This window comes from Eptesicus fuscus, chromosome 19, assembly GCF_027574615.1.
Source record: "Eptesicus fuscus isolate TK198812 chromosome 19, DD_ASM_mEF_20220401, whole genome shotgun sequence".
NCBI lineage: Eukaryota > Metazoa > Chordata > Mammalia > Chiroptera > Vespertilionidae > Eptesicus > Eptesicus fuscus.
Genome location: NC_072491.1, coordinates 41,206,402 through 41,350,580, shown reverse-complemented (window position 1 = coordinate 41,350,580; position 144,179 = coordinate 41,206,402). Strand labels below are relative to the sequence as shown.

Genomic DNA, 144,179 nt, shown 5'->3' with positions numbered 1-144,179 from the left:
GTCTCTGATGACAGCGAGGAAAGGAGGTGCTGGCTGAAAGGGAGGAGGGCCTAACTGCTCTCTGCAGTTCCGGGCCCCAGATTCCAGGGGAGGCAGGGGCGTGGCTTGGAGTGAAAGTAACCTGAGGCATTTGTGACCGGCCCACCGGCCAAGGCGCTCTGAAGGCCTTCCCTTTCGGGAGCTTATGTTCTTAGCAGTGTGAACAGTCTCACCCTAGGAGCCCACAGCTCTAATCTACCGGGGACTCCTCAGGGGACACAGGTCATCTGCAAGTGATGTTTATTCAGCCTGCCTCAGAGGAGAGCCAGGGATCCACCAGACTCTCGGATCACCTGATTCTTTAGGCCTGGCCATACATACCAGCGCCTCAGGATGCCTGACGATAGCTAGATTGCATCCGGGAGGACCAATCCCAATGGCAGGAAGGCGGGCGTTGGACAAGCACTAGCCAGCTGCCGGTGCCAGGGGAAGCAACCTGGCGAGGTGCTGCTGCTTCAGGAGAAAGACGGCCGGGCAGCCGGAGAAGGCCCGAGGTTGGAGGAAACTTGCCATCTGAAAAGTGTTCATAGAATTCCCACAAGACCGCCCAGCCTTCTGGATTTTACTGCAGCCTCGTCTCCCCGTCAATACCCCTCCCTACACTACTCCCTCCTTTACTTCTACCTCCCTGAACAAGTTCAATAAGGAAAGTAAATCTAATGATACCTTATGTGGGCTTTCTAAAAGCGCAGTATCTATAACATTATGCAAATTGCACAAAATACATACACATGTCGGAATCACATGGAGAAGGAAACCAAATTCAATCGTCATCAAGCGTTGAAGGCAGATATCCGCAGCATGTGGGCCCTGCTCCATTTCCAATTTGAGATATATTTTATATCATTTACATGACATCTAAATGTTCCACTTAAGGAGGAATGACATTTTAAATGTTGAGTTTAATACGTATAATTCCAAGAGTGTCTTACCAAATTACTGGAGAAGCGAATCTAATTGTCAATGATAGACAAGTACATAACCCGGTTAAAACCGCATTTAACACTTGGATCTGTATGAACAGGCTTCCACACGCAGGACCTGGCCTAACAAGGTACAGCACCACCTACTGACCACACACTAAAAATACAGTCTTAAGGCCCATTGTAGCATATTCAGGCTGATAGCTCCATGGCTCGCTCTGAAACACATCATCTATTTCCTGTGAACTGATCTCTAACATTTCTTGCAGATTTAATAGCAGCAAAGTAGGAATAAACTATATAACACTGGCAAAGCATTCTGCCTCTCTTCCTTCTTTTTATGTTACATCTTCCATCTTCATTACAGAAATCTTATTAAATACTTTATTCACTCACTGGCTCTTTAAGTACACACTTATTGGGCACCGATAGTGTGTTAGGGTGAGGGTTAAGGTGTTGTGTCTGTTGTTGTCTTCCCCCACTAAATTTTGAGATCTGTGAGGGCAGGGACTTTGTTTTGTTGACAACAGAATGCCCAGAGCCCACAATAGTGTAGCTTGTACGTTCATTGAGTAAAATCTCACTCACCTCCCGAGTACCTTTCTCACTCTCCAGGTTCCTGAGGACAGGAAAGGAGCCAGGTATGGGAGGCCTCACACTATCCCCCGGTCCAGGACAAAGAGCTTGTCCCCTGTGAGGGGGGGTCAGGTGAGCTTCATGGGTGTACACAGGGCTCCACGCTCAGAGGGCCTGTGCTTGGCTTAATGCTCTGTCGTCACTGACTGGGAGTTCTTCATAGTTTTTGAATAAGGAGAACTGCATTTTTCATCTCGCACTAGACCCCACATATTATGCAGCTGGTCCTGTTTTGAGGATTGGGGGTAAGAGATGTGTGGGTAAGAGAGCCCAGTGAGAACCTCCGGAAGTTGAAGAGCTCTCACAGTGCGTGCACCTTTTGGCCAGTCAGAGCCACCAGCTAGTCCATCACAATCCGGGGAGGGGACCGTGGCCCCTGAGCAGATGGGATTTTCGCTCTCAGACTAAAACAGCCAACCCTTCTGTGAGCCATGGAACTGTTCTCAGCAACTCTCTCCTCTGCACCTTTCTCACCCCCAACTCCCCCTCCCAGCAGACCACAGCTGGAATTCCCCACCAGGGTCAATGTCAACGAATGGCAAGAGAGGCATGTTAACATCATAAAACTGTAACATTAACTACTGTAGAGCTTCAACTTAAAATAGACACTAGAGATCAACCGAAGGACTTGTATGCATACATATAAGCATAACCAATGGACACAAAATTCTGGGGGGTGAGGGCATGTTTGGGAGGGGCGGGGGGCAATGGTAAGATATGTACACATATAATACCTTAATAAAAATTAAAAAATAATAAAATAAAATAGACACTAGAGGCCTGGCCGGTGTGGCTCAGTGGTTGAGCATTGACCTATGAACCAGGAGGTCACAGTTCAATTCCATGGTCAGGCCATATGCCCAGGTTGCAGGCTCAATCCCCAGTAGAGGGCGTGCAGGAGGCAGCCAATCAATGATTCTCTCTCATCACTGATGTTGCTGTCTCTCTCCCTCTCCCTTCTTCTCTGAAATCAATAAAAATATATATATATTTTTTTAAATAGACACTAGAACTCCATTTCCGTAGGAAAAAGATGGTTTGTGGTTCTAGCTGAGATGTTGATGGGAGAGGACAGGGACGGAGCCCAGGAGAGGGTGAGTGTAAAGCAGGGAGCGGGGCGAAAAGGGAGGGAGGGAACACAGACACCTCTGAGGGCTTAGCAACTGCCCTGGCCCAGCTCCGGGAACCAGCAAATGGCTCCTTGTGCTGCCCGGGGCTTGGCCAGAGCCGTGGCCCAGGGACAAGCCAGCGCAGAGGGTGTACCTGGCTGACCCCTGCTGGCTCTTAAAGGAAATGTCCCGGTGCTCGGTGCTGGAGTTTTCCCTCCCGGGGGTTTTTCCAGAATGACGAATACACACAAAATAAGCAAGATTCCTGGGAGTGGGGAAGTGGCAGGACGTGGGTGTGGAACCCTCTCAAACCTGTTTCTTTTAGCAGAGTAAATATTTGGTGACCCATGTGGAAGCCAAGGGGAACAGAGCAGGTCACGTGTCCAGAGAGGGGCTAGAATGCCCTCCCTCAGGCAGCGTCCACGCTGAGACCCTAAGGAGGGTCCGAAGGCTGCCATCATGGGACAGAAACACATGAAACGGGTTCGATGTTTACTCTGCCTCTCAGTTTGCTCTCTTCCTGTCTCCCCGAGAGCGGGCAGACAAAAGGCCACTTTCTACATTCCAAGTCGTTACCGGTCCATTCTCCAGGCATCCCTCAGCAACATTACACACGGGTGAAAATTAGATTTCGTTTTCATTAGATCCAAAGCAATTTATCCGGACAGAATTTTGCAGAAAAGTGTTTAAAATGCCTTCAGACGGAGCAGGAACATTTATATCACCTTGTCGATGATACAGGAATCCATTGTTATTTCCTTCCTAAAGTTTCCCAAGAAGCCTAGAAGAATGTTTCTCGTGTTTCCTTTAGCGTCTAAAAAACAGTTTCATAAATTCAGACTAGTATTGCCTCACGGCAAAACTCGAGGAAATAAAGGCATAAAGATTGATGTGGCTGGGACAATGTACATGTCTGGTTTTGAATATTGGGTAGACCAGTGGTCAGCAAACTGCGGCTCGCGAGCCACATGCGGCTCTCTGGCCCCTTGAGTGTGGCTCTTCCACAAAATACCATGGCCCATGGCCTGGGCGAGTCTATTTTGAAGAAGTGGCATTAGAAGAAGCTTAAGTTTAAAAAATTTGGCTCTCAAAAGAAACTTCAATCGTTGTACTGTTGATATTTGGCTCTGTTGACTAATGAGTTTGCCGACCACTGGGGTAGACTAACAAGGCTACCGCTGCCAAAAATCCACCCTCCCCCCAACAGATAGACACTAGAACCCTTGTAAGGCCTTTGCCCTTGGTGAGCTGTAGTGATTGTAATCGGCTGGATTCGCCCCAATTCTTCTGCTGGGTTCACCCACAATCCCACCAACAATCAATCATTTGAACTTGTCAGATACGCACCAGGTACTCAGCAAAAGTAGCCGTCAGATTCTTCGGCTTCAAAGGTAAACCATGGCGAGAACGATACTAAACAATATGGTACAACTGTCTGAGAGACACTCTTACGAACAGAGTGTGTGTGCCCTCGCCAATGCATATGGTGAAGCCCTCGCCCCTAATGTGATGGTGTTTAGAGGCGATTCGGTTGTGAGGAGGGCGTGAAGGCAGGTTCCCATGATGGGATGACTTACCTTATAAAAGAGGAAGACAGCCCGGCTGGGGTGGCTCAGTGGTTGAGCGTCGACGTATGAACCAGGAGGTCACAGTTTGATTCCTGGTCAGGGCACATGCTCAGATTGTAGGCTCGATCCCTCGTGTGGAGCTGCAAGAGGCAACCGATCAATGATTCTTTCTCACCATTGATGTTTCTGTCTCTTCCCCTCGCTTCCTCTCTCTGAAATCAATAAGAACATATTATAAATTTTTTTTAAAGAGGAAGGCAGTCCAGAGCTCGCTCGCACACTCTCTCTCTCTCTCTGCCATGTGAGGACACAGCAAGGCAGCGGTCATCAGCAAGATGACCTAACACCAAGAGCCAAATCTGCCAGCACCTTGACCTTGGACTTTTCAGCCTACTGAACAGTGAGGCGTGAACGTCTGTTATTCAAGCCACCCGCCTGCGGTATTGGCTGCAGCAGCCCACGCTGCCCAGCACAGGTGCTGCTTGTCAAACCTGAGGCGCCTCACCTGGGCGCTGATGTGAACGCGGCGTGTACACACGTCCCCCACCCCTTCCCTCTCCCATCACAACAGATCTTACTTCAGAGGAAACACACGAAGCTCGAGCAAACAGGTTTTCCTTAAAACATGAATCATCTTGGTCCTCTGCCTCATTCGTAACTGGGCCTAAATCTGAGTGTGTTCGTTAAGTTTTGCTTTATAAATACAACAGGGGGGACCCTTGACTTTAATGGAAGCGCAGATTGCCTCCAGCTGTGGTAGGTCCCGGGGCTCATTGGAACAAGCAGTGATGGGCGTGGGGTGGAGACAGGCCTCCGTGGAGGGTGCCGTGAGCAGAAGACGCCTGAACGGCCCCACTCAGCCAACAAGTGCCTACCAGGTACCAGGCTCCAGCGGCCCAGCCCTGAGCCGCACTGGCCAGGTCCCCCACATTGCAGCAGGGAGAGATGGCATACTTCAGGATGGTAAAAAGCTAGAACATGAGCATTAGGACGGAGTGTGAGAGGAGGTAGGGAGTGGCTGTTTTAGGGGGCCGCAGAACCTCTCTGGGAGAGGCACACTTCAGCAGAGGCCCGCACGGCCAGGGGGAGCCAGGCGTGGCCAGTCCCGGGGAAGAGCAGCAGGTGCGAACCCCTGAGACGGAGGAGCCTGCATGTCTGAGGAGCGGGGAACAGGCCAGTGTGGCTGTCGCTGCTGAACAACAGGGAGGAGTTGGAAAAGTGAACAGAACAGCATCCTGACCGGCGAAGCCATCGCTATGGCTACCGTGGCTGAGAACAATGCACGCTCCTGGTGGCAGAGCGGGGTTTGGGGGGCAGTCACCAGGCTCCGCCTTCTGCACCCACAATGAGTCACTGCGTCTTCAGGCAGATGATTCCAAGCTTGGGAGGCCATCCTCTCCCCCAGCCCCTCCCCTGCTGCTCAGGAGGCCTGGCATTATAGCAAAAAGGCAGACAACCTAGGGATTCCTTTCACCCCGGCCACCTTTTAGCTGGGGAGGGGCTTGGCTGCCTTCCAGAGGTCTGTGTTCACACAGGCAAAGGGGTCTCGAACAACGTGCTTGAGGTGTGTGTTTTCTTTGCCCAGTCTTTTCTTTTCTTTTTTTCTTTTTTTTTTTTTTTTTTTTGCATTCAACATTATTGTGTATTAGTCTCAGGTATACGCATAGCGGTTAGGCAACCACATACTTTACAAAGTGTTCCCTCCAATATTTCCAGGACCCATCCAGCACCACACATAATTATTACAATATTGTTGACTAGATTCCCTATGCTGTGCTTTACATCCCCATGACTATTTTGTAATTACCAATTAGTACTTCTTAATCCCTTCATCTCTTCACCGAGCCCCCACCCCACCCCACCCCCGAACCCTCCGCCCCTCTGGCAACTCAGTCTGTTCTGTGTCTGTGAGTCTGTTTCTTTCAGTTGGTGTGTTTATTGAACACCAGGTCTGACGTCATCTTCAGAGATGCGCTTCCCCTTCCGCTCAGGTGCATAGCTCCCCCCTCCCCGCCCCCCGCCGACTCTTACCCCCCTCCTCACTGCAAATGGTGTTGGATGTGAACTTGAGGAAGAGACTCGCCCTCCCTGCCTTCTCTCTGTCCCGAGGTCCTCACTGCCACGTCCCACAGCCTGGATGTGGGGAAGGGTCTGCTCCCCCTCGGTCCCCACAACACACCATCTTTAGGCTCTACCTCTAAGAATTCACTGCTGTCTTGTGACAAAACTCTCCTGGGACCCCCTCCCACATTGTTAGACTTTATGGGAGGCTCTCAGCTTCTGCAAGATCCAGCTGGAGTGGCACAGTGGTTGAGTGTCAACCTATGAACCAGGAGGTCATGGGTTCAATTCCCAGTCAGGGCACATGCCCAGGTTTCGGGTTCGGTCCACAGTGTGGGGTGTGCAGGAGGCAGCCGATTGATGAGTCTCCCTTATCACTAATGTTTATATCTCTCCCTTCCTCTCTCTGAAGTCAATAAATACTTTTTTAAAAGACAAGTCTTGCACTACCCATTTTTCTATACCTTCCTTAAACTCTTGTTGCTAGTAAGATGTTGAGGTGGAAAGAGGGGAAGCATTCAATGACAGCTCTGAACCTGTGACCCTGGACACCTTTATATTCTTGAAAAGTCTAACTTAACAGACAGAAATGATAGTTCTGTTACAGCCTCTGAGACAGCGTGTGCAACATGCCCGCACGCTGCGCACTCTGTTCCTCTGAAAAGGAGAATTCCCAGATAAAACGGTCATTAGGACTTGGGGGGAAGCAGAAGGCCTCAAAACCTGAACAGGAACTAAGACTGAGTTACATTAGGGGCAGCAAAGAGAATGGGAGAGGGGACTGTCTTATAATTAATCCAGTACTTTGAAAAAATATTTTATTGTGCCCTGTCCGGTTTGGCTCAGTGGATGATAGACCGTCAGCCTGTGGACTGAAGGGTCCCAGGTTCGATTCTGGTCAAAGGCATGTACCTTGGCTGTGGGCACATCCCCAGTAGGGAGTGTGCAGGAGGCAGCTGATCGATGTTTCTCTCTCATCAATGTTTCTAACTCTCTATCCCTCTCCCTTCCTCTCTGTAAAAAATCAATAAAATATATTTAAATATATATTTTACTCTGGTAAAATATATATAACATAAATTTTGCCATTTTAACTATTTTTAAGTGTACAGTTCAGCAGCATTAATTACACTCACAATGTTGTGCAACCATCATCACTATTTCCAAAACTACTTTTATCACCCAAAACAGAAACTCTTACACAATAACCATTAAACAATGATTCTCTCTCCCCACGCCCCAGCCTCTGGGAAACTCTGTTCTGCTTTTTCTCTATAAATTTGACAGCTCTAGGTACCTTATATAAGTGAAATCATGCAATATTTGTCTTTTTGTGTCTGCTTTATTTCACTTAGCACAATATATCTAAAGTTCGTTTTTGTCATATCATGTATCAGAACTTAATTCTCCTTCATAATAGCATAAAATTTTATTGTATGTGTATACCACATCTTGTTTATCCACTCATCTGTAATTTTTGCTATTTATCCAAAAAGAACATAATTAACCCAGGGGAGTTCACATCTGATAAGTGATGAAAACACATCAAAATCATGTCCCTCTGACATCAAAGTCTATGCTCCCTTCTCTGCCTTACTGCCTCTCAGAATTATTGTTTTCAGTTGTTTTTATTACTGCTATTAACTTTTATTAGCTATTATTAGTGAATATTTTAGATCACATGAAATTTCATTTTATGCAAGCTCAACATATGAAGATCTGGGTTTTACCAAAAAATAAATGCTATAGTAAGATTTCGAGATCCTTCATTTTACAAACGGTCTTAATAAGGTCTGATTTCTTTGCAAAGAAAACTCTTTGGGTCCATTTAAAATGTGATTTAACTTAGGAAAAGTTAATATACAGAGAGCTTGAGAAAGGACAAAGAAGTGAGAAGGATCGGGTGTTTGAAGAAGAATGAGTAATCCAATTTGGCAGGAGTGTCCAGCGTATGCTGGGAAGTTGGAGGTAAGCCTGGAAAGGTAATTTTATTATAATTATTTACACATAAACCCACATGTGACTGCGTCTTAGTGGGCTGCATCTGCTCAGTTTCAGAAGAACCTAATCAAAAACACAGGCACCAGTCCCGTTAAGAATGCACAGATGAGTAATGTAGAATTGTTTGTAATGCTTTATTGTTCTAACATAGGTATCGTAAAGGGCACGTATCTTCATTGTACAGCTCAAAAGATTTTATAGCCCCCACCCAGATCAAAATACAGGAAATTTCCAGCACCCCAAAGGCTTCTTCAGACACTCCCGTTAATACCCTCCCCAAAAAACCACTATTCTGACATCCACACAGATGTGGGAGAGAGAAAAAAACATTGATAGGTTCCTCCCACTTGCACCTGGACCAGGGAACCAGTGACCCTTCGGTGCATGGGACAACACTCAACCAGCTGAGCCACACTGGCCAGGCTGAAGCGAGGTTTTCTTACTCGACTGGGACACTCTCTGGACATCATCTTCTCCTCTCCCACCGCACACCACCCGTCCTGGATGTAGACAGGAGGCAGGTAGCCCGGGGTTGTCAGCAGCTGTCTCGTGATGTCAGCCTCGGGATGAAGGTGGCACCGTAAGACAGAAAAGGAGCAATCTGGGTCCTCGGTGACATCACTGAGCCACTGTATCAGACCCACCCTGAAGCCTGCCCTCCTGTTGACATAAGTCAACGAATCTGCTTTATTATTCAAGTCGGTGTGAGTAGGATTTTGCGTCACTTAGAGTTGAACACATTCTGGTACAGCAAGGCAAGTTCATTCGTTCTAGGTAAGAGATGCAAGGAGAGCAAGGGTAGAGAGGACAGACGCAGCGTGACTTAGAGAAAAGCTGCTGCATTTGTGCTGGTCCTGGGTCGGTGTCTGCTCATAGACTAGGATGGAGGCTCACGAGCAATGAGCTGAAGCTGTAGTCAGGGTCCAGAATATGGAATTGAATGTGTGTGTATAGTCAATAAAATTGCAGTAAGTCTGCACGGTGACCAATGGTTACTAGATTCAGGGTGGTGAGCGCATTGTAAGGCTCATAAATGTCAGATCATTGTATTGTACACCTGAAACTCGTATAATATTGCATTCCAACTATACTTCAATTTTAAAAACATATTGGGAATAGGATTTGGGGGGCAAGGCAATGCCTTGTTCCAGTTTTTATTTTAGACGGGTCGCTAGAGGATTAGACCTGAGTGGCACTAAAGACTGAGAAATGCCCTGACTAGTTTGGCTCAGTGGCTAGAGCGCTGGCCCTCGGACTGAAGGATCCTGGGTTCGATTCTGGTACCTTGGTTGCAGGCTCAACACCCAATAGGGGGCGTGCGGAGGCAGCTCATCAATGTTTCTCTCTCATCGATGTTTCTCTATTTCTCTCCCTTCCTCTCTGTAAAATATCAATAAAAGTATCTTTTTTAAAAAAGCTAAATCGCTTTAAAAAAAAAAAAAAAGACTGAGAAATGGGTCAGGCCAGGAAAGAACAAAGACAGTGAGCATAGAGATGTAGATTAGATACCGAATGTAAGAGACAGTGATTCCAGAAGGCTGACTCCACGTGGTTAAGTGGCTTATGGGATGTGAGGCAGAAAGGAGAGGGCGGAGTCGGGGGTGATGGCCAGCTTCCCAGCTGAGTTCCTTGCTGACATAGGGAATACAGACTGAGTTCCATTTTGCCATGTTGAGTTTCAGGGGCTGTGGAATGTACACGTGTGGTTTGGCAGGTCCCACAATAATGTTTTCTAAATTTTTTAAATCAATTGTCAACATTATGTGATTACATTTTGGGAGGCATAAAAATCCAAACGTACCCCTTCTCTTGAAAAAATCAGAAGATCTATGGACCAGTATTCCCATAGGGTACACTTAAATTTGCAGATGCCTTTTTATTCACCATAATCACATCCCTCCCTATTATCTTACACCCGGCCTGCTCTGTCTGGCCCCTTAGCAATCTGAATTTGCAACCCCTCAGATTGATGCAATGGATGTCCTGGGAGTAAGTATTACCCCTGAACTGAGTTCCCATCACTCCCATGTCCCTGCATTCCTAGTACCTTCTAGAGCTCCGGCCACCACCCAACTCTCTGGTCACCATGCTCCACCGCCTACCTGGCCACCTTCCTTCTTCTGTATTCGGGCTTTCTGCTACACCCTGTCCCAGAAGGGTGCCTGGTTTCCAGGTAGATATACTGTCTATAAGCTCTGAGCTCCCATCCAGCACTTGCCCTTGCTTTGTCTTTTTAGCCCTGCTCCCTTCCACTCCCAGAGTGGTTTCTATCAGACCAGGAAAGGGTCAGAAATGGGCCCACCTGGTCAGGGCAAACTGGGCTAACTTGGGTGAAGCTAAAGGTTACAGCTTCGGTACACCTACTTATCCAGGGCTGCCACCAGTTCTTTAACTGAAATTGTAATGGAGGCAGTTATGTCATACTTCTACTTTCTTTTCTTAGGCCCTGTTGTCTGCCACCTCCTGCACCCCAAACCTGGTGTTCATACATCACACACACACACACACACACACACACACACACACACACACACACGCGCTCACACGCTCACATGGTACCCTCCTACTGACCAATATTACCCTTCCACCAAAATCTCCTCCTTTTCTCCAAATTAACCTCATCTTGCCAACCATATTACCAGGTATTTCCTTTTCCTTGTTGGTGGGTTTACCCTCTCTAAGTAGGTACATGAGTCAACTTCACTCAGAGAGTGCTTGAACTTGAAAACTCAGTCATTTAAATTGAGAAGGGAGTCACATTGTACCCTGCTAAGGACTTGGTCATTGTGAGAGAGGCTTCCCAGACTAGATTAATAGGAACCCTGTGCCCATTGGGGCATCTGTAGTCACAGGCATCTCTGAGCAGCCACTGAACAGTTTGTCAGCAGGCTACTCCCGGTCATACCCAACTTACACCCGGCGCAAAACCACGGAGTCCCCGTTGCCGCATCTGTGCTGACCCGAGGTTATCTCCACGTGGACGCCGGCGTGCAGCTTTTGTCTGAAAGCATGCTGTTCTCATTAGCACTAATGTCCATACCAGGCCTGCTCGTGAACGCTAAGGAAATAGAAGCTCTTCACTTCCTTTGCCTTGAATGATTGCTTCCTCTCTTGGCTTTCGGAATTACAAGTGAGTCTTATACAGGAAAAGGTGTCTTCCGCACAGTGGCCACATACTTGCTTATATTTAGAACAGCCCCCTCTTCTTTTCTCTTTTACCAATAATATCTTATAGGGTGTATGTAGTTTTAAAAGGGCATTGCTAACAGGATTGGTTTTGGTAGTTATGGTTTGGTGGAAGTAATGATAATATGATTTAGCTTCATTAGCAACAATACGACAACAATATTAAGAAAATAATGTTAGGCCCGGACAGTGTGGCTCAGTGGTTGAGCACCAACCTTTGAACCAAGAGGTCACCGGTTCGATTCCCAGTTGGAGCACATGCCCCGGTTACAGGCTTGATACCCAGTAGGGGGTGTGCAGGAGGGAGCTGATCAATGTTTCTCTGGCATCAATGTTTCCATCTCACCTTCTCCCTTCTCTCTCTAAAAAAATCAATAAAACATATTTTTTAAATAATAATGTTAAAAAGAGTATAATATCTAAGTCCCACCACCCTCACATATTTTAATTTTTTCATATAGCTTCATTCAGTGCATCCTTATTAAATATATTTTATATTTTTATGTTCTTATTATCACTTAACATATGATAAGCAAAACATCTGTACCCAGTGGTAGTTGGTGTGGTTGGGTGATTGTGGGTAGGCTGGCCATCATTAACACCATCTTAATTAAACTAATTCACTTATCAATACAACACTAATCTTTACTGAGTGCTAAAACTCTTAGATATTTCTGTAAATAGAAATGTAAAATACCACCTATGATATGTGTGTTTTCCTATACAACCAAGCAATTAACTCAATTCTCTGAGGGCATGAACCCCGTGCCCCACAAATTTAACTCAAATCTGACACTATCCACCTAGAGATAGCATCAGATTCCACAGATTAAGGGCTCAGTCCCCAAGACTGCCCCCACTCCAGATGCCAATTACAAGTTCAGGTGCTTCTGACGCACTGCCTAAAAATCAGAGTTCCCATGACCCCTTCCTTAGGTTCAATTTATTTGTTAGAGTGGTTCACAAAACTCAGGAAACCAGTTTTCTTACTACATGACCCGTTTATTACAAAGGATATAAAAGGATACAAATCGGCTCCTCCCTGGCCCGGGCCCTAGTCAGGGCATGTGCAGGAGGCAACCAATCGACGTGTTTCTCTCACATCAATGTTTCTTTCTCTCTGTCTTTAACTCTCTCTTCCACTCTCTCTGAAAATCAATGGAAAAATGTCCTCAGGTGAGGATTAAAAATGATAATAAAATAAAAATAAAAGGATACAAATCAACAGCCAGCAGAGACACATGGGGCAGGGGGATAAACAAAGGAGCTTCTTCTGTCCCATGGAACTGGGGGCCCAGCATGTGCACATGCTGGCTCACCAACCTGGAAGGTCTCCAGACCCTGTCTTTTTGTGGCTTTATAGAGGCTTCATTACGTAGGCACAACTGATAAATCATTGGCCTTTAGTGATCGTTTCAACCTCCAGACCCTCTCCCTTGGTTGAGTGTCGACCTATGACCCAGGAGGTCATGGTTCGATTCCCAGTCAGGGCACATGCCTGGATTTCGGGCTCGATCCCCAGTGGGGGGTTTGAAGGAGGCAGCCAATCAGTGATTCTCTCTCATCATTGATGTTTCTCTCTCCCCCCGCCTTCCTCTCTGAAATTAATAAAATAAAATTTAAAAAATAATTTTTTTAGTTCCAATCTAATCATATGACTGGTTTGCTGGACTTAGGGGCTTTCCAAAAGCCACCACACTAACATAAACTCAAGTGTGGTTGATGAAAGGTTCGGAGTGGGCCAGGGTCGCACACATATGACATGAGGCCATAATGTACCAAAAGAACTTTTATTTCAGGCACCTGGTGCAGGTGGGCTGAGTCCGAGAAAGGAATCAGCGGTGACTGAAGGGGGAGGCAGGGTTTTATTAACTTCTGCTGGCTGCAAACAGTTCTGCTGACATACAGAGTTTGACTTGTCCCATACGCCCTTGGTTCCTCCCGGCGCCAGATGTCTAGTGGTTATCTAGGCTATGCCGAGCTCAAGGCTGCAAGCTTTCTGCTAAGCACAGTAAGTTTCCTCTGCCCCGTTTTATTCTCTTTAACCCTTTCAGTTGAAAAGCGTTTATTATGAGAATCAGTACATCATCATAGCTCTTATCACTTAAGAAGTGCCAAGGATTTTAGAAGCTCTAAAAGGGTGCCAGAAAGGGTGATGAGGAACAAATATATATTTCTTATTATAAGTCACAATATCACTCCATCCCTACAAATTCTACTCAGAGAATGTAACCGTTAACACTGTATTCCCAACCCCTGTGGCAAACTCTGGGGTGAGACACTGCTCTCAGGTAGAATCCATGAATGCCCTCCTTCGAGCATCACTCTCCCTTCTACTCCTCATCTAGCGAGGCCCTGAGTGAACCCCCTGACTCCGATCTATGGCAGCGACTGAACTGTTCATGCACCTCAAGGGATGTTGATAGAATTGGTCACATCAAATCTCAAAACAAGAAATATAAATGGAAATATGTATCATCTCAAAAGTCATCAAAAAAATTAAAACAGTGCGATGACTGTGTTTGCTTACCATATTAGCCAAGATGTTTTTTAATGGATAATTAATACATTACTAGGCAAGCACAAGTGGTTTGGTCTAGCCGGAGTATCAAGTGTGAGACAAAGAAAATAGAGACCCAATATATGTATTCCAGGGGTTGGCAAAAGTAGGTTTAGTTATGAGTACACAAAACAGTTTATTCTTATTGTGATGTTTATTATTGTATTATTTCTTATTATTATTAACCTACTTTTCCCACCCCTATATTAAGGTCCTACTATGTACCAGGCACCGGGATAGATGATGAGGATACACTGGTGAGCAAAACCAGATATGGTCCCTGCTCTTGTAGAGATGACGATGTGGTGGGGTAGATAGATACTAATCAAATAATACCACTACTTAGTGCATTGTTGCAAACCAGGTTAGGTGTTCTGCTATTGACCACTAGGGGTCCCTGTGTCATTCACTCTATCTACAGTAACATCTTCAGGTTCATTGCTAGGTATATGTCGGCCAAAATAAAGCCTACTTTTCCCAGCTTCCCTTACAGGGAGGTGTGGCCATGTGAACAAGTTCTGATTGGTCAGAGGGTTAGTAAAAGTACTAAGTGCAATTCCTGTCCTGCCCTTAAAAGGAGTGGGTGTGCCACTTTTCCTCTCTCTCCTTCCCACTGGCTGGAATGTGAATATGGTAGAGGGTCATCTCAGCATGGGGGGGTGAGGAACCAAGGTAGGGGAACTCTGGGCTCCCAACATCACAGCTTCCAGACAAGCCCTGGGCTGCTTAGGCACACACTGTACTGTGATCAAAAATTAAACTTCTATCTTATCACAGCTAGTGTTAGGTACTGAAAGGAGTTAAAGTAGATTAGGTAGTTAGGGTGAGGGGTGGAAGAATGAGGAATTGTGGCCGCTAGCTGAAACAAACAAAGAATGTGTTTTGCAGGAAACAGGATGTTTTTTCTTGGACATGAAAGAGAACAATGTTGCAAAAAGGCCAGGAACCAATCAGAGAGCTGCGCAGATAGACAAAGAGCAGGCCCTTATCAGATATAAGGGGAAGAGCAGAATACTTGGGGCAACCCATTTGAATGTCCCTCCCCAGCGGGAATCCTGTGTTTGTTTGCAGTAAACTCCTGCCTTGTTTGAAGGCCTCTCTGGTCCTCGGCTTCTTTCTTCGATTCTGTTAGACAAGACCCTGGGGAAAATTCCTGCTCACCGGTTCCTGTGTCAGTACTATATTCTACATCTATAGTATAACCTATACTACAGATTCTATAAAAAAATTAGTTACTAAATTACAGTATAGCCAAACAAAAGAAAATTATGCAGCCATTTTTAAAATGAAGTATATATGTAGTGACTTGGATTTGAATTTCCCAAATTCAAATTAAAAACAGTATACAGCAACTTCATATTTAGAAATACACATATGCAGATACATGAATATAAAGATAGCACATGTAGTATGATATACATATGAAGCAAAAATCTGAAAACTCATATACCAAATTATTAAAATGGTTTTAAGGAAACAGTATAAAGAAATGAAAAGGGGAATTTTATTTGTTATTCCATGCACTTGTGTGAACTTGATACAATGAAATGCATTAATTTTTGTTAAAGAGGCCAGCAAAGATTTTTTTAATATATATTTTTATTGATTCAGAGAGGGAGAAAGAGATAGAAACATCAATGACGAGAGAGAATCATTGATTGGCTGCCTCCTGCACACCCCACACTGGGGATTGAGCCCCAACCCAGGCATGTGCCCCGACCTGGAATCAAACCCTGACCTCCTGGTTCATAGGTCGATGCTCAACTACTGAGCCATGCTGGCCAGGCCAGCAAAGATTTTTATTAATCTAAGGAGAAATTCTCATTTTAAAATGAAAAAAAGAAGTTTTAATTAGAGAGCTGCTAGCAGACCCTTCCACCTGTTGTTGTTTTTTAATTTGTCGACACCCTAGGAAGAACAATTTCAAATTAAAAAGAGCAAAAACAAATAAGTCATCTAAAAGCTTTCAGTGTGTTCATCTCAAAGTGATATCAGGACAGGCGTATGTTAACACAGCTCTGCGGGAGGAAGCGGGAGGCTGACCTGCACCTCTGGCCTCCAGGGTCAGTCTCAGGGAGAACAGTTCGGGCTTTTGGGAATCGGGGCCTCAGGCTCATCCGGAAACTGGCCCCCGCAGCTCTCTCTGCAGCTCTGCAGTCCAGGGATCTCAGCCTCAGCTGCCCAGGGCCGCCAAGTGAACCTTTACAATCAGGCCCTTTTCTTAATTCCTGAAACAGTCAATGGGAGGGAAACAGCTATGTCCACAAACCGTGGGGTTTCCCATAATAGGCTTATGATGGTGCTGCCAACTACTCAGAATAAAAGAAGTGCCATTTTCAGGACTTCTTTAAATTGTAGCTCAAGAGGTTCCTAAAAACAATTACATTTACTTATTAGAGGAGAGGTGAGAACTACAAAGAACAAAGGGTGTCATTTTAAAATAACTTCTGAGAGGTAGCACAATGTAATAGCTGCCAATTACTTGATAACTTCACAAATGAAATTTACTCTTCCACAGGCAGCATGGAAATCCCCAGGAACAATTCTTGTAAAGCTCAATGGAGGGTGAAACCAATTATTTGAACAGGGCAGGGAGAGCTGAGAGGAGAAACATGAGATCATGCAATTGTTCGGGTGCAGGGAAAAGTTTGGCTCCATGTACTTCTGTTTTCTTAATAGTGGGACGTAGGGGCTGAACTGAAATCTGAGATCCACAAAGCCAGATAGGACAGTGAAGACATTCAAAAAGCAATTATGCTAAAAGCCCTCATCGACTCCAACAGAGAGAACACAAGGCTAATATCCAAGGAATATTTTTACAAGTTATTAACTCTTTTTTTTTTTTTAAGTCATTAACTCTTTCTGAGCAATGAAAGACCAGGAATAAACAAGAATTGAAAGAGTGATGTCCGGGGGATGAAGGAGGCCTAATATATGGTCTCTGAAGATGATTTGACTTTGGGTGGTGGGTGTGCAGTGCAATATACAGATCTTGTAATAGATCCACACCTTAAACCTATATGATCCTATTAAGCAGTTACCCCCAATAAGTTTAATAAAAATAAATCAATAAAAAAAAACTGTGGACGAAGGCTCTGGAGTGGGAGGGACGGTGGCATATTCTGGAACACAGAGAGCAAGAAGAGGCTGGTGGGAGATGCAGCTAGAGAGGGAAAGGATGGATAAGGCCCAGCAGGCCCTCCAAAGATCCCAGCATTATCCCAAAGGAATCAGAAGCCCCAGGAAGGTCCTTATTTGTTCTTGTTTCGTTCTGTTCCATTGGCCTTGTGACGTGACTGGGCCTGTATTTTGAAAGCAGGAACTGCCTTTGTGGAGAATACTTGGCCTGAGGCCCCTGGCCAGCTGCAGGAAGATCAGCCAGGGGGCAATGCTGTCACCTGCCCCAGAGCAGAGGCAGGAAATGGAGAAAGGTTGGCCAATTCAAGAGATTTCATTACCTGTGTTTTATGGGCTGAATCATGCCCCCGCCCCCAAAATCATATGCTGAAGCCCTATCCCCCAGTACCTCAAAATGTGTCTGGATTTGGAGATAGGGTCTTAAAAAGGTGACTAAGGTCATACAGGTGGACCCTAATCTAATATGACTGGTGTCCTTAAAAGAAGAGGAGATTAAGACACACACACACAGAGGGACACCGTGTAAAGACACAGGGAGAAGATTATCTACAATCTAAAGAGAGAGGCCCACTGGTGCAGCCACTGTGGAGAACAGTATGGAGTTTCCCCAAAAATTTAAAAATGGAACTCCCATTTGACCCAATAATCCCACTTCTAAGAATATATCCCAAGAAATCAGAAAGGATACATGCACCCCTATGTTCATAGCAGTGCAGTTTACAATAGCTAAGATTTGGAAATAGCCTAAGTACCCATCAGCAGATGAGTGGATTAAAAAACTGTGGTACATGTACACAATGGAGTACTACGCTGCTATAAAAAGGAAGGAACTTCTACCATTTGCATCAGCGTGGATGGACCTGGAGAGCATTATGTTAAGCTAAATAAGCCAGTCGGAGAAAGATAAATATCACAAGATCTCACTCATTTGTGGAATATAATAAACAACATAAACCGATGAACAAAAATAGATTCAGAGACATAGAAGCATCAAACAGTCTGTCAAACCTCAGAGGAAAAGCAGGGGAGGTTAAAAAGGGTGGTGTAAGAGATCAACCAGAGGACTTGTATGCATGCATATAAGCATAACCAATGGACACAGATAGTAGGAGGGTGAGGGCATGTGCTGGGGGGTGGGAGTGGCTGAGGAGATGTCAATGGGGGGAAAAGGAGACATACTAGTATGTAATACTTTAAACAATAAAGAATTTAAATTTTAAAAAATAATTTTAAAAAATAAAGAGAGAGGCCTCAGAAGGAACCAAATCCACCAACACGGACTTCAGATTTCTGGCCTCCAGAACCATGAGAAAATGAATCTCTATTGTTTAGGCTACTCACTCTGTGGTATTTGTTATGGCAACCCTAGCAAACTAATACACTGTGCAAAAAAAAAAAAAAAAAAAAATTAAGTGAAGAATAAAACCTTTTAAAAATATATATATACTATGTGGGGAAGCACGGGACTTGGTTGGAATGTCTGTAAGGAGGATTCTCTGAAAGGTCGGGGGCCTCTAGGGGGACCTTGCCGAAGACGGCAGCCCCACCTTGACTTTTCCAAATAAGTCCGAGCCCCTGGGTGTTTTACTGGAATCTCTATATTTAGTCTTTAGACACAACCTTGTAGAAGCATGTGCTTTCTCAAGGATACTCACCCTGCTGATTGTATCTAGAGGTTAATTTGAGTTCAAGCTGTTATGACAATAAAAGCCTAAGGAGGCAGGCAAGTGGGGCTGTTTGGTGCCTATAGCCAAGCAGTCCCTTAGCCTCTCTTTCACAGAAACGAGTGTCAGACTAATCCATTCATCCATCACTCGGGGTCTGCAGTCAGTCCTGGCACATTAGATTTATTCTAATTGAAAGCAGAGTGGTGTATGATGGTAAAATTCAAACAAAAGAGCATTTCTTCAGTATTCCCAGTGATGGCTTCCACAATCCATCTGTATTTTCCCTAAAATGAGGAATAAGAAACACAAGTAATATAAATGTCATGTGCTTCTATTTTGAAAGACTTTTTTTATTACTAGGAGGAAGTCATTTAAATTGGTTATCACTTTCTCGGTTTTCTAATGAGATGAAATTTTATGTTTTTGAATTCAGCAGACTCAAATAAAACTAATTTATTTCCCAAGTATGAGAATGTTTTTTAACAACTTTTGAGACTAACCTATCAGATATTCAAACATTAAATGTCATTTGTAATCAGTAAAGAATATGCATTGTTAAAGTTTATTTTTAAATATTCACCCAAAGTGGAATGTGCAAAATTTTCATTGCTAGGTATCTAATGCAAACATCTAAAAGCACATGTTTATTATTCATAGAGGCAGCTACGGAGTTCTTACAATGCTTTCACCCAGAAGTCATTCAACATATTAATAGCGAGCATTTGCATTACTTCTAGCCGTGTATGTTAGAGGAAAAAACATGATGTGAAAACAAGCTTTCTTTCATGTAACTTTTTTATATTTCCATATTCTTCAGAAAGAAGAAATGGCAAAATACCCCAAAGCAAATAAAAGTAGGGGGAAAATCTTGAATATCGATTTTTAGAAGTTGCAAACTGCTTGTTCAAATTCTTCACACATCTGTTACTGCCAAAGATGAAGAAAGGACAAAATGACTCTTAGACAATACCTTAGAGAACAGGATGCCCTTGAAGGAGAATGGCACTGATGTATTCACAGTCTCTGCAAACAAAACACAAAAAACGGGGACATCACTAAGTGACTTTTTTGGTAGTACAGCATTCTCCTTTGACACTTCTACTACTGGCAGCAGCAGTCCAAACAAAATTGTAGAGAAACAGTAAGTCTTATCCTCTAGCCCCCCTTCTCCTGTGGCTCCTCTGCCAGCACAAGCCTCTCTCAGGACCAGCATTAGTAGATGCAAACTTTTAAGGCCCACTGGTCTCAATGGTGAATGAGTGAGGAACAAGCGAGTGCTGCTATGCTCCATTCCTAGTAATATATGCGCATATTTAATACTACTGCTCCTTTATCAGGGTATAATAGAGAAGGACAGTTATTTTAAAAGCAGATATATCTGATATTAATTCGAGTCCCAAACTTTCAAGGGTCTCATGATGTTTCTTTTTTTTTCTTTTTTTAATTTATGAAGATTTTTTAAAAATATTTTTAATTGATTTTAAAGAGAGAGGAAGGTAGAGGGAGAGAGAGAGATAGAAACATTGATGAGAGAAATAGCATAAGGATCGGCTGCCTCCTGCACACCCCCTGCTAGGAATCAAGCCTGTAACCCTGGCCATGTGCTCTGATGGGGAATCGAACCCGCAACCTCTTGGTGCATGGGTCGACATTCAACCAACTTAGCCACACCAGTCAGGCAGCATCTGTGTTTCTTAAATCAGAATGTCCTCAGTTCTGGGCCCATATATCAGCTGCCAAATGGACATGTTTATTTGAATGTTCCAAAATTACCTTAAAGTTCAACATACCCAGATCAGAACTCATTATCTTTAAGAATTTGCCCCTTCTTTAGCACTAGAATTCCCAATCCCAATAAATCTTACTAGTCTCCATTTCATCCCCATTACACAATATTAATGCAGGCCCTCATTACTCTGAGCCTAAGGTACCACCAAACTTCCTAATTTGTCTCCACTTTCCTTCTTCTGAGGTAGAGTATAAAGAACACTGAAGGTAGCTCTGCAGCAAAATTGAGTAAGATTCCATGAAAAATAATAAGTGTAATGTTTAGAAAAAGAGAACCATAACCAAGGGTAAATATACAAATACTATCTGAACAAGGTAAAAATTCTAATATCCCTGCAAATACATGCAAGTGTCATCTTAATAATAACTCAATGACATAATTATAAAATTAAGTTGTTCAAACTGCTAAAAGTAAAAATTTTGAATGGGAAAAAGAGTTACTATTAGAAAAGGAACTTCACATTTTCAGTGTATTTAATTTTCCTAACATTCTCATAAACTCTTATATTTAATTCTGAGAGTAATATAGATTAAATGCTTACCTCCCTTTAGAGCTCTGCAAAAAGAATAATCATCATCAGATCCTCGGCAAATGACTTCTTTGCGCATTGGAAAAGTCATGGTTTTAAAAGATAAATACAGATTGAAATATAAATTTTTCATGTCTCTTCCTTAAAAAGAAAAAAAATCCTATTAGTCCCTCAATTAAGAGATTATTTTATAAATAATCCTATCTAATAAAGAGGGAATATGCTAATTGACCATCACTCCATCACAAAGATGGCTGCACCCACAGCTGAGGCCAAGTTCCCATAAGGAGCCTTAGCGAGCCATCAGCAGGGACCTGAGGCTACGCCCTCCCCCACCCCCATGGGGCTTGACAGGGGACCTCAGACCACTCCCTCCACCCAGGCGCCAGGCCAGGGGACCTGAGGCCATGCCCCCCGCCCGGTGGAGCTTGATGGGGGACCTCAAGGTGTGCTTCCCATCCTGGTGCTGGGCTAGGGGACTTCAGGCTGCACCCCCCACCCCAGCACCAGGCCAGGGGACCTCAGGCCACACCCCCGCCCCAGCACCAGGCCAGGGGACCTGAGGCTGCACCCCCCTGCCTGGCGGGGCTTGACAAAGGACCTCCCCACCCAGCGGGGCTTGATGGGGGACCTCAAGGTGCACCCCCAGTGCTGGGTCAGGGGAACTCAGGCTGCACCCCCTGCCCAGCGGGGCTTGATGGGGGACCTGAGGCTGTGCCCCCTGCCTGGTGGGGCTTGACAGGGGACCTCAGGCCATGCCCCCCACCCAGCAGGGCTTGACAAGGGTGGGACTGGCCAGGTCTGGATCTAGCCCAATGGGTCTCATGCGATTTTGAGGCACATGTGGGTGGGCAGGGACTTGACTCTGGGTCCTGTGGTGCACCCCAGACTCTGACAGGAGGAAGGTTTTCATATACTATTTACTAATTTTCTTTCATCTCTGACACTTCTATTATAGAGAAAGGGCAAATAGCAATATTAAATTATTTCCTCTAATTAATCCCCTTTTAATGTGCCCAAATTTCATGCACTGGGCCACTAGTAATTAATATTTATTATATACTTAAAATATGTCCTGTGATTTTGCAACATTATTTCATTTAATCATCAAAACTACCTATAATGTGGGTATTGTGATCCTTATTCTGTAGAAGAGAAAACTGGAGTTTTGAGAGGGTAACTAGTGAATTGTAATCAAATAGAATATTCCACAGTAAGAATTATATGCTATGCCTAAAACTAGAGAAAATTATTTTTTTAGAAAACTATCAAATGAAGATATAAAATTTTCTGTTCTAGTTACAATTCTGCTAGAAGTTCAAAGAAAAGAAAGGAAATAATGATAATCAACTCATGCCCACTTTTTAGTAGTTTTGATGACAGATTTCTTAGAGGATAAAATTAAACCTTTTGATTAAAAATTAGGTGTATGAGCCATTTATTATTTCCTCATGGTCTCCCTATTATCAATTAACATGAAAAAAGCCAGTAAACAATGCATTTTGCTCAATTTTTATATTATTCAGTTGGCCCAACTGGAAAAGATGTACAATTTTTTAATAATGAAAATAGTTTATTGTAGCCACCATCTCATTGAAAATATTTTCCTAATAAGGTCACCAGGGCTCATTGTAGCCATAACCAGAGGAAAAGTGTTTTGTTTTTTTTAAAAGGTGTATCAATTCCTTTAGTAGGTACTATTGTTACACCCATTGTTTTAAAAATATATTTTATTGATTGTTTACAGAGAGGAAGAGAGAGGGATAGAGAGTTAGAAACATCGATCAGCTGCCTCTTGCACACCCCCTACTGGGGATGTGCCCGCAACCAAGGTACATGCCCTTGACCGGAATCGAACCTGGGACCCTTGAGTCCGCAGGCCGACGCTCTATCCACTGAGCCAAACAGGTTTTGGCCAGAGGAAGAGTTTTCCAACCTTAACTTGAATTTGACTCTGGGTAACAGAGCTGCCAGCTCCTCCTCAAAACTCTCTCCTTGGTTTGGTGTCAGTGCTCCCACTCTCTTCTGGTTGTCCTTCAGCCTCTCTGACTCCTCCTCAGTCTAGTTCATTGACTCTCCTACCTAAGGTTTCTATCCCCAGTTTTCCTCAATATTTACTCTGCACACTCTCCTTGGCTTTAAGTGCCGCATAGGATACTAATTCCTAAATCATCCTCTTTAGTCTCAACCTTTCTCCTAAACACTGTCTCATATATGCATTCGATATCTCTAGTCAAATGTTGCTCACCATCTCACCCTATAGATCCTCAATTGATTTCCTCATCTTCATCAGCAAATCAGCACTGGAATTCCTAATCCCAGTAATTTTACTAGTCTCCATTTCAGCCCCATTGCCACAGTTTTAATGCAGGCCCTCATTACTCTAAGCCTAAGGTACCACCAAACTTCCTAATTTGTCTCTACTTCTCTACTTACGGGGTAGAGTATAAAGAACATAACAGGGTCTGCTTCTAACTGTGGTCCCATGGTCCAGTCCATGGACTTTAGCCTGAATCTCTCCAAAAACATGGATGTGGGCAGAAGTTGAAGAGCTGTTTTCATGAGAAATTCCTGAGACAGACACACAGCAGTACTGCTGGGGTATACAAGGACAAGGCAGGACAAGGGACCTTCTTCCATTGCTGCATGGAACACAGCATGTTCCCGGTCTCCACTGACACCAAGAAAGGAAGTGCTGTTTTGATATCTCAATGTCTGCATCTTGAGAAGCTTCTTGCCCTTGGACATCACTGTGGTCATGTGAGGCACATGACAAATGGTCATGGTGAGGTACCACTTGCATGGCTCAGCAGGCCAGGGATAATAATGTGGATGTTGGAGTGAGAGATAACAACCTGATGGCTGTCATGTGGTAACTAAGAAGACTGTTTTTGACCTCACCTAAGACAACTTCAGAAACTACCAGAAGTAATTTTTAGGGAGGCTTATAGTCCAGTCTTATTTGTCAATCAACTAATGGTACACAAATAATTTACTAGCAAGGCTATAAAGTCTCAAAATAAATGATATTTTTTATTCAATTTGTACTTACAGCTCTTACTGAATAGAAGTAGAGATAGCACCATAAAAACAAGGTTGACTTCTATAATGTGGCCCCACACTTTACAGAGAAATTCTAGTATATTCTAGGGAAACTCAGATTATAATTGCAAAGCTCTATAAAAATATAACTGAACAATTATTTTGTTAGTAAATTAATATAATGTGATATAAATGTCATACTTAGTAAATGGTTAAGGTATCTGTGGTGGCCACAAAGGTACACTACTCAAACCTTCCTTCCAAAGACCCTGCTGGGAGGAAGGTAGTTGGCAGACAGCCCCCAGCTGCTGCACCTTCATATCCATCTCAACCAGAGGCCAACCTCCCACAGGTCACCCCTCTAATGACCGAGCACTGCAAGGAACCAGAGCCAGCCTACTCCTGCCCGTCATGGCACACGTGTGACAGGTAGTCTTTGCTCTAAGGCTCCCCATTGACCTGGCTGACAGGATCCCAGAGATGCATTTTGGTTTGATGACCATGTTACCAAATTCTCCTTCCTTTCTTCTCTCATTTCAAAGGCATCAGATCTGCACCTCAATCTGAACCCTCTCCTTGCCTGCTTGGGCATCCTCTTCCCTTTATTGTTCACCAGCATTTCCTCCTGATTAATGTCTTATATGCCTAATTCCTTCTTGGTATCTGCTTTTCAGAGAACCCTGAGAGATGCCATATTGGATTATTACTACTTGGATCTGCAAGGATACAACTCGTTTCCTGTGTGTAAGGACAAGAGATTTGCTTGAAAATTAGGTCACTCGTTATGTCATATATAATCACTTCTGCCAAACATCTAGGGGTGAAGCACACATCACATAGACCAGAAAACAAAACCTGAGAAAAGAAGAAGAAATTGTAGAGCCTTAGCCAGGCAAAAATTTAGGGGTAAAAAATATTTTTTACTCTTGGCCAAGACCATGGAGTGAATAGAGTTGATTGCTCTTGGCTCTGTTTATCACTCAGCCTCTTTACTGTCACTTCACTTACCATGCCATGTTATCTATAGGTCTGGCCCTCCTATTGCCCTGGAAGATTCTTGAAAGTCAAGAGAATGTCTTATTTATCAATGAATTCACAGTACCTATCACAATACTTGAAATATACTATGCATTTTTCAATGACTAAATGAATACAGAAACCAAGTGTCCAAGTGCAGGTTGAACAATTAATTTCAGAAATAGTAAAGCACAAGTTTATTGTCTATTATTTCTGGGTTCTCAGCTACCTCTTTCTTGTAAGCTGGAGAACTAAAACCAGGGAAATCTTTATTTAAGCTTACATATGTAAAAGAACTTAGTAAACTATAAGCTCCAAACACAAGCTAGGATGTTGGTGATGATAAACAGTAATGGTGAGGAGGATGACAAGAACTGAAGTGTCCTGGGATCCTAGGGCTTCACACAACGAAGCTGCCTGGTAAGAGAGGGTAAAGGTTTTTGTGTTTTCCCAAACACTTGGATCCAGCCTGATGCTATAACCATCACCCAATTTATTTTTTACTAAGCTGATGACAAGTAAAATTATAGAGAGGAAAAACAAGACAACACAAACAAAAAACATTGTCTTTTTTTAATCCCATCATCATATTGTTTTTAGAAGGGTCACCTTTAGGGAAAAATGTCCTGGCTTACTCATACACAGATCTTTAACTAGTGGAAACCTAACTTTATTTATCAGTTGAATAGCTAATGACTGACAAAGGATATACTAGTGCCTAATAGATTGTTAGAAGTCTCATATTATTTCCACTTTTCCCCTCCCTACCATTATGTAATCTCTTCCCCATGAGTGTGAGCCTAGTGACTTGCTTCTAACAAATAGATAAAGCCAAGTTGATAGAGTGTCACTACCATGATTAGGCTACACAGGATTGTGACTTCTATCTTGTTAGCTGACTGTCCCCTTTGCTGGTTTTGATGAAGCAAGAAGCCATAGTGAAAAAGCCAGCAGTCAGACAGGAACTGAATCCTGTCAAAAATCACATGAGAACTGCAGAGAATCCTTCCCTAATTGAGCCTTCAGAAGAGACCCCAGTCCTGGCAGACAGCTTGACTGCAACCTGGTGCGAGATCCTGAAGCAGGCACGGCAAAGCCACACCAAGATTACTGCCACCCCAAGACTGTGAGACAGTAAATGGGTACTGTTTTGAGATGTTAAGATGTGGTCATTTGTTACATAATAACAGAAAACTAATACATGTACATTTGGAACACAATCACTTGTCATTGATATCGCTTGGGTTCTTCTAACTGATGTACATTAACAAAACTTTGGACTTACTTGGAATGTAGGAAATATGCAAATATCCTTTGCTTCCCTTCAATTCTACACAGGGTTCACTTCTTACTGAAATGGGATATTTCACGTTATCTAAATGGAATGAAGATAATGTCAATACATTATTTCCAACAAAGTAAAATATCCTGAAATTCACCCCCCAAATGATGCCTTTAGTAATAAAATTGTATAATGAGAAAAACTAATGGTGGTTAGAAATATCTCCCTCTCCAGAGGAGGGGCATCGCCCGATGGCAGAGTAGGAAGTCCAAGACGCTTCTCTCCCCCACAAACTTCGAATTCAGCAACAGTTCGTGGGCAAAGTCCCTTTGTGAGAAATCAGAAATAATCAGAAGTTTCCTGTGACCCAGGAGAACTCCAACCCAGACTCACTGACGTTGGTAGGGAGACTGGGGACACCCCCTCAACAGAGACCCTGAGCCTGGCACAGCGAAGACAGGAGAAGAATCCCGTTGCCTCCAGCTTCACTCGGGAGGGAAGAGGTTAATTCATGCATCCAGATGCCCAAATTTTCCAAGGGGGGGTCCCAAAAGGACTGAAGAAATAGAAAGTTGGAGCAGACCTAAAACTAGTATGGGACGTGAATAAGTAATCATTTGTACAACCATCTGCTTAGCGCAGCTGGAGTGGCTCAGAGGTTGAGTTTCGGTCCATCTATGAACCAGGAGATCACAGTTCGATTACCAATCAGGGCACATGGCCGGATTTCAGGCTTGATCCTCAATCAATGTTTCTTTCTCGCTCTCACTCCCTTCCTAATGCTCTAAAAATCAATACAAACTTTTTTTTTTTTTAATCAAAAGACAGCCCTACCTGGTTTGGCTCAGTGAATAGAGCGTCGGCCTGTGGTCGAAAGGATTCCGGGTTCAATTCCGGTTAAGGGCACATGCCTGGGTTGTGGGCTCGATCCCCAGTAGGGGATGTGCAGGATGCAGCTGATCAGTGATTCTCTCTCATCATTGATGTTTCTACTTCGCCCTCTCCCTCTCCCTTCCTCTCTGAAAAAAAAAAAAAAAAAAATCAAAAGACAAATCAGCTCAATTGGTTGGGTGTCATCCATGCACCAAAAGGTTGCGGGTTGATTCTCAGTCAGGGTATGTGTCTGGGTTATTGGCTAGATTCCCAATAGGGGATATGCAGGACACAGCCCATTGATTCACTCTCATATTGATGTTTCTCTCTCTCTCCCTCTCCCTTTCTCTAAAAATAAATAAAAATATTTAAAAATATATTTTATTGATTTTTTTTACAGAGAGAAAGGGAGAGGGAGAGAGTTAGAAACATCGATAAGAGAGAAACATAGATCAGCTGCCTCCTGCACACGCCCTACTGGGGATGTGCCCAAAACCAAAGTACATGCCCTTGACTGGAATCGAACCTGGGACCCTTCAGGCCGCAGGCCGACACTCTATCCACTGAACCAAACCGGTTAGGGCAATAAAAATATTTTTTAAAAGACAAATCAAATTATTGATAGTAGGAGCTTAAAAGCTAATTATAATATGAAGTGGTATATAAACAAAGCCCCCTGAAACTTAGCACAGAGGAGGTGGCATGATCAACGTGTAGGGCCTAGTGGACAGAGGAGCCTTTTTGGAAGGGGGAATGGACACTGATCTTGTAGGATGGAGAAATTCCAGAGCCAAGTTGAGAGGGAATTCAGCACAACCCACGAAGGTGAGATTGGTCTTGCTCTCACACCTGTCAATTATGCTAACTCCCCGGAAGTAACATCTATTAGAGTTTGCCAGAGTGTATTTCTCAGGATAGTCAACACACACTCAAAAAATTAAATAAAATAAAACTGAAAACCTGGAGATTAAATAGGTTTCTTCTTTGCAGAACTTCTTGGAACTCAACAGACATTTGTAATTCTCTCCCAAATGATTAAACCATAAATCCCCTTTCCCAAAAGAATCTCAAAGAACTAATATTTTGGCAAACCTCTCTTTCAACCTTCCTGATATTATATCCAACCCGTGGCGAGCAAGGCAGTGGAAAGCACCGAAGAAAGACAGTGGCCAAGCCCTGAAGGTGTGCTTTCAGTAAAAGCGGTCTGGGTAGGGCAGTGATTAGACCAGTTCACAGCATTAGGGTATGGCTGGTTTTTTTAAAACGTAGTCAAGATTGTTTCTACGTGGCTCTGTGTTAAAAATTTTACCTCAGATAGGTTCTAAAATCACTTTCATTTTACAGATTAAAATGCTGCAGCCCATCAAGAAATATAAATATTGTTTGCTGATCCGACAAAAAAGAAAAGGTATAATTTTTATTCATTCACACCAAAAGGCTATTGTTATGTTGGCTGCTGTCACTTTATTTGACAGTAAGGGAAAAGAGGTCCGTGCCCCTGACTAAATAGCCAGGTGTTGCATGTTTTAAAAATTATTGTGGCGCAGCGGTTGAAAATCGCTGGCCACCATAATCCGTTCCAGGAGGCACCTGGGACTGTGCTTCCTTGTCAAGAGGAACTAGTCTTGGGGGCTGGACGCAAAAGCTCAGAAGCAGACAGTTCTGCCAAAACGGGGAGGAATCTGAAGCGAGGCTCAAGGTGGAGAAAGTTAACCACAGGGAACCACAGAAGCACTTGGAGGTCAAGAACAACAGTTGAGAGACTGGTGAGGCCTGTGAAGGATCGGGATAACCCACACACACAGGGAAGTCATCAGCCATCACTCCTGCTGCCGGCAGCAGCTGGAACACACGACGCTTCCTGAGTCCCCGCCACAGCAGAATGAGGTTCTTGTGAAAACACACCCTCGAAATAGTTGGCACTACAACTACTGGTTGCTGTGCACTTACCGCAGTAGGTGTACCAAAGGCTCACATCGGAGGAGTTGCAGATCCAGTGCTGCTCCCCGGATTCAGGCAACGTGGAAGAAAACAGGGTGGAAAAAAGCATAAGTGGGAACATGATTTAATATCTCCCAAACTTGACAAATGCAAGGAGAACCAGCAACTCATCCTCAGGCTCTTCTTCCCTTTCAGTAAGTAGGAAAGAGTCAACTTAGTCATCAGTCACATGACTTCTAAGTTCCAATCCAACTGTTTCCTCTTTCTCTGTGTGTGTGTGTGTGTGTGTGTGTGTGTGTGTGTGTGTGTGTGTGTGTGTGTGTGATATTTGAGCACTTCCTGCAAGGGGAGAAAAGAAAAGGATTTAGAATACATGTGCTCTTTTCCAACACTTGATGCAAATTAGAGCGCAGAGTTTTACACACAAAACAAGGTATTTCCCAGTCAACAGGAACAAAGCCAGCCTGTGGGTCTCCTTTAGGATCCCAACAGAGGACACCCCTTTTCCATCTACTTTGGTATTCTCCCACAGAGGCTCTTTACACAATTTCTCATGGCCCAGAGCACTGGGCAAATAGATCCGAACTGAACAGCCCTATGCAAACTGTTTCTGCTCAGCAACAGTTCAGCCATGGGGCAGAGCCGGGCTGGACAAAACCCCAGACAGTCCATCAGCTGTAGGTCTGCCTTGTGGGCTGGGGCCCCGCCAGGCTTGAGAATGCACTTCCTTAGGCAAACTGCAGCTCCAGGAAGTATTCTGAGCCCTAATAATAAAATGATCACCATTTCGTGTATGGCATGAATTTATTTCATTTCAAAACTCTTTATTCCATTCCAGAAAAATGTGATCCTTTAGATTCTTTGCTATTTGAAATCATTTATAGGATATAGTTTGGGATTACAATGGCATGGAGTTTGGGCCTAAAAATCTAAACGTTTAGGTGGAAATAAGCACGTTGGTGAAAGGTTTCAAGAACTGTGTGACTTTCCCTTTTTTAAAAAAAAATATTTTTTAAAATATTTTTTTATTGATTTCAGAGAGTAAGAGAGAGAAATAGAAACATCAATGAGAGAGAATCATTGATCAGCTGCCTCCTGCATGCCCCATCTTGGGGATCGAGCCCACAACCCGGGCATGTGCCCTGACAGGGAATCGAACCGTGATCTCCTGGTTCATAGGTCAATGCTCAACCACTGAGCCACGCTGGCTGGGCTTCCATTTTTTCAAAGGCACAAATCCACGGGAGAGGAAGATATGGGGAGTTGTTCAATAGATATTTTCAGGTTTGCAAGATAAAAACGTTCTAGAGATCTGTTGCACAGCAATGTAAATATAGTTAACACTATACTGAATTGTACAAACTGCACACTTAACATTGGTTAAGATGGTAAATTTTTGTTATACATTTTACCATAATTTTAAAATGTGTTTAGCCCTGGTCAGTGTGGCTCAGTTGATTGAGCATCGTCCCACGCACCAAAAGGTCTCTGATTATATCCTGGGTCAGGGCACATGCCCGGGTTGCAGGCTTGATCCCTAGTAGGAGGCATGCAGGAGGCAGCCAATCCTATCTAATAAAAGAGTAATATGCAAATTGACCATCACTCCAACACAAAAGATGGCTGCCCCCGTGTGGTCAAAGATGGCTGCCACAAGATGGCCAGCAGGGGAGGGCAGTTGGAAGGGACCAGGCCTGCAAGGGAAGGCAGTTATAGGTGATCAGGCCAGCAGGGGAGTTGGGGGCAATGAAGCCTGCAGGGGAGGGCAGTTAGGGATGACCAGGCTGGCAGATGAGGGAAGTTGGGGGTGACTGGGCCTACAGGGAAGGGCAGTTGGGGGGGAGGGGGGCAGGCCTGCAGGGGAGGGCAGTTGGGGGGGATCAGGCCTGCAGGGGAGGGCAGTTAAGGGCAAACAGGCTGGCAGGGAAGCAGTTAGGCATCAATCAGGCTGTCAGGAGAGTGGTTTGGGGGTGATCAGGCTGGCAGGCAGAAGTGGTTAGGGGCAATCAGGAAGGCAGGCAGGTGAGCAGTTGGAAGCCAGCAGTCCTGGATTGTGAGAGAGATGTCCGACTGCCCGTTTAGGCCCAATCCGTGGTTGGACAATCCTCGAGTGGTCCCAGATTGGAGAAGGTACAGGATGGGATGAGGGACACACCTGCCCATGCACGAATTTCATGCACCAGGCCTCTAGTGTTTCTCATATCCATGTTTCTCTCCCCCTCCCCCCCTCCCCCCGCTCCCCTCCACTCTAAAAGCAATGGGAAAATATCCTTGGGTGAGAATTAACAACAAAAAGATATACATCACATTAAGTGCTAAGACAGCAACAAGTATATACCTAAGTAACACTGTCAGAAGAGGCAGGCAGAGACCCAACTTGAGAACGGAGGTGTAACCAGCTTATCTTTGAGACCCTAGAGCCCGCTGCTAGGCAAGCTGGCAGATCCTAGAAGGCAGGCCCTGGGTGTCACAAAAATGAGCTCTTTTCTACCTGAAGCTATAAGCTTCTAGCAGTTTCAGACTTGCATGCTCATCCCTATGAACTAGTGATGGCCCGGCTGCTTCCCCATCAACCTCCCTTACAGAGGCAAGGCGTGAAGATTAGACTCACCATCTTGGCAGGCAGCAAGACATTAGGTAGCTCCATGCAGTCTGGGTGTTAACTGTGACTCTGGCAATTAGGACAGTACCTAGCATACACTAGGCACTACAGATCTAAATGGTTTGAGCCCTTTTGCTCCTGGCTGAAAATCCTTCACAGGAACCAACTTTTGTTTTACAATTAGAGGTAAAATCTTAAAACGCCAATAGTTAGCATAGAGATCGCTATTTTATAAAACATACTAACCACCTTAGTACATGTTCTTCTCCTACTGATAGGATGCACCAGGGGGAGTGCGTGAAGGACCACAGAAGACACTGCTGAGGTCACCATTTCCCCACAGCTCACCACAGGGAGACCCTTATGACAGGCACCCTGTCAGAGAACCGAGGTAACAAGCTGTTACCAAAGGAAGCAGATTAACACTGCTTTCCAGAATATATTAATTTTTAAAAATAGTTTTTAATGAGGAAAGATTGTGTCTATACCCTTAGAAAAATCCAAGCACAAAGGAAAAATAACTCCCCTTATGTGCCTGATATCCAATTCCCAGCTGAGAGACAACCACACTTACTTATTACCCATGCATATGCCAGCATGTACATGTATTTTCACACCTTTTTTAAAACACAAATGGTGGAGTATTATGTTTTGTTTTTCAAGCATAGCTTATCATAAAGGAATATAATTCTCTGAAAATTAAAAGTTGTTACAGTTTCAATTTGTTAACAGTCACTAACAGAAAACACAAGGCAATTTTATTATTATTATTATTTTTAAAATATATTTTATTGATTTTTTACAGAGAGGAAGAGAGAGGGATAGAGAGCTAGAAACATCGATGAGAGAGAAACATCGATCAGCTGCCTCCTACACACTCCCTACTGGGGATGTGCCTGCAGCCAAGGTACATGCCCTTGACCAGAATCGAACCTGGGACCCTTGAGTCCACAGGCCGACGCTCTATCCACTGAGCCAAACCGGTTAGGGCAAGGCAATTTTATTATTATACACAGGAAAATAAATCACATTTAAGCACAAACATAAAAACAACAGACTCATTTCTCATCTTCAAGCTGTTTCTTTTCACTAGTTTCTTCCATATCAAAAGTGAATGGTTTGTCATAACCCATTAGATGGTCATAGTCTTTGGGGTTTGGAAAGAGACCTGGATTAACTAACAGTGATTTTGTTTTAGCGAAAAATGTGGTAAACAGATGTGCGCTGCTTGGAATCTTCACGTCATTCTGGTGAAACACAGTACTGGTTTCTGAAAGCAAAACATTGTAAGTGATGGCTTTGTAAGTGTCTGTCGTGGCCTCATGATACAAGCGAATGACATAGCCTTTTGTAACTAAGTGAAGCAGGACCGGAGTGATCAGTGTAAAGCTTCCTAAGATGCCATAAAATAAGATTTGCAAAGGCAGACTTCCAAATACAACATTACTTTGGGCAAAAATGTATGGTAGAAATGCAAGGCTGAGCACACTTGTAGAATAAGAGAAACATTTCACACCTAAACAGGGGAAAAAAGGGAGAGGATTAATAATTTTAAATTTTATAAAAGAATCAATCTATCCAATTTATTTTCCACATTTCTTCTTTCTATAGCATCATTAAAACTACAACAAAACACATATAAGTGTTATAACATTCCAAGCTCTGTCTAAAGCACTCTACATATTTTATTCATGAAATCTATAGACAGCCCTATAACACACATGCACAATTATTAACATGAGGTAATTTGAGATGAGAAAAATGAGGCCCTTGTTCAATGTCACATAGCTACCAAGTTGCAGTGCTGAGATTCAAACCCAGGCCATGTGACTCAAGTCCAAGCCATTGGCCATTCCAATGCATTGCCTCTCCAGATGGGAAATCTGCTTTAGGATTAACTTGGCCTCTACCTCAGTTCCCCAATAGAAGATTTAACAATACTCCAAGATCCTTATGAATACTATAACAATCAATTCAGTCAGCACATTATCAAATAAAACTCTCTATTAACAAGCACCTGCACATACACAATATAAAATCTTCAAATGGGGGCTAACTTTATCTAGCTAAGAGCCCAAGCTTAAAACAATAAATTACCAAAAATAAAAATAATACCAGTGGATAGAAATATATGGGAAAGGTATTCAACATATCATATTAGAAAGATTCAACATCAATGACTTCCGAACTGTATACTTAATAATAGTTAAAATGATAAATTTTGTTATGTGTTTTACCACAACAAGTAAACAAATGACTTTAAATGTAAATTTCTTTGAATGTATACTTTTAACATAATCCCAATAAAATACCATCTGTTTTGAAAATAGACAAGTTGACATCTTAGACAAACTGATTATAAAGTTAATTTGGAAAAACAAAAATAAAAGGGGGAGAGGAATGTTAGATACTGAAACATAAGACTATAATTAAGATAGCATGATACTGCCCTGGCTGGTGTAACTCAGTTGATTGGAGTGTCGTCCTGTACACTGAAAGGTCCAGGGTTCGATTCCCTGTTAGAGCACACACCTAGGTTGAGTTTGGTCCCTGCTTGGGGTACGTTTGAGAGGCAACTGACCAATGAATGTTTCTCTCACATTGATGTGTGTGTGTGTGTGTGTGTGTGTGTGTGTGTCTCCCTTTCTCCCTTCCTCTCTCTCTAAAAAAAAAAAAATCAATAAACATATCCTCAGGCAAGGAGTAAAAAAAAAAAAGCATGGTGCTAATGCATAAAAAAGCAGACAGATCAGTGGAACAAAAGGAAAGATCAAGAAATAAACTTCATTGTACATGGATATTTAGTACAGAATAAAGATTAATCTAAAATAAATGGGCAAAAGTGGTACTGGGACAGCTAGATAGCCATACAGAAAAAGATAAAATTCAATCCATCCCTCATACCATATATCAGGAAAATTCCAAATAATTCAGAGATATGTAAATGTAAAAAACTAAAATCATAAGGTATCGGGAAAAAATATCCATGAAGTCCTTTGTAATCTGAGAATAGGAAAATTTTTCTAATTATGACTCAAAATAGTGAAGCAATCAGGGGGAAAGGCTGGTAAATCTGAACACATTAAAATGTACATAGATATAAATACCATAAACAAGTATAGACAAATGAGAAAAACATTTGCAACTTCTATCGCAGAGTTAATACTCCCAATATATAAAATGTTTCTAATATATGAGAAGAAAAAACCCAACACTGTACACAAACATGCAAGAAATACAAGTAGGCAGTTCACTGAAACAAAAATGCACATAGTCCTTAAACAGATGAAATGATGCCAAACCTCAGTCATGAAACATGCAATAAAAACCACAATGATACCTTTTTCCCCCAAAACTGGAAAAAACCAAAAGTTTGACAGCATACTCTATTGGGGAGGTTGTAACAGAGTACACTCTCATCCATTACTGTTGGTTGAAGGCTTAGTTACCTTGCATCAGTAATTTAAAAATAATTCCTTCCTCTCACAGTAGTTGCCATGACACTGGTGCACATGGGATACAATATGGACCAAGTTGCCTCCTATATTAAAGCCTCGTCAGCCCTTCCATCTACCTCTTTTTTCCCCATTGTCACAGTGTGGTGGGTTGAATAGCATCCCCCCAAAATTATGTCCACCCTGAATTTCAGAATGTCAACTTATTTGGAAATAGGGTCTGTGCAGACAAATAAATATTGAGATGAGATCATACTGGATTAGGGTGGGCCCTAACTCCAATGACAGTATTCTTATTTTCTTTTTTTTTTTTTAATATATTTTTATTGATTTTTTACAGAGAGGAAGGGAGAGGGATAGAGAGCTAGAAACATCGATGAGAGAGAAACATTGACCAGCTGCCTCCTGCACACCCCCCACCGGGGATGTGCCCGCAACCAATGTACATGCCCTTGACCGGAATCGAACCCGGGACCCTTGAGTCCGCAGGCCGACGCTCTATCCACTGAGCCAAACCGGTTTCGGCCAATGACAGTATTCTTATAAGGATAGAGCAGGACAGACAGACACAGAGAAGGCCCTGTGAAGTAGAACGCAGAGATGAGTTATGCAGCTACAAAAGTAGTGCTGAGAGCTACCAGAAGCTGGAAGAGGCAAGGAAGAATTCTTCCCCAGAGCCTTCAGAGAGTATGTCCCGCCAACACCTTGACTTCAGACTTCCAGCCTCCAAAACTGTGAGAATAAATTTGTTGTTTTAAGCCACTAAGTTCGTGGAAATTTATTACAAGAGCCCTAGAAAACTAATACACACATATATTTAATTTTGCCTGGATTGAAGTAATTACTATTTTTTAAACATATTCTAAGAGCATTTGAGGTCTTGCTCCCTGGCATATGTCATCAGTTTGGCTCAAATAAACTCTTAAAATTTTCAAAAATAAACAAACATAGCCCTAGCTGTTTGCCGGTTTGGCTCAGTGGACAGAGCATCAGCCTATGGACCAAAGGGTCTCAGGTTCGAGTCTGATCAAGGGCACATACCTCAGTTACAGGCTCCTCCCCAGCCCAGGCCCTGGTCAGGGGTGTGCAGGAGGCAACCAATGGATGTGTTTCTCTCACATTGATGTTTCTGTCTTTCCCTCTCTCTCTAAAAAAAAAAAAAGAAGAAACATTCTAGGCTTTCCCATCTTCCTTTGCTCATACTACTTCCATGCTTGGGATGCCTTTCTTTCACACCTCTTCATGTTTAGTCTACTCATCTTAAATGAGAATATTATGACATAAGTAATTACTTATTGCTGAATTAACAAAACGTCTGCAAATGTCTTTAAACTAGGACCCACTTGTAGTTAAAAAGAACCTTCAAGAGTGGTGCATCTGTATCTTAATGTCTCTTAATTTTACATAGAAAAAATGTTTCTCCCTCAGTTTCTACATAGAATATTAATCCCTGATAAGTACAGAGTGACTTTCTATTATCATAATACTGAAAGAAATCAAATATTAAATTCCTCTTCAAGTTACAATTCTGGAACTTTGAATACCCTGGATAGCTTTTTTCTTACACAAATATTACATCCTACTCACACCAAAATCAATTCCTATTAATATTCTCGTCTTTCTAGAATGGGTTTCAAGTGGGAACATTAGATAAATTGATGCCTTTCCTGCATTTGCAGGAACAGTGTCTGTTCAGAGGACGGGTACGATGGGGATGACTTAATACAACTCAGTGGCATCAATCCAGGTATCCCAGGCCAGAGATGTGACACAGCACAGGCTCAATGGCCTAGTCATGTACTGACTTCTGAAGAAATTTCTAAATTGATTAATAACTTCAGGGCTTCACTCAATAGCAATAATAACCTGTCCTTACTCATAATGTTTTAAATAGCTAAAAATGTACTTTAAATGTACTCTATTTTAATGTCAAACACTAGAGAACATACAGATTTCCAGAGAAAATTTAATGATTGATTGATACCAGCATGATCAAAAACACAAATGCAAATGTGAGTGTTGAAATGTCGGACTTGGTTATAAAAACAATCCTCCATATAGTTCAGGTTATACTTATTTTAAAGATGATATAGTGAGATACCTAAGTTCTCCTGATCTTCCCTACTAAATTATTCCATACTAAATTCTAAATTATGATCTAGAAAGAGTTTTAAATTTGTAGCAATTTAGCCCACCATCTTTTCCTTCTCCATAATTCTCAACCACCTGGAAAAGCCACAATAAGCATGTTTGCTGAAAGTTCTAAGATGACCTAAAAAAGTATTACATGCTCATTTTAACTGCCAAATTTTAAAATATATGAAATATTTATTCCCCAAAAATAACCTCTTCGGAGGTATTCTTCCTTTTTTTTCTGTATATTCAAACGTTACCTGAATATACACTTTTTGCTGTTTTGTTGTTAAACATCCCAAGAGGTGACCAAAGGAAGGAAGCTTTAATACTAGCCATAAGATAACAAAGGCATAATAGACTTCAAAAATCTATTTAAATCTAAAAATGCAAAGGTCTCAACCTCTAAATCTTGTATCAACAAGCCACAAGAAAAAAAAATTATAGTTTAATTTTTCCTTATGTCTTGCAATTAAGAGGTGCTAAAGTAGAACATCTAAGAGCATTTTTTTTTTTTTTACAATTAAAAGGAAAAGATAATACCATCATTTCTGATTACCCACCAAATACTGTTCGGGCCAAATTCCCAGTATAAATCAGTCTTCCGTCTTCTGATTTTTCAACTTGTTTGTGTAAGCAGCGAAAACATCTTTCCCAACAAATGGGTACCTATTGAAACAGAGACCTTTATAAGTAGATAATAAATTGTATTTAGAACAACTTTTAAATTTTTAAAAAATTAAGATAATGAAAAGAGAACTTGTCACATGAGGATATAAGGAATTCTCCCAAATAATTTAGAGCTAAAGAAACCAAACTTGCTAATAGAATGGCTTTCCTTAATTCCAGTCATAAGTAGATGAATGTTGAGTTTGAAGGCCTAGATTTGTGTCCCAGCTTCAAGCTTTTTAAATAGTGTGACCTTGAACATATAAAAACTTTACTAGAATAGTTTCTTCTATTCCACTGTTAATGAGAACATCACTCTCATTTGTCCAAGATACATGCACTTGCTCTTCAAAGACAAAAATTTTATTAATGTAAGTAAAACACTGAAAAATCAGATTGTGTAAATTCCAGAATGTTTTTATTACTTCTAAAATATTTATACTATAGCTAGTACAAAAAAAAAAAAGATAGAGAGTAAATCTTGAAGGCTTTGTATCTATCCCCTGGCATCCCTTGTTCCTTTTTTTTTTTTTTTTTTTAAATAGACTCAACCTTATCAGGTGGTTACATCTTTTTTTTAAAATTAGTTTCTTTTTTTTTATATATATTTTATTGATATTTTAGAGAGGAAGGAAGAGGGATAGAGCCAGAAACATCGATGAGAGAGAAACATCGACCAGCTGCCTCCTGCACACCCCCCACCGGAGATGTGCCCGCAACCAATGTACATGCCCTTGACCGGAATCGAACCTGGGACCCTTCAGTCCGCAGACCGATGCTCTATCCACTGAGCCAAACTGGTTTTGGCTCCCTTGTTCCTTTTAAGGAAATCATATTACTTGAAATCCAACCTCAAATTTCATGGGAACAAGAGTGCCCAGAACATTGGAAAATGAATTTCACAGGACACAAACTTCAAAGGGCATGCCTAATTCCTTTCTGCTGAAATAAAATTAGTTTCCAATTTCAACCACGTCTGCTAATCCTGATATTTCACTGGGCAGGATTAGAAGACAATGACGCGGATTAAAATGAGAGGATTAGCATCTCCATCCCCTTTTTTTCCAGGGAGCAAACGAATTCCTAAAAATAGCACCACCTAATAAAAAACCGAACTCAGCCCCACGGGTGTGGCTCAGTGGTTGTGCACGGACCTAAGAACTGGAAGGTAACGAACGGGTCAATTCCCGGTCAGGGCACATGCACCGGATTGCAGGCTCGACCCCCAGTGGGGGGCGTGCAGGAGGCAGCCAATCCATGTTTCTTTCTCATCGATATTTCTCTCTATATATCCCTCTCCCTCTCTCTAAAATCAATAAAATATATTTTTTTAAAAACACAACTCAAAGTCAGGTTATCCAAGTTCGTAATTCAGGATATAATTTGCAGAGATATGTGTTGCAAATGAACCCTTCTGAGCTTCTGCAAAAAGGGCAAACGAGAAAGTAAGTCTCCAAAAACCCGCTGGACTTGCTGTCCAGTGCTCGGAACCACCCAGGGAAGAACCCCTTTCCAAAGGATGCTCCGAGACTCGCGGGAGCCGTGGTCCCCAGGACCACGGGCTCACGGGCTGTTGCCGAGCCGAGTCCGGCTACTCCTGCGGCGCCCGCAGAGGGCTCCTTCCGCACCACAGTCACGGGCAAGCGTGGGGAGAAGCCGTCTGAGAGCCGGGCTCTCCAGGCAGATCGCTGCGCCCATTTCCCTCCCTCACTCCGGCCCGCAAGCCCTCCGACGGCCGACCTGCGCTGGCACGGGACGCCGGAAAAGCTGCAGCCCCGCGCTCCCGCCGCCGACCGGCCCCCAGGAGCTGCAGGAGGCCCCCCGCGAGACGGCCGCCCTGAGGCCTCGGAACGCGATGGCCGCCCACGGCGTCGCCCTCTTCCCGCAGAGCCGCCGTCCGGCCGCCAACGGGCCGCCCACCGCCAAAAGCAGCATCCCGCACGTGAGAGGTGGCCACGGGCCGCGCTGCGACGCGCGCCGGGAAACCCCGAAGGCCGGCTCCTCAACCGACGGAGGCCGGGAACGGGTCACGCTGGCCCCGCCCCCTGGAGCCCACCGGGCCGGATTGGCCGCCGCACGTGCGCCGAATATGCGGTCCGCCAGCAACCTTCCCCCGGGTCGCGCGCGTTCCATGTCGGCGGAGCTATGACGCCGCGACACCGGCCCCTAGCTGCCGCAACCCGCAAACGCCCAGCTGCGCGCGGGGCTTCCCCGTCCCCGAGTCTGGCGCCTCGCGCGACAGTGTGGAAGGACTGAGGGCAGAACCACGCTCCTAGGACAAAGCCTGGAAGCCAAGGTTAAATCTTTCATTCTCGTGGGCGTCATTTTCTAGGCCCAAAAAACTATTTTCTTTGCGGAAAGTGATTCTAGCCTGTTGACACAGAGGAATAATAACATTATAGGATTTGAACGAAAATGAGTGGTAATTTAATGCAACAAGTGGGTTGCTAGAAAGTAAATGGAACTCGTTTCCTAGAATGTTCATACTTGTTAAGTTTGTCTTGTGGAATCATTCACATCCATATAAACACTCATTTCCTATTTGTTCAAGTGCTTCAGCGTCTATTGTTAGGATTGTTAGGAGCAGAGGATTCAAAGATGCTGGATACAGTTGGGAATCCACAGTGCTCACATAGCGAAGGAAACACTTACAAATGAGCTAAAATATAATTAAATAGACCAATTCACAAAAGGCTACAGAAGCCCATATCACATCACATCATGATTAATTTGGCCTCAGACTGTCTAGTAGAAGCTTCATGTCCAGCTTGGTCTTGAAGGATGAGCATCCAACTAGTAAGAGAACACTTCGGTTTACTATTTGGAAACTGTTTTTGACTCAACATGTTGTTTGCATAAGAGGAGAACAAGCTAATAGTCTAAAATAATATCACCTTGGCAACTCCTGTCCACTTTTTCTGGGTACTCAGAAGGATAAAATTATACTACTTGTTTATGAATAATTTCATTTTGAAAATTATCTACTTACATTTTAAAAATTCTTCTAAACAGTGTAATTAGTAGGCAAACATCATCACTTACCCATTATTTTACTAATATATATTTAACTTTTTCTTTGGTATTGTTAAAAAGATAAACTGAGGGATATTAAGAATTTTGAGTTTATTTGAGCAAAAATGTATTCAAATCAGGCAGTACCAAACTGGAAGTGGTTAGGAAAGCTCAACTGACCAGAGCTAAAGGCAAGGCTTTTAGAGACAAGATGCACAGGCAAAGCAAAGAACTTATTTGATTGGCTGTAAGTTAAGCAGTTGCATTATTTGGGAAAACTTAGTTGGCTGTTTATAATTGGTGGTGGTTCTTATCCTTGAAGCATTTACAGGAATTGACTCTGGCTTAGGTTTTGGTTTCCCTTACCAGGCTACCAAGTACCAAGTTATCTCACTCTAATATCCTTCTCTTCAGTTACTTTAACAATATGCTGAGAAAACCTGCATTTTTATCTTCTGTTAAACTGAGTTTCATCCTACAAATATAGTCAGTAAGTAGAACATTTGGTCTACTTCTCAAGGTTTCTAAATAGCTAAAATGAAATCATATTCTGAAGACTGTGCTATAAAATTATAGGGAATTGTTATGCATTGTTAAATAAATTTCCCAAGTCTAGTAATTTAGAGACATTTGTTGAATGCCTTGAGTGATATTTTAAAAATGTTTTGCTATTTAAAAAATAAGCTTTGATTCCTTGTTCATATCACCTGAGAGGTTCCCTTTAAAAGTAGAGGCTGATGGAAAAATTGAAAATGGCTATCATTTTTAGACTGGCCATCATTATTGTATGTAATTTTTGTTTTTTTAGCTGTCTTTCCTCCCCATTCACCAATACCTTTCCCATCCTTTAAGGTGAGCTTAAGATCAGAATGGCATGATGGAAAAAATGAAAAAAAAATTTGGTAAAACTAGCATATTTATAAGAACCCTAAATACTTCTCTTTTTAAATACATTTTCAATTGATTTTTTACAGAGAGGAAGGGAGAGGGATAGAGAGTTAGAAACATGGATGAGAGAGAAACATCGATCAGCTGCCTCCTGCATACCTCTTACTGGGGATGTGCCTGCAACCAAGGTACATGCCCTTGACGGGAATCCAACCTGGGACCCTTCAGTCCGCAGGCTGACACTCTAGCCACTGAGTCAAACCGGTCAGGGCTAAATACTTCTTTATACATTACTGGTTTAAATCATATACTGGGAGGATCTTTTTAGGAAAAAAAAAATTTGTCAACAGATTATCAAGATCTTTTAAAATGTTCATATTCTAAAGAAATAATCAGAAACATGGCCAAAGATTTCTGCAGATACTGAACACAGCATTTCTTAAAATTTTTTAAAATGGAAATAATTTTACTTATAGCCAATATTAAGGAAATAATTAAGTGAATCATGGTGCATTTATGTAATATAATTCTATACAGACATTTTAAATGATGCTGTTGAGATTTTGGTTACAGACGTTTGTTTTTTTGAGATTTGTCAAGTTGGAAAGGAAATAGCTTATATAACAGAACCACATATATACAGTGAGCATTACATGCCATTGAGGCAGCTCTGGCTCCTGGCTATCTCATGAAAGTGACCTCCACAATGTCCTGTCCTCAACAGCCCTGCTCACCTCCTGTAGACTCAGCCTATGGCTTCTTTTATGGAGTCAATCCATCTCATATTTAGTCTTCCTCTTTTCCTGCTGCCTTCCATTTTTCCCAGCATTATTATCTTTTTCAAAGAACCCTGCCTTCTCACGATGTGCCCAAAGTAGGACAGGTTCAGTTTTGTCATTTGCCTCCAGCAATGTTTCAGGCTTAATTTGCTCTAGGATCTACTTGTTCATCTTTCTGACAATTCATGGTATCCATCCAGCTCTCCTCCAACACCATATTTCAAATCCGTCTTTTTCCTATCAGTCATCTTCACATCCATACATAGGAATTGGGAATACGAGGGTGTGGATGATCTTAGGCTTGGTCTCTAATGACACATCTCTGCTATTGGAGATCTTTCCAAATTCTTCCATTGCTGCCCTTCCAAGTTTCAGCCTTGTCTTGGTTTCTCAGTTGCAGTCTCTATTTGAATTGATGAGAGAACCTAGGTAAACAAAATCTTAGACAATTTCAGTGTCTTCACTGTCTATGGGAAAGTTGTGTATTTCTTCTATAGTCATGGTTTTTGTCTTCTTAATGTTCAAATGCAGTCCAGCTTTGGCACTTTCTTCTTTCACTTCTATAAAAAATCATTTCAGATCTTTGCTGCTTTCTGCCAGGAAGATGGTGTCACATGCATATTTTGTTACAGATATTCCTTTTGTTAACGAAAAAAACCATTGAAACCTGTAAAGAATTTTAGTGAGTTTATTTGAGCCAAACTGTCGACATATGCCGGGAAGCAGAACCTCAATGAATTGAGATAATGCTCCGAAGAAATGGCGGGTTACATCTGTATTTATACATTGCCATCAAAGGAGGGACATAGGTCGGCTACATGGAATTCATTGGTGATGGACTAAGGAGGTGGGATAAAGTCAACCGGTGGGAAACCCCTGGGATTGGATAAAAAGCAAAATGATGGACACATACTTAGGTGGGTACAGGAACAATTAACATGATAATGAAGGAATTTGAAGTATCTATCCTGGCGCCCACCACATTTGGTTGTGCCCCAGGGGCTCCAGCAAAAGAAGGAAGTTACAAGTTACCCAGACATCTCACAGATATGTTATCTTAGAGGCAAAAAGGCAAATGGGCTCAGGAAAGATCTAAGTTGATCTTTGTCAGGGAAGATATCGGACTAGGACTTGACTACCCACTATAACCTGTTTGTAGTTAAATATTTAATTTTCAGACCATCTTTTGTGGTTACTTTAGGTCTCTGAGTTTTCAAGACTGCCACACAGGCCTCCCCTGAGCTTGTCAGGTTAGCGGGTGGCTTCTTTTGTTCACACTTTTACCAATTCTCACTCTTCCTTCCTCTGAGTCTATCTAACTTTTTTGTATATGTTCTGCATACAAATTAACCTAATAGGGAGACCAAACGGACCCATGTCTGACACCTTTGCCTACAGGAAACCCTTCTGTCTCTCCTTATTCTATCCTGACAGTGGCTTCCTATCAACAATACAAGCTACACCTCAGAAAAATCAAGTGCATGATCTATGTAAAAGCTCATGGGGAAAAAACAAAATATCTGCGATTTCTGCATTTTTTATAATAAGCATGTAATATATTGACTGCATAACTAAGTGTTAAATTTAATTTTGCACAAAAGAAGAAAAAAGTCCTGGACTAGATTCTAGCCTTCAATCTGGCTTTAGCTAGCCTCAGTATCCTCACCTGGAAAATCCTACCATTCCATAATGCAGTGAGGGAAAAAGGCAAGATAGGAGAGAAAAGGACACTTCAGAAGGAAAAGGAGGAAAGATCTGATTGAAAATGGGCCCACAGCCTCCTCGTCTCACCCGGTTGCGTCTCCTCCCCACCGAACTCTGAATACCACTGCAACCAAAGAACTTTAACAATGTTTGCCAAGGCTTTGTTTGATAAGTTAACCCAGGGCAGTCTTTCTGTAAAAAGCAATACATTTTATCTGCCAGATTAACTAAAAACGTCTTCCCACAAAAGTCACTAATTAGGTCAACAAACTTTGGATCGTCTCTTTCCGTTTATGGGCATCGTTACACAACAGCACCTAGTTGAGCAACTTGCAGTGGTGAGCTTCCTGGCCCTTCGTGCCACGGTCCAGTACAGAGGGTGAATATTGAGCCGTTTCGGCCTTCCTGGAAGGGTGCCTGATGTTGACCGAAGGAAGCAAATAAAAAGGACAGGCGCGTCGAGAGAGAGCAGGTGAACCAGAGAGCAGGAGAGGGTGCGGGGGCAGCGGGGGCGTGGAGTGACAAAGAAGGTCTCAGGATTGAGTGCTGGTGGCAGACGCCTGGAATTTCTGTGAATGATCTCAGAATCTAGACGCGCCGAGCCACCCCGGGGCTGGGTGGGGACGGGGCGGGGGGCGGGGGGAAATGTGCTTACTTTTCGGAAAACACTGAACCGTACCGGGAAGAGAGGAAATGAGGCCAGCCGATTGCGCGAGCAGTTGAGATGCTCTTCCAACTCGCACTGCAACTTCGCACCAAGGACACAAAAGACAGATGTTGCCTCATAAAGAACACGATTTTGTTAGCTTAGAAACCACACTCCCACCTTTCGATCTTTCCTCTGCAGTCTCCGGCCCCCAGGCGTACCCCCAAGCGAGAGGGAGGGGCAACCTCTAAAATTGCCCAAATCTTAAGAGCCAGCGTGAGAAACTACAAATCCCAGGACGCACTGCTGCCTCACCCAAACACCCACTGACTCGCCGGAGAAACTACAAATCCCAGGATGCAGTGTGCGGCCTCGGACCACGTGCAGGTCTCTGAGCACGCTATCCCTGCGGAAAATGGGTCCGGATCGCCGCTGCATGCTGGGAATCAGAAGACCTAGTATCAGATTAGTTGGGATTTGCCAGTGATTGCTGTTTCCCCCCTACACTAGCCTGGGGTACTGTGGTACTGGGAGAAGGGAAGGGGGGCGCTGTGCATTTCCTGTGGGCGGAAATAGGCCGCACACTCCCCGCCTCGCCGGATACTAATCTCCCGCGCGTCGTACTCAGCGTCGGTGAGCCGACGGAAGTGATTCCCCCAACTGCCCCGGAACCCACGGCGGCAGGCTTGTGGGGGTGGAGGGGTGGCCCTGGAGTGGGGGCTGTGGCGGTGCGCGGGGACCTGGCGCGGCGGCTGCGGTGGCTGCGGGACTGACGAGTGAGTCGCGGGCTGGGGAGGGAACGGAGGTCGGGGTCCGCGTGGAGGACGAAGGAGGCTCGTCCCGGGCGCGCTCGCTGCCCCGCTGCCCACCTCTCCCCATTTGGGCGGGGAAGGAACGGAAGCTCGCGACCTGCCGGGGCCTCCTCTGCCCCTGGTTTGGGGGAGGGGAGAAGAGGGTGGCGGGACCTCTCCCGGCGCCGTTCGGTGGGCTCGGGGGAAAGGCGAAGGTGGGGCGGCGGCCGGGGAGACGGGGCCTTCTCGGGGCTGAGCGCGGGGCGGGTGGCCTTGGGAGCATGGCAGCTCTGTCGCTTTTTGTTGTTGCGTTCCCCGTGTGCACGGAGACTCGTCCTGTTCTCGGAGGCAGCCCCTAGCCCTTGGGAAGGGCCCCGCTCTTTCCAGCTGCGGGAAGTTTTACCTTCTGGGCAGCTTACTGCGCGGTCTCGGCCGGACCCGCTGGTGTGAGGCTGTCGAGCATCTACCTCCCGGTCTTGTCTGAAAGGAGGTGTCTAGTGTCAAGTACAGTGGCCATGGAGTTTCTTCCATGAAACTAAAAACCTCATTCGTAACCTATAGCTGTGGAGTTCGTGTCACTAATGCCAGTATTTCTACTCTGCATCGCCTTCAGAGTAGAAAACAACCGAAATAACTGGTTATTTTCAAACTGCCAAATTGACTGTTTAATCCCCCAGTAGTTGTTTCCTGTTCTGTTTAGTGGACTAAAACGATAAATCTCTAGCCTCCTTTACATTGTCTGATTCGTGATGCTGAAACATCACAGTTTACACGTGGATTCATTCATTCTGGAGATAACAATGGCAAGGCAACAACTATGATCCAGTCATCGGGGATATTATTGTTTATTGCCAGTGATTTGGGGTTCATACTTAATTTTTAAATGTATGAGACTTATTATCTACCACTCCAAAAATATGTATTGTGTATAAATTTATCTCAAATTGAGTGTGCCAGTTTCATTACTTTATGGTAGTTTTGTAATATAATTAGTCAGTAACTTGTGACCAGAAGTTAGAATCAGCCTTATATATCAAGTTCTAAAGTAGTATTAGTTTATGTCTTATAAAATGCTGTTTGGGGTTTTTTGGTAGATTTTCCGGTACTAAAAAGTAAACTGAAAGTCTTTGCAGTTACAAGTAGATTGAGATGCCATGCTCCCAAGGCCACCCGCCCCGTGGTGGTAGATTTTTGGTAGATTTTCCGGTACTAAAAAGTAAACTGAAAGTCTTTGCAGTTACACTGATACGTGCTAATGAGTTTTAGCTAACCTCTGCTAAATGTTTACTGTTCTTAAGTTCAGAAAAAGCCCAGCCCAGTCCGCTGGTGTTGCTCAGTGGTTGGATGTCGGCTGGTCATGGTTGGATTCCCAGTCAGGGCACATGCCTTGGTTGTGGGCTGAGTCCCCAGTGGGGGGCATGCAGGAGGCAGCTGATCCATGATCCTCTATCATCATTGTTTCTCTCTCCCTCTCCCTCTCTGAAGTCAATTAAAAAAAAATTTTTTTTTAAGAAAGAGGATATACAATAAGTAAGCAAATATAGTTTCAGGTGGTGATAAATAAATGTGAAGAAAATATAGGAAGATCAGAGTTAGAACAAGATAGAGTGTCTAGGGTGAGGGTGTCTAATTTTGATAGGCAAGTGAACAAAGATCTACCCCTCGGAGGAGTTGATGTTTTGCATGAAGACCTCAATGATGAGGAGGATGTGAGGAAAGAAATTTTAAGATAGCAATAACTGCAAAAGCAAAGACCTTAAGGAAGTAATGAACTTGACCTGTTAAAATTCTAAGGATGCCAGTGTGGCTGGTGTATAGTGAAGGAAGAGTGATGGGAGATGAGGTCAGAGTGATTAACAAGGACTAAAGATGGAACTTGATACTCATTTTTCTGTTTGTAATGAGAAGCTGTGAGAGGATTTTGTAAAGGGAAGGAACATCTGATTTATGCTTTTGATGACTGGTTGCTGGGTGGAGAATAGACCAGATTGGAGAAAAGTGAGGAAACCAACTCCTAAGGAGGCTTGTTGTGGCAGTGTAACTGGACAATCAATGGGTCTGCTGCCTGTCACTACTTGAGTCACTTAAGCAGAGACAGGGTTGAGTCATATATGAGCGCTTATTCCAATACTGCCAGCAGTATGGGAGAGCAGCAGGTCATCCACAAAAACCTGCTCTGCAGTCCGCCATAAGCCAGCTGCTTATATAGGGTAGGACAAGGATTATATGGGGAAGTAGGCTATGCGGACTGGGGTAGGACTCCCTGTTTGGGCAACAAGGTTGTTCATCTTTCCATGATAATAGGCAGTTCTTGAATGAGAATGGTTCCAAGGTTGACTCCCAGGTCAGAGTGTCCTCTCTCTAACCAACACAAGGCAGTCGTGGTTAACAGAGCATGATTAATATTTCCCATAACCATAGCTAGTCCCCAATCTTCTATTTTTGTCCCTAACAGTAGTCCAGTTGAGAAGTGATGGCTTGAACTAGAGATGTAGAATTGTAAGTTAATGAGAAGTATTTGATTTGGAATATAATTTTAAGATGGAGCCAAATGGGTCTTGCCTTCGTGTCTAGGAACCCCCAATTTTTTTCTCTTTTTTGAGAAGTCAACTGTTTTGCCCAAGCATCTGGGTGAACAGTAGTGCCATTTACTGAAATGAGGGCTTGGGTGGTTGCACTGGTTTCTGAGGAATAAATCAAGAGATCTGTAAAGGATGTACTGAGTTTGATAACCAGTAGACAGCTCAGAATATGTGCAGGAGCCAAGTTGGATTTCCATAATTGTTTCTCAGGGAGGATATCTGGCTAGGGAGATAATCTGGGAGTCAAATTTTATAGGTGATATTTAAACCTTTGGACTGACTGGAGGACATTGAGTAGAGTGTTAGTGGAGAAGAGGGCAGGTGTGTGGGAGCACTCTAGTCAGAAGAGCCAACAGTGATGGAAACAGAAAAGAATGTGGCATCTGTGATACTAAGGGAAGGAAATGTTTCAGGAAGGAGGCAGCAGTCAACTGTAAAACGCTGCTCCAGTATATATTGATCATGTGATCAAATAAAGTACCGTAGGTCCTCGGGTTACATCGGAGATCCGTTCCTACGGCGCGATGTAACGCGATTTTCGCCGTAAGTCAGAACCCACCTACGTCACTCACGTGGAGCACATACACAGCGGTAATGAAGTGAAACAGTAAAAAAATATATATTTTTAAGAAAGATAACAATTCCTGACTTTTACTTGTGGTAAATAAATAATAAAAAACATAAAGCACATATGTACATACGTCAAAATGACAGAACTTTTCTTTTTTATAAATACTGTAAATGGGAGATGGCAACGTAACCCAAGGACTGCCTGTAGTTGAAATTTGATAAGAGCCCTTTGAATGAACTAGTGGGCCAAAAGTGATTAGATTAGGTTAAGGAGAAGTGGATAGTAGTGATGATGTACAGCATTTTCATGTGTTGGAAATAATGATAACCACAAGCCCTGGATAGATGTGCTCAAGTGGAAAGGTTAGTCTTAGATAGAAGGATGGTTTCTATTTAATTTTTGAAACAGAATGGTAGACAGATTATACGGTGTATACATGCAGGTAGGATGAAGGGAGAAAGATAAGGCAATTGAAGTGATTTTTTTCCATTTTTTGCTGTGGTTTTTTTTTTTTTTTTTTTTTTTTTCACAGAGGGAGAGAGAAACATCAGTTGCCTCCTACACTCACCCCAACCGGGATTGAACATGCAACCTGGGTGGGTGCCCTGACCAGGAATCGAACCCACCACCTTTTGGTGCACTGAATGACACTCCAGCCTACTGAGCCACACCGACCAGGGCTATTTACATTTTCTTGAAGAAACAAGTGGTCAGGCCAGGGAGGAGATGGGTGTTGGAGGTTTCGAGGAAGCTGTAAATTTTCTCAGAGTAGAAAAGCCATTTTTCTAGGATCAATACAATGCCAAGTTCCTATTTAAGGTATGGGCATGAATTTAAACTTAACCTTTGCACTCGGATGTCGAGTGTGACTCGACACGGTTAGCATTAAATCCCGAGTAGAATAAAGGAATCGAGAAAAGAGCAAGCAAGTGCAAAGCGTTAAGACCAGCCAAAATGGTTGTCTATTTTGTTGAGACCTGAGCGAGGCAGAAAATTGGGTTTGGTGGAGGGCAGGGAGTTAGGGATATAAGGACAATGAGACATGGGATGAGCAAATAAATATAAAAAAAAATATAATTATCTACCATTCTAAATATATATATATAGTGTTTTGTCTTTTCTTTTTTCTTTTATTCGTGTTAAAGTAAGAACATTCAAACCTGTAAAGAATTTTTGTAAGTTATTTGAGCCAAACTGTCGACAATTGCTGGGAAGCAAAATCTCAACGTATTGGGATAATGCTCCAGAGAATGGCAGTTTTTTCATCTATTTTTAAACCTTACAATCAAAGGAGGAGATGGAGGTGGATTATATGACATCCATTGGTGATAGATTAGCGAGGGGGCGGGAGGTTCTCTGGAACTGGATAAAGAAGCCTACATAATAAAAGGCTAAAATGCAAATGACCAAATGGTAGAATGTCCGGTCACTATGATGCGCACTGACCACCAGGGGGCAGACACTCAACGCAGGAGCTGCCCCCTGGTGGTCAGTGCACTCCCACAGGGGAAGTGCTACTCAGCCAGAAGCCGGGCTCATGGTTGGCGAGCACAGCGGCAGTGGTGGGAGCCTCTCCCGCCTCCGTGGCAATGCTAAGGATGTCCGAAGGACAGCTTAGGCCCAGTAAGCCATTGGTCGGACATCCCCCCAGGGCTCCTGGACTGCGAGAGGGCACAGGCCAGGCTGAGGCACACACCCCCCCTCCAAGTGCACGAATTTTGTGCACCAGGCCTCTAGTAAAATGATAAACACTTAAGTCTTTTACTTAGGTGGGTACAGGATAGGATAACAATAACAATGAAGGAATTTGTGATATCTGTCCTGGGCCCAGGGCATTTGGTTGTGCCCTGAGGGGTTCAGAAAAAAGGGAAGTGACAAGTTACCCTGACATTTCAATGATACCTTATCTTAGATGCAAAAAGACAATAAGGTCTGTTAAGGTAAATATTGACCTTGTAGAGCCCTAGCCAGTTTAGCTTAGTGGCTCGAGTGTCTGGCCTGCGAACTGAAGGGTCCCAGGTTCGATTCCAGTCAAAGGCACATGCCCAGGTTGCAGGCTTGAGCCCCATTAGGAGCCCTGCAGGAGGCAGCTGATCAATGATTCTCTCTCATTGATGTTTCTATCTCTCTTTCCCTCTCCCTTCCTCTCTGAAATCAATAAAAAATACGTTTTAAATCATTTTATAATGCAAGAATCTATACTAAAGTATATACTACATAGTGCGAATACTTGCTCATACTTTTCAAATCAAAACAAAGGAATTTGGAGATCATCCTCTCAGGGAGATTAGGTAGTTTCCAGGGGGGAAATAGACTCTGGAAACACAAGGCTGGAGCCAGAAAGTTCTGTGCTGTGTGGGAGCCCCTCTGCTTAAGAAAGATGGGAAATTGGGAGTTCCAGGCATTTGTAGTAGAGAGAGGATGAATTTCCGATGGGTTCAGTCATGAAATGGTAGAGCTGAAGGGAACTTAAAAGATGAAATTTAGCCCCCCCCCCTTTTTTTTCATTTAGAAAGTGAAGAAACAGAAGTTTTATCACTTAACCTACTTGCATCTTAAGATAGAAATGCGAAGATACTGAATTAGTTCTAGGAAACATGAAATTCCAGAAATCATATACATACAGAAGTAATACATGTTTCTTTTTTTTTTTTTTTTTTTTTTTTTTTTTTTAATTTTTCAATCAGTTTTTTTTTTTTTTCTTGTAAATTCAATTTTTTTTTTTAAATATTTTTATTGAGGTATTATATGTGTACATATCTTACTATTACCCCCCCACCCCACACCCACACATGCCCTCCCCCCCCAGAGTTTTGCGTCCATTGTTTATGCTTATATGCATGCATACAAGTCCTTCGTTTGATTTCATAACTCCCCCACCTTTCCCAAACTTTCCCCCTGTACTTTGAAAGTCTGTTTGATGCTTTACTGTCTCTGTATCTATCTTTTTGTTCACCACTTTTTAATGTTCTTTACTATCCCTAAATGAGTGAGATCATGTGGTATTTTTCTTTCATTGACTGGCTTATTTCACTTAGCATAATGTTCTCCAATTCCATCCAGGTTGCTGCAAATGATGAGAATTTCTTCTTTTTTATGGCAGCATAGTATTCCATTGTGTAGATGTACCACAGTTTTCCGATCCAGTCATCTGCTGATGGGCACCTAGGCTGTTTCCAAATCTTAGCTATTGTAAATTGTGCTGCTATGAACATAGTGGTGCATATATCCTTTCTGATTGGTGTTTCTAGTTTCTTCGGATATATTCCCAGGAGTGGGATTACTGGGTCAAATGGGAGTTCCATTTTCAGTTTTTTGAGGAAACTCCATACTGTTCTCCACAGTGGCTGCACCAGTCTGCATTCCCACCAGCAGTGCACGAGGGTTCCTTTTTCTCCGCATCCTCGCCAACACTTGTTGTTTGTTGATTTGTTGATGATAGCCATTCTGACAGGTGTGAGATGGTACCTCATTGTTGTTTTGATTTGCATCTCTCGGATAATAAGTGACTTTGAACATGTTTTCATGTGTCTCTTGGCCTTCCTTCTGTCTTCTTTTGAAAATATTCTGTTTAGGTCTGTTGCCCATTTTTTTATTGGATCATTTATCTTCCTCTTATTGAGTTGCATAAGCTGCCTGTAGATGTTGGAGATTAAACCTTTATCAGTGATAGCATTTGCAAATATGTTTTCCCATGCAGTGGGCTTTCTTGTTGTTTTGTTGATGGTTTCTTTTGCTGTAAAAAAGCTTTTTATTTTGATGTAGTCCCATTTGTTAATTTTCAGGAATACATGTTTCATACACTTGCATTATAATTAACAATTTATGGTAGTGTGCAAAAAATGTGAGATTAATGTTTTGGTTATCATAATTTAATAAAATGTGTGTGTACCCTGAAGTCTTTAAAATTAAATTCTTTTAAAAATTAGAATTCATGCCTGGCAGGTGTGGCTCAGTGGTTGAGTGTTGACCTATGAACCAGGAGGTTGCTATTTGATTCCCTGTCAGGGCACCTGCCCTGGTTGGGGGCTCGATCCCTAGAGGGGACATGCAGGAAGCAGCCGGGTGATTCTCATCATTGATGTTTCTATCTCCCTCCCCCTCTCCCTTCCTCTCTGAAATCAATACAAATATATTTTTTTAAAAAAAAAAGAATTAGAATTCATATTGACTTAATTCTATTGTGAAAGATAGAATACTGTCTCCTTCCTTAGTCACTTACTCCCCTCAGTATAAACCAAAATATTTCAGTAAACTTAAATAGATGTTCCCAGAAAGAACAATTTTTATTGTGGTTGTCTGAAAGTTCCAAGTTTTTTTAAGGCCAACATCAAGGAAAAACATAAAAAGAATTTGGTCAAAAGCATAATGCCATTGAATAACTCTTTTGTTGGAACTATCTATGTCTGTGGCAGGTATATTGTTGTATACAGCTTTACTCTGTTAACATGACCACATAATTACCATTGTGTGCTGGACATGTGAGTCATAAAGAGAGAGCCTCCCTGCCTTATGGAAACATAGCTAGTTAGGGTGACAAATATATCTAAGAAGACACACTAATAAAGGCAGCTGTGCAACATTTGTGTCTAATAGTGAAGAAAACTATTAATTCCCCTGTGTAAGAGAAGATGGGAAAGGGTACTGTTGGCTAAAAGTATTAAGACTGGCTGCCCAAGAGTTAAATATAGAAGCATTGTCATAAGTTGAATGGCCAGAATGAAAATTTGAACTCATCCTCAGAGACATGAATTAACACCATAAGCTCATTCTAGGCAGGATATTCTGATGCCTTTTCAAGCCTCTTCAAATAGGCCTAAACATTAGATAATTTTTGGTTAGTGTTAGTTACTTTGTTTTCCAAATTAATCATATTACACATAGTTAATAATCATCAAGTTGACTGACCATTGTTCCCTTCATGCACTGCTTGGTTCTACACACTCATTTGTTGCTTTTTAAAAATCAGTTTTAAATTTTAGTTTTCTAGTTATTTAAACTTTTGAACATGTATTTTTATGCATTTATCTGCAGAAAATGAGATTAATAGGCAAGAAGAAGACACTTATTTTACATAATGGCATCAAACTATTCTTATCATTCTAATCTGCTTTTAAAAAATAAACAGTTTATCTTGGCATGGGGAAATAAAGTACAGCATAGGAAATGTAGTTGATAATGTTGTAATAACTGCAAGGTGCCAGGTGGGTACTGGAAATACAGGAGGAGCACTTTGTAAAGTATATGATTGTCTAACTACTATGCTGTATCTCTGAAACTAATCTATATAAAAAAAAGCCTAAGTGACCGTTATGGCAGAACGACTGGTCACTATGATGCGCACTGACCACCAGGGGGCAGACGCTCAACACAGGAGCTGCCCCCTGGTGGTCAGTATGCTCCCATAGGGGGAGCACCACTCAGCCAGAAGCCAGGCTCACAGCTGGCGAGCACAGTGGCATTGGCGGAAGCCTCTCCCGCCTCTGTGACAGCAGTAAGGAGCAGTGAGCAGGTGAGCAGTAAGGAGCGAGGGGTCCTGGACTGCGAGAGGGATGTCTGCCGAGGGATCCCAGACTGCAAGAGGGCACAGGCCAGACTGAGGGGACGCACACACCCCCAGTGCACAAATTTTGTGCACCAGACCTCTAGTCTGTATATATAAAAGCCTAAGCGACTGGAACGACCGGTTGCTATGACGCGTGTTGACCACCAGGCGGCAGACGCTCAATGCTGTCCCTTGATGGTCAGTTCGCACCCAAGCCAATCTCCTACGGTCCCTCCCCCGGCCGGCAGGCCCCAATTGGCCTGCCACCCACCCGCAGCAGTGGCGGCGCAGCAGTGAGGGAAGGAGGAGGGGGGAGGCGGGGAAGCACGTGGTTGCGGAGTGCTGATGATGGCAGCATTGGCATCCAGTGTTCATTCCTTCCATGCCCAGCCCAGCGACCATCGCCTCCTCTCCTGACGGGGAACCAGAGGTGGATGGCAGCAGATGTGGCCCCTTTCCCAGAGGAGCCAAGGGCCGGCTCCCTCCTTGAGGCCGGCAATCAACGTCCCATGCCCTGTCCCTCCCCCCAGCCAGCAGGCCCCGATCAGTTGGCTGCCTACAGCAGTGGCAGTGAGGGAAGGAGGAAGGGGGAGGCAGGGAACCACGCAATGCCAGGGCGCCGATGATGGTGGCATCAGCATCTGGCATCCATTCCTTCCACACCTGGCCTGGCTACCATCACCTCCTCACTGGCTACGCCTAGGGACCCCATCTGTGCACGAATTTTGTGCATTGGGCCTCTAGTACAAAATAATGTTGAGCCTGGCCAGAGTTGCTCAGTTGGTTGAGCTTTGTCCTGTGCACTGAAAGGTTGTTGGTTCAATCCCAATCAGGGATCGCAACCAATTGATGTTTTTCTCCTACATCAATATCTCTCTCTCTTTTTCTCCTCTCTCTCTCTCTCTCTCTCTCACAGCAAGTCCTTGGATGAGGGTTTAATAATAATAATAATAATAATGAATGTAAACTGTAATTGATAGATAAGATTTTTTAAAAGTTTATCTTGGTATTTCCATGACATGACAAATATAGATTAAACTTTTTCCTTTTTATTATCCCATAATCCTATAAAATTAAAGGGCAATATGCAAATTGACACTAACGGTGGAACCACCGGTCACTATGACGTGCACTGACCACCAGGGGGCAGACACTCAATGAAGGAGCTGGCCCCTGGTGGTCAGTGCGCTCCCACAGAGGGAGCACTGCTCAGCCACAAGCCAGGCTGACTGCTGCAAGCGCGGCAGTGGTGGCAGGAACCTCTCCCACCTCCATGGCAATGGTAAGGCTATCCAGCTGCAGCTTAAGCTGTCAGTCGGACATTCCCCAAGGGCTCCTGGGCTGCCAGAGGGATGTCTGACTGCCAGCTTAGGCACGATCCCCCAGGGAGCGACCTAAGCCGGCGGGTGGGCATCCCCCAAGGGGTCGCAGACTGGGAGAGAGCACAGGCTGGGCTGAGGGAGCCCCAGAATACACTAACTTTCATACACCGGCCCTCTAGTATTTTATAAGTATAGATACACTGTTTTTATTTAGCTCATTCCTTAATTGGTGAACCTGTAAGGGTATTTTCAGTTTTTCCTTTGTACACATCCTATCCTATGCAAATTGACCCTAACAGTGGAATAACCAGAACAGCCACTTGATGAAGCGCACTGACCACCTTTTGGTACCGTTCCCCTACCGGCAGGCTCCCATCACCCAATGGCAAAAAGGAACCAGGAATGGGTGATGGGTGGCGGGGGACACGGGCAGCCCCAGGCCAAGGCCCCCGCCCCGCGGGTCGCCCCACACGGAGGACAACCTGTGGCGGGGGTGGGGTCGACTAGTGGGTTGGAATGTAATACTCTCAGTCCCTCCCCCAGGCCTCCCTCCCCCAGGCCGGCAGGCTTGGATCACCAGATGGTGAGCAGGGAACCAGGTTTGGTTGGCGATGGGGGACGGAGCCCCCTGCGGGCAGCCCCCTGGCACCTGATCGCAGGCCAGGCCTAGGGACCGTACCCACGCATGAATTTTGTGTGTCAGGCCTCTAGTATTATAATAAAGAGCCTATACACAGGATGCTGGGTTTCTCTAAAGTAGATACCGGGAAGAATTGCTACCCTCCTGATGGACGATTCTGCTGCTGTCTTCCAAAACTAGTGTGTCATTTATTTGGTATCACCCATTTCCCCTCCCCTCAACACTCATACTTAGCAAGTTTGAATATTTAAGTTTGCATTTTACTGCTTACCATGAAGATGGAGCGTTTTTTCACACGTCTGTGAACCATTTGTTTTTGTTTTTTCAGCTATTTTTCCAGCGTGGTGTTTTTACATTTGGTACTTTAACCTGCAGTTTATTTTGAGAGTGATAGCAGACAGACATCTAACATTTTTTCCAAGTAAATATCCAATGTAAAAAAGAAAAAGGAAAAAATATATAAACAGTAGATTTAATATCAGCTGTTTAATAAATAACAGCTGTTGCTATAATATTTAAATTACTACTTAAATAATCCAAGCAAATTAACTGAAAAACTATTAGGACAGTTCTGCAAAGATGGATACAAGATCAACTGAATGAATTTAGACGCTTTTCTTTAAAACACCAGCAATAGCCTTTCCAAAAGTATAATAGGGAAAAGGATCCCATTCATAATAGAAACTATACCAAAAAATAGACCTAACAATAAATGTGTAATAACAAAAAGGGGATTGCCCAACCATTGAGCAAAACATGTTTATCAGGCTATTATAATTTTAAAAAGGGGATATTGGTCAGGTACAAACAGGGTTGATGGAACAGAATATAACCTAGATGTCCATGTAGCAATGTGGTATATGAAAAGGTAACATTTCAAATCAAATAGGATGGGCTTTACAGTGTTCAAGGGTACTAGATTCAAAACTAATTTCATTGTAGGCCCTAGGCTCACCTAGAATTTCTATTTGTTACCAAAATATTACAAAATTATAAAAGAGTAATGTTAAATGTAATACTCTAAGAGCACAATGATATCTCAGTCAGGCCTTTGTTCACAAGCTGTCTGCTGCCTACACACTCAGCCCACTGCTTCTCGACCACTTGCTTTTTGCCTTATTCATATTTTCAGAACTAAGCCCAGTTATGGAATAGATGCTCAAATGTTCAAACAGATTTTTGCCACCCCAAACTTAGATCTCTATAGGAAATTTGTGGGGTAAGTCAAAATTTCCTCACACTTCAAATATTTTTAGCTCCTAGCTAAGAATTAAGATTTGCTCATAATCCTTGTTGTTGATATACTCCTTTATTTGTTATTGATAGGGAGCCTTCCTCCCCCTTTAACCCTTGTGTAAATGCTGGAATTTATTTACTATATTAAGAAGTCTGGAGAAACTGTTGCTACCCAAAGGGCTTCTATGATGTCACTTTACATGGTTGCCTAGCTACTGCTAGTTAAGTAAACATTCTAGATATTTTGCTCTGAAAATTTTCCAGATAGCAAAGTTAGCACTTGAAATTCTTGGTCTAGCTTTTCTAGCATTTTGTCCTTTTTTTTATATTTTTTTGTTTGTTTTTTAGGAGAATGATTACAAAGCAGTATGAACAGAAGAAAATAATGACTGATTAATTTTTAATTGTCTACTATTATTATAATAAAATGACATAGTACTGTATTTAATTTTAGAGAATGCAGCACAGCTCTCAGCAGTAGTGGCTGTTTTAACTGGAGCCAGCATGCTTTACCATGGCAGTATGGAATAGTGGAAGGGAGTGTGGGCTCTTGAGCCTGCCTACCTAGGTTTAAATCCTGAGGCTGCCACTTAAGCTGTAGAATCCTTGAGCAAGTAGCAGCCTCTGAGTGTTTCCTCGTCTTTAAAATGGGAACAATAATTCTTTTGTGAAAATGTTGGTTTAAAATAAGACAATGTATATATGATGTTTAATGCAATGTTTACCACATACCAGGCCCTCACATTCTTGGTAGTAATGCTACATTGCCTCCATTAGAAACGGTACTTTAAATATCCCCCTCCGTGCTTAGCCAGTGTTCTAACAGGTGATTTCTGCTTTACTCCATCATTACCTGGAACGAGCCATTTATCCTCTCTATACAGCAGGGTAACTTTTTTTTAAGGTGAGGATGACATAAGTTATCTCCAAGTTTCTTTCTTGCTCTAAAATGTGACTTATTTTCTTGACCCTCCCCTTAAGGCTAAACTATTAGCCAGAAATTTCTTAGAGGAAAGGATAATGAGGATATGCTGTTTTCCTAATAGTCACATAAAAATAATACTGGTATTAATAAAATCCTTCTTTGAAGCAATGCTGTTAAAATACAAATTACTGAAAACATGAGCCCTTTTTATTTAGCAATCACCATTTGTAAAATTTAAGATTTCTCAAAAAAGTATAAATTTTTACCGCTCTTCTGTTAAATTACAGATTTTTGGCAGCCTATATGCAGAAGGGATAAAACAGATATAGATGTGAACATTTACATAAGAAGCGAGCAAGCTTTACCTTTTTCCTTCTCATGAAAGCTACTTCATGTCCTTGGATTTATCGTGTTGTCATTCATTCAGCAAATATTTTCGTGTCTACCAGAATCAAGTAGATGTAATACATATATGAAGATGATTAAGGCCAAGGATCTCTTTCAAGTTCAGTTTAGGTCCTAATGAATAGCATCTGTATTTTTAAATCTTTCAGAGTAGTTGTCTTAAAGGAAAAAAAAATAGAAAGAAAGAAACAAGTCCGTATTTCGACTTTATTGTCCCGGAGGCGATCATCTTTTCTCAGATGTTCAGAAACTTGATACTGTTCCACAGTGTGGTGGCTAGAAAATTCCTGCTTAGCAGGGAGAAAGAGTCCTTAAACTTGTAACACCAAGGACATATTAAATAATGGTGAAAAACATGTCTTAATATGGCTTTGTTATATTTTCAGGAAACTACTAAACTTCCTGTGGAAGCGAAGTAGAATTTCATAAGGACATAATGGGTAAGTTTCATAAGAAAATAACGGGTATTTCAACTATTAGAAGCTGATTTTCCCACTCAAAGATAGGCCTTCAATGTCAGTGAATGCAAATGCAAGTTAGAAAGTAGTCAGAGTAGTTGTTTAATTCAACGACCTGTGTTTACTGTACAATCTTGAAAGACAGATCAGTACCGTTGTTGTACCCAATAAAATTTGTGATTCCTAGTAATTTACCTTAAGATATTAGAAACTTTTCCAACAGACATAAAATGGTTTAGCTTGCAAAAAAATACTAGAAGTATAAATTTACATAATTGATAATTATTTGTATTTTTGTTCTCAGAAATTGGCAAAACTGCTGAGAATCTGTATGCTTAGATAGTCCATAACTTAGAAGTTACTTGCATCTTTACCAGTCCCCCAGCCTTTTGTTATGAAAAATTGTAAGAATAATACACCACCTAGCCTTTACCAGTTTTTACTGTTTTGCCACATTTGCTTTCTCTGTGTGTGTGTGGGTGTTTATATATACATATATACATGAGTACATACACACATAAACATAAAAATGCTTCCTTATCTATCATTTAAGATTTAGTTGTACACACCTAAATACATCAGCATGTGTTCGGTTCATATTCAAAGTTTTTCAGTTGTTTCAATAGTGTTCTTTATAACAGGTTTATTATTTTATTTTATTTTTTTTTATTTCTTTATTGATTAAGGTGTCAATATTTGTCCTCATCCCCCCATTCCCATCCCACACCCCTACAGGTTTATTATTTTAAATCCAGAATCTAATCAGGAAACACTTATTGCATTAATTTGTCTATTTAGTCTCCTTTTTAATTTTTTAATACATATATGTTTTTATTGTTGATAGTATTACAGATGTCTCCTATTTCACTCTCGTTAGCCCCCTCCTCTAGTCTCCTTTAAACAGTTCCCTACCTGGCTATCCTGGGGTGAGGAGTGAAATCTTCCAAGGCATTTTTAAATTTAGATTTGTCTCAGTGTTTTCTCCTATTATATTCAGAGTAAATACTTTGGGCAGCAGTAGTACATAAGTGATTTTGATATTTATTAATGCTAATTTTAGGGATTTCTAAATTAACTATTAAGAAATAAATGAGTGGCCCTGGTTGGTATGTTCAGTGGTTAGAGCATTGGCCCTCATCCAAAGGTTACAGGTTCAATCCCAGCCCTGGCCGGGGCCGGGTGTGTTCGGGAGGCAACCAGTGTCTCACATTGATACTTTTTTCTCTCTCCCCCCCCCCCTCTTTTCTCTCTCTCTCTCTCTCTCCTCTCCCTCCCTCTCCCCCTCCCCCTCTCTCCTTCCCTCCCTCCCCTCCTTCCTTCCACTCTCTAAGAAAAAATATCCTCACCTGAGTGAAAAAAAGAAATAAATGAATAAATGTGTGTTAGTACCTGAACATTACTTCAGCCTCATCCTATGTACTTCTCTCTAGGGCTCCCTAAATTGTTAGAATAAGCCATAAGAAACTTTCAGGTATTGGTAACCATAAATATTAAAATTCTGTCAGTATAATAATGTGAGAGTTATATATGTGAGAAAGATATTAAAGGGATATGTAAATATATATACTTCCCAGAAAGTTATATTGATCTAGCCACTGTGCTGAAGCCAGTATGGCGTCAGTGGGGGTAGATGGTAGCAAGTGACATCTACACACTCCTATCTCCTCACCTCTACTTTCAGTGTTTAAAGATTGAATTTGTCTGTATTTATTACTTTCATTGTGTAGTAATTTAAACTGAGCAATAAAATATTTTGATAATTATTTTCGTGGATCAAGAATAAAATCCTAAGTAAAGGAAGCCCTAACATTTAGAATTTGGGCTTGTCAGCAGTTGAGCTCACATGGCATATAAACATTCATTCATTCATTAGCACACTATGCATTTCATTTTTAAGATAAGTATTTCAGGTGATAGAATTAAAGTTTTACCTTTTTCTAAATTGATTTTTAGAAATAGAGGAGGGGAGGTGGGAGAAAGAGAAACATCAATGTGAGAGCACATCTATCGGCTGCCTCCTACATGCCCCCTACTGGGGATGGAGTCCCCAGTGCATGGGATGACGCACAACCAACTGAGCCACACCAGCCAGGGCTAAAATTTTACTATATGAATATTTTGTTTTAGTCTTCAAATTTGAATTTGCTGCTGTGTTCACAAAAATATTATTAATGCTTCCTTGAAAAATAGTGGTAAATTTTCACCCAAAGTAACATCCTGGAATTTAGTTATTGTGACATTGGAAAATGTGTAGAGAATAATAAACAAGAAGCTTAAAATCTTTAAAATCTTGGTAGCTATTACCCACGAGAAATCTTTCTGGTCTGAGTTCCTCAAAGATTAACCTTGGTAAACCTGTTTATTGTTCATAAATTTTGTGATTCAAAAGTCATTTTACTACTTTATTTAGATGGAGAAGAGAAAACCTATGGTGGCTGTGAAGGCCCTGATGCCATGTATGTCAAATTGATATCTTCAGATGGTCATGAATTTATTGTCAAAAGAGAACATGCATTAACATCAGGAACAATAAAAGCCATGTTGAGTGGCCCAGGTAGGAACATTTCCTTTATTTTCTCTTCATATATCTTCACTTCTAATGTTTGATGAATGTTTTAAATGACTCATAACATTTAAAAGAGACATTAACTATTTGAACATCGCATGATTATGTTGCATTGGGGAAAAGTTGGTTTCTGCCATACCCTATTTTTAATTAGTTACCCTAGTTTCAATAAGAGCCAGTTGGTTACTTGGAAATAGGAAGGATCGTTTTCCTAGGTTAGTTTCCATGGTCAGCTTCTTCTACACCAGCCTCTGGTGATTTGTGCTCCTGCTTCTAAACTTTATCTATAGAAGTTACCACCTCCAAATATCTATTCTTAACATTTTCTCTGAGGTAATTTTTCTTGGGGATTGGAATTTCTGGAACATATGGTGACTTCTATGTTTAACTTTTGGAGGAAATGCCAAACTTTGCACAGTGGCTAAACCACTTTACATTCCTACCAGCAGTGTATGAGGGTTCCTTATGTGGTTTTCTCCACATCCTCACTGACACTTCACTTGCAATTTTTTTATTCTAGCCATCCTAATGGGTACCAGTAGTGTGTCATTGTGGTTTTGATTAGCATTTCCCTAGTGACTAATGATGTTGACTATCTCTTCATGTGCTTGCTGGTTATTTGTGTATCCTCTGGAGAAATGTCTCTTCAAGTCTGTTGCCGACTTTTTAATTGGGTTGTTTGTCTTTTCTGTTGTTGAGTTGTAAGAGTTCTTTATAAATTTTGGACACTAGATTCTTATCAGATACATGATTTAATATTTTCTCCCATTCGGTAAGTTGTCTTTTTCTTAGTAGTATCTTTTATTCTTTTCTTTAAAAAAAAAATACATGTTTTCTTAGAAATACTTTTTTTTTAATGTATTTTTTTTTATTGATTTCAGAGAGGAAGGGAGAGAGAAAGACATCAATGATGAGAATCATTGATTGGCTGCCTCCTGCACACGCACCACCACCACCACCACCAGGGAACAAGCCTGCAACCCAGGCATGTGCCCCTGACCGGAATCCAACCCAGGACCCTTCAGTCCACAGGCCAATGCTCTATCCATGGAGCCAAACCAGCTAGGGCTTTAAATATATTTTTGTTGATTTCAGAGAGGGAGAGAGATATAGAATCATCAATGATGATAGAGAATCATTGATCAGCTGCCTCCTGCACGCCCCACACTGGGGATCTAGCCCACAAACCAGGCCCGTGCCCTGACTGGGAATCAAACCGTGACCTCCTGGTTCATAGATTGACGCTCAACCACTGAACCTCGCTAGCCGGTCCTTAGTTGTATTTTTTGATGAACAAAAGTTTTTTATGTTGATGAAGCCCAATTTATCTCTTATCCCATTGCTGTTTTTTGGAGGCCTGTCTAAAAACCCATTGCCAAATCCAGTGTCATGAAGATTTACCCCTATGTTTTCTTACAAGAGTTCTGTGGTTTTAGCTCTTGTAATTAGGTTTTTTTATTTTAAGTTAATTTTTGTGCATGACATGAGGTAATAATTTAATTTTATCTTTTGCATGTGGATGTACCAGGACCATTTGTTGAAGAGACTATTCTTTTTTTTTTTTTTTAATATGTTTTTATTTTTTAGAGAGGAAGGAAGAGGGGAGAGAGAGAGAAAAAAAATCAGTGATGAGAGAATAATTGATCGGCTGCCTCTATCCATTGATCCAAACCGACTAGGGCAAGAGAGACTATTCTTTACCCTGTTGAATGGTCTTGGCACCCTTGTTGAGAATCAGTTGATCACAGATGTGCAGGTTTATTTCTGGACTCTTAATTCTCTTCCATTGTGCTATATATCTGTCCTTATCTCAGTACCAAACTGGGGGTTCAGGGGGTTGTTGCTAATCCTTACCTGAGGATATTCTTTCCATTGCTTTTCAAAGAGAGTGGAAGGGAGGGAGGGGGGAGAAAGGAAAACATCGATGTGAGAGAGACACGTTGATTGATTGCCTCCCACATGCGCCCAACCGAGGGCAGGGAGCAAACCTACAACTCAGGTACGCGCCCTTGACCCTTCGGTGCAGGGGCCAATGCTCTAACCATGCTCAGGGCCAGTACCAGACTGTTTGGATTTACTGTAGTAAGTTTTGAAATTGAGAACGGTGAGGCCTCTAACTTTTTTTTCAAGATTGTTTTGGCTATTTGGGGTCCCTTGCAATTCCCTTTCTATATTTTTTTACTATGGAAACTTAAAAACTACATGGAAGTAGAGACTAATACACTTCCATGTACACAGCGTCAGTGGTTTACCAACATTTTGCCAATCTTGTTTCATCTCTTATTCTCACCTTTTAAAGAATATTTCAAGCAAATCCCTGACATTGTCATTTCCCTCATAAAATCTTTATAGTCCCCCTTTGTTCCAGACCATCAGTTTTACAAAGAAACAAGGTTATTTATATAATGCCCACATCCTGATTAGACTTACTGTTTCAGCTTGTAAACTCATAATTAGAACATCAGAGGCTTGCTTGGAATCTGGTTCATTTTACTGGGCAAGAATACTTCATAGGTAGCACTGTTGTATCCTATTGTAACACATCTTTTAGCAATGTCAAGATTGATTAGTGGTTCCAGGGTTATCAATCTAATTCATCCATGAACAGGCCCCCCCAGTCAGACTTTCATATAATGGTTTTAGCATTCATTGTGATTATTGCTGAGATATATACTTCATTTGAAATTACAAAACAGTGATTTCCTAATTGTGTAGTTTCTTCTGCATTTATTAGTTAGAATTCTCTTTTAAAGAACTGGTTATTCTGAAATACAGTCTGTATAGGAAAGAAAAGGTTAAATGCCTAATTTTTTTCCCCTTTATAATTTTGCAGTGTAATAAATTGCTTCTCCAGCATCCTCCAATAGCAAAGAGTTGGGGGGGGGGTTGTTTTTTGTTTTTGCATATCATTATCAGCTCCTGACTTTATATATATAGTACTTTTACATCTGGCAGTCATTCTTATTGGTGCTCAAGCACTCCATTTTTATGACAGAAGGACCCACGTCATATTGGTTTCTGTGTCCTTTTGATATGGCTCCATTGGTCTTGGATAGCTACTACTTTCTGTAATACTGAGATTTCTCAGGCTCATTTTGCATGTTATTCCGTTAATCCTGAGAATGGCCATTTTTCCAAGAGCCCCTATTTCTTCTAATGAGAAATGATAGTTAGGGACCCCAGTCTGTGCACTAGCAGGAATCGTTGCTCCTGGCTTGAATTGCTTTAGACTTCTGTTGGACAGAGCTAGGATGTACTTTGGAGGGGAGATCACAAATGTCAAGAAAATTTTAAAAATTGAAATTAGAGGAATTTTGCTTGTTGTAAGCTTGACTCCTTTACTTTAATAAGAAGAGCTTTATCTTGAAGATCAAACTTTCAGCCCAAAACTAATGTTTGCATAAAGAGGAATGAAGTGCTGATACATGCCATAACATGGATGCACCTTCTAAACATTATGATAAGTGAAAGAAGCCAGTCACAAAAGGTCGCATATTTTGTAATTCCATTTGTATGAAATATCTAGAGCAGATAAATCCATAAAGATAGCAAGTAGATTGGTGTGATAGAAAATAGAGGTTGGGGTAGGGAAATGGGGAGTAATTGCTTAAAGGTTACAGGATTATTTTTGGGGTTGATAAAAAATGTTTTGAAACAAGATAGGGTGCTTACACAAAATTGTGAATGTAAACTGAATTGTACACTTTCTTTAAATGGTTAAGTTTGTGATGTGAATTTCACTTCAAAAAAAAAATCTAAATGTTTGTCTAGTCTCAAATAAGGGCCTATTGGTAATGATTCATACATATATTCAAGAAAGAAACGTTTTTATTATTGACAAACCAAGTTACCTATAGCTATGAATTATTTTGCTGAATCCTGCTCTTCTTTCTTCCCACCCCCCAACCAACATGCAATTAGAAATCCTTTAAAAATACTACATTCTCAGAAAGTATATTTTTTCTGCCTTTTGTATTTAGGTCATAGTGCTAGTGCTTGACTGCTAAGAAAATGTTTTTGGTTGTTGTTGTTTTTTTTTTAATATGTATTTATTGATTTTAGAGAGGATAGGGGAGAGAGAGAGAGAGAATTGTCGAAGTGAAAGAGAAACATGGACCTATTGCCTCCCATACGCACTCCAACAGGATCGAACCCAAAACCTAGGTGTGTGCCCTGACCGGGAATCAAACCGATGACCTTTTAGTGCACAGGCGACACTCAGTCAACTGAGCCACACTGGCCTGGCTAAGAATATATTTTATCCCTATAATAAAAGCTAAATGATAAATTTCTTTATATGACTAAAGAAATTTTGAGAGATTACTACAAATTGTTTCTTAAGAGTTATTAAATAAGATCTCATTAATGTGATTATATTTTTTAAAACTAAAGGGGAAAACAGTACATTTTCTTTCCTGAAAAGGTTTTTAAAATAGTATGTCACCTATTTATTTTTACATGGCAATTCAATATAGCACAGGGCTCCTAATGGTCCATGAAGACTTGATTCCTACTTACCCTTCAGTAATCCCAACATCAAGATTCTTTGGAAAAGCTCCAAGGTGTCCAGACTTCCAGAAGAGAATCACAATTTTAAAATTCAGTCTTGATGAATCTCAAATGCTATCTTAATAAAGATCTTTTTATGTTTATACTCAAAAGTCAGAGTTAGATATTTGCTTGATGCTAGTTGGATTTATTTCATGTCATAATACTTTGCTAGGGCTGCCATAGACCCACCCTGGCCTGTGTGGCTAACTGGTGTGGCTGCACTGAGAGATTGCCAGTTTGATTCCCAGTCAGGGCACATGCTGGTGTTTTAGGCTTCATCCTTGATAGGGGACCATGCAGGAGGCAGCTGATCCATGTTGCATTCTCACATTGATGTTTTTCTCCCTCTCCCTTTCTCTAAAATCAATCAATAAATAAAAATTTTAAAAGGTACCATAGACTGGGTGATGTAAACAACAGAAATTTATTTTGAATGGTCCTAGAGCAGTGGTCGGCAAACTCATTAGTCAACAGAGCAGCAAACCGCGGCTCGAGAGCCGCAGTTTGCCGACCACTGTCCTAGAGGGTAGAAATTCAAGATCATGGTGTCAGCAGCATTGATTTCTTCTGAGATGGCCTTCTCCCTCTGTGTTCACATTGTCTTCCCTCTGTTTGTGTCTGTGACCTAATCCCCTCTTTTTTTCTTTTTTTTAATATATTTTTATTGATTTCAGAGAGGAGGGGAGAGGGAGAAAGAGATAGAAATGTTAGTGATGAGAAAGGATCATTGATTGGCTGCCTCCTGCACGCCCCACACTGGAGATCGAGCCTGAAACCCGGGCATGTGTCCTGACTAGGAATCGAATTGTGATCTCCTGGTTCATAGATCAACGCTCAACCACTGAGCCACTCTGGCCGGGCCCTAATCCCCTCTTCTAAGGCTACCAGTCACATGATTAGAGTCCATCCTAATAACTCCTGTTTTGCTTTAATTACCTCTTTAAAGACCCTGTCTCCATGCTCACTTTGGCAGTACGTATACTAAAATTGGAACAATAGCATGGCTCCTGTGCAAGGATGAAATGCTAATTTGTGAAGCATTCCATATTTAAAATGCTTCCTGAACAGGAGGGGGGAAAAAACACCCGTCTCCAAATACAGTTACATTTGAAGTGCTGGGGGGTAAGGACTTCCACATAAGAATTTTGGAGGAACACACGTCAGCACATAACATGCCTTTTTTTTCTTTTATAGGTCAGTTTGCTGAGAACGAAACTAATGAAGTCAATTTTAGAGAGATCCCTTCACATGTGCTATCAAAAGTGTGCATGTATTTTACTTACAAGGTTCGCTACACTAACAGCTCCACGGAGATTCCTGAATTCCCAATTGCACCTGAAATTGCACTGGAACTGCTGATGGCTGCGAACTTCCTAGATTGTTAAATAAAGTAAATTATAATAAACTGTTAACTTTTTTCAGTATTTAATACCTGTAGTTCAGTTAGTAATTTTTTCATATATAGCATGTTGCCTGTGTGCGATTGAACTTTAAAGTTCATTGCAAAGCAGACTATCGTCTCTTCTTTTGCATAGCACAGTTGAAATTTTTTTGCTACATCAACAGATTAAGGACATTTTCACAAATAATGCCAGTTGCTAGCTAGTTTTGCCTTACCCTTTGGGTGTGGTTTTTAAAATTAGAGTGGTGGCAATATAGTAAATGCTGAAATTTAGTCATAAATGAACATATTCTACAGGTAAATATTGGGCTATGTATTTTTATGTTTTTAGTGTTGTTTTTTTTTTAACCTATTCTGATCTTATAGCCATCATTACCATTATTAGAATTATGCAAATAATTGCATTATAAACATGTTTATAACTTAGCCAAATGTTGATTTTTATAACTCAAAGACATGAGTTGAAATTTCTTATGTGTCTTTTGATAAACTGCAGTATTGTTTAAGTGTATCTTGTCTTTTTGTTCATTGCTACAATTTAAGAACTTTATTTAAAAGCAATTTGGAAGATTACTTGGTACGGCTGTTGGAACAGTGACCTTTTGAACTGTAGCCACATGGTCAATAAGTAAAGTACATGACCTTGATTTCATGTGTACTGTGCATTTTGGCCAATCCAAAGTACTGTATTTTCATTGACTATAAAGCTTCCTTTGCAATATTCATTCTTCTTACATAGTCCCTTGTTGTGATTATACTTCTGGTTATTTAAATGTTTTAAAAGACTCACTATGAACTTTACCCACATCTTAAAAGCTAGACTTTTCTGAACAATTCCAGTCTTCCTGCATCCAACTGAAATGTTATAAAATATGACAAACATGTGGACAGATACAGTGCAAATCTTATAATGCACTTTGATATGGTATATGAATTATCTTCTATTAATTAAAATGTGTCCCAATAAATATGCCCATCATTTGTGGGTCTTCTACTGATATCTAACTTAAAAGAGGTCATTCAACTTTTATACTAAGCAGACAAAAAAATTTCAAAAGCTATGACAGAGCATCTCTGCTGAGGCCTGGGAAAAGAGAACTGTAGTTTGGTTTGTTATTTCTATCTTAGTAAATCAAGGCTGTCATTAGGGTTTTTAAGTTTTCATCTTAGTTCTTCAAGACTGGTTTAATATGGACCAGTTTTTAGGAAACTGCAAAAACCATAAATAACAAAGATCTATAAACTATTTTCCTCTTAGAAAACTTAGCATTGTACTTTCCAGCTTATGGAAAGCAGTTAAATATATATGTTAATTCCATATACTTAGTAACTTCTTAAGATACTCTGGTACATAGTTTAGTATAGAAGATTATCAAGTACAAGAATTATGTTCTGCTACTTCAGACAAATAATGTCAATTATAAACCTAAATAATAAAAGGTTAAGCTAGAATCAAGTTTTACTTTGACCAATTTTAATAGGTTACTTTTTATGTTAGATCCACAAGTAACCTTAAATTAAAATACTGAAAAAGAATTGAAAGATTAGGACAACATGTATATCTTGTGGCAAATGGTACTTGCATGTTAATAAAGGCTCTGTTGACTGAAAGGTTTGATGAACACTTGGTGTTTGATCTTTTTAGCCTTAATTTTGTCTTCCTGAGGATTCATGTAACTGTTTGCTTCAGGATATCTTATTGAACAACAGGGATTTTTATTTGGTTAAATTTAAGAAATTAATTTGATATAGCATGGAAACTTTATCAGCTTTCTAACACTTGGTAATTAGTTTACTTTTTAAATTATGTGCAAGTTTCCTTTAAAACTTTTTTCTGCACAAATATCCCACAAAATCCTCTATTTTATTCATTTAACATTTAATTTTTTGTACTATCTAGATTATGCTTTCTAGATTGCTTGTCTTTTATGTAATTATTATTGACAGATAACAGTTTTCTTTTGAAGAATCTTGTTGATATTGAGAAATACAATTTACTATAAGCAGCAAATTCAGCTCATGTTACAAGAGAGAAACAGAGACATCTTGCTATTCATGGACCTGTCATCTTATTGAGTCATTTTGCTAAGGTTATCAATTATTCTTTCAAAAGAGTATGAATATTCTGAGAAATACTATGAAATTGCTGTTAAAGATTGAAGAGTGATTAAATTAATCCCTAGTAATTATCTATATAGAGGAAATTTCATACAGACTTTTCGGTGCTAAGTTGAGCTTTTGATTGGTTATGCCTAAGTTTGATAAAGCATGATCTGGAAATTAATACATGCCATTGATTTGTAAGTCAGTAATGTTTGTGCTCAAGTTTTATATTCCTGTTAGGCAAAACTCTTAAATATTGTACCTAATGGTTTGTTGGTTTAAAAAAATAATTTTTGCCCTGAAGTATTTTGGTATATTGGAGCACCAACTGAGAGTTAGAAAGTCTGAAATCTTGTGCTAATTAGCCATGTAATCTTGAATAAGTCACTGGGCCTTAATTTCACATCTAGAAAATTAGGAAGCTGCACGTCTCTAGGGTAATGTTTACCACTTTTTAAAAATATATCTATTATTGATTTCAGAGAGGAAGGAAGAGGGAGAGAGAAACATCAGTGATGAGAAAGAATCATTGATTGGCTGCCTCCTGCACACCCCACAGTGGGGATCGAGCCTGCAACCCGCGCATGTACCCTGACCAGGAATGAAACCATGACCTCCTGGTTCATAGGTCAATGCTCAACCACTGAGCCACGCTGGCCAGACACCACTTCTTTTTATAAGCAAACAAGATTGCAACAATTACAGATGATTAGATCGGAATAAATAAGAGAAAATGGCTTTTTTGCTGCATCTTTTAAGTATAAACTTAACTTTGGTGCTTTTGATTAGGCATTAGCTATTACCCATCAGTACTAAATATATTATTAGTTAGATTAATTTAGGATTCTTGTAGTTTTCTATTGCCTGTCATATAAAGAAAATCCAGCTTTAGCTCTGGTTATCGATAATTATTGATATAAAAGGAAATTGTGCTGTTTTCATACCAGTATATGCAATGCCAGGTCAACCCGAAACTCATTTTTCATTCATACTCTAATTTAGTTAACTTACCCTGAATTAGGTACATATGTAATTTCTTTAATTCATGTATCTAGCTGAAAACAGAAGACTTTTTTTGTAATGCCCTGTGGAATATTCCATTTCCTTCTTCCACATTCCTTGGTTGGTACCCCCAATCCAAGTTGTTTTTAATTTGAAAATTGTAAGTTGCTTTGGCATGGAACTTACAAAGTTGTTCTATAAATCTTGTGTTTGTTATTTCTTCCATAGGACATAAGTGCATCAGAATCAGATTTTCCCTTTTTTTAAAATATATTTTTATTGATTTCAGAGAGGAATGGAGAGGGAGAGAGAGAAACATCAATGATGAGAGAATCATTGATTGGCTGCCTCCTACACGCCCCCAACTGGGGATTGAGGCCTTAACCTGGGCATGTGCCCTTGGCCGGAATCGAACCTGGGACCCCTCAGTCCGCAGGCCGACGCTCTATCCACTGAGCCAAACCGGTTTCAGCAGGAAATAAGGCTTGTGATTAATTCCACCTGTGCATAACAACGGGCTCAGATCCACGGTTAGAATTTTTTAAATTTCCACCTGTTAAGGTAACTTTGTGGCCTCAGCTCTTTAGGAATAGGTTTTCATTGGAGAGTACCTTGATTATTTAAGGATGGGGGATATTTTGGCTCAGCTTCCTAGAGGCCTCCGGCTCCATTTTAGATTGCTCCATTGACAATACCAACTCCATTTTTCTGTTTTTCTTTCACATTTCTCCCTTTAAAAAAAAATAGGTATATTTATTTCAGAGAGGAAGGGAGATAAAGGTAGAAACAGCAATGATGAGAGAGAGCCATTGATTGGCTGCCTCCTTCATGCCCCACATTAGGGATCAAGCCCCCAACCCAGGCAGGTGCCCTGACCAAGAATTGAATCGTGATTTCCTGGTTCATAGGTTGACGCTCAACCACTGAGCCATGCAGGTTGGGCATTACATTTTCCCTTTTCTAGCCAGATCTTTACTTAGAAAGCATGGGCTAGCCATTAGGAAGTACAATTGGTCTGTCATTGAAAAGCAACATTGATCCCTCGTCTCCAGGAAGGCTCATTTCCAGTATGTCGTCCCACGTAGGAGATAAGTGGTCTCCCGAGTGTACATCAGGAGAGCTTATGGCCACATTTGAGCAACAAGGAGGCTTGTTGGAAACAAAGCTAAATCATATTTCTCCACATTTAAAGTTCTTTGGTAGAGGTGGTCTCAGATTTATTTACTGTAACATCTCTAGGCAATGGGCTACCATTCTGGTAATGGCTATTAGTGATTGTTGCATGCACCTGGTAAGACACTTGATTAATGTGGCAAACAGTATAATCAAACACCAATGTAATGAAGGGTTTATAATAGGGAACGAAGCCAGCTCCCTATTCCTGCAGGCAGCCAGCTAAATAAGTCTGTCCAATCCCAGTTGAGGGGCTAATGTTCTGTCCAAGGATTGTAATAGTTTATTTCAGAACCTCAAGCTGTTGTATCACTTTACCTGATTTCTTGACATCGAAACAACATTGTTCTTCCAACGGCACAAGTACCACCTTGCTGGGTGGAATCCTAAGGTTTTGTAGAGCTATCTCAGGCAGTCGAGAGCAGTGGGAGTAACGTTCCATGATTGTCCTCCAAGAATAGATTGCTGATCGACCTTTCTAATTCAACTATATCATACCAAAGGAAAAAACTCTAGGGAAGGCATGCCCAAAGCCTTGCTTATTTATTATGCGGTTTGGGGTGGAAAGGACTGAAAAGACAATATTCAAAATCCCAAATTTGTTTGGTTTATTTTGGTCAAAATTTGTAGACAAAAGAGCCTAGGTTAGGGACAATGGCAGAGGAAGAAGAGTTTCCGGTGACAGCATCAGGTACTAAACTACCACATCTACCTCATCATCAGCAAGGTAGCATGTTTGGGTCCCACATAAGAAAAACTCAGCCCTAACTGGTTTGGCTCAGTGGATAGAGCATCGGCCTGCGGACTGAAGGGTCCCAGGTTCAATTTCGGTCGGGGGCATGTACCTTGGTTTCAGGCACATCCCCAGTAGGGGGTGTGCAGGAGGCAGCTGATTGATGTTTTTCTCTTATCGATGTTTCTAACTCTATCCCTCTCCCTCTCTCTAAACATAAAATATATTTTTTTTAAAAAAGAAGAAAAACTCAGTGCCCTCAAGTGAGAGCCTGTGATTAGGCCCTCACCCCAGACCCTGAGTACAGTATTAAGTTCTATTTATGAGGCGGGGACTTTATGTTCTCCAATTGTTGGATGATCATAATAGTCATCAACACGGAAGACAGAGTCATCGTAATTTATCATGAGTGATTAAAAGAGCACCTGAGGTTTTGATATGTTTCAGTCAGGATTGGAATATTAGTATGGGTTTGGTTGTTTCAAGTTTTTGGGCTGAGATTCTTTGAAACATTTTGTTTTCCACCAAATACCAGATTTTTTTATCTAGTCCCCAAACAGTATTCGAGAGCGGAAGGACACCCGCTTTCAGGATTGAGTGGTGTTATCCCCTCAATTTCCCCACATTAAAGAGACACTGTAAGAAGTAACATTACAGTTGCTTAAAACCCATCAAGGTGTGAACTTGTCATCTGAATCATACAAAAAAGTATAGTTACATGCCAGGGCTGACCAGCAGACCCTGAGCAATGGATGAACAGATTGCTCTGACACAGGTTTCTGTGAAAGAGAGGCTAAGGGACTGTTTTACTTTAGAAGTAAAAGCAGCCCTGTTCACCTGCCTAGTTGGCTTTTTATTGTAAGAGCTTGAACTCAAATTAACCTCTAGATACAATCAGCAGGGTGAGCATCCTTGAGAAAGCATATGCTTCTACAAGGTCGGGTCTTTAAACATAGAGATTATAGTAAAACACTCGGGGGATTGGACTTGTTTGGAAAAGTCAAGGTAGGGGCTGCCGCCTTTGGCAAGGTCCCCTCAGAGGCCCTGACCTTTCTGAGAATCCTCCTTACAGACATTCCAACCAAGCCCCATGCTTCCCCACAGTTACACATTTTTATAATCAGTAAATGAAACAGACAAAGGGAAGATCAAATGTAAGGGTTGCTGAGTAGTTTCATGTATTACTGGTCTGATGTGGATCTTGAGAGAGCCATGCACATCAGATGCCATCTGATTTGATCCCAGAATGAGAATCCTAGTGGTGGTCTTGGGTTGTTCAGGGATTTTTAGCTTAAGGTCTCCAGTAGGTTGAGATGATCACTCAAGTGTGGGTGTCCTTTTTATATGAGAAACATGAATCCATGAGTCAATACCCTTGTTTAGCTGCACAAGGGTTAGTAAGTAATTCCTCATGTGGCCCTTTCCATCGGGCAGAAGGCATCTCTATGGAGATTGCATTTCCAATAGACAGTCTCCTGGATGAAGATCATGATGTAGATTCTCATGGGAGGAGCGCCTGTGGAATGATAACTTAGTGAACTGCTCTGTGAACTGTAACTTAGTCTTAGGGCCCTTTTAAGTTATTTACATTAAATTAGGAGGGCTCCATTCACACTGCAGGTGTAAATTCCTTGATCTAATCTCATGGGTCTGCCAGTAAGACTGTCAAAAGGAGAAAATCTATGTTTGTGGGAGATCTTAGGTTGAGCTATATCAAGGCCAGAGCCTTAGGCCAAAGCAGAGTAATATTTAATTGCCGCATTAGTTCTACAAGACTGGAGGACTGGGCATGATAAGCATAATGGAAATGTTGCAAAATCATTCAGATCGTATAAAGAGATTGTATAATTGGTCCTGTGAAGCGAATTTCCCAGTCGCTATGGAACTCTGAGGGGATTCCGCAAGTGGGGAAGGTCTTCCTAGGAGTATATTACTGACGGCAGAGGCTGTGGCTCTGGGGCATGGGAATGCCTCCAGCAAATGAGGAAACATACAAATCACTAGCACATATTTGTGTCCTTGGGAAGGGGACAACTGAATCAAATCCATTGACCAAAACTCAAAGGTCCTAAAGTCCAGGGAAAATGCCCAGGGGGGTCTGACTGGGCTTTTCAGAGTAGTGCTTTGGGCAGATTTGGCATACAGGGGAAGCTCTCTTTAAGAGCTTGTTTGGAGGTTCTAGCAGGGGAGCCAGCTACTCGTATACCCTTGACCGAAGACCAGTCCTCTCCTCTGGGGATAAGGTCATTCTTTGGCAGAGATGCACATGAATCAGTGAGGGAAGAGGGGGACACCCGCCTAGCCAGCCAGATCAGCCGAATCAACCCTGGCGATAAATGGGGTGACAGATGTCGTAGCCAGATTGCCCTCACATCCTGGGAAGCTATCTTGGAGATGGCTTCCAGTTGTATTGTTTTACTGATAAAAACCATTTTGTCACGGTTCAGGAGAATTAAGTCAAGTAAATAATGTAATATACAATTTAGGCAATCAGGGAAGGGTGGACAATCATTTGGATCTACTCATAAGTGTTTTTTAGAGTTCTATTTACAGCCCTGTTCCAACCACTTATATTGTGTCGAACAGCTCAATGCTGTGCTTCTATAATGTTATGTTACGCAGTTGGTCGTTACCCTTCACAGCATAACGACCGTTTGCATATTACATCTTTATTATATAGGGAGAGAGATAGAGACATCAATGATGAGAATCATCAATCGGCTGCCTCATGCATGCCCCCCACTGGGGATCAAGTCCAAAACCCAGTCATGTGCCCTTGACAGGAGTTGAACCCGGGACCCTGCAGTCCTCAGGCTCTATCCACTGAACCAAACTGGCCTGGGCTATTTCTATCTTCTTGGGTTGTTCAGGGATTGAAAAGATTATAGGGAATTAGAATAATTTCTTCCTTAAATGCTTGGTATAATTCATCAGTGAACGTATCTGGGCCTGGTATTTTCTGTTTTGGATGGTTATTAATTATTGATTCAATTTCTTTGATAGATGTAGGCCTATTTACATGTCTATTACTTCTGTAAGTATTGGTAGATGTATTTTTCAAGAAATTGGTTGATTTAATCTTGGTTATCAAATTTGTGAGCATAGAGTTGTTCATAATATCCTTTTATCCCTTTAATGTCCATGGGATTTCCCCCTTTCGTTTCTAACATTAGTAATTTGTGTCTTCTTTCTTTTTTCTCCTTAGGTAGCCATTTATTGAAGAATCTGCATCATTTGTCTTGTTGAATTTCCTATCTGACTTCAGCTCTCTGTAGCCTCACGATGTGGCTTTAAAAGTTTTCTGTTTTGCACCTCTCTCGCCCTTATTTCCTATAAACTGATCATGAGATATAGTCTTGATTAGGCTTTTTGGCAAGAGCATTTCATGTTACTTCCTATTGTACCATTTCCAGGTTGGTTCAGGTGTGTCATGATCCATTCATGATAAAGTTCCCCCTCAGCTTTTCATCTGATCGCTTTAGCACCCATTAATGATTGATGTTGGGCTCCATTACTTCACTAAAGTTTGCAAAATTATTCTTATTTCTTCATAGCTTCTATGTGCAATAGCTGAAATTCTCCTATAAGGAAGGACTCCCCTTTATCAACCATTTGGTTATCTTGAAATACAGTGCATATAGGAAAGGTAGAAAAAGTTAATGTTTCCACTTTTCCCCAAATGAGTTGGTGACCTAGCAAATTCAAAAGGTGATCAGTGCGAGGTTTTTCTTATATCATTATGAATTTATAGCATAATATGATTGTGTATGTGTGTACATAGATATGCATATATATATATATGTATTTCCATGTGGATGTGCTTCAGTTTATTGTAGTCCTTACTTGTTTTGTTGCTCAAACCATCTTATCTTTGGCCAGAAGAGTCCCTTCAAAGTTGGCCTCTCTTAATAATTTTCAACTCTTTGCTGCTTTTCATTGCAGTTGACAAGGCCAATAAGCAAAGAAACAATCAACAGGTTGAAATTTAATATTTACCTCAGTGATTCTCTAAGTTTCCACTTAAGTAACCCTAAGTGTGCCCTTGAATATCAAAGAGTCTGAAGAATATTCTATTTTAAATAAGCTACTAAATAGTAAAATTCATGCTCTAGGACCTTGTACGGTGTTTATCCTGTGGTTTCATCTACCCTGCCATATCCGCGGATTGTATTTCCCCAGTTCTATGACATGATTTAAGAAGCTATTAAGAGACGTCCTCAGCATCAAACTAAATATATATGATCCTTCTCTCTTCAAACTTCTTTCTGTTGACTCCTTTTTGCATATGAAAATAGTCAAATATCTTTCTGAAAACAAACAAACAAACAAAATTTCCCCCACCCTCTATCTGGCATTTGTCTCTAGTATAGTCTGATCTCCCTCTTTCTCTTCTCAGCTAAGCCTCTTGATGTCTCTCTGGCTTCACTTGGCAGTTCACACCACAATTCAAAAAGTAATCTGATGCAGATCACTGATATACTCCACGTTGCCAGTTTTTTTTAAAAACAAATCCTCTTAGATGAATTTACATTACTGACAACTTACTCCCTCCTCCACTCTCTTTGGCTGCTAGGTTACTCTCCTCGTAAATGTTGGTATTCCCCTAGCTTCTGACCTCAGAATCATACTCTTCTTTCTCCCAAAGTCTCTGCTGAAATGATCTCTTTATTCTCATGCTTTCAAATGTAATCATTTTACTAAATGAACTGGGCTCCTTCTGGGGCTGGCTCAGTTGGTTGGAGCATCCTCCATACTCAGAGGTGGAAGGTTCAATTCCCAGTCAGGGTACTTACCCAGGTTTCAACCCCGGTTCAATCCCGGTCGGGGTCTGTATGGGAGGCAACTGATCAATGTTTCATTCTCACATGACCTTTCTCTCCTCCCTCCCTCCCTTCCTCTAAAAAAAAAAAGAAGAAAAATTCAGGCCATCTAATGTTAAAATCAATCCCATACTACACCCAAATGATAGCTTCTCCCCACCCTCTCCAGCTTCAGGCCTGTGATGCAGAATTACCTGCTGAATATATTCCCTTCAGATGAAGTAATGGACTATGCTTTTTGTCTCTCTGGCATCTCCTCTTGTCTTCCCTCATTGTAGAATAAGCACTTCTTTCTTCCGAGAGCTCTCTTTACCTGTGATTCGATTGGGGCTGACCCCTGGCCCACCCATGCTGCAAGCCAGACCCTACCAATCAGAGTATCTCACCTCTTTCATCACTGATTGGTTGAGAGATGGAGCTGATTAAAACTAAGCCAATTAGAGCCCCTCCCAGATCTTTGTAGCTAGAACTATCCTGGGGTTATTGAGCTAGATATGAGTTGGATGGATGAAAGTCTGGGACTAGAGGCCACCTAGGTCTCCACAGAGATGGACAGAAAGGAGTCCTCCATATCAGTTGAACCTCTGTCCCCATGATTTCCTAGCAAATTTATTTGAGATAGATTTTACAACTTCCACTTGAAAAAGGTAGGACAGATGTCCTATATGAAGCTTAAAATCTTCATACATGTCCAAAATGGAATTATATTTTCCCCCTTTACTATCATTCCTTTTATTTCTATCAACTATATTTTCTTTCTTTTTATTATTTGTATATTTTTATTGATTTCAGAGAGGAAGGGAGAGGGAGAGATAGAAACATCAATGATCGGCTGCCTCCTGCACGCCCACCCCCCCACTGGGGATGGAGCCCACAACCCTGGCATGTGCCCTTGACCGGAATCGAACCTGGGACCCTTCAGTCCCCAGGCTGATGCTCTAGCCACTGAGCCAAACTGCCTAGGGCTTCTTTTTAAAAAATCCTTTATTGTTGAAATTATTACATGTCTCTTTCTCCCATTGACCTCTCCCCATCTGCTCCCACCCTCCAGCACATGCTCTCACCCCCCTACTATCTGTGTCCATTGCGTATGCTTACATGCATGCATGCAAGTCCTTTGGTTGATCTCTTACTCTTCCCCTCCTCTGCCTTCCCTCTGAGATTTGTCAGTCTGTTCAATGCTTTTATGACTGTATCTATTTTTGTTCATCAGTTTATGTTCATTATATTCCACAAATGAGTGAGATCATGTGATACTTATCTTTCTCCTACTGGCTTATTTCACTTAGCATAATGCTCTCCAGGTCAATCCATGCTGTTGCAGATGGTGAAAGTTCTTTTTTATAGCAGCGTAGTATTCCATTGTGTAGATGTACCACCGGTTTTTAATCCACTCATCTGCTGATGGGCATTTGGGCTGTTTCCAAATCTTAGCTATTGTAAATTGCACTGCTATAAACATAGGGAAGCATATATTCTGATTGGTGTTTCCGATTTCTTGGGATATATTCCTAGAAGTGGGATTACTGGGTCCATTGGGAGTTCCATTTTTTAAAAATATATATTTTTATTGATTTCAGAGAGGAAGGAAGAAGGAGAGAGAGATAGAGACATCCATGTTGAGAGAGAATCATGGATTGGCTGCCTCCTGCAAGTCCCCTACCGGGGATCGAACCCACAACCCGGGCATGTGCCCTTGATTGGAATTGAACCTGGGACCTTTCAGTTGGCAGGCCGACGCTCTATCCACTGAGCCAAACCAGCTAGGGCCATTTTTAATTTTTTGAGGAAACTCCATACTGTTCTCCACAGTGGCTGCACCAGTTTGCATTCCTACCAGCAGTGTACAAGGGTTCCTTTTTCTCCACATCCTCGCCAGCACTTGTAGTTTGTTGATTTGCTGATGATAGCCATTCTGACAACTCCTGTATTTTCAAATCAGAAACCTGGTGCTCAATTCTTTCCTTGTCCCTACATACTAACAATCCCAGTCCTGTATGTCCCCTCCCTAAATATCTCTAGAGCAGTGGTCGGCAAACTCATTAGTCCACAGAGCCAAATATCAACAGTACAACGATTGAAATTTCTTTTGAGAGCCAAATTTTTTAAACTTAAACTTCTTCTAACGCCACTTCTTCAAAATAGACTCGCCCAGGCTGTGGGCCGTGGTATTTTGTGGAAGAGCCACACTCAAGGGGCCAAAGAGCCGCGTGTGGCTCGCGAGCCGTGGTTTGCCGACCACTGCTCTAGAGGCCTTCATTTCCTTCCTCAATATGCCCTTGACCAAGCCCTCGTCATCCGTCTCTGATTTTTGTTTGACCCTTACTATAGCTTCCTTCTCTGGCTTTTGTTTGATCTTCTGTGATAAATCTGTTCAGCCACCAGAGCAGTCATTCCAAAACACAAATCTGGCCTCATCACTTCCCATTTGATAATACCTCAAATTTGCCAAATGGTTTCTAAGATAAAGTCCAACTCCCTCATCAGCCAACAAAGCCTTCCATGACCAAGTCTTGCCTGCCTCTAGTCTCCCAGCTCCTCCCATCAGTTTCCATTGGGCAATACCAAACTGACATCCCCTGTAGACACCAATTACATGCATGCTCCCTTCTCAGGAACGCCTCTCTTCTACCCCTTTTTACCTCTGCCCAGGCCTTGGCTCTTCCAGAAAGCCATCTTCAGCTCCTAGGCAAGACCACTTGAGCCTCACTTAGCATCCCATCATAGGCAGCAAGTAGCTTCCCCATATTCTAGCAAAACCTTTCATCTGTTTTCCTGATTGTAAGCAATGCGACTATGGGAATTGTGTCTTACTCATCTTTATATCCACAGTGCCTGGCATTCAGTATGTGTTTTTTGGTCAAAATTGCCACTTTTTAATTTTAATTTAAACTTTTTACTTTGTCAAACTGTGTGAAAATCCACCAATTAGATATATTTGGGGGCATCAGATATTCTTGGTGAAATGTAAAATCCACCTTGTCTATTAAGTTCAAGTTTAAAATGACTCAATATGATTAGTTACTTGGCATTGGAAGGACAACGCCGCATTGCATACTAGTCAAATAATTCAGTCTGCAGAGTCACGGAGTTAGCGTTCCCAAAGTAGAAGCCTGACTCTGCTGTTCATAAGCTGCCTCTCTAAGCCTCTTTCTAACCTGGAAATGGGAATTGGCTTCCGTACCTCATAATGCTGTTTCAAACTTTAAATACTACAGGAAATGCAAGTGCCTCTCACAGTGCCTGTGTGGCACATGGAAATATTCAACCCAAGGTAGATGTTATCATTACTGTCATTAATAAGGGCAGGCGTGGGAGAGTGCCACGTTCGGGCAAAGACATTGGGTGGGGTAGGGCGGGACAACATCCCAACCTCGAAAGTTTTCTATGAAGAGTTCAGGTCAGAGAGAGTGCCTGCCCAGACTTGTCTGTGTTCACAGTGATATGAAATCTGGGGATCTTGGCATGGGTATTTCTCAGTCATGGCCGTATACCTCACTTCTTATCTCTAGCCAGCATCTCATCTGCCGACTGGAGAGAGAACAGAGTACTGTAGGGGAAACACCAGGTATGGCCTCTCATCCATGTGCTGCTGTGCAGTTCATGGAGCTCCTCTACATCTCATCGAGACTCCACCACAAACTGCATGCGGGCATTTTTACCCCCATTTCATAGAGGACGAAACTAAGTCCAGAGACATTTAAGTGACCAACTCCAGGTCACCAAACTAAGAAGCTGAGTTAGGATTCAAATCTAGGCCTTTTGACTTCAAATCTAGTGCCTTTCCTAATACATGTTAAGCAAGATCAGGCAAAAATGCTCTCAAAAAATGGATGGGGAAGTTAGGCAGGACATAAGGTCATAGGCTGAGAAAGAACTATCTGGCAGGGACAGAAACAGTAGGGCTGCTGTCCTCCTAAGCAATATAGCAAAGATGACTATGTGATTGAGCAAGGAAGGCCTGACGAGCAGGTGTAAGAGAGCAACAGGAATTGTGATGACACCATTATGGAATGTTTTCACAATGGAAATAACTTATCTGGAAAGCTTTGGAGAAATGCAGACCCAGGGAGATAGCTCACCGTACCATTGTCTCATACCATTAAGGGGGAGCCAGACTGAAGGCCATCTAGGCCTTACTGGTGTTTGCTGTTGTGGGGGCCTGATGAGGCGGGGGCCAAACATGGCGGGGATCTCCCTTTTTCACGTCCCACGCTGCAAGAGAGATGAACGAACCGGTTCTAAATCGAGGCGGCCAGGGATTGAGAAATATTAGAAATAAAGAAAACAAGGCGCAGAAATAGATTCATAAAGCTGGGAGCTGGGTGGATCTTTCTGTGCCTTGCTGAGGCCACAGAACAGATCCAGACTGCAAAGCTGGTGCTTTATTTATCATCAGGGACAAACAAGGTAATCTACAATGTTGTTGTAAGTTTCACTTGTTTTGGCAGCACTTGCTGCCCCTCCCACAGCCCACTAGCTACCCAGGAAAGATCTAGAGAGCAGTCACAAGATCAAGCTTAATTATGCTTAGAGGACTGAGCCCTCCAAGCTGGGACTTGTTTGCGACTTTGCCAGCAGGTCAGTCCGAGGCTTAACCCTATAATCGCTTCCTACATCTCACCCTTTCTTTTAAATTTAAGCTACTAATAATGGAAGTAAAATTTAAACATCAAGAACAAATTTCTATTAAAACATTAATAAAACAATGCCAATGCAAAACCCAATAACAAAACAATGCAAATGAAAAACCCAGACATGGCTATAAAACAATGCCAATGCAACACAACAATAAAGAAATCAAACTACAGTAACATTTTCCTACTAAATGAAAGTTTCTTTTGCTGATTTATTCCAGAGTCCTCAGACTTGGCTGTGCAAGAGTTTGCAGAAGACTGGCAGCTAACCAATGCTAGCATGATTGAGGCAGTAGCTTCCACTTCCTGCTTTTCTGCCATCTGCTGGGCCTTAGTTGTTAACTTCTTCAGCTGACCCCATGTTGGCACCTCAGTCCCTTGCGTAGCTTTCATTTTTCTTCTTCCTCTGCTTTGCTGTCATCAGGGCAGCTCTCAGTCCTTTTGAGTGAAGGGACACAGGAGCTTCTCTGGGTCCATTGTGGTGATGGATGTAACGCTCTGGCACCCGAATTGGCTGCATTGCTCCTTCTGGAAAGATATAAAACACAACCTCTTCCCCACATTATTACTGAATCTGATAAAACTCTTGTCTGGTTTGTGCTTCCTTCCACCTAGCTGACTCGGAGGCTACTGTACAGGAGGCCTGATGCCTTTTGACTGCTGTACAACCTCTGCATCACAATTCAAAAAAAAATTTTTTAAGTATAAAAAGCATGACTGAGCCTCTCTTGAAGTGACACATAACATCTGTCTCCCCCTTTTTGTTTTAATAAATAATTTTAAGAGTACGATTGGCTCTTTCCACTATTGAGTGACATCCATTATGTCAGTTTTGATTAGGTTTAAGTCCTCGGGGATTTACCCCTAAAGTTGGCACAGAGAAGTGGATAATAGCCTGAGGACATTGCATCCAATAAAACATGGAAATTGTCCTTATAACATTTTAAAGGCTGAAAATTAAATGAGAAGTTCCTCTGAATTAGTGTGCCCTATAATAGCTATTACAATAATTTTGGCCATACTTACCACATAAGCACTATTACTATAGGTTGATGGGCTCCGTAGCAAAATCTGTTAAGGCATAAATAAGAGCTTGTATTTCTACTGAAACATATAAGAAGTTTGAAGGATCTTGTTTCCCTGCTGCAGTACCTCTAGCCTTTCTAGAACTGGATCCATCTGTAAAAATGGTTAATGCCTGAGGTATAATATTTCTTATAATGTGGCAGTTAATACCATTCCCTGTGTTAGAAATAAAGCAAGACCCCAAGTCAGGGGTCCTGGTAAAAACAAAAAACATCAAACATTTTGACTTCTATGCAGAAGGGTGTGCACACTGACCTTCCTTGCCCTTGGTCCTGGTCAACCTGCAGCAATGCACAGGTGCTGACTGCTAGCATGGCAAGGCATCTTCACTATTTTTATTTTTGGACTATTTCTCCTCTGTTCTTGTGGGCCACTGCTTATTCTGTGGCTGCAGTAGTCCTATCAGGTCCTCTCTGGGATCCGTTGTTGCAGGAATCCATATGGGCTTTGGAGTTTTCTGGAAATATACACATATTCTCGACCAAAGGTTAATAAAGAACTCTTTTCTATAATTTAGACTTGGGATCCTTTTGATTTTTGTCCAAATGATTTTCCTTTGGCTTATCTTGACACCATAAGATTTTTCATGGGTGCCTTATCAGCATTATAAATGAAAAAGAATTTTTAAAGTAAAATTTTAAAGCAATTAAGGCTTGATGTAATTTACTTACAGGATATTTCTTACAGGATATTATTCTACTATCCTTTTTTGATTAATTATTATGAGGCTATTGTAAAAAAAATTTTAATGCAGTCTTGATGACTTTTATTTTTAATTTTTGCACAAAAATATGACTGCTTTGGATTCATTGGGTGTTAAGCAATTTTACCATGAAATGAACTACCAACAGAAATTTTGGTTAATACTTTAGGAACAGCTTTTTGTACAATTAGATTTTCTTTAATATTCACTTATTTCAGTTAGCCAATTTAAATTAATCTGAAAATTTTACTGTCAAATTTAATACTCTAACAACAATCTCAGTTTACCCTGTAAATATTAATGGAAAGGATTATTTGCATCCTTGAGAAAGCCCTGAGCATTCCTGGATTTAGGCTGGATTTAGATATAGGGCAGCTGCCAACTCTCTGTTGCCTGGGTCCAGATCTAAGCTGGTCCAAGTCTCTTTCTGTATCTGGGTCCAGATCTGAGCTGGGCCAAGTCTCTGTATGTTGCCTGGGTCCCGATCTGAGCTGGGCATGGGAATCGTGAAGCAGCCATGGGGCAGGAGACCTCCCTCAGAAGGGGCGAGTGTTCAAGCCCCTGTAATGTTGGGGGGGTGAGGATCTGTGCCCCACCTCTGTTGACCCCCAAGTTCTCTCCTGATGGCCCCTCTGTGACTGTGCCTGTCTTAGGTTGTTCCTTCCCTGAGGAATCTTACCCGTCTCTGGCTAACCAGCCATCCTCTGGGGCCAAGCAGGGTGATGTGAGGTTCAGTTCTGTCTCCTTGGTAGCCTATGCTCCTGTGGCCTCCATGCCCAGCACCTGCCTTGGGATCCCCTCACCTGCTGGCAGGGCCCTGGCATTGATCACATATCTTGGGGAACCCAGGTTTCTTCTCCAGGGAGGGCCCAGCTCACGCCATTGGGCAAGAGACAGATCCATGGTACCAGCCACCATGAGGCTTCAACCTCAGCATGAACAGAGAGCTCAGGCAACAGCTGTGGGCAATTGGATTGTGAGAAGAGGGTCCCTCTTGGCAAAGGGGCAAGAAGGGCCAATATAGAATGCTCAAGTGCCTTTCCAGGGGACCTTCCACACAGTAGAAGGGATTAAATCCTTTCAAGTCCTTTAAAATTGCTGCCAAATATTCAAAGAATTAGTTTGTAAGTTTGTTTGGGATAAATGTACAATATGCTGTTGTAAAATTTCAAAAATTATAATGAAATTGTAGAATAATATCATGTCAGGATATTCTTTGCTCTAGGCCATGGCAATTCAATTTCAAACTGGCTGTCAATTTCTTTTTGTATAGAAAAGGTCTTAACCAGTTAAAGTCCCCTAATAATTTCTAAAGGTCATTTAAAGTTTTAAGGCAATCTTTTCTTATCTCCACCTTCTGAGGCCTAATGCATTGGTTATCAATTACAATCCCTATGATATTTGAAGGAAACCTCTCTTTATTTCCTTCCAAAATAATTTTCAGTTTACAGAGAGTTTCATTTAAAAATCTTTGCTACATGAAACAATTTCTCTTAAGGTTATGGTGACCACTAGTATGGATTAGATTTAATATTTTAATAACAATCCTCAGTTTACACTGTAATACCAGTGAAAGAGATTTCAAAAATTTTAAAAATTTCTCCTTTTTATTAAATTTATATTAATTTTTAAAGAGTATTCCCGTTAGCTAATTTGCATATACAGAGGGATCATGGGAAGCCTTCAGTAACTTTCTTGGAAGACTTATTTAAATTACTTATAAAAACATTGGCTTTTCATGTAACTTAATTTATGAGACTTTGATTATATTTTAAAGGCTAATTTATAAAGTAACTTAAGTAGGTATCTTTAATTAAAAAAGCAAAGAAACTTATTCAGTAAAACTTATAGGTTTGATACTTTATTGGTCTGATCTAAAAACATAGCTTTTGTCTTTCTTGAAATTCTGCTGTTGAAAAATTTGGCTATATTTAAGAAATGTAGTTTTTTGCCCTTCTCATTGGCGAAAACTTTCATAACATTTAATATATATGTATATAAGTAAAATATATTAATTTTAATTTGATAAAGCTTTCCATGCGATTTCAAGTATCAATCGGTTTAATTAAAATTATATTTCTTTTAAGAGAGAAACAGACTTTTGAAACATTTCGGGGCCCGTGAAATGTCTAAAAGCTACTCTCAAAACCTTGAAATACACTTGGAAAGACCAAATATATACATTTATATACTTATATATATGATTTAAAGATTATATACTTAAATTATCTTATCAATTACATTTAATGTGGATCACAGAATTAATCCTCTTTTTTAAATCAGGCCAAGAAGTAACATATTTTGAATTTCTAATTATTTAAGAGAAAACACATTTTATTTTCTCAAAAACAAGTTGTACTTTAGATATTTAATTAATTTCTCCCAATTCAATCTGAACCTTCAACTTTCAGAGCTTGCAAGTCAAATATTTAGCAGTTCTTTATTAATAACACCTTTATATATATATTTTTTTAATATATGTTTATTGATTTCAAAGAGGAAGGGAGAGGGAGAGAGAGAGAAACATTCATTATGAGTGAGAATCATGGACCAGCGGCCTTCTTCACACCCCCTACTGGGGATCGAGCCCACAACCCAGGTACATGCCCTTGACCGGAATCGAACCCGGGACTCTTCAGTCCGCAGGCCGACACTCTATCCACTGAGCTACACTGGCCAGGGCACACCTTTATATTTTTAAGAATAAATTTTAAAATCTAATAATTAATTTTAAACCATGTTTTTTTTCTGCCCTGGGAAACTGAGAAGCAAACTTGTAGGTTAAAGGAGCCACTTTTTCAGGAAAAACCTTTTGGCCTAGCCACTTGACCTTTTCTGAGAAGGTTGGCTAGCAAAAAGTGTAGCCATTTAAATGAAAATTAACATTCTTTTAAGATGGCTGCTGGCGGGAACCAGCCTACCTGCATGCTAGGGGAAGGGCGTGTCCACCCCTCCCTCCATAAAAAGGGGTGTAGCTTTAAAACCTTTTAATGGAGAGAAAAGAGACCTTAAACTCTCCGAGCTTTAAATCTTAGGTAGCAAATTAAATACTTAGCATTTCTCAAATAATTAATACTTTTACATTTTTAAGGCTACATTTCAAATAAAATATAAGGCATATTCAATTAATAGATTAACTTATATCATCTAGACTTCATACTAGGCATACTTAGATCAACATTTCAGTATTATAAATTTCAATACGTCTAGATAATTTGAACTTAAAAGTTTTAAATTTCCAGCCAATAGGCCTGGCACAGCTGCTAAATTTTTAAAAGAATTTTCCTGCTGGGGAAGTCAAGAAACAAACCCATAGCAATTCACATGTAAACTTGCTTTCTACTTCCTGGTGGTTACTGGGCGGGAAATTTCAAAAGAGCTACTTTAGGTGCCTTAGGAAACTAGCCTGTATTTCTTTCCCCAGTTCATCTCCACCATTTTTAAGGCCAAAACAGTCTCGGGGTTTTATTCTGTACACAGCAAAAGGTCAAGTTCAGCTGAAAACTATGCGCACTCGTTTTAAAACTGGCCTTTTCCCTTTACATGTGCACAGAAATCCCAGATGCATTTATGAATTTGTAAAAGCTTTAAGTCATCAGCTGGAAAATAAAATGAAGATGAGGCGAAGAAGTGGCTTTCTTGGGGAGTGATGTCCATATTGGATCGCCACGTGTCTCCCTTCCCCCACCTCCTTGTTTCTTAGGGGGAAGATTCAGTAATGGTCTGGCATCTACTGTTTTTATTTTATTTATTTTTTTTCAATTTTTATTTTTTATTTTTTAGGGAAAGAAAAAGATTTTTTAAGATAAAGAATTATTGGCAGTTGCTGACAAATTCCTTTAATCCTTTTCTACTTGGTTACAAGTAGTTTACACGTGGAGGCAGAGGAGGTGCAGATGGTATTCTTAGAGACTTGCACCCTTCCACTGCAGGTTGTAAGGCCATGGCTGTACCCAACTTAGACATTCTTAAACTCTCCTGTGCTGAATCAAGGCCATCACCAATTAAATTAGGAATTTTTTTCTGGACTTTTTGCTGAGTATTGGTCACACAACTGCTCTCTAACCTTTTCCCAGGTTTAATCAACAAAACTTAAATCAAGAATCTGACTACGCTTAACAGAGCATAGTTTAAAGCATTTTTGAGGATTACCCACGTTTTACACCCAGCTAATTCATATCAATTCACAACAATACACTCCCCGTACCTTACACTTTCTTAAATCTGTGGCGCGCAATTCTTGGGAGCGATCCCTTGACCCATACCTCTTTATGCCTCTTTCGCGCCCCACGTTGGGCGCCAAAATGCGGGGGCCTGATGCAGCTGGGGCCAAACATGGTGGGGATCTCCCTTTTCTGCGTCCTGTGCTGCAAGAGAGATGAACGAACCGGTTCTAAATGGATGTGGCCAGGGATTGAGAAATATTAGAAATAAAGAAAACAAGGCGCAGAAATAGATTCATAAACCTGGGAGCTGGGTGGATCTTTCTGTGCCTTGCTGAGGCCACAGAACAGATCCAGACTGCAAAGCTGGTGCTTTTTTTATCATCAGGGACAAACAAGGTAATCTACAATGTTGTTGTAAGTTTCACTTGTTTTGGCAGCACTTGCTGCCCCTCCCACAGCCCACTAGCTACCCAGGAAAGATCTAGGGAGCAGTTACAAGATCAAGCTTAATTATGCTTAGAGGACTGAGCCCTCCAAGCTGGGACTTGTTTGCGACTTTGCCAGCAGGTCAGTCCGAGGCTTAACCCTATAACCGCTTCTTACAGGCTGTGTTAACACATTGAGATGACTTTCTTTGAACAGCTTTATTATGGTATAATTTATATACCGTAAAGTTCACCCATGATAATAACTCAGTCATTCTGAGTAAATTTATACAGTTGGGCAATCATCACCACAATCTACTTTTAGAACATTTCTGTCACGCCCAGAAGAAAACACTAAAATACTTCTATAGAGGTTAGTAAAGAGCCAGTGCCCTCAACTCCCGTCCCCACCTCACCCCCCACAAAGGACCTCCCTTCAGTGGCTTCTGAATACCCACAGAGCTCCCCCTGATCCGGCCCACCAGGCAGGGAGCATCCAGATCCCTGCCCCAGCATGAGCAGCTTCTGTTCTGCACGGTTGGTCCCTGTGCCACATCTGTGCCACCTCTGTTAGCTATGTTTACCATCACCTCTGGGAAGGATCAAGGCAGGCGCTCATCTCTCCTGGCTCCTAATCCAGAGCTTTCCACACAGCACCCTGCTTTTCAGGAAGACTGGAACATAAACAAATGAAAAGAAGTGCTATGCAACTATGTCTCTGTAAAAGATGGGTTTCAAAGGGCAAGAGACAGCTGATCTCCACTGCCACCTCTTTAGTAAAGGTGTTCCCATCTTGAGGCTTACACACCTCTGCCAATGGATGGACTTGTGGGGTCAGGTAACTCCCTGAAATACAAAATCTCTTAAGCATGCATGGTACCGACTTTCTCCTCCTATGAAGATCCTTTTTAACACATATAAAACACAAGGGACCAGAAGATCCTTTTTAACACATATAAAACACATCATGACCGTGAGGCATGTCAAGCTTCCCATAACCCCTTTTCTCATATTTGTCACAGCAGGTTGTTGGCTCTGATGTTGTCATAATGCTTTGTGGGGTCATCTGATGTCACAGTTTAGGGAGAATCAGCTTTTAAACAAGTGAACCTTAGATGGTAAAATGTGATCTTCTGGAGCAATTTTCTGAGATGATGGGATAAAAATATCTCCAAAATGAATCTGAAAAAGCTTTTCTCTTTCATTGGTACATGTGAGTCTTACTCACAGTCGAAATGTTGACAACACACTGGGCTAACACCTGATGTGCTTCCGGATTATTCTTGGTTGCCATGAGCCTCCAAACATTCCTTAAGGACAAAGTCATTTTGCACAAAAAGGGAAAACCAGCCCATTTCTGGCAATTAGGGTGGAAGTCTGAGAGGAAAAAAAAAAAGTATACTAATATAGTAACTTCCTCTCTATACCATAGAATAATTGGTGTATTTTAAAGATCTTTTTCATTTTGAACACATTTTACATTAGGGAATTTCCCAGAGAACATAATTTAAGTGTGGAAATAATATCCTATATTGCTCTTGTACTCAAATCTTATAGAAATTTCTAAAAGGTCTCCAAGTGAATGAAATGAGAGGTTTTAAGCTTTCATTCTGGTTAAGTAAAAGCCTTCAACTCAATATATCACACCAATTCATTTTTTAGAGATAGAATACAAGGTGAAAGCCTTTGGCTTCCATTTTCCTCTTATCAACCAATGACATCTTCAGTTTTGGAATCGCTTTTTTTAAAGATGACTTCTGATAAATTTTGGCAGAACTGGTGCATTCCCAGAATAAATTTTGTATGCTCAGCTTTCCCTATTCAAATACATCCCTATGTCGAATGACCACATAACTGTCTACCACGAAACAGGTTGAAGTATGGATGTGATAGAAGGTATGTGTATGTTACAACGTGACACTGATACATTAAACAAAGAAATTCATGTCTAGGGCCAAATGTCTAACCAAATGTCAATGCTGTAACAACCGTAACTCTTACTGATACACGTAAAGTTTTAAACGGAGGGGCTGGGATGAAGGGGTTATAATCACACACACACAGAGAGAGAAAATTTCACAAAGATTTCCCTTCCCTTCCGGGCAAGTTTCAGCTCTACAAAATCTACGCTTGCCTTTAGAGCAAAGTGTTGTTCTGCTTTCCATTCTCACACCGTTGCACAAGGAAACGCGTGTCTCTCTTCCCAAATTAGGGCTATGAGAAGCCTTCCATGTTCGAAAAGACCAGAAAGCAGCCCCGCGGAAAGTTTTTTCCATCCCCAAGGCTATGAAAGTGGGCACAAGGGCGGGGAAAGCCATCCGAAAGGGGAAATCTGTACACCATATACCTGTGGTTGGAAAAACAAAACAAACGAGAAAAAAAAAAACCCACGAGTCCGAACATCATCAGGATCTCGGAGAACGGACAGAAAAAAAAAAAAAAAAGCAACCGTGGCCAGCTCCGACCCGGAGACGCTTTCCCCCAGCGATCGGGGCAGCCGGTGGGCTCGCCGCGGACGCCGGACAGCAGGATGGTACCGGGGATCCTGACAGCACCGTTCCCCTCCTCCCCGCCCGTCCCTCCCGCGTGCGCCCAGCGCGCCAGCCAATCCCGTCGCGCCATTCCCTTCCCTCGGAGGCCCCGCCCCCGCGCCCGGGATGCTGGGCCCCCGCGGCGTGACGCGAGCACGGCGGCTCCGCCCCCTGCGTCTCTGGCCTCGCCGGCCTTGGGGGGGGAGGGGGGGGATGGTTCCATCATGGCGTCAATGCAGGTGAGAGGGGTTTGCAGCATCTGGGCGGGCGAGGGAGCCTCCGAGAGGATGCGAGCGTCTCGTCGGGGGCGGTGTCTGGGACTCAGGGGCGCCGGGCGGGCTCGGGAGCGGCCCTGGCCGCCAGTCCTTCCCCAGTCTCCGGGCATTGGGGAGGAGTGAGAGGCGGCGAAAAGAAGGGCGGGTGGTGGGGGGGGCGGCGGCGGGCTCGGTCGGTCGAAGCGGACACCAGCCGGCCGGAAAGTTGGGGGATGAAGAAGGCGAAGGGCAGGAGCGGGCGAAGTTTGGCGTTGGCTCGGCGGCTGTCGTTTCGGAGTCGCCTCCCGCTCGCACAGTTGGCCGCTGCCGGCCCACCCACCCGCCCGCCCGCCCCAGGGATGCCTTTCGCTCCGCGGTCCCCGGCCCGGCGGAAACAGCTGCTCTGGCCGCCGTCGCCGGGGCAGGAGCGGCCCCGAGAGGGGCTGAGTGTGGGGGAGCTGAAAAGGCGTTGCCGGGGAGGGCGGCTGGCGGCCTCTGCCCAGGCCTCCCACGCCGGCCTCCGTCCGCGACTGCTCGGCCCCTCGGCTCTCCTTTTGCCCCTTCATTTTTTTTTTTTTTTTGCCTCTGGGGGACCTTTCTCTAGGAGCCTCCGCACTCAGCGGACAGCAGCCCGCTGTCTCCCTCTCCCCGAAGCTGCCCCTAGTCCATCGACATCCCTTGCCGCCCAAGGTGCGATGCCCCCGGGAGCCGAGTCACGACCCCGTAGACCTCCCGGGACGGCTGGGCTCCAGGGTCCCTCCCCCGCGGCGCCCCACCCTGGTGGGAGCGGTCAGGCTGCAGCCCTTTGCCCTTTCTCTTCCCCCGATCGTCCGCGGAACCCGAGTTTGGTAGGAGCTGTCGGTTAACCCCGCGCCACCGCTACCTGACTTGGCGATGCGTGCTCTTCTGGCTTTCCAACTTCCTAGAACCCTTGTCTCCCGAATCCAAGGGATTTGTAGGTGTTTTTCTGGCAAAGATGGCAACCGCAATCGGAGTTTGGTAGAGATGGACTCCACATTATCTACAGCCGGCACTTAATTTACCCGTGAGGACTACCTGTCTCGAAACGCGTCGGAGGAGGAGGTGGAACTCGCGTGTGAGTGGCCACCGAGCGCTTTTTAGATGTTAACGACGACTCCCCGAGCAGAGAAAGAGGCCACGTTTTTCTTAGAAGGATTTTGTGCTTTTGTTTCTTGAATAATAAGCAAGTCTTCCCCCCCCCCCCTCTGGATTTTTCTCCTTTGTAGGCCGGAACAGTAGTTTTCTTTGATCTCTTCTCCTTTTTTCACCATCTTCCTCTTTTGTGCACATATTTGGGTTTGCATTTACTTCTGTGCTTTTGTGTTATCCCCTTTCAACCTGTTTTTCATACAGTTTTGGTTGTGTGTGTGGTTGTGTGTTTTTTTTTGTTACCCTTGCTTCTCCCTCTGGACTTTCCTGCAGAATAGGAAAAAAATAAGTATAGAACATTCCTAGTTGAAAAGATGTCATGAAATGGTGCAGGGGAAAAACAAGAACAATTTCAGGAAACATTATACTTTACACTACTCTCCCCAGAGATGTGAGAGAAGTTCCGTCATTTGAGGCCCCAAAAGGAACTGGGACACTAGTTGAACGGTAGCTAGGCTATATGACCAATTTAAGATTATTTGTATTAAGATTTAAAATGTTTGTTTTAAGTGAGAATTAAGATGAAAATCCACAATATTTGTGGTGATTTTTCACAAGAGAAGTATGGGAATAACTAATTTGCTGGTTAGATTTAGGCTTCAAGTGTCTGGAAAGGGCATGTTTGTTTTTAAGAGAAAAATGAGTCAGTAAAGAACTTAATATTGATAATTATGAATTTTACATGGCGACTTAAGCAATGGAGAAAAAAAAAAACTTGCCAGTGTAATACTTTTTGTGTCCCAAGTACTCCATTTATCTGTCTTATCACCCTTTATTCCTTTGTGTTTTCTGATGAGAAGAATGGAAAACTGATGTTCCCTCATTTAACTAAAATAAAACTAAGTCTTTCCTTTTATTTATATTTTTAAAACATCTCAGATTTTCTGGTAGTATCTTGACAAATACTTTAATATACATAAATCAAGATTTTTCAAACACAACACAACTTTCTGTGATTATTCTGTCTTTGGTGAACAAATTTTTTACTTGACCATCTTAATAGCAAAGGTTAACTTTTTTCAAAACAATTAAATTACACATAAAACTGCAACCAAATTTGTTCATTTACTCATCAATAATTTTGTGAGGGCCTACTATGTGAGGGCCTACTCATCTAAGGTGCGGGGGATATAGCAGTGAACAAAAGTAGACAAGATTTCTGCCTTTTGGGATATAAAAAGTCTAATTGGGAGAGACAGGAACAAAATATTTAAGTTAATTTCATATTAGAAGGTGATTGTGTTGTGGAGAAAAAGCATGGAAGGAGGTTAGGAAATGTATATTTGGAGGATTTCCATTAGAATGCTTAGGAAGTATAGAATACACGAATTCTGTGCTCTGACCAAGTCCTTACCTAAAAAGTTTTCAGATTTTTAAAAATATATTTTTATTGATTTCATAGAGGAGGGGAGAGGGAGAGAGAGGTAGAAACATCAATGATGAGAGAGAATCACTGATCGACTGCCTCCTGCACGCCCTCCACTGGGGATCAAGCCTGCAACCCCGGCATGTGCCCTGACCCGGAATCAAACCTGTGACCTCCTGGTTCATAGGTTGACGCTTAACCACTGAGCCACGCTGGCCAGGCCAGATTTATTTATCTTAACCACAGCAGGATATTAGTGCTGCTGAAGAGGTTACTTAAGCAATAAGAGGAACTGTATTTTACATATTATACAAATTAACATAGAATTTGATTACTCAAATTGATAAAAATGAAATATTCTTTAGGATCCATAACTAAGGGTAGACTTTGTATTTCTCCTTGGAGAATATCTATTTTAAAGTTGAAGTTGTAACTGCTTTAGTATCACCTTAATCGTGCCTCCCAACGTTTTTTCATGTTGTGGCACATGCAGAAAATAATTTTTTTTTAAATTTCTTTATTGATTAAGGTATTACATATGTGTCTTCATCCCTCCATTAATCCCCCAACCCCGCCCGCCCCCCCCTCATGCCCTCACTCCCCTGGTGTTCGTGTCCATTGGTTAGGCTTATATTCATGCATACAAGTCCTTTGGTTGATCTCTCCTCCTTTCCCCCACCCTCCCCTATCTTCCCTCTGAGGTTTGGCAGTCTGATTGATGCTTCTCTTTCTCTGGATCTGTCCCTGTTCATCAGTTTATGTTGTTCATTATATTCCACAAATGAGTGAGATCATGTGGTATTTATCTTTCTCTGACTGACTTATTTCACTTAGCATAATGCTCTCCAGTTCCATCCATGCTGTTGCAAATGGTAAGAACTCCTTTTTTACTGCAGTGTAGTATTCCATTGTGTAGATGTACCACAGTTTTTTAATCCCCTCGTCTGCTGATGGGCACTTAGGCTGTTTCCAAATCTTAGCTATGGTAAATTGTGCTACTATGAACATAGGGGTGCATATATCCTTTCTGATTGGTGTTTCTAGTTTCTTGGGATATATTCCTAGAAGTGGGATCACTGGTTCAAATGGGAGTTCCATTTTTAGTTTTTTGAGGAAACTCCATACTGTTCTCCACAGCAGAAAATAATTTTTTTTTTATTTTTTTTTCTTTTAATAAAAAAAAATCTTTTTAATCTAAAAACTCATTTCCCAGGGCTAATTCATTGCCAAGCCCTACCAATTTTTATCAGTTTATTAGACTAACAAGAGCTATTCAGCATTTTCATCAAAGTAAGATAATATATAATAGATTTCGATAAACCTTTCTCAGTGAGGATATGGTACTGCAGGCAGTTCAAGGAAAAAATAGCCATAACTTTTTCTTTGGTGTAACCAAAAGGATATCCAAAAGTTAGCAAACGTTGACGTTTGAAGTGATAAGAAATCGCCGAATGAAAGTTTAAACTCTGGTAAAAAACAGGTGTACAAGGAAAAGCTCCACCCACAGTTCTGTAGTGCAAGTTTTCAAATTTCATTCTGAAAAATAAGTTTATTTCATAAGCAGGAAACAAATTGCAGCAGTGTATCACTCGCTCCTCTGCCTTCTCTCACCCTCTCTGCATGTGCACACCCTCATTTCAGTTCTCGAAGGTCCTCGCGAGAAAGGAGGAAATTCATTTAAAAATTACCCACGTTTCTAAAAATCGGGCTGAGAGTTGTGTCTGTGGCTGCACGGCAGCAGGCTCCGACTACAGCGTTTCCACTCCCACGTGTTTGTCATTTTTACAAAAAAGAAACAAAGCCTTTTTTCCCCCCAGAAAAAAGTACCTGAACCAATTAGTCACGTAGCCCTTTCCCCACCTTTCAGGTTAACCAGGACAGCACACCTGCGCATATACCCCTGTGTTCTGTGCACTCAGAAGAGAAAATAATTTTTGAATAGCACATTAAGATGGATGAGGTAGTTGGAGTTGAAAGCTAGGTGTATGAAACGTTGAGGATGAGGATCAGTATCCTGGCATACCTGTAATGCTGGGGAAGCTCTGCTCTATCATATTGCTAGAGTTGTTCTTTACCCTTCAAGATTATGGTTTCCCAGTTTTTTCTTTTTGGAACAGTCACAAATCACTAAGAAGATTATGGTTCAGTTATGTTTTGTTTGTTTTTCTTTCCTTTTTCTTTTAGGGGGCGGGTGTGGGGAGGGAAGAGAGAGAAACAACCATTTGTTGTTCCACTTACTTATGCATTCATTGGTTGATTCTTGTATGTGCCCTGTCTGCAGATTGAACCCACAACTTTGAAGTATTGGGATGACACTCTAACCAACTGAGCTATTGGGAAAGAGCCAGTTTATGTTTTAAGAAACTATTCTTAGAGCCCTAACCTGTTTGGCTCAGTGGATAGAGTGTCAGCCTGATTTATATATTAACCATCCAGATTTATATATTAACTTCAGGTGTTGACTCCCTTTACGTTATGTCTAAGGTCTTAGAAGGTCAGTGCATAATAGTTGATTTTTGTCAAATCTAAAAACAGTGATATAATTGAGAGACATGGTCAATTGAATTACTCTTGTGGATTTTCTGCATTTTCTTCCTATCTTACCTAATTGGATCTTAGACTTTTTTTTTTTTTTTTTATCTTAGACTATTGACTGTTGATTTGGCTAGATGGAAGGAGTTTGCAATTTAGTAACAAAAGATGGACTATGAGTGTGTGCTAATTTTCAGTTGACTTAGAAGTAAATTATTTTGTATTATTCATAATTTCATTGCTCTTTACTCAAGTAATTGTATATAGTGATTGAGGGAGGTGAATATGGGTTCTTACCAACATTACTATTGTAGTCATGCTGCCTTGACAATTAAATTCCACATGACTATTTATTGATCTCATTATGAAGGGTTACAGGATAATCAAAAGTTAGAAAATTGTCATCTTGGATACAGAGGCTTACTGAGCACTGGAAACTTGGGGAATATAGCTAGAATTATGGTATTTGAGAAGTTTGGCTGGATGTTCTGGCAGGGAATAGGGCTGTTCAGGAGCTATTGGACCAAGTGCCCAGAGAATGGGGCAACAGTAGAACTAAAGGTGTTCCCTTTGAATGATAAACTCAGTGGATAGTAGAGTCACGTCTAAGTGAACAAAAACATTAAGCTAGGATAATCATCTTCGCAGTCATTGTGCTACTCTGTTTTGCAATTAATGAGATGCCTTCTATTTTTGTCCCAAAGTGTGTTTGTGTCTTTTTTAAAAAAATACATATTTTTACATTGATTTTAGAGAAAGGGAGAAACATCAATGAGAGAAACATGGGTGTAGTCCAATCAACATGCCTTTTCTTTTTCCTTTCTTTTTGTTAATCCTTACCTGAGGATATTTTTCCATTGATTTTTAGAGAGTGGAAGGGAGAAGGAGAGACACAGAAACATCGATGTGAAAGAGATACATCGATGGGGGCTGGGGTCAAGCCTGCAATCGAGGTACATGCCCTTGACCAGAATTGAACTTGGGACTCTTCAGTCTGAGGGCCAATGCTCTATCCACTGAGCCAAACTGGCTAGGGCCATACCTTTTCTTTAAAATTATTGCTGCATTTTGTAATTAGAGGTAGTTGAAATACTAATTAGAGTATAATTTATTTTTTTACTACATGAAAGGAAGATATATTGAGCAAATTTGGTATATAGATTTTTTTAGTATGAAGATTTTGATGAGAAAAATTGTTACATTCTTAAGAAACCCAGTTTAAGGATCCCAGTGGAAAAAATTACATAGTGCATATATTGGCGCCATCTTTGCTCTTGATGTTGCTTAGTAGAAACCTCATAGAATTCATGTCTTTATGACAGTTAGTTTGAACTACCTTGATTTGATACTGCTACAGTCCATCCTTATTCACGGATTCTGTATTTTTTGAATCCGTCCACTCAGTAAAATTTATTTGTAACACTAAAAATGGATATTTATGGTGCTTTGGTGGTGATTTACACAACCGATTGGCAAAAAGACCAAAAAATTCAGTTTCTGGAAGCTTATGTTCCCAGCGGAGGTCAAACAAGGTGATGGTCTGCCTTGTTTCAGCTGTTGTACTGTAAACAAATGTCCTTTTTTTAGTCTATTTAATGCAATTTTTCCCCCACATTTTTGTCTTTAAAATAGCTCCCAAGGGGAGGACTGAAGTGCAGCCTAGGGTTCCTAATTGCGAGAAGACTGTGTATGTTAGGTAACCTTTGTTCAGGCATGTGCTGTTGGCCTTGGGTTCAGCGTTAAAGAACCAACAGTCTATATTAAGGTGTCTTTAAACAGAAACCATTATTATTTTTGGTTGAATGTGACCAAAGGATCGCAGGAACCTAACCCTGTATTTCCCCTAGGAACCGTGGTTCAATATTTGCTGTGACTTTATAGAACATAACTACTGTGAATTTAATGATAATTGACTATTTTGATTTAAATTACCAGTTCACCTTTAATTTGAAATGTATTGAAGCCTGGTTAAAACTGGTAAAAAGTAACATTGTGCCCTGGCCAATGTGGTTCAGTTGGAGTGATGTCCCGCACACCAAAAGGTTGAAGGCTTTTATTCCCGGTGTCAGAGCTCATACCCAGGTTGTGGGTCCCATTCCTGGTCGTGTGCACAGAAGGCAACAGATCCATGTTTCTCTCTCTCTCTCTCTCTTTGTGCATATGGATGTTTCTCTCCCTCTCCCATCCTCTCTCTAAAATCAATTAAAAAACACGCCATATTTTTAAAAATTGTAATGTTGCTACATTTTTTTTGCCTTTTTCCATTTTCTACTGTAGATCAATACTTCCCCCTAGTTTTTTTTCCTAGAGTTGCCAACACAATTTGAGTTACTGGTTTTCAGTTTTGGCATTATATTTTAAGTCACCTGGGAAGCTTTAAACAAAACAAAACAAAACTATCCCCAGAGAGCCATCTGGCATGCATCTTGGGCATTGGATTTTTTCTCAGCTAATGCACACCCTAAGTTTAGAGTTTATGGGGGGGTTTTAGTGTGCAGATTTTGTAAATTGGATGATGTAATATATCTTAGACCAGATTTAAAGTTTAGGAGATGGTAGACATATGAAAGTTGATACATTTGGGGAGAGCTTTAAGAATCAAATGTGAGCCTTAGCTGGTTTGGCTCAGTAGATAAGAGTATTGGCCTGCGGACTGAAGGGTCCCAGGTTTGATTTCTGTCAAGGGCACATGCCTGGGTTGTGGGTTCGATCCCCAGTAGGGGGTATGCAGGAGGCAGCCAGTCAGTAATTCTCTCTGATCATTGATGTTTCTATCTCCCTCTCCCTTCCTCTCTGAAATCAATAAAAATATGTGTGTTTTTGTTTTTTTAAAGAATTAATTGTAAGACTGTGAAAATGTTTATACATGTTCCTGGATCTCCACATAATCACATTTCTATTAAAGAACATTCATTTACTGAACTAAATATCAGAGCCAATATTAACTGCCTTATAATTTTAGTGAAATCTCATTTGGTAGCTATTTTATTCAAAGAAACAAAGTAACTGCCCTGAGAGTTTCTTGTGGAGGAGGATTAGTGTACCAAGAACATTAAGATATGGCTGCCGGGTTGTCCTCTAGACTCGGTTATGAGCTAAGTGATTCTCCTATACCAGTTGTATACCTAGATAAACCTACAAATTTTATGTCATGAATCTTTGGAGTTGGATAATTACAACCTCAAGTGTTTTTTTGTTGTTTATTATTATTTTTAATATATATTTTATTGATTTTTTACAGAGAGGAAGGGAGAGGGATAGAGAGTTAAAAACATCGATCAGCTGCCTCCTTCACACCTCCTACTGGGGATGTGCCCGCAACCAAGGTACATGCCCTTGACAGGAATCAAACCTGGGACCTTTCAGTCCGCAGGCTGACGCTCTAGCCACTGAGCCAAACTGGTTAGGGCATGTTTTTTTGTTGTTTAAAAAAAATTTTTTTTTAATCCTCACCTAAGAATATTTTTTACATTGATTTTTAAAGAGAGTGGAAGGGAAAGGGAGAGGAGAAACACCAATGTGAGAGAGACACATCAATTGGTTGCCTCTGACTAGGGTAGGGAACTGTAACTGAGGTACGTGCCCTTGACCAGAGTTGAACCCGGGACCATTCACTTTGCAGGCCGACACTCTGTCCATCGACCCAAACGGTGGCTCAAACTCAAGTTTTTATTGTTTTAAATAATCTTAGGAGCCTTGTATTAAAATGTGAATAGACCTTTAGGGCCATTGTTGCTAGTCCTTGCATCTTTTTTGTTGTTTTTATTGTTAAATATATTTTTACTAGAGGCCCGGTGCACGAAATTTGTGCACGGGGGAAGGGAGTCCCCAGCCTGCACCCTTTCTAATCCGGGACCCCTTGGGGGATGTCTGACTGCCGGTTTCTAAAACCAGCAGTGGGACATCCCTCTCATAATCTGGGACCGCTGGCTCCTAACTGCTCACCTGCCTGCCTGCCTGATCGCCCCTAACTGTGCCCTCCCCCTCCCACCCCCGCCAGCCTGATCACCCCTAACCGCCTCTGCCTTCCCGCCGGCCTGGTCGCCCCCCAACTGCCCCCCCCCTGCAGGCCTGGTCGCCCCCAACTGCCTCTCCCCCCTGCCGGCCTGGTTGCCCCGATTGCCCCCTCCCCCCCCGCCAGCCTGGTCACCCCTTAGTGACCTGCCCCTGCCGGCCTGGTTGCCCCCAACTGCCCCCCTCTGCCATCCTGGTTGCCCCTCACTGCCCCCCCCTGCCAGCCTGGTCGCACCACACAGCCTGCTGGTCAGTCGTTTGGTTGTCCCTCACTAACGCCCCTGCCGGCCTGGTCACCCCACGCAGCCTCCTGTTCGGTTGTTACTGTGAGGGTGTCATGACCAATTTGCATATTACCCTTTTATTAGTATAGATTGATTTCGGAAAAGAAGAAGAGAGAGAGAGAGAGAAATATCAATGATGTGAATCATTGATTGGCTGCCTCCTGCACACTCCACACCTAGGTATGTGCCCTGACCGGGGAATCAAACTGTGACCTCCTGAGACACTCAGCTACTGAGCCAGGCACCTCCCTTTGTATATCCTGTGCTGAACTTTCTTTCAGTCCATTCAAATCCCTGGGAGTTAGGTTGTTTTTGATTCTCTGTCCTGGGTCTATCTTCCCTTGTCCTTAGGTCAAAGTGGACATTACTGCGGATGTGTACATTCTGTTATTCTCCTTTACTTGCTAGGAAAACTTAGCAATGTTTTTTAGTCACTTTTTATATTGAAATTCCATTTTGAATTCTGGCTTAGTTCAATAGCTCCCCTTGTCTTTTCATTGTTTCTGGGATTTTTTTTCCTCTCTAACAGATTAGTTAGTCCTTCTACTCTTTGTACTATTTTTCTGAATTCATATTTTACTCAAATCTACTTTAGTTCTTCACAGCTTTATACCTGACATCATGAACACACCAAACTTAGCTTGTTTTCCCAGTGTACACGTTTTTTTTACCTTTGTGCTCTCAGCACATTTTGCCTTTCATGGGATTTTTCATTTCTGCCTCATACTTAATATAGAGGTACTTTGTCTTTATTAGATTTTTAACTCACTAAGGACAACTCTATTGTTTGTAGCACTCAGATGTTTTCTAAGTAAATAATCAAGTAAATACTCTCCCCTCCCCCAGATAGGTCATAAATAATATGCAAACATCGCTTTCTTACCCTGTCTTTGATTCCTTTTGCTTCAGCTTCTTCCCTGGCCCAATTAAAGAAACTAAAGAATTAAATCGGATAAAGTATATAGTATTTTAAAATTAGTGAAAAATTTCTGTTAATTATATGCATCTCTTTCAACTAGTTTAATATTTGGTTGGTGATTATTTCACTTTGTAGATAATGCCTCAGTGAAATTCTATTTTTTTCTGATGGTGGGTGTTTTTTTTTCCTCTCTCTTTTTTTAAATTAATCCTCACACGAGGATATTTTTCCATTGATTTTTAGAGAGAGTGGAATGGAGGGGGAGAGACATAGAGAAACATCAGTGTGAGAGAGACACATCGACTGGTTGCCTCCCGCATGTGCCCCGACCAGGATCTGTGATCGAGCCTGCAACCAATATACATGCCCTTGACAAGAATTGAACCTGGAGAAGAAGAAAAAAAAAGAACCAGTCCTCGGGCTGATGCTCTATCCACTGAGCCAAACTGGCCAGGGCAGTGTTTTTCTCTTTAAGCTTCCAGTTCACAAACCTTAAAATCTTGACAGCAAATCATCTGAGATCTTGCTTCATTGATACTAAAATTATGTGATCATTTTCTCCTTAAAAACAGAAATGTTGTGTTTCAGGTTACTTATTCTTGATGTTGTATCCCTTTTCCAAATGTTTTATTCTTAGGCTGTGTCTGGGTATAGATCTGTCTGTGTGTGTGCATGGGAAGAGAGGGTATGAGGTTGTGTGGGGTGAGGTTTTGGTATAGGGATTTTTGTGATTGGTTCTCTCAGATCTTGTAGAGGACAGACGATCTATTGATGTCTATGAAATGCAGACTGGCTTCTGATAGCCTTTTTACCCTTTAACATAGTTACAGCTTTTAGATAAAGAAGATACAGTACATGTGTTCAATAGATTATTACTCCACCATTAGAAAAAAAGAATGAAATCTTGCCATTTGCGACAACATGGATGGATCTATAGGGTAATATGCTAAGTGAAATAAGTCAGACAAAGACAAATACCATATGATTTCACTTACATATGGAACCTAAAAAACAAAATAAATGAACAAACAAAACAAACTCATAAATATGGAGAACAAATTTATGGTTGCCAGATGGGAGGAGGTTGCATGAAAAGGGGGAGGGAGTTAAGATGTACAAATTTCTAGATAAGAAAACAGTCATGGGGATGTACAGTACAGCATAGAAAATATGGTCAATAATATTGTAATAACTACGTATGGTGTCAGATGGGGACTATACTTACTGAGGTGGTTACTTCGTTATATAAATGTCTACTATGTTGTACACCTGAAACTAATATACTGTATGTCAACTGGAATTGAGATTAAAAAACAAAATTTTTTATGATAACCATCACTCTGAATTTTGTATTTTGGTAGGTAATCTATATTTTCTCTCTGGTTTTAGAATTAACTCTATTTTAGATGGTATTCTGTACTTTCACAGTGATGTGTTTTAAGTTTGGAATTCTTTTTTTTAAAATTATTTTATTGATTTTTTACAGAGAGGAAGGGAGAGGGATAGAGAGTTAGAAACATCGATAAGAGAGAAATATCGATCAGCTGCCTCCTGCACAACCCCTACCACAACCAAGGTACATGCCCTTGACCGGAATCGAACCTGGGACCCTTCTGTCGTCAGGCCTATGCTCTATCCACTGAGCCAAACTGGTTAGGGCAGTTTGGAATTCTTTTTATGTTTTTTTGGAATTCATTGGGCTTTTGAATTTGAGGACTGATGTATTTAACAATCCTGGGAAATTTTCAGGCATTATCTCTTTAAATGTTGCCTTCCATTCTTTTTTGTGTTCCCTTTGTGTTATTTTTCTGTTACATCCTAGAAAAATTCTTCAGATCCTCCTCCTAGGTACTAATTCCCTCTTCACCTGTGTTTAACCTGCTGTTTAATCTGTCATTGAGTTTTATTTAGATGGAATTTATCTGTCAGAAAATTCACCCATATAAAGTGTACAATCAGGTGTGCAACCATCTCCATAATTCAATATAAGAATATTTTCATAATTCCCAAAAGAAACCTTGTGCCCATAAGCATGTATTCTCCAACATTCCACTTGCTATTCTCCCCGTCCCTTGGCAAATTCCAGTCTGCTTTCTGTATGTATAGATTTGCCTGTTTTGGACATTTCATATAAATGGTATCATTATATATGTGGTTTTTTGTCACTGACTTCTTTTACTTGGCATAATGTTTTTGAGGTTCATCCATATTGCAGCATGTATTAGTACTTCATTCTTTTTTATAGCCAAATAATATTCCACTTTATATATACCACACATTTTGTTTATCCCATTTGTCAGTTAATGGATATTTATTTGGGTTGCTTCCACATTTAGGCTATTATGAATATGTTGCTATGAACATTTGTGGACGTGTTTTTATGTGGAGGTGTTTTTTTTTATCCAGTGGGCCCTTAAATTCATTCTCTAATTATACAAGAAATATCCTCCTACTTTCTTGTTGTAAATAGTCATAATATAAAAGTATATAGTGCAAATAGGGATGTCCTCTCTCTTCATTTTTATTGCTAGTAGGGAATTACTGTAAAATAGTTGGATGTGCTTCTTTCTTATCTCTTGTATGTGTTAAATGACATTTGGGTAAATCTCTTGCTTTTGTTTTAACATAAAAGGATTTTATGTGTTTTTGCTGCTTGCTTTTTCTTTATTTCATTCTTTTGTTGTTAGTACACATAGATCGACATAATTCTCAGTGCTTTTAATAGTCTTATTTTCATATGTCATAAGAATTTGTATAACCTGTTGATATATATATATATATATATATATATGGTGTATGGATTTTTTTCCTACAGACAGTGAGACAAAAATACATATGTGCCAGGCACAGTTTTGCATGCTAGGAATACAAAGATAAATAGACCATAATTTCTGCCTTGGAGTTGCTCAGTTACATAAATGCTACAAGAACATAAAGTAAATTAATTGGGGAACTAGTGCTTTCCAGCTGGGGAAGATAGATTTTTATTATATCAGGTATTACATGCTATTGTTTTCTGAATAATTTCTCATTTGGTCTTTATGAATATTTGAATATATCTTTCTAGATTCTGAGAAGTGAAATTGTTGCTTCAAAAGATAGAACTTGTATTTCTCCAGGATTTTTATTTGCTCTGTCAGTGGCTTGGGCATTACTTCATGGAACACTTTTTATTTTTATATATATTTTATTGATTTTTTACAGAGAGGAAGAGAGAGGGATAGAGAGCTAGAAACATCAATGAGAGAGAAACATCGATCAGCTGCCTCCTGCACACCCCCCACTGGGGATGTGCCCACAACCAAGGTACATGCCCTTGACCGGAATCGAACCCAGAACCCTTCAGTCCGCAGGCCGACGCTCTATCCACTGAGCCAAACCGGTTTTGGCTCATGGAACACTTTTAATTAAATTCTTGCCTAAGGTTCTCAGGTGTAGCAGGAGTTCAGATTGTACACCCCTATAGATGTCCATTTGAGGTTATGACATTTCGTGGAAGAATTTTCCCCCTCTACTCATTGCTGAGTTCAAAACAGGCAGATTTCACTGCTGTCTTCTACACCCACTACCTTGTTCATCCTTACACTGGGGAGGTGGGGGGGGGGGGTTGCTCGTCACAGTTTTATGTAGGTCTTCTGTTAGAGTCCTCACTTTTTGGTTCCTCCCACCCCCACCCTTGGCTTGGTAGAAACCCCAAGGCAAAATTTCAGTGTCCCCGAGTTCACTTTGTTTTTGTTTTCTATAGAATTATTTAGAGTATCTACTCTGTCACTGTGCTGGAAATGAAATTCTGTTTAGTCTTTGAAACACATTATTTGGCTTTCAGTAGACCACAGTCCTGGCTTTTCAAAATCCTTTGTGACCACTCACTCCTTTTGGGCACTACTGTAACCTGAAAGCATGAAGGAGTGGTTTATGGATTTGTCTCTCTTTACGCTATGCGCTTTTAAAAAAGTCTTGTAGCTTTTTGCATTCCAATCTGATTTTTGAAGATGTCAATTTAAAATAAGAATGAGTAGCTTCATTTATTGAAGGCTTTCCATTTCCTAAGGGGGGGAAAGTTTCAATAAGTTATTAGAAGTTAAGGTCTCTAGAAGTGTATTTAGAATTCAGTAGGAAAGAAAACATTTTCTTAATATGCCTGAATCAGTATTTTAAAATAAAGTTTTATTGCTTAGCATCTCACCCAGAAATAAATGGCAATTGTTATAAGGGAGCAAGATAGGAAAAAAAATTGTTGGTATGCATTAATATCATGACAATAACAACCACTATTCCTCCTCTCCCCCAATATATTAAGAAATAATTATAACAGCCCTGGCTGGTTTGGCTCAGTGGATAGAGCATCAACCTGCAGACTGAAGGGTCTTGGGTTCAATTCTGGTCAAGGGCACATGCCTGGGTTGCAGGCTCAATCCCTAGTAGGGGGCATGTAGGAAGCAGCCAATCAATGATTCTCTCTCAACACTGATGTTTCTAACTCTCTCTCCCTCTCCCTTCCTCTCTGAAATCAATAAAAATGCATTTAAAAAGTAAACTTTTTAAATGAAACTTCACAAGATGTGAGGCCCAACTCCCCATCCCCTTAAACTTGCTCCTTTTCTCATCACATTTTAATATACCATATACTTATTTGTTTTGTTATTATTTACTGACCATCTTTTCCCCCACTATCATTTAAGCTTTACAGGTCCAGGAATCTTGTCAGTTTGTCCCTTTATGTATTGCCATTGTTAGTACCTAAGAGGAATATATTCTGTTCTGTTTTTTTAAAATATATTTTTATTGATTTCAGAGAGGAAGGGAGAGAGAAGAGAGAGAAACATCAATGCTGAGAGAGAATCACTGATTGGCTGACTTCCTCACACCCCACACTGGGGACTGAGCCCACAACCTGGGCATGTGCCCTTGACCAGAATCAAACCCAGGACCCTTCAGTCCGCAGGCCAATGCTCTATCCACTGAGCCAAACTGGCTAGGGCCTGTTCTGGTTTTGATTTATAATCACAGAAGTATCATTTAAATGTTCTTTGTCTTGGTTTCAACATATATTAGTATGGGATAATACTTACAGAAATGCATTAGTTTACAAGCTGAACTGCTTTAGATATTAATGGCCTTTTTAGGATGCTATTTAGAAATATTTTTAAAATTGATTTTAGAGATAAGAAGGCAAATACTAATTGGTTGCCTCCAACTGGGGATCAAACCTGTAACCTTTCGGTGTATGGGATGACATTACAACCAAGTGAGCAACACTGGCCAGGGCACTTTTTTTTTTTTTACACTAGGAGCATTTCGTTTGTTATGGTATTCTTCAACTTAAACAGTAATGTGCACTATAAAACAAACATCTTAGTACATATTTATACTGTCATACCCATCATCTTCAGCGGTCTGAAAAAGGAAATGATCAGGAGCTTTAGCGGCAAAAATCACATTGGGATGAAATGCCATGATTTAGCACTGTGCTACACAATGTGGACCTGTTGCTGGGTCATGCTTTTATTTTATGAGGACTTGGAAAAATCATTCCTAATTTCTCTAATTAGTTTCTATGAGGTGGTGTGTAATATAGTGTAAGAGCAGATGAAACAGGCCCTGGCCAAGTAACTCAGTTGGTTAGACCATAATCCCAATATGCCAAGGTTGCAGGTTTGATCCCCAGACAGGGCACATACAAGAATCAATCAATGAATGCATCAATAAGTGGAACAGTAAGTTTATATTTCTCCCTCTCCTCCCTCTCTCTTCCTCTCTCTCTAAAATCAATCAATCCTATGTAATAAAAGGCTAATATGCAAAACGACCAAATGGTAGAACGACTGGTCGCTATGATGTGGACTGACCACCAGGGAGCAGATGCTAAACACAGGAGCTGCCCCCTGGTGGTCAGTGTGCTAGAAGCCGGGCTCACCACTGGCAGGCGCAGCAGTGGTGGTGGGAAGCCTCTCCTGCCTCCTCGGCAGTGCATGTCCGACTAACGGATCGGGCCTAAGCCGTCAGTCAGGCATCCCCCAAGGGCTCCCGGACTGGGAGAGGATGCAGGCTGGGCTGAGGGACCCCCTCCCCACCCCCAAGTGCACAGAGTTCGTGCACCGGGCCTCTAGTAATAATAAATAAATAACTTAAAAAGAGCACATGAAGCAGTAAATGTTAGTCAATGTAATGCCAGTACTGAAGATGAGTTTGTTACACCAAAATAATATGATATAGGCGCCCAAACAAACCCTTTTGCTGGATAATGTGGGGTGGGGTCAGAATGGGATTGGGGGGGAATTGTGTGTAGTTGATACCTGATTTTCATTGTTACTTTCAATTATGATATTGCGATGTCTGAGGAAAACTTTTAATTCTTAATAACTAAAGAGCCATTTATAAGTTCTATTATAGTGATTCTCAACAAAGAAGGGGAGTTGTTTTCTAAACTGTATTGGTGTTGGGTGATGTTAAGCTTATTTAAAAGTGTCATATATTGAAAAGATCTAGAAATATTACTATATTGATAGTAATATTTGTCCAGAAAAAAGCAGATACTAGCTCTTTATTTTTGATACTAGCTTTTAAGCAGCAAATTCTTGAGTTCTGAACAGATATTTATATTTGTCTACTTTAATCCAAGAAAAGACGTTTATTCATAATCTTTATAATGTTGCATACAATTCTAATTATTTGGGTTTTAAACCCATAAATTATGAGCTTCTGTGAGTTTTTTGTTGTTGTGTACTACAAATTAATGTACACTAGTGATAACAACTGAAGAGTTGGACAATAAAAACTGTACAAACAAGAAGGCAAAATACATAGCCATTTGGGGGCATCTCTTATGTTGGAAAATAAGTTTACATATCTTGGGCACTGATATGTTATATTCCGGTGTTGAAAGATTAAATTATGTGCAGGTGGTCATATTTAAGAAAACAGAAACCTGGGTTGTAAATTATAAATAAAAACTATTTAAAACTTATTCATTTCTGACATATTCTTTAAGGATTATATTTATAGTTGAAAAGCAATAAAAGAAGCACTACTAACACTCAGCACTTATAACCTAGGCCAGTGATGGCGAACCTATGACACGCGTGACAGCACTGACACGCGTAGCCATTTCTGATGACATGCGGCCACTGAGGCGGCCGCATGCCGAGGATGAAACATTTGCTGCTCCTGAGGATGAAACATTTGCGAAATAATGTTTTTTCCTCAAAGTGACACACTACCCGAGTTATGCTCAGTTTTTTGGCGAAGTTGGACACACCAAGCTCAAAAGGTTGCCCATCACTGACCTAGGCTGAGACCTTACCAACCTCTATGGAGTAGCTCTGAAGTTTTGTAGATAGTTGGCTGCTCTTCATAACCCTCACAACATCAATTTTTACAACTATTTAGATATATAACAAAAAGGTACAAATTATTATTGGTATTTTTTTCTAGAAACGACTGCAGAAAGAACTGTTGGCTTTGCAAAATGACCCACCTCCTGGGATGACTTTAAATGAAAAGAGTGTTCAAAATTCAATTACACAGTAAGTATTTAATTTTTAAAGTACTTAATTTGTTTCTTTATTATCAGTGTAATATATGAATGTATACTTATTTTATTAAATATATAATTGTTTTCCTATTTCATCACATTGTCTTTTAGCAAGTGGTAAATACAGTTTACAGACTGACTCTCTGCATGAAAAAGTGAAGGGTGGAAGGGAACACAAGTGTTCTCTCTACCTCAGCTCATTCCTTGGGAGTGGAGCACAGGTGTCTTCCCAGATATGATACCAAGAAGAGGAGAGAGAGATGCGTCCCCTCTCTTAAAAATGAATTTGAATTAGTTTAAAATATTTTCACAAGTATCATTCTAAGATCTCACAACCTAGTATGGTCTATTCTTACTGTTCCTTTGGTTTAATCTGTTAGATAAGGATGAATGTTCTGAAAGAGGGAGAAAATATAAAATAATTGCTCCTTTCCTTTAAAAATAAATCTCCAGAAAAACATAAAAAGGATAGGAGCCTACAAGATAAAAGTTTATTATAGACCATCTTGTAGGACAAATAAGGACAATTCAAATATTGTGACTAGAGGCCCAGTGCACGAATTCCCTCAGCCTAGCCTGCAGGATTGGGCTGAAACCGGCTCTCCAACATCCCCTGAGGGTCCTGGATTGCGAGAGGGTGCAGGCAAGGCCGAGGGACCCCACTGGTGCACAATTGGGGCCGGGGAGGGACGCAGGAGGGCTCCAGGATGTGTCTGGCCCCTGTTGGTCAGTGCATGTCATAGCGAGTGGTTGAGTGGCCTTAGCATATTATGCTTTGATTGGTTGAATGGCTGACCAGTCAGCCGGACACTTAGTATATTAGGCTTTTATTATACAGGCTATTTTAGGTTCAGAGAGCAAAAGTAATCAAAATTCACACAATGGAGGGTTGGGGGACATACTCATCCTTCTAGAGGAAAAAATTTTGGTTACCTTTCACTTTGACATTTGAGTTAAGACAGGAGTCAAACATTAACAGGAATATGGGCAATTAATATGTTGATATTTAGATAGATATATTGATGTTTGGAAATGCAGTGCACTTCTCTAGTTCTATAACAGTATCTTTTTAAAAAATATTTTTTATTGATTTCAGAGAGGAAGGGAGAGGGGGAGAGAGAGATAGAAACATCAATGATGAGGGAGAATCATTGATTGGCTGCCTCCTGCATGCCCCACACTGGGACCAAGCCAACAACCCAGGCATATGCTCTCATCGGTAATTGGACCGGGAATCGAACTGTGACCTCCTGGTTCACAGGTTGATGCTCAACCACTGAGCCACACCAGCTGGGCCAGCATTACTTTTTTTAAAAAATTTAATTTTATTGGGGTAACATTGGTTAATAACATTATATATGTTTCAGGTGTACAACTTTATAATATAACATCTCTAAATTTCTTTTTGTACTTACCACCCAAAATCTAGTATTCTTCCCCCTTTACCCTCTACACCCTCTCCCCATCCCCCTTCCCCTCTGGTAACTACCTTGCTGTTGTCTGTGTCTGTGAGTTTGTTTTGTTTGTTCTTTTATTGCTTTTTGTTTTACATCCCACATATGAATAAAATCATATAATCTTGGCCTTTTCTATGTGACTTATTTCACTTAGCATGATGCTTTCAAGATCCACCCATGTTGTCTCAAATGGCAATATTCCATCTTCTTTTATGGCTGAGTGTAGTATTCATTTGTATATACATACCACATCTTTATCCAATCATCAGTCAAAGGACATTTAAGTTGTTTCCATGTCTTGGCCACTGAATAATGTTGCAGTGAACATAGAGATACCTATATCTTTACAAATATTTTGGGTAGATACTCAAAAGAGGGGTTGCTGGGTCATGTGGTAGCTCTATTCTTAATTTTTGAGGAATCTCCATACTATTTTCCATAGAGGCTGCTCCAATTTACATTTCCATCAGCAGTGTATAATGGTTCCTTTTTCTCTACATACTCTCCAATACTTGTTATTTCTTGTCTTATTGATAATAGCCATTCTAACGTGAGGTGGTATATAATTGTGGTTTTGATTTGTCTTTTCCTTATAGCTAGTGAAGTTGAGCATCTTTTCGTATATCTGTTGGCCATTTGTATGTGTTCTTGGGAAAATTGTTCAGGTCCTCTGCCTATTTTTTAATTGAATTGTTCTTTTGTTGAGTTGTATGAGTTCATTATATATTTTGTATATTAACCCCTTGTCAGAAGTATTGTTTGCAAATATCTTCTCCCATTTGACTGGTTTCCATTTTGTTTATTTTTATTTTGAAAACAGCATGCATTATCTTTGAATAATGCATTTAGAGATTTTTGTTTGGTAGTAATTTTTCTATTAAATGAATCACAAAAGTTTATTTAGTGGGATTATATGGGATGTGGATATGGATAAGGAAGATGATGAAAGCACATTAAGCTTTGTAGAAGACATTATGGTAGCATATATTAAGAACTTTAAAAACACGAGTGTCATACCCTTTAACCTAATAAACCCCTGTGCTATCTTAAGGAATAGAGATATAGAAAGATTGACTAGAAAGAACATACATTTACAGCACTGTACATATTAATGGAAAAAATATTCACATAGAAGTGGACCTGCGCAGTTCAAACCTATATTTAAACATTAGAATCTCAGCTACTCACAAGAAGTTAAGAACTGAGATTGCTCCCATCTCATCCTTACTCTGGGGTGTGTGCTTGTGATTGAAATCAAACATTGATGATTTGAATTTATGTAATTAAGTGTGCACATAATGCAACTACTAGTCTTCGATACCATCGATAAAGAAACTGCAACACAAAATGACTAGAATGAGATGTACCCAAAAAACTTTTATTTTATTTTTATTTTTAAATATATTTTATTGATTTTTCACAGAGAGGAAGGGAGAAGGATAGAGAGCCAGAAACATCGATGAGAGAGAGACATCGACCAGCTGCCTCCTGCACACCCCCCACCGGGGGATGTGCCCACAACCAATGTACATGCCCCTGACCGGAATCGAACCTGGGACCCTCCAGTCCACAGACCGACGCTCTATCCACTGAGCCAAACCGGTTTCGGCCCCAAAAAACTTTTAACAGTAACTATCTGTGGGTGATTTTTATTTTATTGATACTTTTTCTAAATTTTTTGTGGTGATCATATTTTACTTTTTAATTAATAAAATGTTATTTAAAAATACAGTATACTGTACAATAGAAAATTAATGCCTTTTTTGACCTGTCACCCAGCTATTGGAGGGATTACTGAGGTATTTGCTTAGCTGTTTAAAAGCTGTAGCCCTGGCTGGGTATCTCAGTTGGAGCATTTTCCTGTACACCAAAAGGATGCAAGTTCAATTGATTCCTGGTCTGGGCACATACCTAGGTTAGGGTTCAATCCCCAGGTAGGGGCTTGGGGGTTTATAGGAGACAACCCATTGATGTTTCTCTGTCTGTTTGTGTCTCTTTCCCCCTTCTCCTCCCTCTCTTCCTTAAAAAAAAAAAAAAAAAAAAATCATTAAAAACATCCTTGGCGCCAAAACCGGTTTGGCTCAGTGGATAGAGCATCGGTCTGCGGACTGAAAGGTCCCAGGTTCGATTCCGGTCAAGGGCATGTACATTGGTTGCGGGCACATCCCCGGTGGGGGGTGTGCAGGAGGCAGCTGGTCGATGTTTCTCTCTCATTGATGTTTCTGGCTCTCTATCCCTCTCCCTTCCTCTCTGTAAAAAATCAATAAAATATATTTTTAAAAAAAACAAAAAACATCCTTGGGCAAGGATTTAAAAAAAAAAAAAAGGCTGCGCTTGAGTAGATCACATAAATTTATGGTACATTGTCCTAAAAATTACTTTATAAAACAGAATGAAAGGCCACCAGGAAGTCCTGAGTTTTCCTCAGAATATTGCTTTGCAATGGGTGTCTGGATTAGGGGAGTGGGTAAAAGGGGATTTTGATGGCTAGGAAGGACCTATCTAGTTTGTAAAGAGAATAGTTTTAGATTTTGTTTTTAGTGCAGCTTTTGCATTCTATTTAATTGACTGGGTTCTGGTTCTGATGTCAGGAATATGCTAGGGGTTTTCTTGCATATGTAATGTTATGTATTCAACAACACTTTGAAGTGAATACCTTTTTAAAAAAAATATCTGTTTACAATTGAAATAGTTAAAATGGGAGAGGTAAAAAAGCTTACTCATGCCATACAGCTAGCTAAGGGGCAGATCTATCTGATTTCATAGTAAAATATTGCCTCTTGGGTCTGTGGTCATATCTTTTTTACCACATAATGGTATTCAGCGTGCATCCTGAAAATGAATAGCTGTGCTCTTAAGAGTCTGTTCACATTCGCTGGTTGCTTTGAGAGAATAGGCACATTTATTATTTCACATACTCTTAATCTATAGTATATGGTGTGATGAATAGAACCCCAAAACTGTATTCTCATTTCTTTCTTTTGTTTCCCTGTATTTAAGATAATTAATTTTTATACCTGAAAAGCATAAGATTGAAGAAATTGGCCAGGTGTACAATAATTACTATAAGTAGCAGAGATATAAGTATATTCTACTAGAGGCCTGGTGCATAAAAATTCATGCACTGGAGGGGGGGTCCCTCAGCCCGGCCTGCCCCCTCTCACAGTCCGGGAGCCCTCAGGGGCGGGAGGCGACCTGGCGATCAGGGGAAGGCGATGCCCCTATCACACCTCTGCTGCTGCCACTGCCGGCAGTGCAAGTCTCATCCAGCCCTTGTTACCTGAGCCTTGGGCGGCCCTGGGCGGCTGGGCACCTCCATCTTGTGGCTATGGGCGCCACCATCTTTGAGGGCGTGGCAGTCAATTAGCATATTCCCTCCTTATTGGCTGTGGGTGCCGCCATCTTTGAGGGTGTGGCAGTCAGTTAGCATATTCCCTCCTTATTGGCTGTGGGCACCACCATCTTTGAGGGTGTGGCAGTCAGCATATTCCCTCCTTATTGGCTGTGGGCACTGCCATCTTTGCAATAGCATGAGGGTCAATTAGCATATTTCCTCTTTATTAGATAGGATACATTACCTCTTGTTCTTTTCTTTTAAATCAAATGGAAGAGGGGAAGGTAGAGAAATAGAGATTTTGATGAGAAAAATGATGGGGCAGTATTTTAGAAGCAAAGTGGACCAAAGTCATAAGAATGAGTTACTAATTATGTCTCTTTTATATTCATGGTTTTTATATGTGGAAACAAAGTAAGCTTGCAGAGATACTATAGAAATCCATTCTGGGTTTTATTAAACAGTTGAGACATAATAAGAGACTAAGGAAAGGCCATATAGAACTTTGCCCATCAGAGTAAGTGGACTAATGTCAGCTTAGCTTTCTTTTTCCTATTTAGTCTTCTTTAGAACACTGATGAGATCGTCGGTCAGACGACTGCAGTTCTCTGTAGTCATTGCTGATACTTCCCCCATTGCTTCTAAACTAATTGATATCAGAATGGAAGTTAATTAGTTTGATATTATTTATAAAATCTTTTTAGTCATTGTAGAAATAATCTTGAGATAATAAGATAGGATAAATTGAGTAGGAATAGCACAGGCTTTGCTGTTATCACCCTGAGTTAGGTTTTTATTTTGTTTCTGATTTATTCATTTGTTATTATGTTTGTTTTTTGAGACCTGGGATAAAATTTGTCTTTGTCTTTTGCTAGCTATCTGAACTTGATTTAGTTATTTAACCCTTGAGTAGGCATTCCAGGAATGAGAATGGCTGTTTTTATAATTATTGGAAGGATGAAGTATGCTATTATACACAAATGACTCCTATCCCAATACCTTGGTATAGAGGAAGTTCTAGGTGTTATCTTTTCTCCTTCTTGCCCCAATCCCTTTTATCTGAAGTTTTTAATTTCTTTTTTTCTATTCTAGGTGGATTGTAGACATGGAAGGTGCACCAGGTACCTTATATGAAGGGGAAAAATTTCAACTTCTATTTAAGTTTAGTAGTCGATATCCTTTTGACTCTCCTCAGGTAACTGTCCTGCTTTTTAAAAATTCATTGTATTTTTTATAGCAAAATGCTAAGTTGGTGATTTTTGACCAAGAAAAACTTTATAAAATAAATTTATTTTAATTATGCAAATAGATTTCTTCCTTTATCTTACCATAATGTAAACCAGGATCTTTTGAACATTTTACATTATTGAGATTAGGGCTTTGCTGCTTTTGTACTTCCAAGAACTTAAAACTTCCTTAACCATAGATGTTAATAAAAAGGGGTGGGAATCTGACCCAGGCCTATGGATTGTTGGAGAGAGAACTTAACATTCTGGAATAGCTAGGCGTTTGTTCCTAGATAAGATGATAGAATGGTATTGTAAAGAGGCAAGTGATTTGTTCAAAGGAGCACTTCTTTGATATTGCATTGACATGCTGTCTTTGCAACATGTTAGCACTGCAAGAGCAGAATATATTATGAGATGTTAAACATCTAGACATGAGCCCCAAATCTTATCATTATAATTTGAGGCACTGTCAGTTAATGGCTTAATACTTGGATAGGGGAAAATAGTGGTGGAGGAACATTTTTGAGAGCTGTTTAACAGGGTGAATAATTAATCGGTGGAGGTTAGAGAAGGGGAGAGACTCTAAGATGACTTCAGATTTCTGGCTTGGTAAGGGTAAATGAGTTACTTGTAATGGCAAAATGATAAAACAATGCCAACTCTGTCTAGTGTTGCTAGGTAATGAGGTGTTCTGGATGATGAAATTTCCCAAATACCTGAAATTCAACCTGTTTGGTGCTAAAATATGCTATTTTTAAGGAAAGTCATATTGCATTGCTACTTTATTTTATTTTTAAATATATTTTATTGATTTTTAACAGAGAGGAAGGGAGAGGGATAGAGAGTTAGAAACTCTCAGCTGCCTCCTGCACACACCCCACCGGGGATGTGCCTACAACCAAGGCACATGCCCTTGACTGGAATCGAACCCGGGACCCTTCAGTTTGCTGGCCCGACACTCTATCCACTGATCCAAACCAGTCAGGGCGCGTTGCTACTTTAAAGAGGATATACCATAGTCTAATAGAAATAGACTATAATAAAAAACAAAAATAAATGTCTTCCTTCTCTCCAGAAAATGAGCTTCACTTTCTATTGTTGCCTTTGGCTTATTAGCATCATTGCTGACTATTAATGCTTGAAGGCAAACGGGGTCTTGAGTATATGGAAGGAGAATACAACTAACCAACTATGGAAGCTTTTGACTACTGGAAGCTTACTGTGGGAGCTCACACATTTTTCATCAGGAAAATACTATTTTTGTAAATGTGAAACTAAGTCAAAAGTGTCCTCTAATCCTTAGTATTTATTTCTAAATCAAATATCAAATTTGAGCATCATTTGAATTTCATTTTTAACATATGGTCATTTGTAATAAATTCCCCTTATCATCTTATCTCATATTTTTTAAATTCTTTTTCTCCAGCTTTACTCTGCCTACCCTTCTGATTTTGGAGTTCTTTATTCAGCTCTCCCTTACTCTTCTCTGAGTTCAACCATCCTAAGCAGCTGGTCCCAGGTCTACAGCTCTGTGTATAAGCTTTTCCTTCTGAGGTTTAATTTTACTCCCTTCTTGGACATCTCTACTTAAATAACCCCAGACGACTGAAACATAACACATCTAAACTCAGTCTTTTCCAATTACAAAATAAGGGGATATTTTTCCCCTTTGGGTTGCTGTCCACTTATCTGCTCGTGTTAAAATTCTTCTGTTTCCCACACTCCAAATGCAGTTTTTCAGATCCTTTTGCAGTCACTCTGCTCTAACCTTACTGTCAGTGCTGCAATCCTAGTTCTTTTCACCCCTAGCCATCCTTTTACAGTGCCATTAGATTTCTTTGAAGTCGCAGTTATCTCATTGGATTTTACATGTACTAGTACACACAGAACCACCATCCTCACCTTCCTCAGTAAAACCTCTAATGGTTCATTATTTCCTGTCAGGTCTAAAAACTCTTTAGCTTAGGTCCCTTCATGATCAAGTCTGAATTTAATCATTTTAGCTACACATTACCTTCATGCATCCTATTATATAGTAATATTTATATTATACTTTAATGAACATCCACCCTCATTTTGTATTTTAATAGCTCTTAATGAAGAGGTTAGGGGGAGATGGGTTCATCCTCATTTTATAAGTGAAGAAATTGAAACTTATAGAGTAAAATGTCATGTTCATGGTTCAAAAGCTAGCTAGTAGAATAGTCACGACTTGAAACCAAGTTACTTCTCCCTTATCCTGCCAATTAGGAGTGAGTACCAGCATGGGGGGAAATACCTATTTATCCATTCAGTAATGTTATGTCTGGAAGAGAAAGATCATTTGTAGAATGATACCTTTGTAAGCTCCTGGGCACTTGTTCCCAATCTTTGGGAATAATAAGAGGATTCTGTTTTTAACATCAGTTCATCCTGTAGTCTCTTCCATGTCATAGAAGTTGCATATTCTAATATCCAGGATTGAGAACATGACAGAGCTACTCTGAGTCCAGTAATAGTTTAAAATTATTTTTAATCACATCATCTTTATGGTTATAATGTAATTATAATGGATCTAAACAATAAACACTTGATATACATGTAGATTTGAAGATGTTTGCAACAACAGACTTTGTAGAAGACCATTGCTCTGAGGCAGTAACTTTCTCCAGGCAAAGCAAAGGTTATATTTGCTGAGACCTGGCAGCACTGGCGCTGGTGGGTTAGTCATTCACTCGCTCTCTGTGCAATGAACAACACTAAATTTACCACTGTTTACACGAGTAGAATTTGGGGAAATATCACTAGAATAGACCAATCTCATTGTGAAATTATTACTTTTGTATCTGTGAGTGAGATCTGTAAGACCATACATAAACATGATAGTTCTCATTTTCCCCTACTAGTTATAATTTATCTCACATTATTTCACTTTATAGTGAAAAGACTACCTATCTAAAATAATGGTGTTTGGCCCGGCCATTTGCTTTAAAAAAAATAATAACAACGACAAAAAACTTTTTCAGTTAATGTGAGAGCCAAGATGAGCCACCTTTTCATCACTGGTTTCTACGAATGTGCATTTACGACCAGGCATAAAGAAAATATAATATTTTTGAATATACTACTTTTCTATATTAGCATGCAGGTAAATGGCTAATTTACCTTGTATTGAGCATGAATTTTGCACCAAATACTCTTCTGTGTACTTTAGAGATAGGAGTACAGAAATTAAAAAGCATTGGTCCTGCCTTATTATCTGTTAAATATTTGGACAGGTAGACATTTATTCAATAATTGTGTAAGTATTTATATAGCACATAGCATAGGACAGATCCTGGCCTAGGTATTGGTGATTCAGTGGTAAACAAAACTACAGGAGAAAAAAATATCCTGCTTACATGTAGTTTGTATTCTTGTGGAAAGAGACAGACAGTAAGTAAAACACATATACTAGTAGTATGGAAAATGATGGGGGGAAAAACAGAAAAGAGGAATGAGGGTGTTAAGGTTTTGGAAAGAGTGATTAAGGAAGATTTCACTGAAAAGGTGGCATTGGAGCAGAGATCTGAAAGAGATGAGTGAGTGAACCATGTGACAGAGGTGAGGGGAAGAGCAGGTGACTCCAGTGCTCCTGTAATGGTCCCTAGAGTGCTATATAAACAAGGCGGGAAGTGTAGGGCATAGAGCAGAGGTAATTTGGGCTGATAGGACATTTAAAGCCCATGGTAAGAATTTTGACTTTTACTCTGAATGAAATGGAAAACCTTTGAAGATTCTGAATAGAGAAATGACATGATCCTACTTAAAATTAAAAGGTAAAAGCTGGCTGTTACATAGCAAATTGACTGGGGACACAGGTGCAGGGATACCAGATAAGCTTTAAAATATATATATATATATATATATATATATATATATTATAATAATATATATATATATTGATTTCAGAGAGAAAGGGAGAGGGAGAGAGAGAACCATCAATGATGAGAGAGAACCATTGATGGGCTGCCTCCTGCATACCCCCTACTGGGGATGGAGCCTGCAACCCAGGTACATGCCCTTGACTAGAATCGAACCTGGGACCTTTCAGTCCGCAGGCTGACGCTCTATCCACTGAGCCAAACTAGCTAGGGCCAGATAAGCTGTTGAAATAATTCAGGAAGGGTAGCAATGGAGGTCATGGAAGGTGCCATATTTTGTACTTATTTATTTTATTTTTACATATATTTTTATTGATTTCAGAAAGGGAGAGGGAGGGAGGGAGAGAGAGAGAGAGAGAAAGAAAGAAGGAAGGAAGGAAGGAAGGAAGGAAGGAAGGAAGGAAGGAAGGAAGGAAGGAAGGAAGGAAGGAAGGAAGAGAAACATCAGTGATGAGGGCAAATCACTGGTCGGCTGCCTCCTGCACAGCCCCTACTGGGGATCAAGCCAGTAACCTGGGTATGTTCCCCTACTGGGAATCAAATCCTGACCTCTTTCTTGGTTCATGGGTCGATACTCAACCACTGTGCCACGCTGGCTGGGCTGTACCTATTTTAAAAGTTGAGCTAACAGAATTTGCTGATGGATCAGTGTGGAATGTGAATGAAGGGAGTAGAGGAGGACTCCACAAGTTTTGGGCTCTGCAACTGGAAGTGTGATTGTATGCTTGGGAGCAAAGAGAAAGCAGTGACTGATTTAGAGTAGAATGTCTTTAAGCTTTCACCTAATTTTTGTTGAAAAACCTGTTTGCACTGGGACTTAAGAACAAGAAGAGTTTAGGTCAAATGGGCAAGCCATGAGAGAATGTGGCCTCTTCTGAGTTATTTGAGCTTATGTTGTTGTGGTTTTGTGTGTAGATCATGGAGGGCTACAACGAGAGATTAAAGTGAATGGATATTTGGGAATCTGTCAAAACAATAATGTGAAGGAGTTTGAAGTTTATCTCAAAGGACTTGGGAGGTATGGTCAGTCTCCATCAAAACTATAAAGTCTTCAAGCTTATGTCTTTACTGTTTTGCTTCTTTTCCTTCCTACCTCCTCCTTCACATTCACAACTCCTCTTCCTGAAAATATCCACTCTCTTAGACCCCGTTCCCCTGTCAGAGCATCCTAGTTGATTTATGTTTGTTTGTTTATTGATTTCAGAGAGGAAGGGAGAGGGAGAGAGAGATTGAAACATCAATGATGAGAGAGAATCATTGATGGGCTGCCTCCTGCATGCCCCCTACTGGGGATCAAGTCTGCAACCCGGGCATGTGCCTTTTACCAGAATCAAACCTGGGACCCTTCAGTCCACAGGCCGACACTCTATCCACTGAGCCAAACCAGCTAGGGCAGAGCATCCTATGCATAAAACAAATCTGAAGCACACCTATATTAGGTTGTAAATGTCCCAGTTATAGATGTTTTTAAGCTTTCAACTAATTTTTGTTGGAGAAATTTTAGGCATATTAGAAATAGGAGGGGAAATATTTTTTTAGGAGGGAGAGGACACTGTTTAGTTTTGAAACCATATTGATGCTAAGAGCAGTGCTAAAAATATACTTGCCTTGACTACAAAGCTTTCAAAACATTGGGGCAAGAGTAGTCATTTCTTCCTCACCCTTATTCCCCTCCTCTGCATGCCCCAAACATAGACCTTTCATTTGGTTGCTGAGAACTCCCTAACTGTGGAGATCCCAAGCCTGTCTTCATAGTGTCCTCGTCCTGTTATCTGTGCTGATTCTCCTTGCTCTGTCATGTGATGGCAGGACAGCTTTCCAAAGTCTTACTAACAATTTCTATTGCCTTAAATTGTCTACCATCTAGGATATCTGACAATGAACCCTGTTCATTGAAGCCTTGGAAGTTAAGTGGAGGGAAGGTACAGGAAAAGACTGGTAGGCTAGAAGATCACAGGGCATAAAGGAGAGAATTGTTACCATCCAGGGGAACCCAATCTTAGTTTAATTATAACCAGCAATTTTGTCTTTGCAGTACAGGTATAGCTGTATGGTCATGGTAATTCTGAAAGACCGGGAAAACAGTTAATGCTGATGCTGCCAATTCATAGCAGATGACCAAAGGGAGGAATTGAGTTGAAAACTGTTAAAATCTAATCTCTCGTCACTTTTGTCAAAGATTCACCATTTACACTAGACTACCTATAATCATATATTATTCATAATTCAATGCTCAATTTAGTTTATTACAGTAAATTCTCTGTGTGTTCAGTTTTATGGTTATACATTATTTCATCCACTTACAATTTTCATCAGGAAAGAAAGTATTCTCTCGCATTGTCCCTGGAGAAATCTTGTTAAAAATATTATCAGTTGGCTTTTATAATTATAGCCTCTTTTCTACTACTCATTCTGTGTATGCTGTGTTTTGACGTAACCTAATGCCAGATTAGGTATCTGACTTTATAATTACTTCTCGTGCACTAGTCTGAACACAGTAGTATGCCTTCCTTGTGGTAAGACCTCTGTATTGTACGGTTCAGCTTGATGCTTGGAAATCTTATATATGAGTACCATTAATTTCATATTAGGACCAGCTAAGCTCCAGCCTTTATTTTGTCACTATTGGTGGCTTTCAGTTTAAATTTTAGTAGTTTTTTATGACCGTACATTCAGTACCCAGAGGTTGGCTTGCTTAAAATTTTAGGTTGGATGTGTAATATGCACGCTTATAAAATTATATGAATCTTGAGCACAGTTCTCTCTCAGATCTCACCTGCTCTTGAAAATGAGCCACACTGATAGGGAGATGTTTGGAAGTTTAGAGACATCTGAGGACTGCTTCTAATGCAGACTGAGAACTTCAGGTGTGGTTTACATGCATTAGGTCTATATGACTAGTTTGTATCTGAATAAATTATTATTTTTTAAAAATATATTTTTATTGATTTTTAGAGAGAGAAGAAGGGAAAGAGAGAGATAGAAACATCGATGAGAGAGAAAGCCATCGATTGGCTGCCTTCTGCACGGCCCCTACTGGGGATCAAGCCCGCAACCTGGGCATGTGCCCTGACCGGGAATTGAACCAGCGATCTCCTGGTTCCTGGGTCAATGCTCAACTGTTGAGCCACACCAGCCGGGCATGAATAAGTTATTTTAAAAATAAATAAATTAGCAACATTCTTACTTATTCCTTTTGGTTTCAATTTCGTTTGTATTCAGTTGTCTTGCCAGACTTGTTTTAGATAGTTTTATCAGCTACTTGGGACTTCAAATAAAAAGTTTTGAACTCTGAAAATAGCTTAATTATCTCTTAAGGTTTTAGAACTTACTTGGCTGCATTAAAATAACTGAAATATACATTTCCTCCTTTGGCTTCTACTGGTGTTAAGTAAATGATGATTGAGAGAGTGATCTTGAAGAAATTCAGCCTTGGTTACTCTCCCAATCGCATGCAGAGGACCAGAATGGTAAAGTTTACATTAAAACAGCCTGTAGAAACCACTTACCAGCTTTTTACATGATAAACTCTTGAAAAGTTTTTTCTTTTATTTTAGCAATTCATCTATGGCAAGTAAACTCAGCTTTTCCATGTTTAGACCTGGAACTTCTAAAATTCTGTATCTGTCAGGTTAAGCCTTAGGGGTTACCTGTACTATGTACAACTAATTCATTCCCCTGTTTTTATGGTGGCTAAAAGTTTTGGACTGTCTGCATTTGCCCTGCATGCAGCATGTTAAAAAGCCCCGTTTTGTTTGTTTGTTTTTTAAGGGTTATGGAGACTTGATTTTTATTTCAGTCCCCTCATACTTCAGAGCTGATCTCTTGATTTCTGGCTCTTCTCTGCTTACAGACTGTGCTGCTTCTGCTGCAGGTGTCCCTTTCCTCTCGCTTCTCCTTGTTTCCTTTTGGTCTGTGCATATTTCTTGGCTCCCAGGCCAAATGATTTAGTATACCATCATTTCTATCCAAGAATACTGCTTTCCTTCTGCTCTGTGAATTGGCTAGTCAGAGCATGCAGAGTTGACCTTTGTAATGTGTCTGTGTATTTTCCTTTGATGGTTGCTGATACATTGATTCTTTTTTGCCAAAGAAGATAACTTGGTGGTTATTCATTTATTGGCACTTTCAAAGCACTGTTCTACTTGACTTCTTAAAAAAGAGTTGTTACTGAAAAATATCCTGTAAAAAAATAATTGTTGTGGTCAGGGAATAAGCTCTTGGGCATTGCTTGCATTCTTAATAAATATATCCTACTGGTCCAATGGTATTTTCTGGCAAAAGGAATACCCCAAAGCAGATGCATATTCTGTGAGATTCGTTAATACCCACTGTAGACATCTACAATAGGTTGTGGGAATATCAAGTGCATGTAATAATAAACTATAATTTGTACTGGTAAAAAATAAAATTTAATTTAAAAAATTAAATTAAAATAGCCTGTGGAAACTAGGATAAACTCAAGAATTGCAAGACCATGTAAGCAGTCATTTTCTTTTGCAGAGCAGTACTTTCTTTAAGCAAAAAGTCGTGAAAAAAGCATTAGCATGGGTAGATATAATTCAGGTAAATGGTATACTTCTAACCCAGCTGTGCCAGTCTTTCAGGGGTTTTCTGCAATTGGGCAAGGAAAGTAACTTGATGTCTCTTATTTTGAGATTTTGCTTTTATTTTTCAGCTTTATTTTAGCTCTCTTTAGTGTGAATGGAGGGTGGATGGCCAGATTTTAAAGAGAAAAAAAAAAGAATAATGTTTGAAAAGTCATTCCTTTGAGAGAAAAAAAATCCTTTTGCTGTCTTATATTAGCTTTAGCCAAGGAAATGAGTCCCATATGTTAGTAGTGTGTTTGAAATATTAGAGAACTCCTACTTGTATGAAAGAGTGCTTTGTTAAATGTAAGTATTTGTGAGATTGTAATAAAATTAGATTTGTAGCTAGCTGTGTAAAAATAAAAGAAAAGGCCTAGCTTATGGTAATCTTCTACAACGTGTCCTATATTAAATTATGACATACTTTACGCTGGCCACGTTTATTTCACTGGCTCTCTTTTCTCTCTAAAGGGAAGGAAAGGTATGCCTAGAGCAATATATGTTTCATCATCAGTTTCTGTCATAAGTTAAGGTAAAGTTTCTCCATACTAAGATTCTGCTATATTCAAGTGTGAGGCAGTTTGCAGGACTGAGAAAAATACTGTAAGTCTTGTTTGGAAACTACTGGTTTATATTTGATGAGCTTTATAATAATCCCATTATACCTACTGATTCAAAATCTGTGAAAGTGGGTCCTTGAATTTGTATTTTTAGCCACATCTTCAGGTAATTTTTTTAAAGGCCAGTTCAGGAATTAGCAATGAATACTAAACAACAGAATAAAAATGGTACATTTTATTGCAGAATAAAATTCAGTTAAAGACTGGTGAATTAACTTATATGTTAAAATAAATAATTTAATATGAAGTAACATATAAACATTCTTAAAAATAACTTTTATTGTCTTTGACCTACTTTGGGCTATGCTTATAAATTCTTCAGGATACATGGATCTAATCTCCTTCTTTTTCAGATGCTTAGGTAGATATGTATAAGAAACACTACTGTTAGGATATTTGTTGTATTATTAGGGCAAAGGAAGGAAATAATAGATTTATTACCTTTCAAAATAGTGTATAAGCAAGATGGAGAAAAGGAAAAACTATTATAAGAATTGAGTAAAAGAAAAGGCAGAGAAAAACAGCAACCCCCCAGTTTTGTGTTTTTTATTTTTGTCTAGGCACATAGTTATTTACTGATTAATAAGTAGTAATTTGTGCCCATCATAATGGATGTGTGAGTTTAGAGGAGGTGGAGTACATTGCAGTCATTTCCTTTTGCATATAGCACCTGAGCTGGTAGCATTGTTCCAGGTGGAAGGGGTGTTCCTCCCAACTATAACTCATATTGTCTCAAAATTGAATACTTTCTGTTGGGAATTTTATTGTATTTGATTTCTATATGCGGAGAGCAATGAATAGAATTTGAAAACCATTCTTACAAATGGAGAGTTGACTTTTCCTAGTCTAAAAATACATGGTAGTTTGATAATTTTTATAGGGGATTTGAAAAATAGCTGAAATACAAAATAGATAATTTGGGGGTCTCCTCCCCCTATGATGTGGGCATTCATACAGTGAAACCAGTATTTACTGAATTCATCAGAATAAAAAAGCAGTTATTTATCTTGTTCCTGGCACTGTTTTTGTTTGTTTTTAATTTGGTTTTAAAAATATTAAGTTATGTGGGGAAATTTTTTTATTTTTTTTTTTTGGTCATACAGAATATTTGCATGTTAATGGAATTTTATTCTTTCTTAGGTCATGTTTACTGGTGAAAATATTCCCGTTCATCCTCATGTTTATAGCAATGGTCATATCTGTTTATCCATTCTAACAGAAGACTGGTCCCCAGCGCTCTCAGTCCAATCAGTTTGTCTTAGCATTATTAGCATGCTTTCCAGCTGCAAAGAAAAGGTAGGACTTTTCAGAATTATTCCAGGTAATGTCTCTTCTGTCAGTTTAGGTAGAGAAACTATTTTAATATAATTTTACTTGAAGGAAGGACTTAATGTTTTTTATTATAAAGTTAATAGGGAATGCATATTTTGATCATCTTTCATCCCAAATAGAAGTTAGATATTGTTTTATATTTCTTAAACAGAAAATACCTGCAGATGTTCTAAACAGTCTGCATTTTATTTCCATAAATATGCACAGGGCAAAAGTGTACAAGAAATTCTTGTTTCTAGATTTCAGAGTGAAAAGCCCCAAGAACAAGCATCATGAGGGAGTTCCCTACTCCCCTGCTTTCTTCCTGTGCTGGCTCTCACCATATCAGCCTCTTTGAAGGCATTTCCCAGGAACTGGAGCTTTGCTATCATGATGATTAGGTTGAAGGCGACAGACTAGATTACCAGGAGAATTTTTAGGACTTGTCCTCTTACTCTCCTTTACAAATGCACAGGTTCTTTGTCTGATGCAGAGGAGAATAAGACCAAAAACAAAAGTCACATGAGTTAATAGTTAAGATATCCTTTTAAAGACCCTAAATCCTCTGCACTTCTGGTCCTTTTGTCACTCCCACTTGAGGGTTAGTGCGGCACAATATTCATAGAGTGCTGTGGTTTTGAAGCCTTACTTCCCATGGGGCTTTCCTTTGTATTCTGTTTACAGAAGAAACAAGCTTCTCCTTGAGATTAGAGAGCTGAGAGGTTATTTATTTTTCTATTTCCAAATTGAACTGTCATTTTTATTAAATTTGTATTTAGAGAACTTTTAAGATAGTACTTTATTTTAATTTTTTTTATCCTCACCCAAGGATATTTGTCCATTGATTTTTTAGAGACAGAGTGGAAGAGAGAGGGAAAGACAGAGAGAAATATCGATGTGAGAGAAACACATCAATTGGTTGCCTCCTGCATGCTCCCTGACAAGTCCTGAGCAGGGGAGGAACCTGCAACCGAGGTACATGCCCTTGACTGGAATCGAACCCGGGACCCTTTGGTCCACAGGCCATCGCTCTCTCCACTGAGCCAAACTGGCTAGCAGAGTACTTTGTTTTTAAACAGTAGGTTATCTAGACTCAAGCTCTTGAAGCCACTGTTTGCAAAGTAAGTTTCTTGGGATGTTAGTTCCATAACAAGTTTAAAAGAAGGATTTGTTCAACTGGGCATGGTTAAATAATGGGTTAAATTGTGTTTTTTCAAATTACAGCATTAAGAGCCCTTAAAATGCACTTTTATATACCATATAAGAAAGGAAATTAACTCGGGCAGTTAAACTTGTGACACACCATTAGTTAAGAATATTAAACTGTAAAGGAAAAATGTACATCTTAGAAGAGATGAAATAGGGTACATATGTTAGTATCACTTTTTAACTTTAGTTTCCTCTTTGCTGTTGGCTTTTCTAAGCTGCATTTTAACACTATATTTGAGCTTTAGTAAACCCCTAGGGCTTTGGAAATAAGTCTTACTCATTTATTACTTCCATATTTTCTTCTCCAGGACACATACCAATTTAAGCTTTTAGTAAAACAGAGCAGTTTGCAATGACTAGGGTTTCTATGTCCCTGCTAATGTTTAATGTCTATAGAAAGGTGAGGCAGTAACAGGATTGAATAAGAAAAGCTGAGATGAATACTAGTGATATCTGCACATAGCTCTTGCATATACCTGATGATTAACTTTTGTTTACATTTAAATTTATGGATTTACTATTAAAAACTAGAAAATTACTATATTCTTTACCTTCTTCATCTTTTTCTAAACTTTACCACTCCCCTCATATTTAGTTGTTTGCTACCATTTCTTTGATATTTCATATATAAGACTAGCCACTCCATTTGAATTATTGATAAGCTATATAATATTGTATCAACTATAATGTATTCAACAAAGATGGTAATCTGGAAGTCAGCATTCTGGCAGCATTAACTCTGTAATGAAATTCAGCAAACATTTATTAGGTACCTACTTGATGCTATTTTAACTGTGCTAAGTAGTAGATTACAAAGAGGAAGCTTGCTTTGTCATTGAGGTGCTCTAGCTTCAAATAAGCTTTAAAATGTCTTTTAAATATCCACCGAAAACTCTTCTAGTAAGGCAGGTGAATTGTATTCTGTGGTGGACATGGTTGTCTGAGTTTCACTTTACTAGTTGACTCTTCTTTAATGCAAATTTTAATTTTTACTGTAGGCTTTTAAGAATTTAGATTTAGTCAATTGTTTTGTTCCAGTTTCCCTTTTCATAGTCAAGACTGGTTTCCTAAACTGAGGCATTTACTAGTAAATCTGTTATGTCAGTAGTTGTTAGTAGATTTGAGACCAAGGGTTTTTCAGTAATCAACCCTTTATTCTCAGTGCCCTAATAATACAGATAGACCAAACTTCCCAGCCTATGTTCCATTTCTAAAACAATTTGATAATCCATCTTTATATGTAGTTTATTTTTTCTAAGAACACAATCTCCTTGGTTACTTACCAGTTAGGTTATATTCTTGACTTAAACAAATAGAGTTAAGTGTTTTTTAATTGGGTTCTAATAAATATACATAAAAGTAGTTTGTGAAATTATTTGCCATAGTAGTAGCAATTTATTCCATTAATTTATTCCATAAGCACTGGTTATGACTTTGCAGGACAAGCAACAGCAGATCATCTAGTCTTTGAAGTAGTCAGGAATCTAATGTCATAATACTAATTTTTCAGGAATTTCCCCAGACTGTATTAACAGGGTAATCTTGGGATATTTGTTGTACGTCTTATGCTCTACTCTTCCCTTTTGTTAAATTAATATTAACTCCTAGGGGCATTATGAGGCTCGGCTAAGATTAGAGTCGTATATTGAGTTTTAAGATGAGGTGGACTACCTGTTTTCCTTCCTGCTGTCTCTAGGTAGTCCTGCTCTCCATTGCATTTTGCTGGAGCCTATCCTATTAGCTACAAACCTACCCTCTGTGACTTTAGTACAGGTTTGACCTGTTTCCAAATCTTTAGTGTCACATATTCCTTGTGCCTGATTAATATACAAAAGTTTTCAGGACAGCCCTCTTCTATAATCTATCTTCAGTGTTGGCATCACTGTTTCTGATGTATATCTCTTGCAAAGCTGCCATATGTTTATAGTATGGTTCTAGTAAGGCATATATATGTACAGCAGAAATGCCAATATATCTTTTCCCCTTTTTTCTCATGTTATTTGGAAACTGAATCCTGTGGTCTGTCCTTGGTGATCTTACAGAAAAGTAAAATCCTTTGTGGAGGTGTATAAGTTGCATTAGTTTTCTCAGACAAATCTAATTAGGTAGACTTTTTTGTTTTAATTAGCTCACAAAAGTAATTATTAACTTATTTCTAGGGAGATAAGGTAAATGAAACCAAAATTTTTTACAACCTAATGATGCCACTCCTAGTTTCTTCATTCTCTAGTAAGCCCACAGGAGCCTAACTCAAACTAAACCGCACACTTCTAGTTTTTTAAAAGCAACTTTAGCGTCACATGTCTACATTCCCTAGGTTTTCTTTCATTTATGCCATCAGCAGTTATATTGTTTTTTATACATTCTATAATAGTTTTGCTAAAGCTTTTATTAAATCTGTCTCTCCCTTATGCTTTTCTATTTTACAACTTCTTATCTATTTAAACTCTTTTTCGTTTCAGAGACGACCACCAGATAATTCTTTTTATGTTCGAACATGTAACAAGAATCCAAAGAAAACAAAATGGTGGTATCATGGTAAGCAGTTTTATTTTAGAATAATAACTTTTTAGCATTTTGATTTGAAAAATATCTTTTTGCTTGAGAAAAAGATGTTGAATTTTTGTAATATGGAGAAAAATTTTAAAAATACTTTAAGATATTTTATGGGTAAGCTAGATTAGCTTCTTAATGGGGCACGTAAAATCATAACCATCATACAAGTAAAATCTAAAATTGCTTTAACATTTTGAAACTACCATTATATTACAAAAAGGAAGTCCTTAATAATGTTTAGATCAAATTATAGCTAGTTATTGGAAAACCTGATGTTTGAAATAGAGGTTTTGATGCCTGTGTATTCCTTCAGTTTTGGTGCTATTCTCTGGGAGGGGGAACCACATTGTTAGAGCTGACCCATCAAATTAAAGAAAATGCTTCCTCCTCTAATAGTTATTCAGGGATTCTTAGCTATAAAGGACAGTGTTCCAAATAAGATGCATTAATAGTCAGATTTCAGGAATTCTTTCTGAGCACTGAAGTTCCACTAAAACTTTTAACAAGACCCTACTTTAATTAAACGGCCCTTTACTTCAATTCACATTGCTGACTATTCCTTCTTTTACTGCCTCTTGCCCTGTAGGACCAAACACTATGCTGCTGCTTTCTTCTGTGCCTTTAAAGTGTCAAAGTGCCTAAGATAGTGGTCATTTTATTTCAGATTCAGCCTCACTAATAACAGAAAAATTCCATTGTCTTTTATAATGTTTTTAACCAAGTTTTAAAATGTGAGAGGAAATTGTCCTAGAGTGGTGAATTTTAAAAATACATCTATTTTTATAGTATAACCCTCTCTTGCCTGGCTGGAGTGGCTCAGTTGGTTGAGCATTGTGCTATGCACCTAGAGGTTGCTGGTTGTACGTAACCTGGGTGGTGGGCTTCATCCCCGTCAGGGTGCTAACATAAAGTAACTGATTAGTATTTCTCACATTGATGTTTCTCTCTTTTCTCTCTCTCCCTCCCTCCCCCTCTTCCCTCCTTTCCTCTCTTCTCCCTCCCTGTCTTTCCTTCTCTCCCCTCCCCCCTTCCTCTTTCTAAGTATGCCCTTGGGTGAGGATTAAAAAAAAGTATAACCCTCTCTACCACTTAATCATCTTTCAAGATCTTCATTGCTGCCCTTATATAGTTAAAAGGACTTATGAGAAGCCTTTTATCTAAGAACTAGAGGCCCAGTGCATGAATTCATGCACAGGTGGGGTCCAGCCAGCCCACCCCAGTGGGGACCCATTGGGCTGGGCCAGTGGGGGAAGTGGGGCTGATGAGGGCCCAGATCAGGCTAGTTGGCTGCCGCAGTGCTTGTCATAGCCACCAGTCGTTCTGGTCGTTCCACCATTCTGGTTGCTGGGCTTTTATATATATAGATACTTCCAGAATTTCTTATTACCTGTTTTTTAATAAGAAATGGAGAAAAGTCACACAGTGATACTAAAAATATAAAAATCAGTTCTTTAAAATAAAATACACTTATAATAGAAGTTATTTCGATATAAATAGTTTTTATCTGTTACTTTCTAAGAAATCTGTACTTCCATAACTAAACTAGGAAAGTCTTTTAATATTTGGAGATGGATCATCTCTAAGTTGGCCAAAAAGTGCCAAGAAAAGACAGAGTTTTGGGTTTTTTTTTAATACATTTTTTTAATTGATTTCAGAAAGGAAGAGAGAGGGAGAGAGATAGAAACATCAATTAGAGAATCATCAATTGGCAGCCTTCTGCATGCCCCCCACTGGGGGTTCAGCCTGCAACCTGGGCATATGCCCTGACCGGGAATCGAACTGTGAACTCCTGGTCCATAGATTGACGCTCAACCACTGAGCCATGCCAGCCAGGCCAAGCGAGACTTTTTAAGCAAAATTTACCTCTTAATGTAAAATAGTCAGGGTTTGTATCAGAATGAATTTTCTCAATAAACAGATTAAAAGTATCCCCTCTTCCTTTCCCTCTCCCTGAAATACAAATAATAAGCCATTTTTTAAAGGCACTGGATTCTAATTCAACTAAATCATGACTACTCTAGTCCAGTTTCAGTCCTGGGATAGTAAGTATCCTAGCCCCAGAACACATGTTCTTTTTCTTTTTTAAAAAATATATTTTATTGATTTTTTTTTTTTACAGAGAGGAAGGGAGAGGGATAGAGAGCTAGAAACATCGATAAGAGAGAAACATCGACCAGCTGCCTCCTGCACACCCCCTACTGGGGATGTGCCCGCAACCAATGTACATGCCCTTGACCGGAATCGAACCTGAGACCTTTCAGTCCGCAGACCGACGCTCTATCCACTGAACCAAACCGGTTTTGGCCACATGTTCTTTTTCATTCACAGATAATTATTTCGAACATCCTTAGTTCATTAACTTATAGCGACCATTCTTACCTCAATGTGTTTTCTTGAACCCTGTAAGTTTAAATCATTCCCTTCCCACAATTACTCTTTTTTTTTTTTTTTAATATATTTTATTGATTTTTTACAGAGAGGAAGAGAGAGGGACAGAGAGCTAGAAACATCGATGAGAGAGAAACATCGATCAGCTGCCTCCTGCACACCCCCCACTGGGGATGCGCCCGCAACCAAGGCACATGCCCTTGACCGGAATCGAACCCGGGACCCCTCAGTCCGCAGGCTGACGCTCTATCCACCGAACCAAACCGGTTTCGGCTCCCACAATTACTCTTAAATCAACAGTTTTGCTCCATGAGTGAGCCTGATGTGAAATCAGGGAAGAGTAATATTAGTATATATTTTGTGATGGTAGAGCAGCTGCTCTGTTATAAATGTGGGTGGATACGTGCAGAGAATCTTCTTTGGACATTTTCTTCATCTTTAAAAAGATAAAGTGTGTCAGCTGGGTACCATGTAGTGTCTTCTCTTTACACTTAAGAATAATTAACAGTCATGGGCAATGTGAAAAACAGCCTACCTTGACATTGTAGTTGAATTTGGAAAATCTTATCAAAAAGGTAATCATACTCACTTATAAAGCAGAATATATCAAGTTTTAGATGTTTGTTTCTGCTTAGCTGCTTTACTTCCAAAAGATCTTCATTGACCATGTTCTCTTTATAACCAAGTTACCAAGACTGATGGTCTTTTGTTACTTCTTAGCAGCATCTAATTCTGAAAGGATTAAAAAGTGTGTCAGCAAAGCTAAACAAAAAGATCAGACTAAACAAAGATTTGCTTGGAATTGGATGAACTTCCTGAAACACTTAACATTTCAGTTTCTAGAAACATGCAGAATGGTAGGCCTCAGGTATGGAGCTCCACAGTCCTGCTCTGTGGACTAGCCAACATCCTTGGATCAGCGTGGGTCAGAATATGTGTCAAGTGTAGCCAAAGAGACAGGAGAGGTTTTGGGTTTAGTCTGGTGATTTATTTGTACTTCAGAGGGGGCTTCTGGATGCAGGATGAAGGCACTATTAATGAAAAACAACAAATCTGAGATTTAGTTTATCTCCTGGTTTTAGAAGAGGAGGACTCAGCTGACACCAAAATTGAGCTGCCAGATATTACCAGTGTTGGGTTCTTGAAAAAAAGCCTCTCAGCTTAAATTTGTCATCTTCTGCATTATTAGTTAGCATACCTTGAAAATTAGCCTAGTCAATGCTACCCTACTATTAATTGTCTTTATATACATTATATCTTTTATAATCTGTGCTACGGAACGATGTTTCAATCAACAGTGTTCCCGTAAGAATATAATCTCATAATCTTTAATACCATATTTTTACTATCCCTTTTCTATGTTTAGGTATGTTTAGATATTTACCACTGCATTACAGGTGCCTACAGTATTCAGTACAATAACATGCTGTACTGGTCTGTAGCCGAGGCAGTAGGCTATACCAATGGCCTAGGTATATGTATTATAAAACTCATTAATATGTGAATACATATCCTTTATTATTGCTTACTTGAAGTTGACTAAGATCATATCTGCATTGGGATGCAAATATTCTGTGTTGCTAATTAAAGCAGGGATCCATATGCTTTGAAAAATCAATTGAGTTGAGAGAATAGGGTTAAAAAAAATAAAGGGACCTAACCAAAATATGTATTAGAATGGACAGTTTATCTCAGCATACTGAGGATCTGTGGGATTTACCTGTGGTTCAGAGCTAGAATCTTCTTAAATGACAAGTCTGTGTCCAGTTCAGTGTACAAGTGAATGAATGATTGAGCCTCAACTTTTTATATTATAAAGCAGACACAATTGTTCTTGAAAAAGATAAGAAAGAATATTTTTATGAGATTATAAAAACTTTTCAGTGAGCTAGCAGTCAACTAGAATCCATTAATAATATACATTTGCTTTCTGGAATTAATATAAAACATTTACAACTTAGTTTCTTAAATTACTGCTTTCTATAGATAGGAGTACAGATGTGTGGTTACTGAAGCATTTTTCTTAAGGTGATAGATTATTGAACAATATAGCTTAAGACTGCTTTCGAGTATTGGCTCCAGAAAACTAGGCTTATAGGAAGTAAATTGGCATAATGTTTATATCAGTGATGGCGAACCTATGACACGCGTGTCAGCACTGACACGCGTAGCCATTTCTGATGACATGCGGCCGCATGCCGAGGATGAAACATTTGCTGCTCCTGAGGATGAAACATTTGCGACTAGAGTCTTGGAGTTAGTTTTTTCCTCAAAGTGACACACTACTCGAGTTATGCTCAGTTTTTTGGTGAAGTTTGACACCCCAAGCTCAAAAGGTTGCCCATCACTGGTTTATATGTTTTATTCAGTAAACTAATAAGGAGCAGAAGAATGTCTTTTGCAAAACTATAGACTACATTCTGGTTCCATTCAGCTGAAACATTTCCTGCAGGATTATAAGGGAATAAGAACATAAAATTAATCTCAAACTAGTATTAACAAACTCTTTTTCTCCTTGCCTTATAAATTCATAGACTTATCTACATTAGTTGTGAACCTTTTTATTTGTGCTACCTTTTTGAACTCTAAATTGATGAGTCCAAACTTTATACTAATTTTAACAGTCTTTTGCCCTTTATAACAGTTTTATTGTCTGATCTGAAATCTTTCTTGAATTGGTTCATCAAAGGAAAACTTCAGTTCCCTAAACGTTGAGAGACGAATCTAACTGTAAAGATTGATTTTTGTCCTTCTTGGAGGTAGCATACCACTTCATATCTACTGATCTTATTCTGTGTCCCTTTTCTTCTAATCTTCCATTCCTGGAAATATTCAGGGAGATGGTTTCCAGTATAATGTGATGGTAATTGTACTCTGGGGAAAACTAAATGACCTTCTTCTAATAGAGTTCTCTCTCATTCATGTTTCCCAGAATCCAATGAAGTTAGCCATGGTAGGTGTCACCTGTTTGGAAGTGGTAATTTGTATATTCTATTTGAGAATATAATTTTAGCAGGGGCTTCTGCAGTTCCAGAAAAAAATTAAATGGTTAATAGATTTATTTTTTTTCGGACATCATCTTGCCACAAACACGTTAGCCAGGAGGTTAAATACATTGTGTTCTTTCAGTACCTTTTGTAGACCTATATTTGTTTTGATCCAAGATGGGCTCACTATAACAACTATTTTTTGTAAGCCAGTTCTGGTATCCCAGAACCCTCTCATTTAGCCAGGACGCTGTGTTCCTTCTAACAATGAGTTTTTTGCTTCTTAGCGGCGGGCCTTCTTTTTTAAGGAGAAGGTGGCCATGGCTTTGGCTTGTACCTGTCTCTATACTTAAGTGTTTGCTCACAGACTCTTGATGCCATACAGCCATCGTGGAGTTGTAATGTTTAATTGACTCCATTTTCAGAACTTATTTAGGAAGTTTATTCCTTCAAGGATACAGTATTCAAGGCAGATAGTGTCATATTAGTTTTACATTTCTTTTAACATCTGACCCAACATGGGAATCAAGATAGGAATAATAGCTTCACATGGATCTCCCAGTCATTTTGGATGTTGGTAGCACATTCTACATCAGCCTATTGTCCTGGAAAACTTCCAGAATGAACAACCTGATAAAGGTACATTTATAGTACCACCTATCAAAGATGATATGTCTTTGGAGATAAAAACTTATTGCTGGGTAACTTTGAGTTGATTTTATCTGTCACTTAGTGCATACTTTGTCACATGACATGATGCTAAAGTTTATATCCTCAGTAGTTTGACAGATAGAGTTTAGTGCTATCTCTTAGCTTAGAGATTTAAATGTGATTAGTTTTAGTATTAATTTCTAGTATTATGAAATACACTACTGGAGAAGTGATATTTTAAAGAACTTACTCATATTCTTAAGTTTGTACATCCATGACTAATATGTCCTCTTTTTCCCATTTCCACAGTAATTTAAGAAACAGATAGTTTCAAGTTGTGACACTTAGAGGCTATAAACTATCCACTTGTTTTATATATATATATATATATATATATATATATATATATATATATATATATATATATTCATTTCTGAGAGGATGGAAGAGGGAGAGAGATAGAAACATCAACGATGAGAGAGAATCATTGATTGGCTGCCTTGTGCACAACGCACATGGTGGATTGGTCCCGCAACCCAGGCATGTGCCCTGATTAAGAATAGATATGATTTATTTTTAAAATCTAGTCTGTTTCACCCGTTAGATTACCCTTAAGGTGTAGGAACACAGCCATAGCTGGTTTGGCTCAGTGGATAGACCGTTGGCCTGCGGACTGACGGGTCCCAGGTTCAGTTCTGGTCAAGGGTACATGCCTGAGGTGCAGGCTCAATCCCCAGTCGGGGGTGTGCAGGAGGCAGCCTATCAGTGATTCTCTCTCATCATTGATATTTCTATCTTTCCCTCTCCCTTCCTCTCTGAAATCAATAAAAATATTTTTCTAAAAGAAGGTGTAGGATCACAGAATATTCCATTAGTTTGTCTAGGATAGAAGTCAGTTTACTGGTTTTTAGTTCTCATTGAATCTTTATGAATAGGAATGGTAATAGCAGCATATTGATCCGAACATGGAATGGTTTGTAAAATATTTTGGCCAATTTTTCAGAATTTTCTGTTAGAAAGCTTTAACAACTCTAGTAGTTGCTACTAATCTAGTTTCTTTCTGAAGAATAACCAGTCCTCAAAATAAATCCTTCAGATATGTTTTATGAAATAAATCTTGTAAAACAAGTCATGAACCCAGAAGATGATGCTACGTATTACAGAAATATGTGTTGAGGCTACGAGAAGGCGTTACTAAATAATTCTGCGTGTTTTTTTAAAATGACATTATTTGATTGATGTGGAGATTGTACCTCCTTTGTGAAGTTATTTCCTTTAACAGACTGAAGACATGACTTGTTGGTTTTGTGTTAAATAGCATGGCAGTGTTGCTCAGGGGTGTACTTCTGAACTCGTTACCTTTTTAAATTATTGCCCATAAAGGAATTCTCTTAAGATTAATAAATTCTGAATATGTGCTAACATATATTAATTTATTATTTTAAATAGAACTAATAATACATCCTTTTAAGATTTGTATGAACTAAAAAAAAAATTGTATGAACTACCATTTCCCTGAAAAAATAGGACTTGCTTTGTTTGTCACTATATAAATGAACACAAATTGGATTTTTTTATTTGCAGGGATTGGGGGAAGCAAGTCAGACATGTAAACCTAATTGTTCTTGGTACTTGAAATTATTTTTGTCAGACTAACTTATAGATTTTATTAACACATGCTTGACTTTTTTAATTATATTTTTTCTCCTTTTCTTCAAGATGATACTTGTTGATGCCACTATTATCATCCTCCTAGCAGAAGATAGTCCTACTGAGAAAATGAGCACTTTGATCATTCAGTCTTTGAACTTTAACCTTTGACTGGAAGTGACCTATAGGCAATGAAGACTACTTCCTTTTACTGCATTTTTACTCGTGTGCATTCTGGGCGCATGTTGATCGCTGGTTCAGTCCAGGCAACTGACATGCTTTTATTAGTCATACAGTATTAATGCAGGTGTCAGGAAATGTCAAATATAATTCCATTTTTTATTTTTATTTTTTTAAGCTTTTGGAAAAGTTCCAGGTCCTCATGTATTGTGCAATAACAATGACTTCCTTGACGGTTTTGGGACGTTCATTGCCGGCAATGGACGTCATAACAGGAAAAATTTTCATTAACTCCTGCCACCCAGTGATTAATGCATGATAGGGCCTATGAAATTAACGTTAACGGTTCTAGTGGGATTATAAATAAAGTGAGGGATCCAACATTACTTTGAAAGTCACCCCAACTTGTTTCTGTTTGGATTCTATGCACTGTGATCCTAAGGTTAACAGCATGAATTAACATGCATCTTCAAAGGACTGTAATGAAAGATCATTGCGTATTTATTGAATTGTTTATATCTACTGTCAAGTTGTTTTGACATGGAAGGTTTTCAAGTAACATTGGCAGAGAGGTACAATATGTTATCCCTATGGTGAAAATAAATTCATTTGTTGTATATAGTTCCTTAATCTTTGGAGTAAAGGTATGAGTAATAATAGGGTATGAATGGTTTAATCAAGGCTTTATTTTGGAAGATAAATGGCAGTGATGATTAAATTACTGCAGTCCATAATTTGGGCTTGTTTGTACATTAATGATTTTTCCACGTAGAGTACACTCTGTTACTTCCTGCTAGCCATCAGCATGAGCCCTACTGCCTAAACACTATTTCATTTATTTGTTTGGAAAACCCCAAACCATTTTTTGTTTGCCATTTTGTTTCTTTTGTTATGTTTCAAGTCAAGTTTGAATGTTACAATATTTTAATTGAAAAACTTTTGTCAATTTTTTTCTTGTAAATTTTCTTTACTTGTAACTATCATCTTGTCCTTCAATCCTGTACCCTAAAATAAGAAATACATTTTTGACAGAGGCTTAATGTTTTATCAAAAGAGTGTGGACATTTTTATTTTAAAATTTAGGCAGAAGTACACTATACAATGGTATGTTTACTTATTTTATTTATCTCACACAACCATACAGTTATTCCTGGAAAGATTTCTTTTGTTTTGTTTTCTTGTTTAAAAGACTTTGCTTACAGTCTTTGCTTTACAGTAAAACTTTTTCTATAGGAAAAAAATTGTTGAAAGGTCCAATTCTCAGTACTGTGTAAGTTAATGATACTGCAGCTAGGTTCTCTTTTTAAAAAGTGATTAATGTATTTTATAAATTACCTTTTCACATATGCAAAATCTGTTTCTACTACAATGTTATTTTTACTAATGCATATTGTTGCACTCTTTTAACATATCCTGCAGTGAATTTATGAATCAATTTGGGCTTAAAAATAAAAGCCAATTGGCTGAAAGATTTGAAATATGTACCCCAGCAAAACTGTCCAATCAATAATTGGCAAATAATATTTTAAAATTTGTTTTTAACCTCTGTATAGACAACATTTTGTAGCTTTGTACATGTTGTTAATTAAGGGCATATAATTTTACACTCTAAAGTATAATTGCTGAACTCAGGGGTGGGTAGACTTCAAAAATACGTCTGCTTTAGAAATAACTTGAAAAAAAATTAAAACTATAGCCAGCCACCAAATTGTGGACACTGTTTATACTGCTAGTTAGCAACTACCACTTTTTAAAATTAAAAACATTTTTGTTCTCTCTTGACTAGGCATAAATAAGTTCCCACAGTAGTCTTTATCTATCTTACTAGATGGCCTATTTAACCAAGACAGAAAATGTTTTTGGGGATGGTTTGAACTACTCTTAGTTTTCAACTGCTTTTTAATATGAAAATCGCAGCTGTAAATGATATATTTTTCATATTTTGCATAACTGCTCTAAACTGATTAACCTGATCATTTTCGGGGGTGAGGGTGGGGGAAATTCCCTTTGTTCTGCTGGTCCTCTTACTAAAATCCTTTTATTAAAAATAATGACCTGTGACATTATTTACCAAAAGAATTGATATACCAGGTCAAAGATTAACAATGCTATATTATAGATATAACCTCAGTTCAGTTTTTAAAATATGAATAATAGTGTTTTAACATACCTCTCTCTCTACATGGAGACACCATAAAAATTAAAATGAAGCAGAGGAAAGTAAAGGAAAACCAAATAATTTCAGTACATTTTATGGTTTAAAGAGAAGAAATGAGGATGAAATATCCTAAAATATAGAAACAACAACCATTCAAAATTTGCAATCAGATAACACTTTATTTCTCCCTTGAACTTAGGAATCATTGAAAAGTCCTTTGCACTTAGATTTAATGAGTTAATTTTAAATGTAAGTTACATTATTGAAAGACATAAGATGTTTACCTGAGTCATTGCTCTGGAAAGGGCAATTAATGGCTTTGTAATAATTAAATGACTATTTCTCTGTGATACGTTGTTGAAAGACAACCACAATGCCAAGAAAATGTACATAGGAACCTGCGCCTTCCCTCTTCCCTGCTTCCCTCTGGGGCACTGTCTGCTGCGGAGGCCTACAGAATCCTACTCTCATATTCAGACAATGTGCACTTTCTTCTTTTTTATTTATTTATTTATTTATTTGAAGGCCATTCTTCTGGTTTGCCAAATTCTGTTAAGACAGTGATGCATTCAGTTCCTCATTTTGCATGCTTAAATCAGGAACTTGGCCCTTTCAAAAAAAGAAAAATACTATTATGTCAAGTAGGTATTTGCCGTAGACTTTAAAGAGAGAAATGGTTTTCAGTTTTTTAAGATACATTTTTTAAAAGTAAATTTTATGGATTTTCTCTTAAGGAATTTGATATTCACCTCTAAAGGACTTTACTTATAATGTGTAAATTCTCTTTTAGCTAGCAGGGAAATAAAACTTTTTTTTAATCCCCAGGGGCAAATGCTAAAAATAGCTTTTCTAAACAGTTCATCTGGAGAAAGATCTTAATCCTTATTGTTTTGACGAGGTATACCCATATTTGGTATAAAATTATTAGAATAGTTTATTACTTTTTCCCTTCTGAAATTTTAAATATATGCAATATAATATATCATTAGATTCCTGTGGTGGATAATAATTTTGTCAGATTCTAAAACAGGTATCTAGTGGCTGCTTGATCATTCCCAAATTGCATCAAAGATGAATTGACAGATAATGGAAATGAGTAGTGATGTGAAAATGGTATGTAACCACATATGACTTGTTTCTGCTAATCAAGTCTTATTTTTTAAAAAGCCTATTGTTTTCGAGAATTGAGATATTTAAACCTTGTTAAAGCTTCTCCCTAAAAATAGAAGAGAAGAGGAGGTACTGTGTGTTAACTTTTTTTAAATAAAGAATTCAGTGTCACTAGTTCTAAGGCTTTATTGTTACTCCTGCTTATATTTCTCGCTCTCACTTTTATTTAGTTTTTTTGTGCATATTTTAGCTGAATGCTTTAGATTTATAATTGTGTGAGTTGATTTTTATAAAGAACTCAGTCTTAACCATATGTTTCTCTTCTGAGGTTTCCTTGTTATCAGAATCAGCTGCTCTGGTATTCTGTGTTGGGCTAATACCTTTGCATGAGTAAGATCTGTGAAGAGGGTGTCTTTCATCTGCACCAACTAGCCCTAGTCCTCTTCACAGTCGGTTGTTTTTTGTTTTGTTTTTTATTCCTCTTTTTTCCTCACTGTGTCCTCACAGATGTGTGTGTAGTGTTTTGTTCTTCAGTTTCTCTTTCCTTTTTTTTTTTTTTTTAAATATATTTTATTGATTTTTTACAGAGAGGAAAGGAAGGGATAGAGAGTTAGAAACATCGATGAGATAGAAACATCGATCAGCTGCCTCCTGCACACCCCCTAATGGGGATGTGCCCGCAACCAAGGTACATGCCCTTGACCGGAATCGAACCTGGGACCCTTCAGTCCGCAGGCCCACGCTCTATCCACTGAGCCAAACCGGTTTCGGCTTCAGTTTCTCTTTCTGACTTCTTTCTCCCTTCCTCCTTCCTTCCTCCTTTCCTTTTTCCTTTACTTCCCTTTTCCTTTCCTTTAAATTACTTGTTTTAGTAAAAGTATATTTCTGTTTAAGTTTCTGAGTCACTTTGAGATTTGGAACTCTTTTTAAACAATAATTTGTGGGAGACCTTTGCTTTCTCAGCATAAACTGTGCGTTTGTTTATCATTATCATTAGAGGCCCACAGAATTTAAACACATTTTTCAAACTCAATCTCTTCCCTGAAGTCGGAAGTTCTGGTTCTATGGTACTGACTATGATTTTAATTCTAAAATGTTAGTATTGGAACATATATTTGGGGATGAATCTCCAGAATGTTTATAAGAATATATTTTTTTATGAAAGGTACTTCGTTGGTTAAAAAAAAAAAAAGTAACATCTGAAGTCATTTTGAATGTGTAGAAGGAATGCCAGACTAGAAGCTGGCCTGTCTAACACCCTAAGGAGCACCAGCTTCGTGAGCCGAGCGCAGGCAGTGAGAAAAGGAGGCAGTTCTCGGTCTGATTCTTGGCACAGACACTGGCAGGTTTTGAGGAAACTGTTCCTACGTTACTTCTAAGCTCAGAGGCAGAAGCATGGGCTTTGGCTTGTTCGACATGACATCACCTGTCACATTTCCTGGTAAAGGGGAAGATGAAATAATCCTGCCTCTTTAATCATAAAGCCTGAAGCAAGACTGCTAAGCAGGTTGGTAGATTGTGTCAGTTACCATGAAAATACAAACCTCTCCATAATTAGCCACAGATTGTTCACATAAATGGAATGGATTGTCACGCTTGAGGTAAAATAATTATTTGAATAGATTATTAAATTATCTAGAATTGACTGCATGTTTATAAGTCAAAATGGATTTTTTATTATTTGGTACCATTTTCCTCTCAATATTCAGAAATACACATTGTGCATTTTATTAATAGGAATGGAAGCTTGTGCTTGAAGACTTGAAGAGGGTGGATGTGTATATTTTATAAATCCAAGTTGTAAAATATGTAAAGCTATTGCTTTTTAAATAGAATATAAATGTTAAAAGACAGATAAAGCCTATATATTATATATTTTTAAATACATGTATCAAACTTTTGTTAGTTGAATATAAGTTACATTGTGTGCTTCATGGAATTCAGTAACTTTTAATAATAAAGCAGTTGTCACTGTTTTTTTCCTGTAGACTTGAATACTAAATTGCAGAGATATTAAACCTCTTTATAGATAATAATGTAAAAATTTATTTCTATGGTAGTTCTTCTTTACAAAGACTGATCTTTAAAAGATTACGGAAACAGTAACGCGTCCATTTCCAAAACGAGGGCAACAGAGAAGACAGTCACTAAAGCGGCTTGTTTGTGTCTGTCACAGGTCGCCTTCACCTGGCAGCGTAGCCTGCTGCCTCTTAGTGCTTCTTCGTGCTTTAATTAAGTCCTGGTGAAAGACTGGGCCTTTTCAGAAAAGATGGAAATAGAGACCTGGGCACTTAGAGTTAACAGGAGTCTGGTGCTGTTGAACTTCAAGTTGAGTGATTAATAAGGGCATACTCTACAGAACTTGTGGTATTTTCCTGAGTATACAGACCCATCACCTAAGGTACATGAGGACTCCTGAAGCTCTGAGAAGAGAGAAGGAAGCAAGCAGCAGAAGGCCGTCTGCATCTCAGCTCTTCCTGCAGGAGGAAGCGCGTGTGCTCTGCTGCTGGTCTGAGTGTTGTTCTTTTCACAGGGCATCTGTGGCCCGAGGAGCACCTCGCTCCTACCTGGGGCGGCCATCCTGCGGGATGTCTTACCTCCACGGGCAGTTTCTGCAGCCCTAGATAAATACAAGATCCATCTCCTCTGGACTCTGATGCCACTCTCACCTTTACTGTAATCCTCAGAATAATTTCTACCTGTCATAGATGGTATGACTTCTCCACTAGTGTAAGTTGCTATAAATGAGTGTTTCTGTTGAAGCCCTTCCTGTATTCTTTAGTACTTTCACACTCATATAACACACAGCAAAATCAAACATGAACTGAATTGAAGGGTCAGGTGACACAGCCAAGGGTTTTGTGTGCTTGGAGAATATGGCCCAAGGCCACAGTGGTTCTGTCCTTTTGGTAATCCCTGTCAACAAGTCTTTTAAATTGCATATGAGGTTTCTTTTTAACGTTTGCTTAAGGCAGAGTGTATAAGTGGGAATACTTGTGTGCCCTTTCCAGTCCAGTGGAGTATTTTAATAGGAAAGTAAAATAAACTAAGGTAGAAAATATCTTTTATATGTGTTTGCCTTCAAGGACATAATGTGGGTAGATTCATATCAGGCGAGAACCTAATATGGATGTCTGTGTCCTGCAGAATAGG

The 144,179-nt window shown here is 40.3% G+C and overlaps 4 protein-coding genes, 1 long non-coding RNA gene and 1 pseudogene across 16 annotated transcripts; 3 read left to right on the top strand and 3 right to left on the bottom strand.

Annotated features, from left to right (window-relative positions):
• Window positions 1-19,052: 19,052 nt before the first annotated feature.
• On the bottom strand, window positions 19,053-29,661 carry LY96 (lymphocyte antigen 96). Of its 2 annotated transcripts, none has more exons than XM_008150327.3 (5): window positions 29,371-29,661; window positions 26,551-26,640; window positions 21,219-21,347; window positions 19,859-19,911; window positions 19,053-19,172 (listed from the first exon to the last, which is right to left on the bottom strand). In XM_008150327.3, exons 1-5 carry the CDS (start codon window positions 29,480-29,482, stop codon window positions 19,074-19,076), a joined length of 483 nt encoding a protein of 160 aa, XP_008148549.1. In that variant the 5' UTR covers window positions 29,483-29,661; the 3' UTR covers window positions 19,053-19,073. The 2 variants fall into 2 exon arrangements, with proteins under 2 accessions (XP_008148549.1, XP_054564598.1); XM_054708623.1 differs by having other exon boundaries at window positions 21,219-21,275.
• A 3,286-nt stretch (window positions 29,662-32,947) lies between these two features.
• TMEM70 (transmembrane protein 70) lies at window positions 32,948-40,249 on the bottom strand. Its single transcript, XM_008150329.3, has 3 exons — window positions 39,961-40,249; window positions 38,115-38,220; window positions 32,948-33,479 (listed from the first exon to the last, which is right to left on the bottom strand). Exons 1-3 carry the CDS (start codon window positions 40,153-40,155, stop codon window positions 33,022-33,024), a joined length of 759 nt encoding a protein of 252 aa, XP_008148551.2. The 5' UTR covers window positions 40,156-40,249; the 3' UTR covers window positions 32,948-33,021.
• A 174-nt stretch (window positions 40,250-40,423) lies between these two features.
• ELOC (elongin C) lies at window positions 40,424-76,565 on the top strand. Of its 7 annotated transcripts, XM_054708248.1 has the most exons (5): window positions 45,962-46,025; window positions 59,653-59,706; window positions 62,135-62,278; window positions 68,036-68,231; window positions 76,460-76,565. In XM_054708248.1, the coding sequence occupies exons 2-4, from the start codon at window positions 59,703-59,705 to the stop codon at window positions 68,224-68,226; spliced, it is 339 nt and encodes a 112-aa protein (XP_054564223.1). In that variant the 5' UTR covers window positions 45,962-46,025; window positions 59,653-59,702; the 3' UTR covers window positions 68,227-68,231; window positions 76,460-76,565. The 7 variants fall into 7 exon arrangements, with proteins under 7 accessions (XP_054564222.1, XP_054564218.1, XP_054564221.1 ...); XM_054708247.1 differs by lacking the exons at window positions 45,962-46,025; window positions 76,460-76,565 and adding an exon at window positions 40,424-40,516 and having other exon boundaries at window positions 68,036-68,977; XM_054708243.1 differs by lacking the exons at window positions 45,962-46,025; window positions 76,460-76,565 and adding an exon at window positions 44,974-45,075 and having other exon boundaries at window positions 68,036-68,977.
• On the top strand, window positions 67,799-67,893 carry LOC114234716 (U6 spliceosomal RNA; annotated as a pseudogene).
• Window positions 76,566-82,375: 5,810 nt separating the features above from the next.
• Window positions 82,376-84,656, bottom strand: LOC129147237 (uncharacterized). Its single transcript, XR_008554602.1, has 2 exons — window positions 84,053-84,656; window positions 82,376-83,890 (listed from the first exon to the last, which is right to left on the bottom strand). It is a non-coding gene; the product is annotated as an uncharacterized LOC129147237 (long non-coding RNA).
• A 6,910-nt stretch (window positions 84,657-91,566) lies between these two features.
• UBE2W (ubiquitin conjugating enzyme E2 W) lies at window positions 91,567-143,788 on the top strand. Of its 5 annotated transcripts, none has more exons than XM_028158724.2 (6): window positions 91,584-91,861; window positions 109,596-109,687; window positions 115,579-115,681; window positions 125,967-126,122; window positions 129,809-129,884; window positions 143,560-143,788. In XM_028158724.2, exons 1-6 carry the CDS (start codon window positions 91,622-91,624, stop codon window positions 143,652-143,654), a joined length of 762 nt encoding a protein of 253 aa, XP_028014525.2. In that variant the 5' UTR covers window positions 91,584-91,621; the 3' UTR covers window positions 143,655-143,788. The 5 variants fall into 5 exon arrangements, with proteins under 5 accessions (XP_054564246.1, XP_028014525.2, XP_054564244.1 ...); XM_054708269.1 differs by lacking the exon at window positions 143,560-143,788 and adding an exon at window positions 130,489-130,572 and having other exon boundaries at window positions 91,586-91,861; XM_054708270.1 differs by lacking the exon at window positions 143,560-143,788 and adding an exon at window positions 131,558-131,773 and having other exon boundaries at window positions 91,589-91,861.
• Window positions 143,789-144,179: the final 391 nt, after the last annotated feature.

Bases quoted from the DNA above. Each gene is read 5' to 3' on its own strand.
- ELOC (XM_054708248.1), top strand. The intron at 62,279-68,035 runs GTAGGAACATTT...TTTCTTTTATAG, and splicing joins AGCCATGTTGAGTGGCCCAG to GTCAGTTTGCTGAGAACGAA.
- UBE2W (XM_028158724.2), top strand. From the start codon at position 91,622: ATGGTACCGGGGATCCTGACAGCACCGTTCCCCTCCTCCCCGCCCGTC. The intron at 91,862-109,595 runs GTGAGAGGGGTT...ATTTTTTTCTAG, and splicing joins CCATCATGGCGTCAATGCAG to AAACGACTGCAGAAAGAACT. The intron at 126,123-129,808 runs GTAGGACTTTTC...TTTTCGTTTCAG, and splicing joins TTTCCAGCTGCAAAGAAAAG to AGACGACCACCAGATAATTC.
- LY96 (XM_008150327.3), bottom strand. From the start codon at position 29,482: ATGTTCCCACTTATGCTTTTTTCCACCCTGTTTTCTTCCACGTTGCCT. The intron at 21,348-26,550 runs GTAAGTCCAAAG...TTTCTTTTTAAG, and splicing joins GCATATTTCCTACATTCCAA to GAAGAGACATGAAAAATTTA. The intron at 19,912-21,218 runs GTAAGCATTTAA...TTTTGTTTGCAG, and splicing joins TTGCAGAGCTCTAAAGGGAG to AGACTGTGAATACATCAGTG.
- TMEM70 (XM_008150329.3), bottom strand. From the start codon at position 40,155: ATGCTGCTTTTGGCGGTGGGCGGCCCGTTGGCGGCCGGACGGCGGCTC. The intron at 38,221-39,960 runs GTCGGCCGTCGG...CTGTTTCAATAG, and splicing joins GGCGTCCCGTGCCAGCGCAG to GTACCCATTTGTTGGGAAAG. The intron at 33,480-38,114 runs GTGGGTAATCAG...TCCCCTGTTTAG, and splicing joins TTTGGCCCGAACAGTATTTG to GTGTGAAATGTTTCTCTTAT.